Source organism: Sapajus apella, unplaced genomic scaffold (genome assembly GCF_009761245.1).
Source record: "Sapajus apella isolate SASKATOON/1434 unplaced genomic scaffold, GSC_monkey_1.0 scaffold90, whole genome shotgun sequence".
Classification (NCBI taxonomy): Eukaryota; Metazoa; Chordata; class Mammalia; order Primates; family Cebidae; genus Sapajus; species Sapajus apella.
The window spans coordinates 3,873,187-4,001,105 of record NW_022437030.1 but is presented as its reverse complement, the minus strand read 5'-3'; the positions used below and the strand labels follow the sequence as shown (position 1 = coordinate 4,001,105).

The 127,919-nt window shown below is 37.7% G+C and overlaps 2 protein-coding genes, 1 non-coding gene and 2 pseudogenes across 3 annotated transcripts; 2 read left to right on the top strand and 3 right to left on the bottom strand.

Moving 5' to 3' along the window:
- Positions 1–16,012: 16,012 nt before the first annotated feature.
- On the bottom strand, positions 16,013–63,908 carry LOC116534883 (putative coiled-coil domain-containing protein 144C). Its single transcript, XM_032255619.1, has 8 exons — positions 63,367–63,908; positions 51,761–51,834; positions 47,061–47,960; positions 45,245–45,391; positions 26,135–26,311; positions 18,615–18,832; positions 16,560–16,792; positions 16,013–16,017 (listed from the first exon to the last, which is right to left on the bottom strand). Exons 1-8 carry the CDS (start codon positions 63,641–63,643, stop codon positions 16,013–16,015), a joined length of 2,031 nt encoding a protein of 676 aa, XP_032111510.1. The 5' UTR covers positions 63,644–63,908.
- On the top strand, positions 61,936–62,923 carry LOC116534921 (annotated as a pseudogene).
- An 8,001-nt stretch (positions 63,909–71,909) lies between the features above and the next one.
- Positions 71,910–105,735, bottom strand: LOC116534920 (putative ankyrin repeat domain-containing protein 26-like protein). The gene is made up of 6 exons (XM_032255695.1): positions 105,692–105,735; positions 101,328–101,401; positions 98,274–98,327; positions 89,124–89,154; positions 86,282–86,354; positions 71,910–72,187 (listed from the first exon to the last, which is right to left on the bottom strand). Exons 2-6 carry the CDS (start codon positions 101,380–101,382, stop codon positions 72,032–72,034), a joined length of 369 nt encoding a protein of 122 aa, XP_032111586.1. The 5' UTR covers positions 101,383–101,401; positions 105,692–105,735; the 3' UTR covers positions 71,910–72,031.
- Positions 102,505–102,610, bottom strand: LOC116534959. Its single transcript, XR_004261971.1, has one exon. It is a non-coding gene; the product is annotated as a U6 spliceosomal RNA (small nuclear RNA).
- An 18,229-nt stretch (positions 105,736–123,964) lies between the features above and the next one.
- Positions 123,965–125,271, top strand: LOC116534869 (annotated as a pseudogene).
- The last annotated feature ends 2,648 nt before the right edge of the window (positions 125,272–127,919 follow it).

The following is a 127,919-nucleotide window of genomic DNA, read 5'->3' as shown; positions in this document are numbered from 1 at the left end:
GGAGGAAGGAAGGAAGGAAGGAAAGAAAGAAAGAAAGAAAGAAAGAAAGAAAGAAAGAAAAAGAAGGAGAAAGAAAGAAATCAGAGATGATACAAACCAATGGAAACACATTCTATGCTCATGAATGGGAAGAAATAATGTTAAAATGGCCTTACTGATCAAAGTAATTTACAGATTCAATACTATTATATCAAACTACCAAGTCATTTTTCACAGAATGAGAAAAGAAACTATTTTAAAACTTATATAAAACTGAAAAAGGGTCTGAATAGCCAAAGATATCTTGAACAAAAAGAATACAGCTGGAGGCAACAAACTACCTAACTTTTCATATTATACTGGCTAGCCATATGCAGAAGATTCAAGCTGGACCACTTCCTTTATCATATAAAAAATCAATTTAAGATGAATTAAAGACCTACATTACAAAATCTAAAACTATAAAAATCCTAAACAAAAACCCACCAGGACATACCATTCTGGATATAAACCATAGCAAATTGTTCAAGACCAAGTCTCCAAAAGCAATTGCAACAAAAACATAGACACATGGGACTTAAGTAAGCTAAAGAGATTATGCTCAGCAAAAGAAACTATCAACAGAGTAACCAGACAACCTGCACAATGGGAGAAAATTTTTGCAAACTATGCACCTGACAAAAGTGTCATCCAGAATCTATAAAGAAATTAAACAAAATTTTAAGCAGAAAACAAACAACCCCATTAAAAAATGGACAAAAGACAAGAACAGACACTTCTCAAAAGACATTCATGCAGCCAACAAGCATATGAATAAATACTCAACTTCTCGAATCACTAATTATGTGAGAAATGCAAATTAAAACCACAATGAGGCATCATCTCACACCAATCAGAATGGCTAGTAATAAAAAGTCAGAAAATAACAGATGTTGGTGGGGTTGCAGTAAAAAGAGAAAACTTACACACTGCTGCTGGGAATGTAAATCAATGCAGTCATGGTAGAAAGCAGTTTGAAGATTTCTCAAAGAACTTAAACAGAACTACCATTTGACACAGCAATCTCATTACTGGGTTCATACACAAAGGAATAGAAATCTTTCTACCAAAATTTCATATGTACTTGTATGTTTATCACAGCACTATTCACAATAGAAAAGACACGGAATCAACCCAGAGGCCCATCAATGGTGGACTAGATAAAGAAAATGTAGGACATACACAATGAAACATTATGCACCACAGAAAAGAATGAAATTATTGCTTTTGCAGCAAAATGGATATAGCTGGAGGCTACGTCTACCAAATTAACAAAGCAAATTGACACAGGAAGAGGAAACAAAAACCACATATTATCACAGAGCTAAACACTGACTACACATGGGCAAAAAAGAGACCAACAGAAACCACACAGGGTGCCTGTGTGAGAGGAGAGGGTGGAAAGGGGCGAGGACTGAAAAACTACCTATACCTGTCAGGTACTATGCTCACTACGTCAGTGACTAAATTGTTTTGCCACCAAACCCCAGCAACAGGCAATTTACCTACATAACAAAGTTGCACATGTGCCCCCTAAACTAAAATAAAAATTGAAAAAGAAAAAAAAGTCAATATTATTAAGATACTTAGTAAACCACAAGTGTTTGGAAATCAAATATCAAACTTCCAAATAATTCATAAAGAAACAACGATCGAAATAAAATTTAGAATACATTTTGAACTGAAAGACCATAAAAATCTGAAGTGCTTAAAAAAAAAAAAAAGATGGTTTTACTCCTAAAATTCACATCTAAAAACACTGAAATTTCAACAGATGGTAATTGGCATGTGATTGTATAAACTACTTCAAAGTTATTACAAAAATGAGAACCCATATAAAAATCGCTTCTTTATTCTCTGGAAAAAAAAAAAAAGCAATAGTGAGTGGAAGTCTGCTTTTACCAGATACCAGATCACTTGACAGCCCTACAGTATTGTGCTGGTACAAAACACATCCACAGCAGTAGTGTGGCAGTCAGACATGAAATATATAGGAATTCCAGAGATGACAAATGTGGCATTTGAAATCAGAAGAGAAAAGAATTGCTTTGAGAAATTTGGGTTTTATTTGAAATGTGAAAAAACAAACAATAATGAATTTCAAATAACATAAAGACTGAGATAAAAAATAAAATCAGTACTGCAAGAAACTAAATTTTAAAAAATAGTCATGCCTTTGAATCATGACATGAAATACAAACATCACAAAGTAAAAGATGGACAAATTTTACTATCTAAAAAAACCATTTTAGCAAACTATTGATAATGTTAAAAGACAACAGACTCGAAGAAAATATTTACAAGGTATGTATAACAAAAAGGGAATATTCAGAATATGTAGAGGTTATTCAAATAACTTGAACCTTGCAAACCCCAGTGGAAAATGAGTGAAGAATTTAAAGAGGAATTGCACAGAAGAAATAGTATACATCATGTATTAACAAGTGAGAAGATGCTTCATCTGTGTAATGGCCAAAATGTATGTAAAAACATAACACAGCATTCCCCCCATCTCCTTGGTAAAATAAAAATACATACGCACTTCAGAAATTTGTATGCCACTTCAGTATTTTTGCAATTAATTGATATCATTTTTGTTATTCTAAAATAGTTGAAAAATAAAATGAGTCAAAAAAACAGTATAAGAAAAAATATTATAAATATGTGTACAATACTACGGGTAGGAGAAACCTAAGTAAGATCACAGAGGCAGACGTTTAAAAGAAAGACTAATCAGTTTAACCACATAACAACGTAAAATTATTCTGTACATTGAAGAACTCATAAAAGGCAAAGAACAATCAAGGAAAAATAATTTCCAAATAGATGCCACACCGCAGTCTCCTGTGGTAAAGATTACTCTCAGTTCTACTCTGAAGTCTAACTCGATTTTTGGGTGTCTAGACTAATACTGGATTAGTGGACACCCAGAAAATTCAAGACTAGTACATGTACACAAGCTTAACAACACTGAAGCCTGTTATCACACAGGGCTCTTTTGACGTTTGCTAAAGTTTAATGTAGCACCTGTTCCAGAGTGAGCCTTTAACTGATGTTGAGTGTGCTATAGCATAGTAGTAAAGAACTTTGGAATTAGGCCATAATGATTTCAAGGGCTTTGCATGATATATATATTTTTTTCACTTAATTTAAAAATCTTGGCCCAACACGGTGGCTCACGCCTGTAATCCCCACACTTTGGGAGGCAGAGGCAGGAGGATCACTTGAGGTCAGGAGTTTGAGACAGTCTGGCCAACGTGGTGAAACCCTGTCTCTACTAAAAATACAAAAATCATCCTGGTATGGTGCTGCGTGCCTGTAATCCCAGCTATTTAGGAGGCTAAGGCAGGAGAATCGCTTGAACCCAGGAGGCAGAGTTTGTAGGGAGCTGATACCGTGCCACTGCACTCCAGCCTGGATGAGAGAGTGAGACTGTTTCTCAAATAAATAAACAAATAATAAAACAAAAATCTATATATTTATTTTAATTTTGTAATTACTTGACATCATATCTGTCTCAGAACACTAATCAAGAATAACAAAAATAATAGGGTTGATACGCTCTACTAATTAAGCAAATTTCCTTCTTTTCTTTGTGAAACAAATTGATCAAATTCTTCAGTTTTTGTTTTTTAGGAATAATTTCTACTAATTTATTTTCAGTGGAGTTTTGCAGAAGTCCCAAACAAAAAGACCAACAATGACCAATTTAATTATGAAAATACTAAATTTAACAAACTTCATTTTTTGATCAATGGAGACTCATTTTTAAATTTTACTAAACATTTTAGAATTAGCCTTGGATAATAAAATTAATAATATAGGGAAGGTTTACTAACATATAAAAATTCTAAAGACTTGTTAGTTTAGAACGTCAATTTAATGTTGATCGAAGTTGCCTGACAAAAATAAACTTTAGGTAAACTTAAGACAAGTTTGATGCATTCTGTTTATAATCTTGTACCTCTGTTTTCATTCTAATTCGGCATGCTGCATAGTTGGGTTTTCTAGTTCTTTTTGTTTTTTTTTTTTTTAATTTCAGGTGGATTGTGGCCACTCCTTTCCTCTCTGAAGTCAGTTGATGTTCTTCCAGAAATCATTTTAGAATTTGCAGAGCTGCATCTGGATCAAGCAGTTTGGTAAGAGGCATTTAAACCTTTAAATCACAAAAGAGCTGATTTTCAATTGTCATAGCTAACATTGAATCTATGCCTAATGATGTAAGCAATGTGGATATTGGAATGTCTTTGAGTTTCATATTTATGAATTCTCTGGCAAAATAACTCATCTGTTGATACTTGCGATGAAGAATGAGTAAAAACCATGTAAAACTCTTCCAGAAAATTAGAAAATTGAATTTATCTTGGAATTCTTTGTAGAAATAAATTCTTTCAGATGGAACTTGGGGGAAAGTATTCCTGTAATTTCTTGAAACCAAATTTGATGGTACATTGTAGTCTGATCATTCTTCATTCTTCATTCTGATTTTCCAGCAACTTGCATTTTTTAAGTGTTCAGATGTTGTCTTTCTCCATAAAATAATTACAACAGGACAATCTCCTTTTTGTATAATAAACATCACAATTTCAAATCCAAGGCCAGATAGCCCACTTAACATGGCTTGCTAAGAATTATTCAGAATCAAGCATGATTCAAGATATCGATGGATGTGGGATATTTGAAAAGTTAGTATTCCTCTGGTGGCTAAAATGCTTTGAAGATCATGTTTTTTCAGCAGTCATCCAAGATTCAAGGATCCCTAGTTAATTGATTGTCCAGTGATACCACAGTTTCTGTGATAGTAGCAGAACATGTCCAGCAAGGAGTTAGCAGCAGCATAGTTGGCTTGCATTGCATTTTCAATTAAAGCAGAGACTGTCGAATAGCACTCAAAGTAATCAAGTTGCTGCCCTCTTGTCAAAAGATGAAAATGTACTACTCCATCTGATTTGGGGCTTAACACTTTCTCCATTCAAGAAGAGATGTTGAGAGCTTCCAGGGACCCATCATCCAAGACTGTGGCACTAAAACAATACACCTAAAATTTTACCCTGGAAAGATATTTTCTTTTTCTTTCTTTTCTTTTCTTTTTCTTTTCTTTCTTTTTTTCTTTCTTTTTTTTTTTTTTTTTTTTTTTTTTTTTTTGAGACAGAGTCTTACTTGGAAAGATATTTTCTATTAAATGCACTCCCTTTTTCACCTCAGAATGAAAAGCGACATGACACTTTAGCCTGATTACTTTGCATTCTTCATTCTCATTTTCCAGCAACTTGCATTCCTTTCAAATACTCATAGGTTGGATATCTCAATGAAATAATCACAACAGGCCCATCTCCTTGAACAGTGTAAATGTTGTTAAAAAAAAAACTGAATATTGATCTACCATATCAACCATATCATCAAGCAATCTCACTGCTTCATGTATACCCAAAGGAAAGGAAATCAGTTTATCAAAGAGATATCTGCACTCTTTTATGTTTGTTGTAGCACTGTTTATAATAACTAAGATTTGGAGGCAACCTAAGTGTCCATCAACAGATGAATAGATAAAGAAAATGTGGTGCATGCTTGTTCTCACTCATAAGAGGGTGTTGAACAATGAAAACACATGGACGCATAGAGGGGAACATCACACACCAGGACCTGTTGGGAGTGGGGGGCTAGTGGAAGGATAGCAGGAGGTGGCAGAAAGGGGAGGGACAGCATTAGGAGAAATACCTAATGTAGATGATGGGGTGATGGATGCAGCAAACCACCACAGCATGTGTATACCCATGTAACAAATCTGCACGCTCTGCACATGTACCCCAGAAAAAGTATAATAATAGAAAAAGAAAAGAAAGAAAGAAAATGTGGTACAGATATACAGTGGAGTACTATTTAGCCATAGAAAATGAAAGCCAGTCATTTGCAATGAGATATGTGGAACTGAACATAATTAAGTGAAATAAGCCAGGCACAGAAAGACCAACATCACGTGTTCTCATTTATTTCTGGAATCTAAAAATCAAAACAATTGAACTCATAGACATACAGAGTTGGGAAGGGTACTGACAGGGTGGGGGGAGGTGGGAATGGCTAGCAGCTACCAAAAAAATAGAAAGAATGACTAAAACCTAATATTTGCTAGCACAACTAGGTGACTAATGCCAATAATAACTTAATCATATATTTGAAAAGAATATAAAAAGTGTAATTGGATTGTTTGTAACTCAAAGAATAAATGATTGAGGGGATGTGCATATTTCACATTGCATGCCCGTATCAAGACATCTCATGTAACCCACAAATACTTTGTATCACAAAAATTAAAAATAAAATATAAAAAAGGAACACTTTCTTTCTGTACAATAAACATCACAGTTTCAAATCCAAGGCTAGAGAGCTCCCCTTATACAACATACACTGTATTTGCCTTGAAGAGCTTCTCTTTTGCCCTATGTACAGGTATTTGTAGACGTTAACATTCTGGAACATTGAATTCTAACACAACAAGAGGGACAGCCACACATGTGAGATACACTGACAGAGCAGGATTCACCAGTGTATTCTGTTGAAACAGTGAGCGAGCCAAATATATCTTCCAAAGTCATTGATTGTAGCCACTAAAAGGTCTATAGGACATCATCAGAGTTTCTGTAAAACCTGGCTGAGACTTAGAATGTGGACTTGAATGTGATTGTGATCATTATGTAATAATTGCTACAAAAATTCAGGTTGGTGTTGGCGGCATATGACTACAACAGTCAGATGGGGAGAGTCAGAGTGTTTCTTTGACAAGTTTTTCTAAAGGTGGCAGTAAATTTAATGCCTTTCAGTGTCTCCTTTTTGCCATAGACCCAGAAAGAGTGAAGGGCACTTGACAATCCAGATTATTTCCTCAGCATCCAAGGCCAGAATTTCACCTAGAATGGATTTTTGCTGTGGGGAGAACATGGCAAGCATGCAGAGATGTTTGGCATTTTGCAATACTTGGGTGAGAATTTTCTGAGCTCTTATGAAGTATATGATGCATAAGGCCCATTTCTAAATACTGGAACCATCTTGCTGTGAAAGCACATGATGTTAAGGCCTTTCATGACACCATGCACAAAAACATGCGGCAATGTGATCACCAGTCTTTACCTCTTGAATGGCCTTGCACATGGCTGCTCCTGTACTGCTGAAGTCCAGTGCCTGTAGTTTATGTTTCCCCCTTGTGTCATCAGCCCAATACAAATTATTGTCAAAATTACACCCAGAGGTGCTAACAGGAAAATAATCTTCTGAGTAAATACATATTTTATCAGTCTCAACTTCCAAAAATTGGTCATTGAACAGTGTGAGTTTGTGTCTTTCTATTTTGGCTGTCACCTTTACTACACTATAGGGGTCTGAGGTGTGCAGAGTTCTGGTTGTCCTTGTGAGGTTTGCTGTCATAAACCCTTTCAAAGGACATATGCCCAATTGCAGAAATGATTATTGTCCCCTGACAATCAATATAGAATTCTGGATCATTCTTCCCCTTACTTTTCATAATAGCTTCTGCTAAGCTTGCTACATTTTGTGGGATTATATCACATGTATCTATCATCTGAAATGATACAAGGCACTTCCATCAAAAAGGCTCTTGTCATGACAGACAGAACAAATCCTAGATTGAAATAATCCATAGTTCTTATTGTTCTGTAAGTGAGCACTGTCACAGAATAATCAACATTTTGGTCTTGTAAGGCCAAAATAAGTTGAAAAATGCCTCATGGCCAAAATAAGTTGACATGCTTCAAGGCTCAAATAAGTTGAAAAATATCTCATGAAAATGCCTCAAGGCCAAAGTAAACTTAAAAAAATGCCTCATGAATAGGTGTTCCTGGGATCTCTTCATTTCATTTTTGAATTATCCACAAGAATAAAACATAATGAAAGTCCTTGATTTCCATTCTTATCTTATCAACCACTCTCATCTCAGAATGTGGACTTGTTTCTCATTCCTGAAACCCAATATACTTAAGAGTCATAAGACAAATATTTAGCTGTTTTAGATGTGTTACTAAAACTATTCATAGAGGCACTTTGTCAGGGTTTCCAAGCATCTAAATTGTGACATTTGTTTCCACATGTTTCGTAGAAGCAACTTATCATTAGGTTGTGTTTGTTTACTATCCATGAACACATCTGTCAAAATGCTGATAAAATGGAGCCATATTTGTTTGTAAAGAGCCCACACACTTCAAAGTGGTTTTCTGCAGACAGATTTGATGAACTTCATGTATATATTCATTTCCCTCTCCAAATTTTTTAAAACTGTCAATTTGCCCTTCTTTGGTGGAAAAATAGCTTTTTCTATCTTTCTTCATCTTGTGGCCATGATAAATGTCATTTGCGAAAAACAGTCCAACAACACTGGATGTATATAATATTCATACATTACTCCCTGGATATCTTCATTGACCTTGCTTGTTGTTATGCCATCCTTTAGCTCATTGCAGAATAAAAAAAAAATGGCTTTTAACTGTTTGAAAATATCATAGTAAAATCCAACGTAGAAGAGGCATTCAGAAAGTTCATCACTGTTTGAAATCAACTTACATTTTCTAACAACTCTAGAAGGCATCTTCTCTAACTTAAGAATTTTGTAGGTGGCAACAATATTAAAATTCTTTCAAGACATCTTGTAGTGATTATGGATTCACATCTTTGTATCTTGATAGAATCATTTTTAATCTCTCTTATAAAGTCTAACACGATTTGGCAAACCAATGTCTAACAAGGGAACCAAGTCTACTTGGAACTATTACATTAAGTTTAAAATAAACCATTTCTCAAGTTATCTAGAAATACTAAAAATAAACACCTTTTGCCTCAAAAATCTTCCCTGGGACCACATCTGCATTTGTACCCTCTTTCATTGCCATCTTGCAAAATGGTATGTTAACTGATTTTCCTGGTAAAAATTTAAACATTTATATTTTAATCATGTTTAACAATTTACAGAAGTATTTTTCATTTTCTTTTTGTACCCAGTGGCAGAATTTTATGATTCTGAAGCACTTAGACTCTCATCATCTTTTTTTGCAGAGAAATAAAACCAAAAATATCATTTTTAAGATCAGCTACCTAGGATTTTGTAATTTGTGTATTAAAACAAGCATTTAATTTGTTCTCTTTTAAGCTATTTGGCTGAAATGACTTCTTAAAAACTTTAGATTTGCTCTTCTATGATGTGTTAGGACATGAACCCAGGTAAAGAAAGAGGGTTAAGGCCTCATTTCACATGGGTCTATTATTACTTTTCTGTGCATTAAGGAGGTCATAAAAATACCATCAAAACTATAAGCCAAAATGCATTGACTGAATTTTTCAATAACAATGAGACACAAAAAACTAGTTATAATTTATTTTTGTTAAAACAAATATTTTATAATTTTTGTAATCTTTTCAAGAGATAGGTCACAGGCCAGGCGCGGTGGCTCACGCCTGTAATCCCAGCACTGTGGGAGGCCGAGGCAGGTGGATCATGAGGTCAAGAGATCGAGACTATCCTGGTCAACATGGTGAAACCCCGTCTCTACTAAAACTACAAAAAATTAGCTGGGCATGGTGGCGCGTGCCTGTAATCCCAGCTACTCAGGAGGCTGAAGCAGGAGAATTGCCTGAACCCAGGAGGCGGAGGTTGCGGTGAGCCGAGATCGCGCCATTGCACTCCAGCCTGGGTAACAAGAGCGAAACTCCGTCTCAAAAAAAAAAAAAAAAAGAGAGATAGGTCATTCTATGTTGCCCCGGCTGCAGTGCTAGAATGCAGTGGCTCTTCACAGGCACCATCATCTCACACTACAACCTAGAACTCCTGGGCTCACGTGATCTTCCTGCCTCAGCATCTAGAGTAGCTGGGACTACAGTGTGTGCCACTGCACCCAGTTTTTGTAATTTTCCAATAGTTGAAAACCGGTCAAATCTTAGATAAATTTCTTAAAATAAATCAAGCATAGTTGAACTATTTTTTCCTTACCAATTCTATCATTGATACACCTTGTCATTATTGGATTCACTTTGAGATCCCCAGACTCCTACTATGAGTGAAGTCTCATGTTGATGTTACTATCTGGGTTACCCAGAGTGTTCTTGTCTTCTTGGAAGAAAGAATTTGCCCAAGAGACCAATTAGTAAAGCAGGTAAAAGTTTTACTGGGGAAGTAAAAGTACATTTCAAGACAGGAGTGGGTTGATCCTGCTGGAAACCTTGCTGGGACATTCCACATTTGATCTTCTACGGTCTGGTTTCCCTCCTTGTCCAGTTCTCAACAAGGCTTGGGGGATCCTCCCTTATTATAGTTAATGCACATGCACTGGACATAGTGATCAATACAAATCCACCCAACTGGGACACTGCTCATTACTGCCACCCAGGAAGGTCATACAGCCATCAAATTTTATTCATTGCACCTGCGTGGCTCTCAAGAATTCTGCTTTTGCCTTTTTTTCTCCCTTATCAGGATCTAGTTAACCATATTTTGATAGTTTGATCATAGAGTGAGTACTGAGCATCTTAAGAGGTGTTCTGGGCAGTTCCTTCCAACATGGGCACTTCCCCTCCTGCCTGCTAATGCCTGACAAACTGCCTACTCTTACATTTATTCCTTAAGGGGCTGGGACTCAGAAATCTTTTGGGAAATGGGGTGGAGGTCATTCTTCTGTAGCTACTTCCTGCTGAAAAGGGGCGTCGAGTGTCTTCTAGGTCCCTCCCCTTGCTTGCTGTCATGGTGAGAAGGCTTCAGAGGTTGTTGCTGTCTCTCAGAAGGCTTCACACACAGTGTCCAGAGGAGACGTACAGAAACTTGGTTGTCTTCAAGGGTAGGAAGGAGGTTGAAATCCTTGTCACAAGACCATCTGAAGTCTGACAGCTTCTAGATGGGATGAAATCAACTTAGTAGATTCAAGAAGCAAGGCCCAGAAAGGAGAAGAAGGAAGACAGATGTCAGGGGTCCCAGGAAAGGGAGGAGCCATAAGAATCAGAACCAGATGACACTCCAGGAGAGCCAACCCTCAGTAGTCATTTCCCAAAGGTGAGAAGCCTGGTTTATGAGATCTCTAATGTGCTCCTGAGCCTGTCCTGATGTCTTAGCCCAGATCAGCACTCTTCTCTAAGCATTGACAAGTTCCTCCCTGATCGGCAGCCAGCATGTCAAGACCTTTACCGTGTTTGAGAACTATAGCTGAGAGATAACTGACTTGCCACTGTAACTCTGTTATAGCTCAAGCAGTGGTTTCTATCTCTTGAGCCAATTCCCGAGATAGGCTGTGGTAGGTTCAGGAGTAAGTGCCAATGCCAGCTATTCCCATCGTGGCACCTGTAGTGATGCCAAGCCCAATGAGAAAGGGAATTAGTGGAATTGCTTAGTGGGCCCAGTGTGAGGTTATAAATAAGAGCAAGGGCAGAGAAGCATCGCCCGGGGCTATGGAGATGCCAGCAGTGAGGTAAGCCAGAGTGCATGTTCTGGTCCTGTTTGCAGGGAGACAGAGGTGGGCCTGTGTCCCACATAGAAAACACAGTTCTGTCATGGATAGACAAGAATGGATATGGAAGGAGGCAAGGTCAATTCTAAACTTTACCAGTACCCTTGTTGGCTACCCAAGATGTGATATTCTGTCACGAAAGTTACAGCTGCTAGGGGAGCCAGACATGAGTGACTAGTTTGAATAGGAGTATGGTTCTTATTTTCCCAGGAGAGCATGTGTCTATTAATGTCAAGGAGAAGAGCCTCCAAAGGAAGTTAAAGATTTGAAACTTTTTGCATGACCGCTACCAGCTTGGTCAGGTAGAGAACCTTACTTGGTATTCGGAGATTTTAGTTTCTAAAAAAAAAAAGTATGAGCGGTATTAACAATGGTGATGTTTGTGTTACAGTGTGCAGCATTGAGAGAACCCACACACAAGTTCCAGAATCTCTGGTAGTAGTGATGCCTAGGGGTACCTGGCTGATGAGGGTGATGGGGGAAAACAAGGGGCCTAAAATAGCGTAACTGTTCTTAAGAAGAGCCTGAAAGTCCCTTCACTTTGTTAGGTACTGAATGCATCTCTGAGAAGGTTTGGTAAAGAGAGTGTCCAGTGATAGGTGAAGCTAAATTGGGCTTGAATAGTTGTCTATTCTGGTATCATGGCTGGGTAGGTTATTCCTACACTGGATGGAGAAAATTCATGCATAGCCAATAATGAGGCACAGGAAGATTTGGTGAGCTTTAGTAGTTGTTGAGCTGCTTGTAGAGTTTTTTGACATGGTTGTGGATTGTTGGGGCCTATGAGGGTGATTTTAGCTAAAAGCATTAGTGAGTATAGAGCATTTGGCTGCATGGTCCCAAAGAGAACAGATTAGAGTCAAATCAAGAGGTCTGTTGATTATGGAAAAAGTAGCTGATAACTCAGTGAGTATTAGAGAGAACACCACCTAGATTATGGCTTTGAGGTTTAAATCCAGGTAGGTAAGAACAGACCTTTTCCTGGAGGGGGTGTTTGTTCATAATAGTAAACCTCAAGGAGTAGTATGATTCATGGTATAACAGGCCAAAGCATTACTAATTTACTTATCTTTATTCTTTTGGCTTTGCTTGAGAGGAGTTTGAGACCCTTGGAGGGGCTCAATGGTGCAGGTGTCTGATGGGAGCTTTACAACTTCCTCTGCCGGAGATGAGTAATACAGCTTTATCTTGGAGTAGTAAAGCCACATGGTGATCCCCAGCATCATAACTGCTGTAGGAAGAGCAAAACAGTGTAAGAACCTCTCCAAATAAGACTCAGTAGACAGTTTGAAGTGCCATCCTTCCAAGTCTTGATGATGACTTGAGTACTTACTTGGTGGGTATAAAATTTGGTCAGAGTTTTCAGGGTGTGAAAATGTCTTTTGGCCTAGTTTTTGAGCCCCCAGCTGAAACTGGGATAGGGAAGTAACATAATTAGTAAGTTGGCAAGTTTCAGTATCCAATAGGAAAGCAAAGAAAGGGTCTTCCACATCATAACTTGAAAGAACTGAGTTGTAAGTTACAGATGGGTATGTTTCTCAGCCTTAGTAGAGCAATACGTAGTAGCTCTGGTCAAGGCTTTGAGGTTTCCTGGCATAATTTTTCCAAGGACTGCTTGAGAGTTCGGTTAATATCTATCAACCATTCCAGAGGGTTGTGGATGCTTGGAGGAATGTAGAAAGTAACTGATTCCCATGTCCTGAGAAACAAGTTGAGTAACCTGTGAGGTGAAGGATGTGTTACCACTTTGCAATGACCTGGGATGCCAAACTGGGGTATGACCTTCTTGGGGAGGGCCTTTACTATCCCCACTGCTTTTTCCATTCACATGGAGTAAGTGTCTATCCAACCTGGGAAGGTGTCTAAAAGACCAGAAGATATTTATACCCTTGACAGGCACAAAGTGAGGTGAAGTCAAACTGCCATTCCTCCCTAGCATGAGTGTCCCTCCATTGGACTGGCTGGAAAAGAAAAGGGGGTTTGGCTCCTCATGGGATGTTTAATGTGCAAAGGGCACAGGCCCTGGAAAACTTGTTCAATAGTCTTTAAAAGATTTTTTTCTCCAAAAGAGCCATTTGCACACTATTGAAAGCTTTTTCTTGCCAAAGTGGCAGGAGTCACGCAAAGCATAGCTAACTTCCCACTGAACATTTTAAGGCAGATGTAGGACCTCTCCCAATTGATACCAGCCTCTGGAGCTTCGTGTTCTTGTGCCCATTCCTATTCCTCTGGTGAGTACAGGGGCTAATGGCTTTGGAACCTCAGTGGGAGGATAAATAAAAGAAGGCTGAGGATGCTCTTCTGGGAAATTTCCTAGGCCATTTATAGGAGAATTATCCACTGAGGGGCTCACAAGAGCCAAAGTGTCAGGGTTCAGTTTTTTATATTTTTGGCAGAGATTCTGGTCCTCTTTTACAGCCATAAAGGCCTAGACATAGGGCACATCTGACCATTTACCCTGTCACCTGCAAAGCAGGTCCAGCTGCAAGAGGGTATTAAAATTAAGGCTACCATTTTCTGGCCAGCCTTCCTATAGTCATAGAGTTTTGTATTGAGGCCATGCACAGTTACAAAAGAAAGTTAATATCTTTTTCTTTAATGTCTGGGGATCAAACTTGTCCTAACTTTTGAGAATGCATCCAAGGGGAGAGTCCTACAGTGTGGAGTGTTGAATGTCCATCTGAAAAACAGAGAGAAGTAAAGGCCAGGGGAGAGTGAACATCCTCATTCTCTGTCCATTCTCATCCATTGTGAAAGGGGGAGAGTATCCTCTCCATCCCTTTCCCACGTGGGCCAGGCATCTCTAGCCTGTGAGGAGCTTCAGACTTCATGCACCCTTACTGCATGCTCCCACCCAAGCCATGACCTCTTTCCCTCATTTGGTCTGTTGACTCCTGCAGGTCTATAGGTCTCACATCTAATTATAGATGATTGTGCCCAATTATAATTTTGTACCCTTCTGTAATAATCCTCTGCATACAGTAAAAGCATGTCAAAGGCAGTGGGGAAGGCCAGAGACAAAAGGAAAGTCAACTGGCAAATCCCTAAGAATTCAGTGATAAGAACATGGAGAGAAGATTGGGTAACTAGCTACATCCAGGTGACCCCTAGACCAAGACCATAGCACCTGAAATTTACCTAAATTTCATCTGGAGGTGGAATTAGTGCAGAGGAGATGGTTACAGAGCATTCTAAAAGCCACTGTATTGGGGCCTATCTGGGAAGAGAGAGGACAAAGGAGGTGGCATTGGCTAGCAAGAGAGAGATGCCATGATGGCATGGGCAGCAGGACCAACTGTGAAAAAAGACAGGGTGGTGAGTCCCCAAAAGTCAGTTGTGAGAACGTGGAAGTAATCAGAAGACTTAGGGTCTCTGACAAGAAAAAAGCATTCTATGCCTGGAGGAGCTCTGTTGAGCATTGGGCAGAAGTGCTAGCTGAGCACACAAATCAGAGATGCCAGGGAGCTTGATTGGCATGCTCAGCATTCTCATAGACTATGCTGGATAGGAGCAGATATGTGAGAGGAGACAGCAGGGAGCACAGCCCTTACCTCATGACAGGATGCGAGTCACGGCACTAAGAGATGTTGCCAAGCCCAGAGTTCCAGAAAGTGTCCTCAGTTCTTGTCTCCTTGCAAGAAAGAATTCAGCCAAAAGAGTAATTAGTAAATCCAGCAAAAAAAAAAATTATTGCAGAAGTGACAGCATGCTTTAAGACAAGGGTGGGCTGACTTGGCTGGGAGCAGCCCCAATACATTCTGCATTTGGTCTTTTCTCTCACTTTCTTTAGGTTCCTGCCTTTGTTCTTGCCCAGTTTACACACAGGCTTGGGGGACCCTCCCTTACTTTTGGTTAATGCACATGTGCAGAACCCAATGATCACAACAAATTCTACCCAATGGTGGCGTTGCTCATTACTGCCACCCAGGAAGGTGGTACAGCCATCACATTTGTATTCATTGTGTCCATGCAGCTCTTAAGAATTCCCCTTTTGCCTTTCCCTTTCTTTATCAGAATGCAGTTTACATATTCTGATGGTTCAACCATAGAATGAGTGATTACTGATCATCTTGAGTCATTCTGGGGCGTTCCTTCCCACATAGCTACCTTTCCTCCTGCCTGCTCACATCTGGCTAACGGCCTACCCTAACTGTTGAATTGAAAGGCTCTTGTTCAAATGAAACTTGAAACACTGAAAGGGTCATGTCCCAGGGAGATGGGAACCCTGTGCAGTTTTACATGGAATTCTGGGTAGGAAGAACAGACTGGATTCTGTTTGCTCACATTTGCTATTTAACTATTCTTTATATTATTCCCATTTTAGCCATAAATCATTCAAGTCATGGTAAGATAGACATAAGTGAACTCCACTTTTATGAATTCAAATATTGCTTTAAGTATTTAAAAACTGCTGTATAATTGCACAGCAACGGGCACATTTTACAACAAATGATATCAAAATGTTATAAAAGGATACACTCATGTAAGAAAATCAAAAAACTTTAAACTGAAAAAGAGAAAAAATATTTTTTAGTGTTACAGGTTCATATAATTCATCAAAAGTATTTATCTTGGATTCCTTTACATAATAATCATCCACATGTGGTTAAGTGTTTGAATACCAATTGTTTACATATGATTAGAAGTGGGAAACTTGAGATGCTACAGAAAAATCTTTAAAAACATTATGAACCCAAACCAAACTAAAATCAATTATAAAGCAAGCCAAAGCATCTCAAAGTATACATTCAGTTGTTAGGCAATACCATTCCATTTCCAAAATCCAACTTAAATGCAATTTTTACAGAAAGGTCAAATGTGCTGCTTTAGTTACATTTATTGAATAAAGTTAACAAGTGAATATCTCTTGACAATGAGAGCCCCAAGGACTTAAAAAAAAAAAAAAGCTGTTAAGTTTGTTTCCTCTCCTTAAAAACACAAGGATCTTTATTTAAAATGCATAAGTCAATTAGACAATTCAATATTTTGCCAAAAAATACAAGAATTATATCAGAAGTCTGAAAAGGAAAAAAAAAAAAACAATGCTACAGCTAACCTTTGGCAAGTCGTTCTCCATTCTGTTATCTGAGGACAGTAAGCTTGAGGTAGAAATCCTTAAGGTTTCTCTTGGAACATGTATTCTGTTCAGACCTAAATTTTCATTAAGATTTCCATTGCATGCTAACTCCAGGGCTGGCCTTGCAGTATGAGAAGTAAATAAAGATTTGCTCTGCTCTTTTTCTTGAAGTCTGGTACTGACATCTGCTAGAATTTTTTCACGTCTGTGAAGATTGCAAAAGACAGATACTGAGTATTTTGTTTTTTAAAATTATGTCTAAATGACTTGCATTGTTTAAAAAGTAACCATGAGTCAATAAAAGATACCGCAAACCATGTTTTAACTCTGAAAATGTATGAGGGCATGTGTACTGTTCACATTCTGACAGTTCAACCATAGAATGAGTGATTACTGAGCATCTTAATAGTCATTAAGGGGCATTCCTTCCACATAGCTACCTTTCCTCCTGCCTGCTCATATCTGACTAACTGCCTACCCTAACAGTTGGATTGAAAAGTTCTTGTTTAATTGAACCTTGAAACATTGAAAGGGTCATGTCCCAGGAATAATTTTAAAATTATTCTAAAGAAGTACATGTATTTCCAGAGGATTTCTAACAAACAAGTAATTCAAACAAAGTAGGGAGGAAAGAGCAAAAGCTATTAATGATGTATGGATTAACAGGTCATGTTTGTTGCCTTCTGAAATGGCTCTACTTAGAAGATTCTTAAGAATGCCATTAGAAATACTTGTGTTTAGGCCTGGCACAGTGGCTCACACCTGTAATCCCAGAACTTTGGGAGGCTGAGAAGGGAGAATCACTTGAGGTCAGGAGTTCAAAACCAGTCTGGCCAACATAGTGAAACCCTGTCTTTACTAAAAATGCAAAAAAAAAAATCAGCCAGGCATGGTGGCAGATGCCTGTAATTCCAGCTACTCAGGAGGCTGAGGCAGGAGAATCACTTGAACCTGGGAGGCGGAGGTTGCAGTGAGCCAAGATTGTACCACTGCATTCCAGCCTGGGCGACAAGAGTGAAACTGTCTCAAAAAAAATTTTTTTAAGTAAATAAATACTTGTGTTTAAAGGGTAACTATATGAAAAGATAAACATATTAATTTGCTTGCCTAGAATAACCATTTGACTATGTATATATATACTAAAACATCATGTGGTACTCCTTAAATATATAGGAGTACCAAAATATACCCAAAAATATAAATCCAAAAAAATTTTACTTCAGTAAAATAAAGCTAGAAATACTTGTATTTAGTAAGCCAGTTACAGAAAAAAAAAAAGATCTCTCAAAGACATTTTCAAGCATTTCTTTTCACCACCCTTGTACATTTCACTCATTACCTGAAAAAAATTAAGCATTTGGCACTGAGGAATCATTCAGAGCAACAACCCCCTGGGGAGGAGACAGCCAAGATCAAAGAGAACTCAATCATCTCCAAAGGCAATTTACTCCTAAAATTGCAACCAAAGCCTGAGAAGCAGGGCTTGCCCTTTTGGTCCATCTCAAAAAAAAAGAAACACACAAAAAAAGAAAACACACACACACACACACACACACACACACACACACAAACAGGAGAGTAAGATGAATTGTCCTGGATTTACTTTTTTTTTTTTTCTTTTTTTTTTGAGATGGAGTCTCACTCTGTCACTTAGGCTGGAGTGCAGTGGTGCAATCTCTGCTCACTGCAATGTTCACTTCCCAGGTTCAAGTGATTCGCCTGCCTCAATCTCCTCAGTAGTTGGGATTACAGGAGCACACCACCAGGCCTGGCTAATTTTTGTATTTTTAGTAGAGATGGGGCTTCACCATGTTAGTCAAGCTGGTCTTGAACTCCTGACCTCATGTGATCCACCTGTGGATTAACATTTCAAAGGTAAGTTCATTTACTAACATCATTTTTCAAAATTGTCTTATCTAGTTAGCTTTCACTTCCACCTAATCTCATGAACCTGTCTCATTAAAAATTATGCTTTTGAGGCAAAGTAAAGAGCTTCATTTATTTTCTATGATTCTATTTTGACTTACTTTCCTTGTTCATCTGATATAGATTCTCTCAGTTTTAATTGTTCTAGATACAGTTTCTTATATTTTTCCAATTCTGTTGTACTGTAGTCTGCTTGTGAAGTTTTTGCCTTATAGATTTCAAGTTTCAGAGCTTTAATTACAAGTTCCATCTGATTTTTCATGGAAGCACTGTTTTCCTCTCTTAACCTCTGTAACTTTTCTTGAGATATTTTCTGTGTCTAAAACAAATTGAAAGGGTACATTTTAAAAATAATTATAACCTGAATAATTATTGCGTAGTTGTTTTTTTGTTTGTTTGTTTGTTTTGGGTCAGTGATCTAGAGAGCATTTTTAAGTATGTGAAAAAAGAAATTGAAGGTTAATATATTTATTATCAGTATCAGCTAAATTAATAATTTAATCTGAATTGTAATAAAATGAAATGCTTACAGTGGCACGCATGAAATGTAACACTCCAAAGAATAATAAAATGAATTTAAATTCTGAAAAACTAAACAACATAACTTCAGAATAATTCAAGAGTAGATTCAAGGGAGGATAGCAGAATGGAAGCTTCTCCAAAGTGTAGTTACCACCCAGTGAGACAGAACCAGAGCGATATCCACGTCTCCGAGCGAGGTGCCAGTTTTGTTTTAAAGGGACTGGTTGAACAGCGGGATTAACCCCAAAAAAAGGCAGTGAAGGCAGCCCCCAAGGCAAGGCAGGGCACTGCCACACCTGGAAAGTGTATCAGGCATGGAGGATGCGGGGGGGGCATCACCTCCTCAGTCCTCTGAATCAGATACAGCAATTCACTCCAGGACTTCGGCAGCACACAGACCAGGAAAACACTGCCTTGCCAAGAACCACCTGGAGTCACAGACCCGGGCGGCAGCCCAGGCCAGCAGCCCTGGTCAGACTGGTGCCTTGTTAGCACAGACCAGGGTGGAGTCTAATTTGGACTAACACTGAGAAAGCTCACAAAAAGGAACTGCCTGTCCACAGAAGGGAGAGTTGAAAGCAGGGAGGGGGATACGACCAGACAGCCCCTCTCCACAAGATTCAGCCACTGGAGTCCGTCTCCTGGGAGAGTTTCACAGTTAACACATCCTCCACCCAGGAACAGGTGGCTCGGCAGAGCAAAAGAGCTTGCCATTGGGAAGGCAGGGCTAAACCCAGCAGTATGGAAACCAGGCAAAGAATAAACAGCAGCCTGGGCTGAGACCAAGGCAGCCCAGCAGTGCCTCCACAGGCAGACAATGGACAGACTGTCTCCAGTGGCACACTGGCACCTGCATAAAAAAAAAAAAAAAAAAAAAAAGTTCATACAGGAGAAATAACCCCAACTTTAACAGAAAGGACATCCACTCAGAGAAGATGGGAAGAAACCAGCACAAAAGATGAAAACATCAAAGTCCAGAACGCCTCTCCTCCCCAGAGAGATCACAGTGACTCACCAGCATGGCGACAAAGCAGGTCAGAAAACGATTTTGATGAGCTGACAGAAGCAGGCTTCAGAAGATGGATAATAACAAACTTCTCTGAGCTAAAATAACATATTTTAACCCAATGCAAAGAAACTAAGAACCTTGAAAAAAGATTAGATGAAATGCTAACGAGAATAACCAGCCTAGAGAAGAACATAAATGACTTGACAGAGCTGAAAATTATAGCACAAGAACTTCGTGAACTGTACACAAGTTTCAAGAGCCAAATCGATCAATCAGAAGAAAGGATATCAGAGATCAAAGATCAACTCAATGAAATGAAAAGAGAAGGCAAGAAAAGAGAACAAAGAGTGGAAAGAAATGAACAAAGCCTCCAAGAAATATGGGATTATGTGAAAAGATCTAATCTACACTTGATCAGTGTACCTGAAGAAGACAGGGAAAATGAATCCAAGCTGGAAAACACTCTTCAAAATATTATCCAGGGGAACTTCCCCAACCTATTAAAGTAGGCCAACATTCAAATACAGGAAATACAAAGAACACCACAGAGATACTTCTCAAAAAGAGCAACTCAAAAAGGCACATAATCGTCAGATTCACCAGGGTTGAAATGAAGGAAAAAAATGCTAAGAGCAGCCAGAGAGAAAGTTCGGATCACCCACAAAGGAAAGCCCATCAGACTCACAGCAGATCTCTCGGCAGAAACCATACAAGCCAGAGTAGAGTGGGGACCAATATTCAACATCCTTAAAGAGAATATTCAACCCAGAATCTCATATCCAGCCAAACTAAGCTTCATAAGTGAAGGAGAAATAAAATCCTTTATGGACAAGCAATTACTGAGAGATTTCATTGCCACTAGGCCTGCCCTACAAAAGCTCCTGAAGGAAGCACTAAACACATAAAAAAATATCCAGTACCAGCCACTGCAAAAACGAACCAAATGGTAAAGACCAATGACGCAATGAGAAAACTGTGTCGACCAATGGGCAAAACAAATAACGAGCCACAAAATGGCAGGATCAAATTCACACATAACAATATTAACTTTAAATGTAAATGGCCTAAATACCACAATCAATCAAAAGGCACAAACTGGTAAACTGGGTAAAAAGTCAAAACCCATCAGTGTGCTGTATTCAGAAGACCCATCTCACATGCAAAGACACACATAGACTCAAAATAAAGGGATGGAAGAAGATCTACCAAGCAAATGGAGAGAAAAAAAAAGCAGGGGTTGCAATTTTAGTCTTGGATAAAATCAACTTTAAACCAACAAAGATCAGAAGAGACAAAGGACACTACATAATGGTGAAAGGATCAATACAACATGAAGAGCTAACTATCCTAAATACACATGTACCCAATACAGGAGCGCCCAGATACATAAAGCAAGTTCTAAATGACCTACGAAGAGACTTAGACTCCTGCACAATAATAGTGGGAGACTTTAACACTCCACTGTCAACATTAGACAGATCAACAAAACAGAAAATCAAAAAGGATATACAGGACTTGAACAAAGAACTAGAATAAGCTGGCCTAATAGACATCTACAGAACTCTCCACCCCACTGCCACAGAAAACACATTCTTCTCAGCACAACGTTGCACTTACTCTAAAATTGACCACATAATTGGAAGTAAATCACTCCTCAGCAAACGCAAAAAAACAGAAATCATAACAAACAGTCTCTCAGACCACAGTGCAACCGAATTAGATCTCAGGATTAAGAAACTAACTCAAAACTGCACAACTTCATGGAAACTGAACAAGTGGCTCCTGAATATTGACTGGATAAACAATGAAATGAAGACAGAAATAAAGATGTTCTTCTAAACCACGAGAACAAGGACAGACGTACCCAGAATCTCTGGGACACATTTAAAGCAGTGTCTAGAGGGAAACTTACAGCAATAAATGCCCACATGGGAAATGAGGAAAGATCTAAAATTGACACCCTATCATCAAAATTGAAAGAGCTAGAGGAGCAAGATCAAAAAAACTCAAAAGCTAGCAGAAGACAAAAAATAACTAAGATCAGAGCAGAAATGAAGGAGACAGAGACACAAAAAAACTGTCAAAAAATCAATAAATTCAGAAGCTGGTTTTTTGAAAAGGTCAACAAAAACAGACAGACCACTAGCCAGATAAATAAAAAAGAAAAAAGAGAAGAATCAAATAGATGCATAAAAAACGATAAAGGGGATATCACCACAGATTCCACAGAAATACAAACTACCATCAGAGATTACTACAAACAACCCTATGCACATAATCCAGTAAGCCTGGAAGAAATGGATAAATTCCTGGACACTTGCACCCTCTCAAGCCTAAACCAGGAAGAAGTCAAAACCCTGAATAGACCAATAACAAGGGCTGAGGTTGAGGCAGCAATTAATAGCCTACCAACCAAAAAAAGCCCAGGTCCAGATAGATTCACAGCTGAATTCTACCACACATACAAAGAGGAGCTGGTACACTGCTTCGGAAACTATTCCGAACAATCCAAAAAGAGGGAATCCTCCCCAAATCATTTTATGAGACCAACATCATCCTAATACCAAAACCTGGCAGAGACTCAACAAGAAAGAAAACTTCAGGCCAATATCCATGATGAACATAGATGCAAAAATCTTCCATAAAATACTGGCAAGCCGATTGCAACAGCACATCAAAAAGCTTATCCATCACAATCAAGTAGGCTTCATCTGGGGATGCAAGGCTGGTTCAACATACGCAAGTCTATAGACGAAATTCACCACATAAACAGAACCAAAGACAAAAACCACATGATTATCTCAATAGATGCAGAGAAGGTCTTCAACAAAATTCAACAGCCTTTTATGCTAAAAACTCTGAATACTAGGTATCAACAGAATGTATTTCAAAATAATAAAAGCTATTTATGATAAACCCACAGCCAATATCATATTGAATGTGCAAAAACTAGAAGCATTCCCTTTGAAATCTGTGACTAGACAAGGATGTCCTCTCTCACCACTCCTATTCAATATAGTATTGGAAGTTCTAGCCAGAGCAATCAAACAAGAAAAAGAAATAAAGGGTATTCACTTTGGAAAGGAGAAAGTCAAATTGCCTCTATTTGCAGATGACATGATTGTATATGTAGAAGACTTGATCGTCTCAGCCCAAAATCTCCTGAAACTGATAAGCAACTTCAGCAAAGTCTCAGGACACAAAATCAATGTGCAGAAATCACAAACCTTCCTATACACCAATAACAGATTTAAAGAAAGCCAAATCAAGAATGAATTGCCATTCACAGTTGCTACAAAGAAAATAAAATACCCAGGAATACAATGATCAGAGGATGTAAAGGACCTCTTCAAGGAGAACTACAAACCACTGCTCAATGAAATAAGAGAGGACACAAACGAATGGAGAAACATTCCATGCTCATGGTTAGAAAGAATCAATATCGTGAAAATTGCCATACTGCCCAAAGTAATTTATAGATTCAATGTTATCCCCATGAAGCTACCAATGACCTTCTTAACAGAACTGGAAAACACCACCTTAAACTTCATATGGAACCAAAAGAGAGCCCACATAGCCAAGTCAATTCTAAGCAAAAGGAACAAAGCTGGAGACATCATGCTACCTGACTTCAAACTATACTATAAGGCTACAGTAATCAAAACAACATGGTACTGGTACCAAAACAGAGATACAGACAAATGGGACAGGACAGAGGCCTCGGAGGCAATGCCACACATCTACAACCATCTGATCTTTGACAAACATGACAAAAACAAGTAATGAGGAAAGGATTCCCTGTTTAATAAATGGTGTTGGGAAAACTGGCTAGCCATGTAGAGAAAGCAGAAACTGGAGCCCTTCCTGACACCTCACACTAAAATTAACTCCAGATGCATTAAAGACTTAAACATAAGACCTAACACCATAAAAACCCTAGAAGAAAACCTAGGCAAAACCTTTTAGGACATAGGCATAGGCAAGGACTTCATGACTAAAACACCAAAAGCACTGGCAACAAAAGCCAAACTAGACAAATGGAACCTAATTAAACTCCAGAATTTCTGCACAGCAAAAGAAACAATCATTAGAGTGAATTGGCAACCAACAGAATGGGAAAAAATTTTTGCAATCTACCCATCCAAAAAAAGGACTTATATCCAGAATCTACAAAGAACTCAAACAGATTTACAAGAAAAAAAACAAACAAACCCATTCAAAAGTGGGCAAAGGATAAGAACAGACACTTTTCAAAAGAAAACATATACGAGGTCAAGAAACATATGAAAAAATGCTCATCATCACTGGTCATTAGAGAAATGCAAATCAAAACCATATTGAGATACCATCTCATGCCAGTTAGAATGGAAATCATTAAAAAATCTGGAAACAACAGATGATGGAGAGGATGTGGAGAAATAGGAACATTTTTACATTGTTGGTGGAAGTGTAAATTAGTTCAACCATTGTGGAAGACAGTGTGGCAATTCCTGAAGAACCTAAAAATAGAAATTCTATTTGACCCAGCAATCCCATTACTGGGTATATATCCAAAGGATTATAAATTGTTCTATTATAAAGCCACATGCACACGTATGTTCACTGCAGCACTGTTTACAACAGCAAAGACTTGGAACCAACCCAAATGCCCATCGATGATAGACTGGACAGGGAAAATGTGGCACATATACACCATGGGATACTATCCAGCCATAAAAAACGATGAGTTCGTGTCCTTTCTAGGGACATGGATGCACCTGGAAACCATCATTCTCAGCAAACTGACACAAGAACAGAAAATCAAGCACCGCATGTTCTCACTCATAGGCAGGTGCTGAACAATGAGAACACATGGACACAGGGACGGGAGCATCACACACTGAGGTCTGTCAGCGGGGGACTAGGGGAGAGACAGTGGGGATATGGAGTTGGGGAGGGATAACATGGGGAGTAATGCCAGATATAGGTGATGGGGATGGAGGCAGCAAACCACATTGCCATGTATGTACCTATGCAACAATCTTGCATGTTCTTCACATGTACTCTAGAACCTAAAGTGCAATAAAATACATATATATTTTTTTAAATCTGGAGACAACAGATGCTGGAGAGGACGTGGAGAAGTAGGATCACTTTTACACTGTTGGTGGGAGTGTAAATTAATTCAACCATTGTGGAAGACAGTGTGGCGATTCCTCAAGGATCTAGAAATAGAAATTCCATTTGACTCAGCATCCCATTACTTGGTATATACCCAAACTATAAACCATTCCACTATAAAGACACATGCACATGCATGTTCATCCAGGCATTGTTTACAATAGCAAAGACCTGGAACCAACCCAAATGCCCATCAATGACAGACTGGACAAGGAAAATGTGGCACGTATACACCATGGAATACTATGCAACCATAAAAAAGGATGAGTTCATGTCTTTTGCAGGGACATGGATGAACCTGGAAACCATCATTCTTAGCAAACTAACACAAGAACAGAAAATCAAACACCACAGGTTCTCACTCATAGGTGGATGTTGAACAATGAGAACACATGGACACAAAGAGGGGAGCTTCACACACTGGGGTCCATTGGGGGAGGCTACAGGAGGGATAGTGGGAGGGAGGGTGGGGGAAGGTTGAGGTCGGGAGAAATGTCAGGTATAGGTGATGGGGGGATGGTGGCAACAAACCACCTTGCCATGAATGTACATATGCAACAATCTTGCATGATCTGCACATGTACCCCAGAATCTAAAGTACAATAATAAAAAAATAAAAATAAAATAAAGAATAATTCGAGAGTATAGTATAATTTCTAAACCACATTTCTTTTTCTATTAGTCTTGTTTTATATCAACTGGTCTTAGTAATCAAATAATTCGCTAATGAGAATCATTATTATGGAAGATCAATTTAGTTACAATAATAATGGCAAGTAAAATATTTAAAGAGAGAAACAGATACCACCTTCGTTCTAGGAATCTACCAAATCATTATAAGAGAAGTAGCAAAAACACATATAATATATATATCCAAAATATAATTTGCAGTGAAATGAATGAAGGTACATTACAGATAAATAAACTAACCTGTATAAATTGATTGATTTTTTCTAATTGTTCTGCTATCTTCTGACTTGCTCTTTCTTCATCCTCCTGTTTACAGCGTTTCAATGGACTATGTTCTAACATATTCATTTCCATGTAACTTTCAAGGTTTACTAGTTCTTCTTCCAACTTCTCATCCTTCTTCAGTGTTTCATATTTCTTTTGCATGAATTTAAAGAATTAATATTGTTAAAATAATACCTGAAGGAATTGACAGGTTATATATGATGTCTATTAAAATATGTATTAGTCCATTTTCACACTGCTATAAATATACTACCCAAGACTGAGTAAAATGTATGAAAAAAGAGGTTTAATTGACTCACAGTTCTGCATAGCTGGGGAGGCCTCAGGAAACTTACAATCGCAGCAGAAGGGGAAGCAGGCACATCTTACTTATATGGGTGGCAGGAGAGAGAGGAGAAAGTGAAGGGGAAGAGACCCTTTTAAAACCACCAGATCATGTGAGAACTCACTCACTATCATGAGAACAGCATGGGGGAAACTGGCCCCATGATCCAATCAAGTCCCTCCCTTAACGTGTGGGGATTATAGGTCTCTCCTTCTACACATGGGGATTATAATTTGAGATGAGGTTTGGGTTGGGAAAGAGAGCCAAACCATTTCAAAATAAAAATTATGTTTTTAGCTGGGAGACAAGATGGTCAACCAGATGCAGCCAGGAAATAGCTCTTCCACAGACAGAAAACAAAATATTGAGCAAACCATCACACTTTGAACAGAACTTTGAGGAAAAAAAGCATTCAAAATAAATGGAGAGGCAATGCAGACACTGAGTTTGAAGAGGAAGGAAGCCAGGAAGCCAGATGGAGTCACCAGTCACCAGGACCAGCTCTTGGTCCAGAATTGGATCTAAGGAAGGAGAGAGTGAAGAAACTATAGATCACACTCCTCCCATGGACTTCTGAGATTCCAGCTACAAGAGATCCCATAACACACACAGACATTTGAATTGGCAGGGGGGACTGCCAAGAGCGTAGGGAGAGGCAGAGCTTCAACATGCATGGAGCCCAAAAGGCTTCATGCATGAGGCAGCTGCAGGAAAATATGACAATAGGTACCCATCCCCCAAGGCTCACCATCTTTCTGAGTCAATCTACCGCCTGCTGACAGCCAGACCAGGAGATAGCAGGCTGCCTTTCCCAAGGGCCTGAAGTGCATCTGATGTGCACAACTGCTTGTGTGCTGCTCCCTTCCCCAGTTCCTGCCTTGTTGCTCTCTCAAGGGTGTACACATAGCACAGCCTCAACTGTCCCGCCTGAGTGTTTTTCTGGCAGCCTGAAAGCAGTTTGCCTGCTCCAGAACAGCCAGAGCTTGACCCTGAGGTACCAGAGAATATAAATACAAGACCCATCCCAACTTCCCAGGGTTTGAGTGTACAGTGAAGGGGTATTGAGCTGGTATCTGTGGCCTGAGCTCAAGTCCAGGTGGTGCTCCCCACTCTCAGAACACTGAAAAGAATGAGGCACAGGTTCATGTGCTGGCATGGGAGCTGGATGTGCCTCCTTCTGCAAGACTGGTCTTGGAAAACCATAGCCTGTTGGCTGGCCACAGCCTCCATCCAAGAAAAACCTGTGACCTGGAACACGTAAGCCCAAAGATTTGGGTGCAGAAGGCTTGGGACAAAACTAGCTGGTCAGGCCTTATCTGAAAGTACATATCACAGAAAACCTGGTCAGGTGAGCATGAGCTGAATGGTCCTCAAAGCCAAATGCTGAGAAAAAATATCCAGGCTGTGGGCACCACACCAGCTGCACACCCATGGCACCACCCACCCTGCCCAGGGAACCTCCACCCTTGACCCACAGCATCCACAAACACCTGCAGACATACCCCACATCCCTTCCAAGCACAGGGAATCAGCAGTTCCCTGGACATTTATAGGAATAACCTTTGGCTCAGACTGCCCCTAAAGCAAGCTTGTCCTGGGCCCATGAGTTGCATGTGGCCCAGGAAGACTTTGAATGTGGCCCAACACATATTTGTAAACTTTCTTAAAACATTCTGAGATTTTTTTTTTGCAATTTTTTTAGCTCATCAGCTATCATTAGTGTTAGTGTGTTCTATGTGTGGCCCAAGGTAATTCTTCTTCTTCCTATGTGGTCCTGAGAAGCCACAAGATTGGACATCCCTGACCTTAAAGATGGGGGCATGCAACTGTCCAGGGACTTCTTGGGAGCTATGAAAATGGGGGTAGAGCACCATTGATTGAAGGAAATTATCTGAAGGCTTGGGGAAGAAACTTTGTGAGAAAGGTATTTCTTGCCTCCTTGCCAACTGTTCCCCCTCCTCAGAGCACTGCTGCAAACACACTGATGTACAAGAATTATGCCCCTGAGTAAGGAGCCTATCTACCAGCCCTTACTCCAAAGCACCATCTATGGGACTGAAGTCAGAATTACACCACCAAACAAAAATAAATTCCCTCAACACACTTAGCCTGTGAAAACCAATGCAGAAACTAGCCACAGTTAAGAAATCCATAGAGGCCAGGTGTGGAGGATGGCTCATGCCTGTAATCTCAGCATTTTGGGAGGCCAAGACAGGTGGATCACCTGAGGTCAGGAGTTTGAGACTGGCCTGGCCAACATGGTGAAACCCCATCTCTACTAACACACAAAATTAGCCAGGTATAGTGGCAGGTGCCTGTAATCCCAGCTACTTGGGAGGCTGAGGCAGGAGAATCACTTGAACCCAGGAGGTGGAGGTTATAGTGAGCCAAGATCAAACCATTGCACTCTAGCTTGGGCGACAAGAACAAAACTTTATCTCGAAGAAAAGAAATTCATAAACAGCCTTGGCCTTCTGAAAGAACCCAGAGACTAAACCAATGAACTGTATACAACATACACAACAGTCAAACACTCAAGGGAAGAATAAGAATATAAAAACAAAAATTCATATCCAAACGACAGCAATTTCAAAAAGATAAATAAACACCAGCCCTCTCAGATGAGAAAGCATCTGTGAAAGAAGTCCAACAATTCAAAAAGTCAGTGTTTCTAACCTTCATAGGATCACATTAGTTCCCCAGCAATGGATTCTAACCAGATGGAAATGCTGAAATGACAGTCATAGAATCCAGAATCTGGATGGCAAGGAAGCACAATGAGATCCAAGGGAAAGCTGAAACCTAACCAAGAAAGCCAGTAAAATAATTCAAGGGTTGAAAGATAACATAGCCATTTTAAGAAAGAAGAAAGCTGAGCTTCTTGGATTGAACAACTCACTATAGGGATTTCAAAATACAATTGGAAGCCTCAACAGCAGACTAGGTCAAGCAGAGGGAAAAATTATAGGGCTTGAAATCTGGACCTTTGAATCAACCCAGTCAGATGAAAATAATAAACTATGACTCCTTGGCATTGTGGAGAAAGAGTAAGAAATTTGGAAAACATATTTTAGAATATAGTCCACAAAATCTTCCCCAAACTCATTAGAGAAGTTGACATGCAAGAAATTCAGAGATAAGATACTATACAAGATGGTCACTCCAAAGATACATAGTGAAAGGACCCAAAAGTCAACATGAAAGTCTTATGGCTACTAGAGAAAAGGGTCAGATCACATACGAAAGGAACCCCAACAAGCTAACAGCAGACTTGTCAGCAAATACAAGCCAGATACAAGTTGGCTTACTTTTAGCATCCTTAAAGAAATTCAAACCCCAAATTTTATATCCTGTCAAACTAAGCTTTATAAGTGAAGGAGAAAAAAATATTTTCCAGACAAATAAATGCTAAGGAAATTTAATACCATTAGACCAGCCCTCCAAGAGATCCTTAAGTGAGTTCTAAACATGGAAATGAAAGACCAAGAAACCACAGAAACATACATAACTACATAGCTGACAGACCTTACAAAGCTACAAAGCAACCAGATAAAAACATCCTGGCAGAATAAAAATCTGACATATAATTATTAGCCTTAGATAAAATAATCTAAATATCCCACTTAGAAGGCAAAGACTGGCAAATTGGATTAAAGAAAATCAAGAACCAACTCTCTGCTGTCTTCAAAAGGCCCATCTCACATATAATTACACCAACAGGCTCAAAGCAAAGGCATAAACTAAGATCTAGCATGCAAATGGAAAACAAAAAAGGCAGGGGTCACTATTTTTACATCAGATTAAACAGACTTTAAACCAACAACAGTTTTTAAAAAGGACAAAGAAGATGATAAAGAATGATACACAATAATAAAAGAACTCAATTCAACAAAAAGGCATAAATGTTTTTAAATATAGGCACCCAAACTTGTACCATCAAATTTCTAAAACAAGTACTTCGAGATCTATGATAAGACTTAGATGGCCTGGCATGGTGGCTCACGCCTGTAATCATAGCACTTTGGGAGACCAAGGCAAACAGATCACGAGATCAGGAGTTCAAGACCTGCACGACCAACATAGTGAAACCCCGTCTCCACTAAAAATACAAAAATCAGCCTGGTGTGGTAGTTCACACCAGTAATCCCTGCTACTCAGGAGGCTGAGGCAGGAGAATCATTTGAACCCAGGAGGCGGAGGTTGCAGTGAGCCGAGATTGCACCACTACACTCCAGCCTGGGAGACAGAGCAAGACTCCGTCTCAAAAAAAAATAAGACTTAGATAGCCACACAATAATACAGACTTCAACACCTCACTGGCAGCATTAGACAAATTGCTGACACAGAAAAGTAACAAAGACATTCTAGAATTAATTTTGACATTTCATCTGTTGAACTTAATTGACCCTTACAGAATCCTCCTCCCAACAACCACAGAACGTACTTTCTTCTCATCTGCATAGAAAACCCAAGCTGAGATCGACCACATGCTGCGCCATAAAGCAAGTCTCAAAACATTTATAAAAAAAAAAAAAAAAAACTGGGACAGGCACTGTGGCTCACACCTGTAATCCCAGCCCTTTAGGAGGCCGAGGCAGGCAGTTACCTGAGGTCGGGAGTTCACGACCAGTCTGGCCAACATGGAGAAACCCCATCTCAATAAATAAATAAATAAATAAATAAATAAATAACTGAAAGCATACAAAGCCTAATCTTAAACCATAGTGGAATAAAAATCAAAATCCATAACAAGAATTTCTCTCAATGTCACATAATTATATGAAAATTAAACAACTTGCTCCTGAATTACTTTTGGGTAAACAACAAAATTAAGACAAATATTTAAAAATCTTGAAAATAAATAAAAACAGAGATGGAACATACTAAAATCTCTGGGGTATGCAAAAGCAGTATGAAGAAAAAATTGCATACCATTAAATGCAGACATCAAGAAGTTAGGTCTCAAGTTAAGAACTTAAAATCACACCTACCAGAACTGGCAAAACAAGAATCAAATAATCTCAAAGTTGGCAGAAGAAAAGAAATAACTAAAACTAGTTTCCCGAGCAAAATGGCCAAATAGGAACAGCTCTAGTCTGCAGCTCCCAGCAAGATCAACACAGAAAGCAGGTAATTTCTGCATTTGCAACTGAGGTACCCAGCACATCTCACTGGCATGGGTTAGACAATGGATGCAGCCCACAGAGGCCAAGCCAAAGCAGGGTGGGGAGTCACCTCACCCAGGAAGCACAAGGGGCCAGGGAAATCCCTCCCCTAACTAAGGGAAGCCATGAGAGACTGTGATGTGAGAAATGGTGCACTACAGCCAGATACTATGCTTTTCCCAGGGGCTTTGCAACCTACAGACCAAGAGATTCCCTCTGGTGCCTATGTCACCAGGGCCCTGGGTTTCAAGCACAAAACTTGGAAGCCATTTGGGCAGACATTTGAGCAAGCTGCAGGAGTTTTTTTTTTTTCACACCCCAGTGACACCTGAAATGCCAGTGAGATACAACCCTTCACTCCCCTGGACTCCCATTCACAACTGCTGCAGAATACAACTTACAAGGAATGTGGAGAACCTTTTCAAGAAGAACTACAAACCACTGCTCAAGGAAATAAGAGAGGACACAAACAAATGGAAAAACATTCCATACTCATGACTAGGAATAATCAATGTTGTGAAAAGGCCATACTGCTCAAAGTAATTTTTAGATTCAATGCTATGCCCCCATCAAGCTACCATTGACTTTCTTCACAGAATTAGAAAAAAACTATTTTAAATTTCATATGGAACCAAAAAAGAGCCCATATAGGCAAGACGATCTTAAGCAAAAAGAGCAAAGCTTGAGGCATCACACTACCTGACTTCAAGCTATACTACAATGCTACAGTAACCAAAACAGCATGGCACTGGTACCAAAACAGATATATAAACCAATGGAACAGAACAGAGTTCTCAGAAATAACACCACCTATCTACAACCATCTGCTCTTTGACAAACCTGACAAAAACAAGCAATGGAGAAATCATTCTTTATTTAATAAATAGTGTTGTAAAAACTGGCTAGCCATATGCAGAAAACTGAAACCGGACCCTTTCCTTACAACTTACACAGAAATTAACTCCAGATGGATTAAAGACTTAAAAAGAAGACCTAAAACCATAAAAACCCCAGAAGAACAGCTAGGCAATACCATTCAGGACATAGGCATGGGCAAAGACTTGACTAAAACACCAAAAGCAATGGCAACAAAAGCCAAAATTGACAAATGGAACCTACTTAAACTAAAGAGCTTCTGCACAGCAAAAGAAACTATCATCAGAATGAACAGGCAACCTACAGAATGGAAGAAAATTTTTGCAATCTATCTATCTGACAAAGGCCTAATATCCAGAATCTACAAAGAACTTAAACAAATCTACAAGAAAAAAACAAACAACCCCATCAAAGGGGCGAAGGATATGAACAGACACTTCTCAGAAGAAATTTATGCAGCCAACAAACATGAAAAAAAGCTCATCATCACTGCTCATTAGAGAAATGTATATCAAAACCACAATGAGATACCATCTCACACTAGTTAGAATAGCAATCATTAAAAGGTCAGGAGACTACAGATGCTGGAGAGGATGTGGAGAACAGAACACTTTTATACTATTGGTGGGAGTGTAAATTAGTTCAACCATTGTGGAAGACAGTGTGGCAATTCCTCAAGGATCTAGAACTAGAAATGCATTTGATCCAGCAATCCCATTACTGTGTATATACCCAGAAGATTATAAATCATTCTACTATAAAGACACATGCACATGTATGTTTATTGCGGCACTGTTCACAAAAGCAAACATTTGGAACCAACCCAAATATCCATCAGTGATAGACTGGATAAAGAAAATGTGGCACATGTATACCATGCAATACTATGTAGCCATAAAAAAGGATGAATTCATGTCACCTGGATGAAGCTAGAAACCATCATTCTTAGCAAACTAGCACAAGAACAGAAAACCAAACACCAAATGTCCTCACTCATAAGTGGGAGTTGAACAATGAGAACAAATAGACAAAAGAAGGAGAACATCACACACCAGGGCCTGTTGTGAGTTGGGGGTTGGGGGAGGGATAGCATTAGGAGAAATACCTAATGTAGATGACAGGTTGATGGGTGCAGCAAACCACCATGGCACGTGTATACCTATGTAACAAACCAGCATGTTCTGCACATGTACCTCAATTTAAAAAATTAAATTTGAAAATAATAACAATAAAAATAAAATAAACCAATTTCCCATGTGAGGGACCCCCAGTCAGGTCAGGCAACTAGGCCTTAGGCCATCTTCCAGGTAAAAGAAGTATCCCATGAAAGGCATACTGTAAATACCCACATCCGTCTCCCCTTCCTATCCTGTTGGGGTAGAGTTGCTAGGTAAACTGGTACTGGAATCCCAGTTTAGCTGGGGGCTCTCAAAATAAGGTACCAAGTTCAGGCATGATGGTCCACACCTGTAATCTCAACACTTTGGGAAGCTGAGGAAGGAGAATTGCTTTAGACCAAAAGTTGAAACAAACTTGTGCAACATAGCAAGACCCAGTCTCTATAAAAACTAAAATAAAATAGTCAGGCATGGTGGCATGTACCTGTAGTCCTAGCTACTTGGGAGATTGAGGCAGGAGGATCACTTGAGGTCGTAAGTTTGAGGCTGCAGTGAGCCATGATTGCACCACAGAACTCCAACCTGGACAACAGAGTGAGACCCTGTCTCTAAACAAATAATTTTAATTTTTATAAAAAAAATATGAGCATAAATTCATACTTTTAAAAATATAGATACAGATACATGGATACAGAAATATAGGCCGGGCGCAGTGGCTCAAGCCTGTAATCCCAGCACTTTGGGAGGCCGAGGCAGGTGGATCACGAGGTCAAGAGATCGAGACCATCCTGGTCAACATGGTGAAACCCCGTCTCTACTAAAGATACAGAAAATTAGCTGGGCATGGTGGTGTGTGCCTGTAATCCCAGCTACTCAGGAGGCTGAGGCAGGAGAATTGCTTGAACCCAGGAGGCGGAGGTTGCGGTGAGCCGAGATCGCGCCATTGCACTCCAGCCTGGGTAACATGAGTGAAACTCCATCTCAAAAAAAAAAAAAAAAGAAATACAGATATGTGTGTCTACATAGATTAGTACATATACATAGATACGTTTTTGCTGAGAGGATCTGACACCCAGAAGACCTGTCACCCATATCTTGGTTTCTAAATAACATTCTCTAGTAAAAGGATTCAGGGCTTTTAGAGAAGTGATCGACTCCAGGGTTGGGGCCAGCAACATACAAAATACACAGTAAGAATGTAAGCGAAAAATAAATAACTAAAATCAGAGCAAAACTGAATAAACCTGAAACATGATCATCCTTACAAATAATCAACAAAACCAGAAGTTTGTTCTTTGAAGAATAAACAAGATCGATAGATAGATAGCTACATTAGCAAAGAAAAAATAGAGAAAAGAAAAAATAAGCACAATCATAAATGATAAAGATATCATTACAATGGATCCCACAGAAATATAAAATGTCATCAGAAACTAGGAAATCAAGAGAAAATGGATAAATTCCTAGAAATACAAAACCTCCCAAGATTCAACCAAGAAGAAATTAAAATCCTGAATAGACAATAACAAGTTCTGAAATTGAATCAGTAATTTAGAAACCTAGTAAGCAAAGAAAAAGCCTTGGACCCAATGGATTCAGAGCCAAATTCTACCAGACATACAAAGAAGATCTGTTACCAATCCTACTGAAACTATTCCAAAGTATGGAGTTTGAGGGACTCCTCCCTAACTCATTCTATGAATACAGCATCATCTTGATATTAAAAGCTGAAAAGGTGCAATGAATTAAAAAAATGCGGGCCAATATCTCTGATGAACATAGACACAAATATTCTCAACAAAACATTAACAAACCAAATCCTGCAACATATCAAAATTCACTTTTCTACAATCTAACAGGATTTATTCCTGGAATGCAAAGTTGGTTCAACATATACAAAGTAACAAACGTGATTCACCACATAAACAAAATTTTTTAAAACCATATGATTATCTTAACCGATTCAGGAAAAGCTTTCAGTAGATTCCAATATTCCTTCATGACCAAAACCTTCAACAAATTAGGCATCAAAGGAACATATCTCAAAAGGAGAGCCACCTATGACAAACCCACAGCCAACATCATACTCAATGGGTTAAACTTGGAACAATTTTCCTTCAGAACTGGAACAGAACAAAGATGCTCACTCCCTCCATTCCTATTCAACATAGTACTAGAAGTCCTAGCCAGGGAAATCAGGCAGGAGAAAAAAATTAAAGGCATCCAAATAGAACTGAAGAAGTCAAACTATCTCTTTTATACGATTGATATGATTGCACACCTAGACAATGAATAATATTATATGATTGCACACCTAGACAACCCTAAAGACTGTCAAAAGGCTCCTAGACCTGATAACAATTTCAGTAAAGTTTCTAGCTACAAATCAATATACAAATATCAGCAGAATTTCTATATGGCAATAATGTTTAGGGTGAAAGCCAAATCAAGAACACAATCCCATTTACAAATAGTCACAAAAAATATAATGCCTGGAAATGCATCTGACCAAATAAATAAAAGATTTTTACAAGAAGAAATAGAAACACTGCTGAAAGAAATTAGAAATTAAACAAATAAATGAAAAAAATCAATGCTCATGGATTGGAAGAATGAGTATCATCAAAATGGTTATACTGCCCAAGGAAATCTACAGATTCAATACTATTCCTATCAAGCTACCAACATCGTTTTTTCACAGTGTTAGGAAAAATGACTCTAAAACTGATATGAAACCAAAAAAGGGTCACATTAGCCAAACCAATCCTGAGGAAAAAAAAAAAAAAAACCTGTAGGCATCACTCTACCTAACTTCAAATTATATTGCAAGGATACAGTAACCAAAACACAGTTTTGGTATAAAAACAAATTTTTATTTGCAATCTACTCACACACCAACCGAAAGAATAGAGAACCCAGAAATTAATTCACATATTTTATACCAAAACTCATGATTTGGGTATAAAAAATTTTTTGATTTGCAAACTATTCACAGACCAACAGAAAGAATAGAGAACCCAGGAATTAATTCACATATTTACAGCTATCTGATTTTTGATAAAAGTGTCAAGAACATCCACTGGGGAAAGAACATTCTCATCAACAAATTGTCAAGTCCAACTGGCAGACTCGACCAAGCAATGGATAAAAAATGTACGCTGACACAGCCTTGCTAGTCAGTGTGGCCAGGGGCCCGCTATCAAAGTCAGCAGTGCCCCCACTAAGCTGGCCATGTTCACATTTATTTAGTACAGATTAAATGACAAAGGTCTCAAGTAAACACCATTAGAAGGTATTTAACATTGCCAACACCCTCCCCCCACCACCACCTCCACCAGTAGAGAGCAGTCATGCACCCAGGGAAGATCAAAGATCAGTCTTGGGACCACATGAGTAAATGTGTTATTTAGATAAACTCCTGTACATTTCTTTGTTATCTGCTCTATGCTATTAGCTTAAGGTAAGAGGATTATGCTGCTTTCAGCCATAACCTTCTTCCCAGGCTTTTGCAAAACCTTCTGGCCTTCCAAGAAGGTTTGTGTTTTCTAAAATTTCTCCCACAATTCTAACCAATTTCCTACACAAGTAAGGGTGGAGACACTGGATATCAGAAGAATGAAGCTAGATCTCTATATTTTATCATATACAGCAATCTACTCTAAATGGATTAAAGACAAACATAAGACCCAAAATTATAAAACTACCAGAGGAGAACATAGGGGAAATGTTTCAGTACATTGTCAAGGCAAAGATGTGGTGACTAAAACATCAAAAGTACAGTCAAAAATAGACAAATGAGACTATACTAAAATTAAAGTTTCTTCATAGCAAAGTAAACAACCAACAGAGTGAAGAGACAACATGAAAAATGGAAGAAAATATTTGCAATCTATCCATCTGAAAAGTGTCTAATAATCACAGTATTCAAGGAACTCAGACAACTCAATAGCAAAAACAAAGTTAATAATCTGATTAAAATCTGGGCAAAATGGCCAACAAATATATGAAAAAAACATCAGTAATCATCAGGAAAATTAAATAAATCTGCAATGAGATATCTCACTATGGTTAGAATGGCTACTATCAAAAGGACAGAAAGTAAAAATGCTGGTGAGGTTGCAGGAAAAAAGGAAACTCTTATGCACTGATGAAGGCAATGTAAATTAGTATAGCCATTAAGGAAAACAGTGTGAAGGTTCCTTAAAAACTAAAAATAGAACTATCATATAATCCAGCAATCCCACTACTATTTATCAAAAAGAAAGAAAACAAACATATCAAAGAAATACCAGCACTGCCATTTTGATTATATCACTATTTATAATTATTAAGATATGGAATTTACCTAAATGGTTATCAACAAATGAATGCATAAAGAAAATGCAGTATCTGTACACAATGGAATACCATTCAGCCATAAAACAGAATAAAATTATAACATTCTCAGCAACATAGATTACCTGGGAGGACATTATGTTAAGTAAAATAAGTCAGGCACAGAAGAACAAATACTGTATATGTTCTCACTCATGTGGGAGCTAAAATTTTTAAAAATTGAACTCATGGAAGTAGAGAATATAATTGTGGCTATTAGAGGCTGGGAAATGAGGTAAGTGGGGGATGGGGTGAGGTTGGTTAATGGATACAAATTATCACTTGATAGAATGAACCTTATTGTTCTGTGGCATTGTAGGGTGAATATGATTAACTATGATTTATTGCATATTTTTAAAAGCAAGAATCAAGGATTCTGAATTTTCACAAAAAAAGAATGGTAAATGGTTGAGGTGCTGGATATAATAATTAGTCTGATTTTATGATTATACATTGTTTATATGTATCAAAATATTGTTGTATATCCTATAAATATGTACAAATATACATGACCACAGAATATAAAAGAAAGCCAGGCATGGAGTAACATGCCTGTAGTCACAGCAACTTGGAAGGCTGAAGTGGGAGAATCCCTTGAACCCAGGAGTTGAAGGCCAGCCTGGGTAACATAGTGAGACCCCATCTCTAATATAGATAAATAGATAAATAATAAAAATAGAAGAAAAAATTATCCTATAAAGAAGTAGACTGTGGACCAACCCTAGTGACTTGCCTCTAATGATGAAATGTGGCAAAAGTGATATCATGTGCCTTCCAACATTAAGTTAGAAAAGGCCCTCTACCTCATACTGCTTGTCCTTCAAACTTAGCCCCCATGTTGTGAGAAAGCTCAGGCCACAAAGAGAACCTAGAAGTTCCAGTGTAGGTATTTGGGCTGCCTGCCCCAAGTAAAGTTTCAGTCAGTGCCATCATCAACAACCAAACTGTTAGGGAACAAATCTTCAGATGATTCCAGTCCTCCAACCTCTGATTCATCCCAAGTGAAGCTCAGGAGAACAAAAAAAAGCTGTACTGGCCAAGCTTTTCCCAAGCCACAGATTGCTGAACTAAATAAATGTTTTCAGCGACTCAACTTTGGGTAATTTGTTAGGGAAAAATAAACAGAAAATTTGATTTAAACAAAGAGACAGCAAGAAACAATAACTTAAACAGTAGAAATTAATGTCCTTTAAAGTAGGAATTAATAAATGCTAAGTTTAATTTATTAACAACAAACAATGCTAATGAGAAGCAGCAGACCCTTAGGAGAAAGGCATATTAACTATTGAGGAAAAGGTTTTTCTAAAGTTTTCTTCAATTACACATTCTGATAACTAAGCAAATGAGCCTTTTTAGAATTTGTTCAAATTATAGAATAAAGATGGTGAGGATGAAAGGAAATATATAATTTGAAGTTGTGTAAGGAAAAAAATCTCAGGCCCCCAAAATCACTAAGGAAAACACAAGCTGGAAATTGCTTAGGGCAAACTGCCTCCCATTCTATTCAAAGTCACCTCTCTGCTTACTGAGATAGATGCATATCTGACTTGCCGCCTTTGGAAAGGCTAATCAGAAACTCAAAAGAATGTAACCCTTTGCAGATAACTTATCTGTGACCTGGAAGCTTCCTCACCACTTCAAGTCTTCCTGCCTTTGCTTCAGGTTTTCCCATCTTTCCAAACAAAACCAGTGTACTTCTTACGTACATTGATTGATGTCTCATGTCTTCCTAAAATGTATAAAACTAAGCTGTGCCCTGACCACCTTGGGAACATGTCATTAGGACTTCCTGAGACTGTGTCATGGTGTGTCCTCAAACCTTGGCAAAATAAACTTTTTAAATTAACTGAGACCTGTCTCAAATCTTGTGAGTTCACAATAAGATGAAAAAACTAGAATCAAGTTGGCATCATCCCTGGGAATGCTAGGCTGGTTCAACATACGAAAATCAATAAACATAATTCATCACATAAACAAAACCAACGACAAAAGAAAACATGATTATCTCAATAGATGCAGGAAAGGACTTCAACAAAATTCAACAGCCCTTCATGCTACAAACTGTCAATAAATTACGTATTGATGGAAGGTATCTCAAAATAATAAGAGCTATTTATGACAAACCCATAGCCAATATCATACTGAATGGGTAAAAACTGGAAGCATTCCCTTTGAAAACTGGCACGAGACAAAAATGCCTTCTCTCACCATTCCTATTCAACATAGTATTGGAAGTTCTGGCCAGGGCAATCAGGCAAAAGAAAGAAATAAAGGGTATTCAATTAGGAAAAAAGAAAGTCAAATTGTCTCTGTTTACAAATAACATGACTGTATATCTAGAAAACCCCATAGTCTCAGCCCAAAATCTCCTTAAGCTGTAAGCAACTTCAGCAAAGTCTCAAGATACAAAATCAATGTACAAAAATCACAAGCATTCCTATACATCAATAATAGACAAACAGAGCCAAATCATGAGTGAATGTCCATTCACAATTGCTACAAAGACAATAAAATACCTAGGAATATAACTTACAAGGGATGTGGAGGACCTGTTCAAAAAGAACTACAAATCACTGCTCAAGGAAATAAAAGAGGACACAAACAAATGGAAAAACATTCCATGCTCATGGATACGAAGAATCAATATCATGAAAATGGTCGTACTGGCAATCATTAAAAAATCTGGAGACAACAGGTGCTGGAGAGGATGTGGAGAAATAGGAACACTTTTACACTGTTGGTGGCAGTGTAAACGAGTTCAACCATTGTGGAAGACAGCGTGGTGATTCCTCAAGGACCTAGATATAGAAATTCTATTTGACCCAGCAATCCCATTACTGGATATATATTCAAAGGATTATAAATCATTCTATTATAAAGACACATGAACATGTATGTCCATAGCGGCACTATTTACAATAGCAAAGACCTGGAACCAACCCAAATGCCCATCAACGATAGACTGGATAAGGAAAATGTGGCACACATACACCATGGAATACTATGCAGCCATAAAAAATGAGTTTGTGCCCTTTGTAGGGACATGGATGAATCTAGAAACCATAATTCTCAGCAAACTGACACAAAAACAGAAAATCAAACACTGCATGTTCTCACTCATAGGTGGGTGTTGAACAATGAGAACACATGGTCACAGGGAGGGGAACATCACACACTGGGGTCCATTGGAGGGGGGGCCAAGGTAGGGACAGCAGGAGGGTGGGGAGGTAGGGGTGGGACAACATGGGGTGAAATGCCAGATGTAGGTGACGGGGTGATGGAGGCAGCAAACCACATTGCCATGTGTGTACCTATGCAACAATCCTGCATGATCTGCACATGTACCCCAGAACCTAAAGTACAATGAAAAAAAAAAAGAAAGAAAATGGCCATACTTCTCAAAGTAATTTATAGATTCAATGCTATCAGCATCAAGCTACCATTGACTTTCTTCACAGGATTGGAGAAAACTACTTTAAATTTCATATGCAACCAAAAAGGGCCTGCATAGCCAAGACAATCCTAAGCAAAAAGAACAAAGCTTGAGGCATCACACTACCTGAATTCAAACCATACAGACCAAAACAGGACAGTACTGGTACCAAAACAGATAAATATATACCAATGAAACAAAACAGAGGCCTCAAAAATAATGCCACCCATCTACAACCATCTGATCTTTGACAAACCTGACAAAAAAAAAGCAATGTGGAAAAAAATCCCTGTTTAATAAATGGTGTTGGGAAAACTGGCTAGCAGTATACGGAACACTGACACTGGATGCCTTCCTTACACCTGATACAAAAATTAACTCCAGATGGATTAAAGACTTAAACGTAAGACCTAAAACCATAAAAACCCCAGAAGAAAACCTAGGCAATACCATTCAGTACATAGGCATGAGCAAAGACTCCATGACTAAAACACCAAGAGCAATGGCAACGAAAGCCAAAATTAACAAATGGGTCCTAATTAAACAAAAGAACTTCTGCGCAACAAAAGAAACTGTCATCAGAGTGAACAGGCAACCTACAGAATGGAAGAAAATTTTTGCAATCTTTCCATCTGACAAAGGGCTAATATTCAGAATCTACAGAGAACTTAAATTTAAAAAAAAATTGGGCAAAGGATATGAACAGACATTTCTCAAAGGAAGACATTCATGCAGCCAACAAACATATGGAAAAAAAAAACTCATCACCATTGGTCATTAGAGAAATGCAAATCAAAATCACAATGAGGTACCATCTCACGCCAGTTAGAATGGCAATTACTAAAAAGTCAGGAAACAACAGATGCTGGAGAGAATGTGGAGAAACGAACAATTTTACACTATTGGTGGGAGTGCAAATGAGTTCAACCATTGTGGAAGACAGTGTGGTGATTCCTCAAGGATCTAGAACTAGAAATACCATTTGACCCAGCAATCCCATTACTGGGTATATACCAAAAGGATTATAAATCATTCTACTATAAAGACACACACACATATGTTTATTGCAGCACTGTTCACAATAGCAAATACTTGGAACCAACCCAAATGTCCATCAATGATACACTGGATAAAAAAATATGTGGCACATATACACCATGGCATCCTATGCAGCTATAAAAAAGGGTGAGTTCACGTCCTTTGCAGGGACACAGATGAAACTGGAAACCATCATTCTCAGCAAACTAACACAAGAACAGAAAACCAAACACTGCATGCTCTCACTCAAAAGTGGGAGTTGAACAATGAGAACACAAGGACACAGTGAGGGGAACATCACCTACCAGGGCCTTTCAGGAGGTGGGGGACTATGGGAGGAATAGCATTAGGAGAAATACCTAATGTAGATAACAGGTTGATGGGTGCAGCAAACCACCATGGCACATGTATACCTATGTAACAAACCTGCATGTTCTGCACATGTACCCCAGAACTTAAAGTATAATTCAAAAAAAGGAAAAAAAAACTAGAAATATTTGATTTTCCAACCAAAATCAGGTATTTGACCTGATTTCAATTCATTGAAATTCTAAGAGATAAGCAGCTTTGAGTATTTATTAATCAATTTAGTATTCGATGTTTATGTTCATTTCCTCAATGAGGAAATAAAGAGAGTATTATGAAACTATATTTAATCTTCTCAGTAGCGAAACAAATATGTCCTTTGAATGTTAAGAAATTAAGCACAATTTCCCCTTTACCTTACTTTGAGCCTGTTTGTATTAAGAAGGTAAGACCATCTCAACTTAATATTGTAACAAAATGCTGCTCTATATCATACAAATTGAACAAGACATGTTAGTTAACAAGGACAGACAGAGATCAACATATTAAAATTGAGAATTCAAAATTAAATCTGTACATTTGTGTTCAATTGATTTTCAACAATAGTTAAAAAACAAATGAGAAAAGAATAATATTTTCAACAAATGGTATTATCTCACCAAATGCCATATCTAAACATTTATTCAAAATAAAACAGCTAAATGTAAGAGCTAAAACTATAAAATTCTTAGATGAAGACATAGGCGTAAATCTTTGTGACTGCATTTGCCAGTGGTTTCTTAGACATAACACCAAAAGGAAAAATAGATTAACTGGACTTGATCAAAATTTGGAACTTGAGCGGACACCATCAGGAAAGTAAAGATGAAGGCCATTTAATAGAAGTAAATATTTGAAAATCATGTATCTGAGAAGGGATTTACACCTAGGATATAAAAATACTCTTAAAATTTAGAAATAAAAAGACAATTTAAAAATGGGCAAAGGATTTGAATAGATATTTCTCCAAAGAAGATATACAAATGGTTCATAAGCACATAAAAAGATGCTTAAAATCATTAGTCATCAAAAAATGCAAATTAAAACCACAGTAAAGTACCACATTGCACTACTAGAATAAAATCTTTTCTCAATCAAAAATATGGAAAATTTTGGCAAGGATGTGGGGAAATTAGAACCACCTCACAATGCTGATAAGAATGTAAAATGGTGCAGCCAGTTTGGAAAACAGACTGGCAGCTTCTCAAAGAGTTAACACATGGCCCAACATTTCCACTCATAAGTATAACCCCAACAGAAATGAAAACATATGCAAACACAAGCACTTTCATATCAAAGTTAACAGCAGCTTTGTTAATAACAGTCCAAACTGGAAACAACCCAATGGTCTATCGATTCATGAATGAATAAATAAAATGATTGGTATATTTATACAACGAAATGTTACTCAGCAATAAGAAGAAATTAAGTACTGATACCTGCTACCACACAGAAAACCCTTAAAAATGTTATGCCAACTGAAACAAATAGTCACAAAAGACAGCATATTGTGTAATTCCACAGTAGACAAATCTATACAAACAAAGGAGACTGGTGGTTCCCTAGAGCTGAGTAAAAAGGGGGAAACTGGCAGATGATGGCTTGGGGATGCAGTTTCTTTTCAGGGTCATAAAATGTTCTAAAATTGATGGTGGCGATGGTTACAGAACTCTGTGAATATACTAAGAATATGCTAAGAAACTTCACATGGGTGAACTATATACTAGGTGAATTATATCTTAAAGTTGTTTTAAAAATCAAATGGCAGGATCTTGATAAATTTCTTACTTCTCTACTTTGGATTATATACTACACATGATCTGAATATTTCTGCTTTACAATATATTTGAAAGAAATAAAATAGGAAGGAAATGCCTAACATTTTAAGTATTTTGCAAACTAATCTAAAACACTTGCATTTTGAAGACCACTGTAATAGTCTTTCCTGTACAAGTTATCCTGAAATGCATGAAAGAAATATACAGAGATTCTGTACCCATTCACAGAAGTGAAGATAAGAAATAAGATAATTTTCTGAAATAAATATTGTCCTCTGATTTAACTTGGCTTGTCTCACCATGATAATAGAGAAAAATCACTTAAAAATACAGTTTCACCAGAAAAAAAGTCTCTCAACTTTTGTGAGAAATGATGTCTAATTCCCAACTTTTCCTAAAGGTAAATATTATAAGAAAAACATGTACATACTTAAGAGGAAAAAGTGACAGAATAAAAGTCAAGAGGTTAAGAAACAAAGACATTATAAAGACAATAAAATTAATTATAATGAAAATACAAAAGAAAGCTGCTCACTGAAATTAGTATCCTAACCACTTCATATTATTTAACCATCTATAGATTAAATGTTGACATGCTACATTTTATACATACTTGACTTCTGATTTGACCTGATTTCCTCTTTGAGTCCTGTGTTTCATCTAAATTAACATGATAACACAGTGAAGCCTCTAGTGAAGACTCTGACATAGGTTTTTTTTTTTCAATACCAGCCAGTTTTTGAAGTTGTCTCACAGTTTCCTGTAAAGATATTTTTGTTATTAACTTTATGTCACTTTATTATTAAATGATGGTCATAAGATTTAACTTTAATACAAATACTTTGAAAAATATTACCACATACATTAATTCACCTTCTTTTCCTCATGCGTAACGAACAGGAATGTTCATTACTGAATTCAGTTAAGGACAAAAAAGATGTTTCCTGCCAAATCAGTATTCTGTTACTTAAACAACAGATACAGCCCACTATTCATTCATCCCCTAAGCTTGCAATGCTTAATCATCTACTGTAGTCTCAAAAAGCAATGGGTGAGTGAGACTAGTGGTGGTAAATTCTATACTCTGAAATGTTTTCTCTCTTATTTATTAGAAGTTCAAATCAACTTCACAATTCCTTTTTTATTCAATTGCCTGTTCAAATCTTTCCAATAGATTCCTATCTCAAAATAAAACTAAAATTCCAATGGCCTTTGAGGCCCTTGATAACCTTGCCTCCACCTCCCTGATCTCAGCTCCTACACTCTCTCCCCTACTCACTCCATTCCCACTATATGAGAATCCTGTCACCCCTCATTAGTTTGAACATGGACACCCCATGACAAACAAAGAAATCACGGGTTGCTACAATTATCTTTGTACTCAACAAAGTTATATCCAAATCAAAATAAAAATTATGCAAAAATTACTTGTAAAAACATTCACAATAAATTACAAATGCCAGTGGTAAGATAAAATCAAATATGGTTTTACTGACATTCACATCTGTCCCAAATTATATTGAATTAAAAGTGAATCCTTTCAAAGAATTGGGAGGTCATGATAATAATTTGAGATTGTGATAGTTTTAGATTTAGGTCCAATTAACATGAATAAAAATAAAGCTACACCAACTTCAATATATAAGAAGCTCCTGAGGGAAAGCCTTATGAGATACAGCAGTACACTTCAGTTCACCAGGGAAATCTGGACCTAACTGTCGAAATCACCCACCAAATTGAATGTTAATTTCAAAATATTCATTTCAGGTATGAGTACTTCCATTTATCTATTTCATCATGGTTTTAAAACGTGACCACATAAAGGCATTAAAAATATTTCAGGCCGGCTTCGGAGGCTTACACCTGTAATTTCAGCACTTTGGGAGGCCAAGGTGGGGGGATCAGCTGAGCTCAGAAGTTGGAGACCAGCCTGGCCAACATGGCAAAACCCTATCTCTACTAAAAATACAAAAATTAGCCAGGTGTGGTGGAACATGCCTGCAATCACAGCTACTCGGGAGGCTGAGGCAGGAGAACTGCTTGAACCCAGGAGGCGGAGGTTGCAGTGAGCCAAGATCATGCCACAGCACTCCTGCCTGGGCAACAGAGTAAGACTCTGTCTCAAAAAATAAAATAAAATAAAATAAGTATTATTTAAGTAGCGTAAGACTACATTATTTATATTAGTCTATATCTATTAATAATCTGTAACTTAACCTCTTAATGTTTCATAGGTGACACAATTTCTTTACTAAAAGTAAAGCATCTTTCTAGTCTAACCTTTTTTGCCAGCATGCTTCCAGGCTGAGATAGCAAATATGTTTACAATATCTTTATATTCAATGAGACTCATTATTTAGCCAAAATCAAATATTACTTTACATTTTCTTTCAAGAAGCTTGAAAAATATTTTCTTTCACAATACTTACATTTCTTTCTGCTTTCTCTTTTTCATATTTGCACAATCTTTCTTTTAAGTAATTGCATTTATTGACTAATTCATTGTTTTTCTGCTCTAGTAGAAGACTTTGCTTTTTACTCTCAGCTTGAATTTTGACAATAGCAATAAATTGCTCTTGGATATTAATTATTGTCTGTTCTTGATTGTCAGCTTTCTTGTCAGCCTCATCCAGTTGCTGTCGAAGTAACAAATTTTCATTTTGTATTTGAGATAATCTCTCCTCTAGAGAGTCTTGCTTTTGAATGTGTTTATTCACTTTGCCTTCTTTGTTTTGGATACCTTCTAAAACCAATGTCTTCTCTCTTAGAGCATCTTTTATGTGGTGGTACTTCATTTTGAGGCTTCTGATTTTATTTTCAGCATTAGAAAGTTTTTCAGAAAGCATCTTGTTCTCATCATTTAGGTTACTCATATCAAAATTCATTTTTTCCTTCAAATGAAACCACTCTTGTCTTGCTGTCTTGAAACCGAGTTCTGCATCTCTTTTTGATGCCTTATGTTGATCACAATCCTGTATAGCAGCGGCCAGTCTACAACGATATGATTCAATTTCTGTTTCCAATCTCTCCTGGTTTTGATTTTTATCCTCCAATTTAGAAGTGAGCATTTTATTCTCAGCTGTCAAAACTTCAAGCTGTACACTGTACTGACATATCGTTGTTGTTAATGTTTCCTCTTTCAGTGTCAAAGCATTTTGAAGGAAATCATTCTTTGCTTTCATAATTTCAATGTCCTCAAGATATTTATTTTCCTTTTGCTGGTTCCTATTTTCCTTTGTGTCTATTTCCAGTCTTAGTCCGGTAATTTCTTCCTGCAACATGCAATTTTCATGCAACAGATCTTTTTCTTTCTTATGCCAATGAGAAATCTAAATAAACAAAGAAAACTTCTAGCTAGTATTCGATACAATGTCATCTCATTATTTTCTCGGAAATTAAAAAATATCATGTACAATTATACAATGAAAGCATTGCCACAAATAAATATCTAACTGGGAAAAAAAGCTGAATTAAAACTTCAAACCTCATACAGCATAAATTCTCCAAAGATCAAAGATTTATTTGAAGACAATGAATCCATACAAGTAAAAGAGAAAGTACTAGAGGATTTGTAAGGTTCCCAAAATTGGAAAAACCTTTCTCAGAACAACAACAAACCCAAAGGCATAAAAGACTTTAAAAATTTACTACATTAAATATAGGGTTTATACTTTGATATCTAAGCTATATTCCACCATATACTAAGAGCCTTAGCTCTGCATATATTTGGACAGATGAAATTTCCCAAAGTCCTTTAAGTTTCTTTTTCCTGAGTATATTCTACAGATATTCTATTTTTGTATCTTTTTTATAGTCAGTCCTAAGAATGGCATTCATGCATAAATGCTAAATATAAGCATCTTACTAAGCACTTCTATATACATCACTGAACTCAATTATCACAATTCTGCAAAGAAGTGATCAAAAACTAAGCAAGCTGCAGGATTTTCCCCAGGTTTTCTGACTCTACTTCTAATGCTCCTCCACCAAATCACATTTATTTCTTTAGTGTAAATAAATACAAAGAGAAGCTTTTTTTTCTTTATTTCAAAACACCAATAGTAAATAAGATAAAATTATAGAGCTTTTCTTAGAAAGTTATAAAATCATTTGCCATTGCAGTAACTTCTATATCCTCTTTATAATGTTTGAAAGAGTAATAAATGTGAAATGGAGAAATATATGAACTATTTCACTAGGAATAAAATACATATTAATAAATTGTCACTAAGCATATGTTGTGGCATACCATTGTGTTCAAAGCTCTTTGCACTGAAATTAGACACTACTTGGAGCAGACTGTTACTCTTGTCAAAAGTAAAACAAAGAACATTCAAAATATGGTCTCTGAACTGGCTATACATTTTCTCCTTACCTATCAGTAGAAATAATAAACTAACCTCTCCATTAATACAAAAATAAGATTAAATCACTTCCAACAACTAGAACATGTTTTGTTAGTAGCAAGGGTTTTGACCTTTTGGCTCACTAGACAGAGGCATATGCCTGATGTCTAATTTGGTGCCTTATGGTACCTTGGTCTTGGTCATATTTTTTGTCATTTGCATATCAAGCTCTTGACCTTCGTTTATTTTTATTGTAACAACTTACTTTCTTAGAGTATCATAAAAATTCTCCTCATCTATGTCAAAAACATGTTCACTGTCTGGTTTGTTATTTTCACAGTCTAATTTATTTTCATTTAAATAAAGCTTAGAAGCTGCCTGGCAAACATGTACCAAAAACCCAGAATATGGATAAGATAGAAACACATTTTTGAGACTGGTTCTATGTGTTCAACAAAAGGCCTGAGATAACAGGCACTCCATATACATCTTTTTCCTCACAAGCTATTATCTGTCAAATTAGAAGGAATTTCCTTTATGTTTGTTCCTCCTTTTGAGCTATCATGGACTGGCTCTTCCTAAGTAAAAGCAGCAATTTCATAATTTCACAGATTCCATCAAACCTCTGATTTAACTTATTTGTGAGAAGTTTTATTTTCCCACTCTAATTTGCCTCATTTAATATACATTTACTCAGATTTAAAATAAGATTTAATCTTATTTTTATATTAATGGAGAGGTTAGTTTATTATTTCTACTGAAAGGTAAGGAAAAAATGTATAGCCAGTTCAGAGACCATATTTTGAATGTTCTTTGTTCATATACCAAGTGATATATGAAACAGTTAAAAAAAAAAAGTCCTTAATATACAGACATATCTTCTCTATCTAATCCTTATTTATTTCTTGTTCTTGAGATATTTTTGGCAGATGCAAAAGGGAAAATTAATTTGTTTGTTTTGTTTCTCAGAAGTTATCTTTGTCAGGGTACATGTTTTTATTTTTATTTTTTGAGACAAGGTCTCATTCTGTTGTCAGGTTAGAGTGCGGTGGTGCAAGCATGGCTCACTGCAGCCTCAACCTCTTAGGCTCAAGTGATCTTCCCATCTCAGCCTCACATGTAGCTGAAAACACAGGCACATGCCACCATGCTTGGCTAAATTTTTTTAACATTTTGTAGAGACAGGACATCACCATGTTGCCCAAGCTGGTCTTGAACTCCTAGGCTGAAGCAATTCTCCCACCTCAGCCTCCCAAAGTACTGGGATTACAGGCATGAGTCACTATGCCCAGCACAGAGCATTTTTTAAAACAACTTTATTCCCAATAAAATATAACAAAAAATGTTTAAACTAATTAAAATTTACCTGTTAAACTTCTTAATGTAGGTTTAGCTACTCCCAAATCACAGGAAGAAGTGAAAAATAATTTGCCTTAGCTACAATTGCAAGAAAAAAATAAACCAGCAAACTTAACTTTGGCACTGTTGTTTGGACTAAATTCATGTTGTGTTAAATCTACCAAAAAATGAATTATCAGATGATTAGTAATGCTACAAAGTGTCCTGACTTGAAAAGATTTTACCTCAGCATACCCTAACTAGTCAGCATGCACAGTGTATTTGAGTATTTTTTCTAAGGATTACTAACTGGACTGTAGGCAGACTTTGTTGGAAGCCAAAATCAATACCAATCAGAAAGAAAAGCAAATCATCAAATTTTAATTCAAGTTATATATTATAACACTCTTTTTTTTTCCTTTTTTTTTTTTTTTTTTTGAGACAGAGTCTCTCTCTGTCACCTAGGCTGGAGTGCAGTGGAGCAATCTTGGCTCACAGCAACCTCCACCTCTTGGAGTCAAGCAATTCTCCTGCCTCAGCCTCCAAAGTAGCTGGGACTACAAGCATGTGCCACCACACTCGGCTCATTTTTTTTGCAATTTTAATAGAGACGGGGTTTCACTGTGTTAGCCAGGATGGTCTTGATCTCCTGACCTTGTGATTTGCCTGCTTCGGCCTCCCAAAGTGCTGGGATTGCAGGTGTGAGCCACTGCGCCCGGCTGACACTCTTATGTATCTAGTTTATCTGCTTATGTCCACTTCTAATATATTCTAATATCCACCAATGATGGTAGATGAAAAATTGTGTACTATTTACTGATTTCCTGCATTGAAATATGTTAGAAAGTTATTGTTCATATCCAAACACCAAAGGTCCCAATCTGCAGAGTATGATTCTCATAATAAACAGTTATGTTGATTTTATGACCCAGTTCTCTTCCTAAATATGACCTGAAGTCAATGAGAGACCATAAGACAGAATAAATCTTTAACCTTGGCATTAGTGACTGGCAATATAAAGCTGCAAATTTTGAACCACTGGCCATCATGACTCCTGTAACACAAATCCAGCTCAATGGCCATCACTCTTAAATTGTTCATAACTTCTATTGCTCAATAATATGATTCAATAATTCATGCTATTTTCTTCATTACACAAACATGTTATAAAGATGAAAGAGTAAACAAAATTCTGAAAATTTTTTCTCTCTATTCCAAGGGTAAAAATGAGTTATAAGTTACTACAGATTTTTAAAATATTTTAAGTTTTAAAACTAGTTAAAATATATTTAAATAGTAAATATAAATATTAATAGTAAATAGTAAGTTAGGATCTATTGATTCTCAAAGGCTAATCTAAAAGGCAATTTCATTTGGACTACCCTACATTATTAAAGCAAAGAACATAATAGTCAACCAGAAATTTAAATGAAATTGTTGCATACTTGTAGCTGGTTGTTTTCACTTTCTTCAAGGCTTTCTTGCTCTTCCTCTGATATCACTGCTAAGACTTGTTCTGCTGAAAAAAATTATACATTCAGTTAAAATTAACTACTTAGAACAGTTAAACTATAATCTTTATAAAAATAGATTAAAACTAATATTTCATTTTATTTTATAAATTGTGAATTTAAAGGAAGCTTAATCTTTAGCAGGATATTTGCTTCTTTAATAAATACTCCTAATTCTTAAAACTTCAGGAAACCACCTGGTGAGATACTAGATGTCAGCAGGTTGAAGAAGAACACACATGCCAAACATTCACTCACAAATCTATCCACCAAATGTAAATAAACAAAACCATTACAAACAAAACAAATGTTTAAAACGTGAGCCCCTGGGCCTTAAGTGAACATTGGTGGCATCCTGGCAGGATTCCTCCTAGGTCTGTGGTGGTGGTGGACATGGGAAGAGATTCTTCTGCCTGGGGAAATGAGAGGGAAGATTGGAAAGGCCTTTGTCTTGTGGTTTTAGTGCCAGTTTAGCTGCAGTACCAGGTAGATTTCTCAGGTTCAGGCCCTGGCTTCTGGACAGTATATGTGGCCCCACTTGGGGCCTGAAGAAACTCTCACTTCCCCAGTGGAAGAACGTAAGACTGGCTGACTTCACCACAGCTGATTGTATAGCCCTAAGCCCCACAGGCTTTAGCAAACAAAAGCATTAGTCAGGTCATAGTTACAGAAGCCTCGGGCAAGGTCCAGTGGTGTGCTGGCTTCAAGTCTGATGCAGTGAAATCCCAGTGGCGGTGGACACAGAGGTGCTTATTTAAATTCTCCCTCAGCCCCAGGTAGCACAGAGACAGACTCCATTCATTTTGGAGATAGTAAGGGAAGAGAACAAGAGTTTATGTTTGGTAATTTAGAGAATTCTTCCAGCTCTTACTGAACAACCAACAAAAGCATGTCTCTATGAGGCTGCAAACATGACAGAATTAATGGGCTTAGAGTCCCTGACCCCTAATGCAGATATGGGTGCAGTGACTAAAAGCATAGACAGTATACCCAAATCTCTTTGAATACCTGGAAAGCCTTCCCTGGGAAGGATGAGTACAAACAAGTCCACACTGTGAAGATTACAAAAAATACTCTTCGATGCCCAGACACAGACAATAATCCACAAACATAAAGATCATCCAGGAAAATATGACCTCACCAAGTGAACTAAATAAGGCACCAGGGGCCAATTCTAGAGAGACAGAAATATATGACCTTTCAGACAGATAATTCAAAACAGCTGTGTTGAGGAAACTCAAAAATATTCAGGATAACACAGAGAAAAAAAAATTCCAGAACCCTATCAGATAAATTTAGCAAAGGAATTGAAATAATTAAAAAGAATCAAGAAGAAATTCTGAAGTTGAAAAATGTGATTGACCTACTGAAAGATGCATAAGAGTCCCTTAATAGCAGAACTTATCAAGCAGAAGAAATAGTCAGTGAGCTTGAAGAGAGGCTATTTGAGAAAACACAGGCAGAGGATACAAAAGAAAAATGTATAGAAAAGAATGAAGCATGCCTACAAGATATAGAAAATAACCTGATAAAGCAAACCCAAGAGTTAATGGCCTTAGGGAGGAGGAAGTGAGATAGACGGGGGCAGAAAGTTTATTCAAAGAAATAACAGAGAATCTCCCAAACCTCAAGAAAGATATCAATATTCAAGTGCAAGAAGGTTATAGAAAACCAAGCAGATTTGACCCAAAGAAAGCTACTTCAAGGAACTTAATAATTAAACTTACAAAGATCAAAAATAAAGAAAAGGTCATTCATCCCTGAAGCAAGCAAAGAGAAACAAATAACATACAATGGAACTGCAATACATCTGGAAGTAGACTTTCTGGTGGAAACCTTATAGGCCAGGAGAGAGTGGCATGACATATTTAAACACTTTTAACCTAGAATAGTATTCCCAGGACAAATTTCTTTTACATATGAAGCAGAAATAAAGACTTTCCCAGACAAACAAAGGCTAAGAAATTTAATCAATACCACACCTGTCCCACAAGGTAGGCTAAAGAGAGTTCTTCAATATGAAACAAAAGAATGTTAATGAGCAATAAGAAACCACCTGAAATCAATGAATCTTATAAAACTCACTAATAATAGTAAGTACACAGGCAAACATAGAATATTACAACACTATAATTGTGGTGTGTAAACTACCATATCTTAAGTAGATTTGAAATCCTCATAGTAACCTCAAATCTAAAAACATGAAATGGAAACACACACACACACACACACACACACACACACACACACACACACTAAAGCAGGAAATTAAAACATACCAACAGGGAAAATCACCTTTACTTAAAGGAAGACAAGAAGGAAAAGAAGACCACAGAATATTCAGAAAATAAATTACAAAATAACAGGTTTAAGTCCTCACTTATCAATACAAACATTGAATATAAATAACTAAACTCTCCAATCGAAAGACATAAATTGGATGAATGAATTAAAAAACAATAAGACCCAGAGACTCTCCAAGATGGCCGAATAGACACAACTCTGGCACACAACACCCAGTGAGAGAGACGCAGAAACCCAGAGATGTCCTAGCTCCAACCGAGGTACCAGGGGCATTTCAATGGGTCTGGTCCTACAGTGAGCAAAGCCCAGGCAAGGCAGAGCAAGGCGGGGAGGGGTGTGCTTCACCCAGAAAGTGCATCTCACCCGCAAGTTGGAGGCTCCCCCTCTGGCACTCCCGTCCAGATACAGCACTTCCCCCAAAGCCTCAGCAATACACTGAACAGGAGATCTTTGCCAGTCAAGCACCAGGAATTACAAGCGTGGAGTTCAGTAATAATCCAGGACGGTGTCCCAGATTGGTGCCCAGACCTAAACTGATGCATAAGCCCAAAAGTCTACCAGGGGAGCCTGTAGACCAAGTGATCGCCCCTCTCCCAACCGGAAGAGAGAGGGAGCTGTAAGCAGGAGGACAGATGGAGCAGTGTGGCGGGGCCCTACCCCATGACCTGAGAGAGAGTAAGCTGAAAGGGAGAGATGGCCCAGTGCGGCTGGGAGGGTCCCTACCCTCCCCCACAAACTCCAGAGGGCTGAAGCTCTGACTCTAGCGGGCTGTGCAGCCAGTGCCACAGTCTGAGCTGAACGCAGAATGATCCAGGCCAGTAGAAGAAGGGCACAATCCACCATCAGCGGGGTGGGACTGGGCTACATGTTTTAACAAAAAACACAAGAAGCCTACACAACAACGGGACAGTGTTTTTCACCAACCAACAGCGCATACAGGTCAGCAGAAGAGGCGGGCCTAATCTCCCAGTATAAACAAAAAAGACAGAAGAAGCTTCCCTCGTAATCTGAAGGAGACCCTAGAAACCCAGTAGTGCCCTGACAGGCAGATAAGTGACCTCATCAAGCAGCTCTCTGACACCACAGCCAGGTAAATCCATGAAGATGGGAAAAAAACAGTGCAAAAAAGATGAAACCATCAAAGACCAGAACACTTCTCCTTCAAGGGATCACAACTCCTCAACAACACAGGATCACAACATGACCGAGAAAGAGTGCGATGAATTGACAGAAACAGGATTCAGAAGGTGGATAATAACAAACTTTTCTGATCTAAAGGAACATGTTCTAACTCAGTGCAAAGAAACCAAAAACCTTGAACAAAGGTTAGACGAAATGCTAACTAGAATAACCATCTTAGAGAAGAAATAGGAACGCTTTTACACCGTTGGTGGGAGTGTACATTAGTTCAACCATTGTGGAAAACAGTGTGGCGATTCCTCAAGGACCTAGAAATAGAAATTCTATTTGACCCAGCAATCCCATTACTGGGTATATATCCAAAGGATTATAAAGCGTTCTATTATAAGGACACGTGCACAGGAATGTTCATTGCAGCACTGTTTACAGTAGCAAAGACTTGGAACCAACCCAAATGCCCATTGATGATAGACTGGACAGGGAAAATGTGGCACATGTACACCATGGAATACTATGCAGCCATAAAAAAACGATGAGTTTGTGTCCTTTGTAGGGACATGGATGAACCTGGAAACCATCATTCTCAGCAAACTGGCACGAGAACAGAAAATCAAACACCATATATTCTCACTCATAGGCGGGTGTTGAACAATGAGAACACGGGGAGGGGAGCATCACACACTGGGGTCTGTTGGGGGGGAACTAGGGGAGGGACAGTGGGGGTATGGAGTTGGGGAGGGATACCATGGGGAGAAATGCCAGATACAGGTGATGGGGAGGAAGGCAGCAAATATCACATTGCCATGTATATACCTATGCAACAATCTTGCATGTTCTTCACATGTACCTCAAAACCTAAAATGCAGTAAAATATATGTATTAATAAAATATATGTATTATATGAAAACAAATGGAAAATTTTTCTTAATAATGGAACAAGCACCAAAACCTATATGATACCGTGAAAGCAGTAGTAACAGAGATGTTTATAGCTATGAGTGCTTGCATCAAAAGGAGACAAAACTTTATAAAGAACCTAACATTGCAACTTAAAAAATTAGAAAAGCAAGAGCAAACCAAACCCAAAAATAGTAGAAGAAAAGAAATAACAAAGATCAAAACAGAAATAAATGAAATTGAAATAAACAAAACAATACAAAAAATCAACATAACAAAAACTTGGTTTTTTGAAAAGTTACATAAAATTGACAGATCTTTAGTCAGACTAAGAAAAAAGAGAGAAGACAAAAATAAAAATCAGAGATGAAAAAGCAATCACTTAAAAACAAGCAATGAAGAAAGTATTTCCTATTTAACAAAAAGGTGCTGAGAAAACTAGCTAGCCATATGCAGACAATTGAAACTGGATCCCTTTCCTTACATCTTATATAAAAATCAACTGAAGATGGATTAAAGACTTAAACGTAAAACTCAAAATTATAAAAACTCTCCAAGAAAATCTAGGCAATACCATTTAGGAAAATAGGCATAGGCAAAAATATTATGACGAAATCACCAAAAGCAATTGCAACAAAAGCCAAAATTGACAAATGGGATCTAATTAAGCTAAAGAGCTTCTGTACAGCAAAATAAACTGTCATCAGAGTGAACAGGCAACCTACGGAATGGGAGAAAATGTTTGCAATCTACTCATCTGACAAAGGTCTAATATCCAGAATTTACAAGGAACTTAAACAAATTTACAGGAAAAAAACAAACAACCCCATCAAAAAGTGGGCAAAGAACATGAGCACACACTTCTCAAAAGAAGATATTTATGCAGCCAACAAACATATGAGTAAAAGCTCAACATCACTGATCATTAGAGAAAATGCAAATCAAAACCAAAATGAGATACCATCTCACATCAGTCAGAATGGCGATTATTAAAAAGTCAAGAAACAACAGATGCTGACAAGGCTGTGGAGAAATAGAAATGCTTTTACACTATTGGTGATAATGTAAATTAGTTCAACCATTGTGGAAGACAGTGTTGTGATTCTTCAAGGATCTAGAACCAGAAATACCACTTGGCCCATCAGTCCCATTACTGGGTATATATTCAAAGGAATATAAATTATTCTATTATAAAGATACATGCACATGTATATTTATTGCAGCATTATTCACAATAGCAAAGACATAAAACCTACCCAAATGCCCATCAATAATAGCCTGGATAAAGAAAATGTGGTGTATATACGCACCATGAAATATTTAACACACATTCAGAAAAAAAAAAAAATGAGATCGTGTCCTTTGCAGGGACGTGGTGAAGCTGGAAGCCATCATCCTCAGCAAACTAACACAGACACAGAAAACCAAACATTGCATGTTCTCATTCATAAGTGGGAGTTGAACAATGAGAACACATGGACACAGGGAGGGGAACAACACACACTGGGGCCACTCAATGGGGAAAGGAAAAGGAGAGCAACAGGACAAATAGCAAATGCACGCAGGGCTTAATACCTAGATGACAGGTTGATAGGTGCAGCAAGTCACCATGGCACACATTAACAAACTTGCACCTTCTGCACATGTATCCCAGAACTTAAAGTAAAATTTAAAAAAAAGAAAAGAAAAAGCAGTCATTACAACCGATACTGCAGAAATTCAAAGATCATTAGAGGTTACTGTGAAAAACTATATACCAATAAATTGGAAAACCTATAATAAATGAATAATTTCCTAGCCACACACGACCCACCAAGATTGAACCATGAAGAAATCCAAAACCTGAACAGACTAAGAACAAGTAATGAGACTAAAGCCAGCAAAGTCTAGGGGCCGAGCAAAGTCCCCCAGCAAAGCCTATGACCTGATGGCATCACTGCTAAATTTTACCAAACATTTAAAGAAGACGTAATACTAATGCTACTTGAACTATTCTGAAAGACAGAAGAGAAGGGAATAATTCCAAACTCACTACACAATGCCAGTATTAGCCTGATGCCAAAATAAGACAAAGACACACCAAAAAAAGAAAACTACAGACCAATATCTCTGATAAACATTGATGCAAAAAATCCTCAACGAATACTAGCAAAACAAATTCAATGACACGTTTTTAAATTATTCTTCATAACCATGTAAAATGTATCTCAGAAATGAAAAGATGATTCAATATATGCAAATCAATCAATGTGATATAGCATATCAATAGAATGAAGAATAACAATCATATGATCACTTCAACTAATGCAGAAAAAAGCATTTGGTAAAAATTCATCATCCCCTCATAATAAAAACCCTCAAAGAACAGGGTATAAAAAGAACATACCTCAACACAATAAAAGTCATGTGCAACAGACCCATAGCTAGTATCATAATGGGGAAAACCTGAAAACCTTTCCCCCAAGATCTGGACACAACAAGAATGGCCACTGTCACCAATGTTATTCAACATAGTACTGGAAGTTCTAGCTAGAGCCACTTTAAACAAGAGATAGAAACGAAGAGCATCCAAATAAGAAAGGAAGAAGTCAAATGATATAATGATATAATCTCATATTTGGAAAACCCAAAGATGTCATTAAAAAACTATTAGAACTGATAAATTCAATAAAGTTGCAGGATACAAAATCAACATACAAAAATCAGTAGCATTTTTAGATGCCAAAAGTTAACAAGCTGAAAATAAAATCAAGAAAGTAATCTATCTCATTTGCAAGAACTACAAATAAAATTAAATACCTAAGAATTAATCAAGAATGTACAAGATCTCTACACTGAAAACTGTAAGTCTTTGGTGAAAGAAAGTGAACAGGACACCAAATAATGGGAAGATATTTTATTTTCATAAACTGGAAGAATCAGTATTTTATAAATGTTCATACTACCCAAAGAAATCTACAGATTCAATGCAATCCCTATCAAAATACCAATGACATTCCTCATAGAAATAGAAAAAGAACTATCCTAAGTTTATATGGAACCACAAATGACCCGGGATTGCCAAAGCTATCTTGAACAAAAAGAAAGAAACTGGAAAAATCACACTCATTACCTGACTTCAAATTATACTACAGCTATAATAACCAAAACAGCATGGTACTGCCATAAAAACAGACATATAGACCAACACAACAGGATAGAGAAGCCAGAAATAATTCCACATGCCTACAGTGAACTCATGCTTGATTTCATACACTGGGGAAGAACATACACTGGGGAAAAAGACAGTCTCTTCAATAAATGGTGCTGGGAAAACTGGATATCCACATGCAGAAGAATGAAATTACACCCCTATCTCTCACCATATACAAAAAGCAGATCAAAATGGATTAAAGACTTAAATCTAAGTCTTCAAACTATGAAACTCCTAGAAGAAAACATTGGAGAGACTCTCCAGGGCATCACTGTGGGCAATCATTTTTTGAGTAATACCCTACAACCACAGGCAACAAAAGCAAAAATAGACAAACGGGATTACATCAAGTTAAAAAGTTTCTGTACAGCAAAGGATACAATCAACAAAGGGAACAGAACACCCACAGAATGGGAGAAAATATTTGCAAACTACCAATCTGACAAGGGATTAATAACCAGAATACACAAAGAGCTCAAACAACTCTATGAGGGAAAAAATCAATCAATTTTAAAATGGGCAAAAGATTTGAATAGACATTTCTCAAAAGAAGACATACAAATGGCAAACATGCATATGAAAAGGTACTGAACATCACTGATCATCAGAAAAATGCAAATTCAAAGTACAATGAGATATCATTTCAACCCAGTTAACATGGCTTACATCCAAAGGACAGGCAATAACAAATGCTGATGACGATGTGGAGAAAAGGGGAAACCTTGTATGCTGTTGGTGGGAATGTAAAATTAGTACAACCATTATGAGCAATAGTTTGAAGGTTCTCCGGAAACCATATGATCCAGCCATCTTACTGCTGGGTATATACTCAAAAGAAAGGAAATCAGCATATCAAAGAGATATCTGCACACCCATGTTTATGGCAGCACCATTCAGAACAGCCAAGATTTGGAAGCAACCTAAGTCTTTCACAACAGACAAACAGATAAAGAAGTTGTGGTGTATTTACAAAATAGAGTACTAATTGGCCATTAAAAAAAAAATCACATCCTGTCATTTGCAACAGCATGGATGGAACTGGTGGTCATTATGCTGGCTGAAATAAGCAAGGAACAGAAGAATCAACTTTGCATTGTCTCATTTATTTTTGAGAACTAAAAATTAAAACAACTGAACTAATGGAGATAGAGTATAATAATGATTACCAGAGGCTGGGAAGGGTGGTGGGGCGTGTTAGGGGAGAATGTGAAGATGGTGCCAAAAAAGAGAGAGAATAAATAATATCTAGCATTTGACAGCTCAACAGTGTGGCTATAGTCAATAATAATTTAATTCTATATTTAAAAATAACTAAAACAGTGTAATTAGATTGTTTTTAACACAGAGGATAAATCCTTGAAGTGATGAATATCCTATTTACCCTGAAGTAATTATGATACATAATATACCTGTATCAAAATATCTCATGTACTCAATAGCTATCATCTCAATATGTATCTCACAGCTATCATCTCTCACTTTTTTATATACCTACTCTGTACCCAAAAATTAAAAATATACTTAAAAATTAGTAGAAACATCCCTACATAGTAATGTGGTATACTAGTCTCTGCTTCATATTAGTACCTTATTGATGATTTCCAAAATGACTGTTTAAACTATCGATATGTATGTACCCTGTTACTAATATCTGAAATGTTTTTCTTTACAAATTTATTTTTTTTTCTTTTAAAACAGGTGGCTATGTGAAGTCTTCCTTGATTCTGGTGATTTTTTTAAATTAATACCTTGGGGCTGCCTTAGTATTTTATTGATTTTTCTACTGCATCTTTACTACCTGAACTTTACATTATTGCTTTACATGACTGTTCCCTTTACTGCTACACAGTAAGGGACAACTTGCAAATCATCTTTGTATAAACAGCCTTTACGTATTTTACTCAGCAATTATTTATTGAGTTCTGCTAAGTGTCAGGCACTAGGGCTTAAAGAATAAAAATGAAGTATATAGAAATGGCTTTTCTAGAGATCATGCCTGAGTTGGCCAAGAGTGAAGCTAGCCAGATTAAAAGGGGTAGAAGACAAAAAAGAGTGAGAGCATGCCAAGCAGCAGCAAGAGAGGGAGAGAAGCCTGAATTAGTATATGTATTTGCCTACAGTAAAGTAATGGACCAGCAGGGCATGACTCACAGTTTGGTAATGCCAGAGAAAGGGCATCCAGGGAAAAGGGCTGAAGATGGAGAGTTGGGAAGAAGTCAGATTATAAAAACTTCATGTGGCATTTTAAGATGCTTGGATATTAATGTTCTTAAGAGTGGTCTCTGGTTCCATTTGAACTTTAGATCACTCTAAATGCTAAAATTAATATTCCTAGTGAATACATTAACACAAAGTGATGGCTCATGTGGACACCGTGGAGGAGATACTATGTAGCAAATTCTCAATGATTCTCATTAATACTTAGAAAGCCAATTCTATAATATATAAAGTCATATGAATTATAAGAAATCACTAAATATTTGGTTTTGAAAGATGCTTTTTAAAGTTATAGTACATATCATTATAACTATTACTTGTGAATTGATAGCTATAAAAACAAAGCAAGATCGGCTGGATGCGCGCACACCCGGGGGGAGGCTGCTGCTGCCCGGAGCAGGAGGAGGGGGAGAGCGCGGCAGGCAGCAGCGACTCTGCCATGAAGCAGGGGGGCCAGGGCAGCGCGCTTGCCCAGTCCCCGGTGAGCAGCTTGCGCAGGGAAGGCGCTCGGCGCGGCGGCCGTGGCCAGGGGCGGTGGAAGCAGGCAGGCTGGGGCGGCGGTGTCTGTGGCCGTGGCCGGGGCCGGGGCCGTGGCCCGGGACGGGGACGCGGCCGTCCCCCGAGTGGCGGCAGCGGCCTTGGCGGCTGCTGCTGCGGCTGCAGTGGCTGCGGCGGCGCCCCCCGGCGAGAGCCGGTCCCTTTCCCGTCGGGGAGCATGGGGGCGGGGCCCAGGGGACCCCGGGCCACTGAGAGCGGTAAGAGGATGGACTGCACGGCCCTCTCGCCGGATGGAAGAAGGAGGAAGTGATCCGAAAATCTGGGCTCAGTACTGGCAAGAGCGATGTCTACTAATTCAGTCCAAGTGGTAAGAAGTTCAGAAGCAAGCCTCAGTTGGCAAGGTACCTGGGAAATACTGTTGATGTCATTAGTTTTGACTTCAGAACTGGAAAGATGAGGCCTAGTAAATTACAGAAGAACAAACAGAGACAGCGAAACGATCCTCTCAATCAAAATAAGTTTGTGTGCACTTTTCTGCTCTAGCTGCGCTGGACCATTCATCGTTCTGCACCATGGCATGCGCTTTCAAGACTCTGCTTGCTCATATGCTGTTTGCACTGCTTGGAATGTGCTTACCCGCTTCCCCTCCAACTGGCTAACTCCTACTCATCCAAGACCCAGCTCCATTGTCTCCACCTCTGGGAAGCCTGCCCTGCATACTCCAGGCAGAACCAATCCCTTCTTCCATAATGCTTCCCTGGTGCTTTGCCATTGTATTTGTGACTGTTTGTCTGCTTCAGCTAGACTGTGAATTCCATGAGGGCAGGGACCATGTCTGTTTTTGTTTTTGTATATGTAGCCAAAGCCTAGCACATGGTAGGTACTTTATGTTGATTTACTGTCCACCTCATTTGGGAAGTATACAGTGGTAATAAATGTTTATTAAATAAATTATATACCAGAAGAAAAAACAACAACAACAAAGCAAGATCTCAACCTAGTTTTCCATCCAGTCCCTAAATTCTAAATATATTCCTGGTACTCACTCTCAAGTTTATGTTAAATACTACCCTAAAACAAAATCACTCTTTCTCCCAATTCTCTTTGTTGTTTATTTGTTGCTTTGGTTAAAGAAAGAATACAAATGGCCTTCTAGAAGGTGTTCTGTTTGGTTCTAGGTTGCAGAAGGGGAGTAAACACAAAGTACCCAAAATCATTTTTTTAAGTTACAACTCAGGTATTATGAAGCCAAGCACAGGTACTCTAGGATTGAATTCTCTGTGTTTATTACCTTCTTTGATCCCTTTGCCTTCTGATAACTTTGATTCACACAGGTTGTGGACCGTGTCATTCTCAAATATAACTACAACTCCAGTATTCAACTTTTCTTCATCTATTAAGTTTGTCTGTCTCAGTTCTGTGGATGCCAACTTCTTTTCGGTCATTGACGGTGATTCAGATGGACATTTATCATCACCTTTCAAATGTTCAGATCTTTGACAAGTCTTTTCTTTGAAGTTCAAACTAGTAGAATGCCAGTCTGAAAAATATGAAGATAAAGTTTTCATTTATTAGGATGTAAATACCACAAGTTTGACTAACTTGTATATATTCCTTCTTCACAGAAGCATGTCTTCTTCTTTCTGAAAAACACACTATTCAGTCAGGGCTTATTATACTTTACACATCCTATGCTTACAAGTCATTTAGGTAAGTCTCAATAGCTATAATCTCTCACTTTTCTCTACATTTGTATTTTTACTATTACTTACCTTGATTCACTCAGCAATCTCCATTACATATTTTGCCTTCTGTGAGAACTTGGTTTATTAATACTTAAAATTCTTCAAATCAGGTTTTAAAAATTCTTAATAATTGATTCTTTATATGAATTTTTATTAACAAATTTACATATAGCCATTTTAAATTTAAATATATATGAGAGTATTGTGTTATATGTGTTCTAAAGATATGGGTTTTACAAAAACTTCTAATGAATACACTTTAAATAAGAAACTAATTACAATGTGATAGTCTTTCCTCCATGCACCTATATCTTCAGAATTCACTTTTTAATAGGCCTGGGACAAATATCGTAAATTTATATTAAAATGGTAGGCTTAGGCCGGGCATGGTGGCTCACACCTGTAATCCAAGCACTTTGGAGGCCAAGGCGGGCGGATCACCTGAGGTCGAGAGTTCAAAATGGTAGGCTTAAGGGACCTAATTCTTCCCATGTAAAAATAGAGTAAGTCTAGAACCACAGTAGATCCCAAGTGCACCGTGTTATCAGACAGAAAATGAATATATAACAAAAATATTTTCCTATTTTAAATAAAATTTCCTATTTACAAATAAAATTATCAAACTTTTTTTAAGACAAGGGAAAGAAAAAAAATAGAAGTGACAACTTAAAGACCATTTCGTCATCAAGAGCCCATATGTATGGTTTAAAATCATGCTTCAAATTGTGATCTGAGAATCTCTGGAGTTCAAGATCCAGTCAGAAGACCCAAAAGGTCAAATAACACAAAATGTTATTTTCCATTATCATTCTCATTCTCTTAGAAATGTAAAGTGAAGTTTTTCAGAGATGTCATAAGACATAACCTCATAGTTCTAATGGTCAATGGGTTATAGTTCTAATGGCTTTTAAAATGTATGACTATGCATGCTTGTATTTTTAAATTTTTAGTTTTAATTTCTAAAATAGTATCAATAGATATAACCCACTTAAACAAAAGCTCTATGGAATCTGCAATCTTTTTTTTCAGCATAAACAGGGTTTAATTAAATCAGGTCCAGTCATATTATGGATAACTTAAAATAAATTAAACCAGAGCTATTTATGTCAATATGGATTGATCTCAGAAATATAATGCTGACCAAATGAAAGAAATTTGCAGAATGGCATGTCTAATATATAACCATTTATATCCAAGTTCAGGACATGAAACAAATTCTAAATATTATTTATGACTATACCTGTATGTGGTAAAATGTTTTAACAGTAAATATAAATAATAAACACCCCATATATCATGTTGGTTACATCTGTGAAATAATTTTTAATTGTATAAAAGGACCCAAAGGCCAACAAGTTTCAGAACTGGTGTATTTAAAGACTGTCTACCAAATGCGCATTAAGAAATGATTAATTACTTTCTTCATTTTTAATAATCAAAGATAACGCACACACCCACACACACACACACAAACACACAGTTTGCTAATTAGAACATTTGATTGGCTTAAGATCAGTGTAACCACACTATGATCTAATAATTAAACTTAAAAGTGACATGTTAGCTTTTCTCTAGGTAAAACAGAATTCCCATAAGCATTTTAAACACAGAAAAAATCTTAGAGTCTCACAATTTCTCCCTGTGAATCTCTAATATAGGGATTCCAAACTGGGAACTTTAGGATATCAAAACATGAAAGTGAAAATATCTGAGTTAAAGCTTACATTATAAAAATCCTTTTATTTATTATACTTTAAGTTCTGGGGTACATGTGCAGAACATGCAGGTTTGTTACATAGGTATACGTGTGTCATGGTGGTTGGCTGCATCCTTCACCCCATCATTTACATTAGGTATTTCTCCTAAATTATAGATGTGTATGGCTCACCAAATACATGTATTCATCTATGTACATGAAGCATGCCTTGACATTGTCAAGTGCCTCCTTCATTTTTAATTCCTTCCAAGCACTGAAGAAGACAGGAAGAGTGAGAAGTCTTTGCTCCACTTCTCTGACAAGTTTTGGTATTGGAAGTTGATTTTACATTCTGCCTATTTTTAAAATACCTCACTCTTCCTTTTCCTCTACAATGATTTTATTTTACTACTCTCTATTATATATGCTTGTTTTGTTTCCCTTCATTTACTACCTGTACACACTGCTTTCCTTATTCTTCATTCCCACTTTGTTCTATTAGACTTTTATTCAAGACAAGGTCTTACTGTGGCTCAGGCTGGCATGCAGTGGCATGATCACAGCTCACTGAAGCTGCCAGCTCCCAGACTCAGCCAATTCTCCCACCTTAGCCACCTGAATAGCTAAATACAGGTACACACACAACTGTATCTGGCTAATTTTTGCATTATTTGTTCATATGGGGTTTCACTGTGTTGTCCACACTGGTCTGAAACTCCAGGACTCACTGATACTCCCAATTCAGTCTCTAAAAGTGATGAGATTGAAATTGTGAGCCACAATGCCAAGCCATCATTCCTTCTTTTACTCATTTGCTCTTACTTCTTTCCTGACATTTCTCAGATTTCAGAATTTCTTGAATTGCAACCAATAATTCAGCCCCTTTATTGACATTCTCAATTTAATCTGTTCCTGACACATGATAAGACTTATTATCATTCCATGTCACTTTTTCTTTATTCTGCAATTAATAAGAGATTTATTTGGTGATAAGAATAAATTACTACTTATGACTCCAAATAACATTCTAACAAATGACATTTTTTATGAAATATAGTTTTTACCTGCCACTTGGTCATATAATAAATATTTTGACTCAGAATCTTCGGACTCAGATAAATGAGCAAAAGACATCAGTGAAAGACACTTAGAGATGCTCTGTTAAAATAAATCATAGCAATGTATTTAAATTAAAAATGAAATGATAATGAGTTATGCAAAAATGTCCCAATCACTTTCTTTTAAAAATCTGAATTTCTTCCTTCAAATGACTTAAAAATTAAAAAATTATGTACTGACAAGGAAAACATTTCTACAGAGAACTTTACTTAGGCTCTCTAGACCAAGCTTATGTTTCATCTTCATATGGCTATGGCCTCTGTACACTGAGATTGGAAGGCCACAGAAATATATTCACAGACTATACAGTACCTTTATGTGCATATCACAGAAAGAAGCTAACTTAAAAATATCCAACTCAATTTTAGATTCCACATGGAAAATGAAAGGGCATTTAAATAATTATGTACTATACTTGCTATATTATTATATCATTAAATATTTTAAACATTTCTAGTTATATAATCTTTTAGTGTTAAAAAGCTTAGCATAATAAACTGTGGAGTATGTCATGTTGAATATAAACAGGACATGGTAGAAGCTGCTTTATTTAGGTAAACAAGAGCTTCAAAAAATCTACATCATTTTTCAAAAATTCTTACTGATACAAAGAATGGTTGAATAAAATAATAAAATCATTTAAAAACTTGTCTTTAGGTTATCTTTAAATAAAAGCAAGCAAATACCAGATATAGTAAGCAACTCTCTCCCTATTAAAAAATAACTTCAGCAAAGCAAAACAAGCCTTAACAAAAGAATAAGAACATTATATATGATGCATCTAAAATGTGCCAGGTACTTAATGTCACATTTTCTTTTCTACACATTATATCACTGTAAAGCAACTGCTTCTAAGAGGCCAGGCACTGTCATCTGTTTCCATAGTTGCCCCCTTGGAATATGTCATCATTTGCCATAAAGGTACTCAAATGTGTTCAATTTTCAAACATGATTTCTATTTATGAAAACACCACCATACTTATATTCCCACATACCCCCTACTCCCCAGGACTGTCTTTCTCCTACAGTGCTCCTTGCAGATCTATACTGGACAATCCAAATGCAGTAGTACATTCAAGTTCCAGACATTATCTTTTCAAGTTTCAAGTTGTATATAACTACAGTCCAAACACTTTCTTTCTGAATCTTACTAGGACTTTTACACATCCAGGTCAAATACAGAATCATACATTTGGCTATAAGTTGATATGGAAGAATTCTTTAGTTTGTAGATGAACTTAACTACAGAACCCAAACTGATGCCTTGTGATGCTAAGCCGATTAGTACTATGGAGGGGAAACTGCACATAATTACTGTACTTTATGGCATGAAAAAAAAAGTAATTCCTTATGAGCACACGCTGAAATGAGAAGGTAATATAAAGCATCCTCTTTTAGTATCACTGAATGCTTATATTCTAAAAACAACCACAACAATGACAATAGATAATACCTCAGAATTCAGACATGATTCTGTACCTTCCTCTTCTCCAGCTCCTAATACAGATGTTTTACCTAAAAAATGATATTCACAGGCACATTCATGAGAACATTTATCACTGTGTATTTTTATTTTATTTTATTTTATTTTGAGAGGGAGTCTCACTCTTGTTGCCCAGGCTGGAGTGCAATGGCGCAATCGTGGCTCACTGCAACCTCTGCCTCCCAGGTTCATGCAATTTTCCTGCCTCAGCCTCCCGAGTAAGTGGGATTACAGACAGGTGCCACCATGCCTGGCTAATTTTATATTTTTAGTAGAGATGAAATTTCTCCATGTTGATCAGGCTGGTCTTGAACTCCCGACCTCAGGTGATCCACCCGCCTCATGCTCCCAAAGTGCTGGAATTATAGGCATAATCTGAGGCCTGACCTCAGAAGTCATTTTAAAGGGCTGAACACAGTGGTTCACGCCTTTGGGAGACCAAGGCAGGTGGATCACATGAAGTCAGCAGTTCAAAACCAGCCTGCCAACATGGTGAAACCCGATCTATACTAAACATACAAAAAAATTAGCTGGGCATGGTGGTGCACCCCTGTAATCTCAGCAACTTGAGAGGCTGGGGAAGGAGGATAGCTTGCACCTGGGAGGCAGAGGTTGTGGTGAGCTGAGATCACACCATTGCACTCCAGCCTGGGCAACAAGAGTGAAACTCCATCTCAAAAAAAAAGTCATTTTAAGAAGTTTTCTCTGGTTATTAGACTATACTAGTGCTCGTGTTTTCAAAGAGACATTCCGTCAATTGACTTATTCTGTGATATACAGTTTTTACCTTTTTCTTGCCCATTTACTATATTATATTTTGTCTTACAGTCTGTAGCCCCAGATACATGACTGCCACCATTAGCTGTGTGATTCTTGGAGATCGTCTGTAAAAATTAATAACAACGATGAGTTTCAAGAAGATGAAAAAGAAGTAGTGGTTACATAAAGATTTCCCAAACACCTTCTTTTAGAGAAACTATCATTAAGATAACTTCAAAATAAGAAAAGCGTGTGTTGGGAACCTAAATTATTTAAAAGATAAACTTACATAGGCTCTCTAAATCAAACTTATCTCTTATCTTCACACAGCTATTGCCTCTACACACCCAGACTAAAAGGCTACAAGAAATAGATTCACAGACCAAACAATAGCTTATGTGCGTAGTGCAGCAAGAGACTAACTTCAAAATAACTAACTCTACCCTACATTCCCAACAAAATGTAAGAGACCACTTAAAATACTACATAACACACTTGCTATTACACTTAAAGCATTACATATTTTAAAGATTTCTGGTTATAGAATATGTAAATGTTAAAACATCACAATAAGAAACTGTGGAGTGTGGGATGTTGCATTTAAACAGAACATGACAGAAGCTGCTTCATTTAGGTAAACAAGAGCTTGGAGAAATAAACACAATTTTTGATACCATTTTTACTGATAGAAAAATGGTTGAAAAAAATTACAAAGCAATGAGAAAACTTTTAGATTATGTCTGCATATAAGCAAGCAAATATTAGCTATAATAAGCAACTCTCTCCCAATAATGAAATAACTTCAAGTATACTGAGCCTCAGTATATAAAACAGAAAAAGAACATTCACTTGTGAAGCATCTAAAATGTACCAGCCAACTTCATTTCACATTTTCTCTTCTATATATTATACTAATAAAAATAATGATGATGATGATGATGATGGTCACCCCACTTTCTTGTCATTCCAGGATGTTAACAAGAAAATGAACAGATGAGATCCATTGTTTCCTCTCTGCCCAGAATGTCCTCCTCCTAGACTGTCCCATGGCTGGCTCCTTTCATCCTTTAGTTGACAGTTTCAATGTCACAAACAGAAACATCTCTGACTACAGAACTCTACTGCCACTCCCATCCCCATGCTAACTACAAGCCTCTTCAATAATCACTAAACTACCTTCTCTGTTTTCTTAATAGGAAGGACATTCAACTTAGAAGACTAGGTTATTTACTTGTTTTTCTCTTCTTGCTGCTATAACCTAAGCCTCCATCATCTAAATTCAGTCTCTAACTGCCTAGCAGAATTAGTGTTCAACAGCAGAAATTCACTCAAGGTCAAAACACTTAAAATACCATGGGAATGTCTCAAGTGTCAAACAACTAGATTCCTAGAAGATTTCTCTAATAATAGTCTGCTGAAACTACATGTTCCCCAAACTAGAAATTCGCATGTCCATTCTGACTTTCCCAATCTTTTCTTGATGCTACTGCCATTTTATTGTCCTCCAGGTTTACATGAAGCATCCTCAATACTTATTAAGCCACCAATTTCCCTGTGACCACTTTATTATGCATTAGTGTACCCACTTTCAAGTTTACAAAATGCTTTCCAAATTTTTAGTGCATTTGTTCATTACACATGCCTAAGAGGCACGTACTAATATCCTTTTTATGAAGGTCATCACTTGACCTTCAAATAGGTTAAATAATTTTTACCAGAAATTCATAGCTAGTAAGTAAAAGCACCAGGATAACAACATGTCTTTTGACCAACTTGGTACTGGTATCATGATACAGCAACTGCTTCTAGCAAGCCAGGCCCTTTCATCTCTTTCTAGTGTCACCTTAGAATAGTCTTCATTTATCATAAAGTTACTCAATTTTTTCTTTTTTTGAATATGATTTCTACTTAATAAAACACCACTAACCCAAACTATTGTGTTTATAGCTTCACTTATTTACAACTCCCCATGCTTTTGCTTCTTTTGAAATTTTTTGCAGATCTATACTAGACAATCCAAATATGGTAGTACTTTCAAGTCCCAGGCATTATCTTTTCAGGTTTCAAATTGTACAAAACTACAGTCCAAACTCTTTCTCTCTGAATCTCATTAGCACTTTTACACATCCAGGTAGACCACAGAATCATGCATTTAGCCATATATTGACATGGAACAGTTTTTTTAGTTTCTAGATAAACTTAACTTTAGAGTTCAAACTGATTCCTTACGACTTCTAAGCCTTATATTTTTTGTGCTATATGATACCAACTTTTTAGACAAATTCTCCAAATTAACAGAATTGTACTATGCAGCAGTGATATACTTTGTACATAATTACTGTACTAATAATGGGCTGATTATGTATGTGTAAGAAAATAATTTTTTTTGAGACAGAGTCTTGCTTTGTCACCCAGGTTGCAGTGCAGTGGTGCCATCTCAGCTCACTGAAACCTCCATCTCCTGGGTTCAAGTGATTCTCCTGCCTCAGCCTCCTGAGTAGCTGGGATTACAGGTGACCACCACCACACCCAGCTAATTTTTGTATTTTTTTCATTAGAGACTGGGTTTTGCCATGTTGACCAGGCTGGTCTCGAACACCTGACCTCAGGTGATCTGCCTGCCTCAGCCTCCCAAAGTGCTGGGATTACAGGCATGAGCCACCATGCCTGTCCAAAAAATAATTCTTTATGAGTATATTGCAGAGGTGCAAAAGTGAAGTAAAAGCATTCTCTTTTATGTTGTAACATCACTGAAAACTTATTTTCTAAAATAGTAACTACAGCAATAGCCATAGATAATACCTTGGTGTCCAAATGTGATTGTATCTCTTCCTTTTGTCCTGATTTTACTATGGATGGCATATCTATAAAATGTTATACACAGATACATACATGAGAAAATTTATCACTAAATTGTATATGAATTTTATATACATATACAAGTTTGTCTTCACCCATAAATATTTCAGTGAAACAAAAGTAACAAAAAAAAAAAAAAAAAAAAAAAAAGAAAGAAAGAAAAAAGAATTTCAGGGAATTGAAGAATTGAAGTAGCTTTAAGAAAAAGTTGGTAGTATAAAGACAGAAGAAATGATTGAAAAGAAGTGAATATTATGTTTGGATCTACAGTTTGGTGGTTTTCTATTCAAAGTATTTAATATACACTCTTTTCAGAGATATTCACTAACTTACCACCTCTAATTTTTTTAATCGAAATTAAATTTTCATTATTTGTGTGCTTTTGTGGGGCACCCTCAATAATACCCATACCATTTTGTCTTTTTCCATTTGCTGGCTTTGTTGCGTTCTCCTATTAAAAATAAAAAAACAGCAACTTCAGAAAACATTGCATTTACTCACTCACCCACTCTGTCAGTCAGACAACAAAAATTTACTGTGTCTATCAAATTATTATCAATATTTGGGGATAAGCTAAAAATATAAATCAAAGTCAGATCCTACCTTATATTTCAGTGAGGTAGAGATATATGAAAGGTAATAAAAACAGAAAACTATAATCCACGAGTTCTACAACTAAAGGAATAAAGTACAGTACAGGCACAAGGAACAGAACAGTCAGTTCTACATGGGAAGCTCAGGAAATACTGCAAAGATAGACCCATATTTTGAAACATAGACCAAGTACACAGTGAGAGTAGGAAAGATTTCTAGACAGAGAAGCATGCACAAAAACATGACGCATGAAATGACAGGGTAATGAGGGATACCAAAATAATGTGGTAAAAGTGGAACACGGAAGGAAAGGAATGGAGAGATAAAATGGGAGAATCAGGCCAAACCACAAAAAGATATGGCCCACACTAGAGTGTGACCTTTTCCCATCATGTAATGGGGAACCATTCAAAAGCAGATGAGTTATATATCATTATAAATACGTTTTATAAAAGTCACCTTGGCAGCAACAAAAAAATAAAGATGAACATGGCATGGGAGGACATTAGACAAGAGCATTTCAAAATTATGAGTCAGAGAGTGAATTACAGTAATGAGATATAAAAAATGCTATGCAGGTAGAAAATAAAGAATTTGCAAGTGACTGAATTGATGATTTGAGAAAGACCTGAAATGTAGAATTTTTCCTGCTTCAATGTTTCAGTGCTACTTATTAGGTGTTATTTCCTAGGAAGGTGAAACCAGATGATAGAGTAGATTACAAAAAGTCAGGAAAGGGTCAAGGACAATGCCTTCAGTGTTGGACACAACAAATTTGAGGCACCCAGAAAGTAAGAGTGGATGACCTTACTCAGGAAAAGCATATAATGTGAAGAGAAGGAATATTTTTAAATTATACTAAACTCACAGAATTAAATAATGGAAACCTATGCTCTTCTCTGAAATTTCTAAAATGAAAGCAAGAAGAGAAAAAAATCTTGAGATTCAAAATTTTAATTACAGATTTCAACATTTGTTTCAAGGATATAAAATATACTTTTACTAATATACACAGCAATTGATTTCTGAAATATTATGGTAATATGCATTTTAAATTGAATGAAAAGATGTCATTCTAAAACAGCAACTCGAGATGCTGCTCCAGTAGGACCCCATATTCACATGAGGAGAGGAAAAAAGGACTACAAACCAAGTCAGGCCAGGCATCATGGCTCACTCCTGTAATCCCAACACTTATGGAGGCAGAGGTGCAAGGGTAGCTTGAGACCGGGTGTTTGAGATCTCCCTGGGCAATATAGTAAGACCCCATTCTCCACACAAAAAAATCAAGTCAGCAGAATTCCTAAGTTTTAGAGATGCAATAATTTATGTGTAAAGGTTAACAACTATGAATATTAAAGTTAATAAAGCTTCCTGACAATAACATAACGTGTCTTTGTTGCCAGAGATGTTTTTAAAATTAGAAAATCATCTTCTAGAGATAATTGTTGATACTTTCTTAGAAATCTTAACTTTCTTGTAATCCTATGATAACAGGTAGTTTATTTTAGAAAATCATAAATTTGGGTTGCATTTTGATGTATGCATGTATGTCTATTATGTACTGATGTTATTAGAAATGAGAATACCTCCAGAAATAATTTCCAAATTTATTTCATTTATTTTAATTTTTTATTTATTTTTGTGGGTGCGTAGTAAGTGTACATATTTATAAGGTACATGAGATGTTTTGATACAGGTATACAATGTGAAATAAGCACATCATGGAGAATGGAGTAACCATCCTTTCAAGCATTTATGCTGTGAGTTGCAGGCAATCCAATTACATTCTTCAAGGCATTTATTCTGTGAGTTGCAGGCAATCCAATTAAATTCTTTAAGTTATTTAAAAATATACAATTATTATTGACTATACTCACTGTATTGTGCTAACAATAGTAGGTCTTATTCATTCTTTCAATTTTTTGTATCCATTAACCATCCCCAACTTCTGCCAAGCCCTATTACCCTTCCCAGCCTCTGATAAACATCCTTCTACTCTCTAAGCCCACAGGTTCAATTGTTTTGACTTTTAGAACCCAGAAATAAATGAAAACATGCAATGTTTGTTTTGTAAATGATTGGATCTCTTTTTTTTTCTGTTTTGAGATGGAGTTTCACTCTATAGCCAGACTGGAGTGCAGTGGCACAATCTCAGCTCACTGCAACCTCCACCTCCAAGGTTCAAGCAATTCTCCAGCCTCAACCTCCCAAGTAGCACACCAACACTCCTGGCTAATTTTTGTATTTTTAGTGGAGACAGGGTTTCACCATGTTAGCCAGGTTGGTCTTCATCTCTTGACCTCATGATCTTCCCACCTGGGCCTCCCAAAGTGCTGGTATTACAGGCATGAGCCACTGCGTCTGGCCAGATTTCATTCTTTTTTATGGCTAAATAGTACTCCATTGTATATCTATCGGTACCACATTTTCTTTATCCATTCATCTGTTGATGGAACCTTAGTTTGCTTCAAATCTTAGCTATTATAAATGGTGCTGCAACAAATATAGAAGTGCAGATATCTCTTTGATATACTGATTCCCTTTCTTTTGGATATGTACACAGCAGTGGGATTGCTGGATCAGATTGCAGCTCAATTTTTAGTTTTTTGAGGCTTGTCTGAACTGTTCTAACCACAGTGGTTGTACTAATTTACATTCCCATCCATAGTGTACAAGGATTCCCTTTTCTTCACATCCTCACCAGCACTTCTTGTTGCCTATCTTTAGGATATAAGCCATTTGAGCTGAGGCAAGATAATATCTCATTGTAGTTTTGATTTGCATTTCTCTGTGATCAATGATGCTGAGTACCTTTTAATATGCCTATTTTCCATTTGTATATCTTCTTTTGAGAAATATCTGTTCAAATCTTTTGACCATTTTTTTATTAGATTATTAGATTTTTTTTCCATAGAGTTGTTTGAACTTCTTACGTATTCTGGTTATTAATCCCTTGTCAGATGGGTGGTTTGCAAATATTTTCTCCCATCCTGTGGATCGTCTCTTCATTTTGTTGGACTGCATCCTTTGCTGTGCAGAAGTTGTTTAATTTCATGTGATCACATTTGTCCATTTTTGCTTTTGTTGCCTGTGCTTGTGGGGTATTGTTCAAGAAATTTTTACTTAAACTATTGTCCTAGAGATTTTCCCAATGTTTTCTTGTACTAGTTTCATAGTTTGAGGTCTTAAATTTAAGTCTTTAACCCATTTTTATTTGGCTTTGGTATATGATGAGTGAAAGGAATCTAGGTCAGGTGCGGCAGGCTCATGCCCATAATTCCAACACTTTGGGAGCCTGAGGCAGGTGGATTATCTGAGGTCAGGAGTCTGAGACCAGCCTGGCCAACATGGCGAAACCCCTACTCTACTAAAAATACAAAAATTAGCCAGGCATAGTGGTAGGTGCCTGTAATCCCAGCTACTTGGGAGGCTGAGGTAGGAAAATCATCTGAATCTGGAAGGCAGAGGTTGCAGTGAGCCAATATCACACCACTGCACTCAGCGTGGGTGACAGATCCAGACTCTGTTTCAAAAAAAAAAAATTAAAAAGACATAGGAGTCTAGTTTCATTCTTCCGTATATAGATATTCAATTTTCCCAGCATCATGTATTGAAGAGACTGTCTTTTCCTCCAGTGTATGTTCTTGGCACCTTTTTAAAAAATATGTTCACTGTAGGTATGTGGCTTTATTTCTGGGTTTTCTATTCTGTTGCATTTGTCAATGTATCTGCTTTTATGCCAGTAACATGCTGCTTTGGTTACTATAGCTCTGTATTATAATTTAAAGTCAGGTAATGTGATTTCTCCAGACTTCTTATTTTTATAGGAGAGCTTTGGCTACTCTGGGTCTTTTGTGTTTTCATATAAATTTTTGGATAATTTTTTCTATTTCTATAAAGAATGTAATTTATATTTTTATGAGATTGCATTGAATCTGTAGATTCTTTGGGGTAGTATGAAACTTTTAACATATTGATTCTTCCAATTCATGAACATAGAATATTTTTTCATTTTTTGGTATTCTATTCCATTTCTTTACCAATGTTTTATACATTTCATTGTAGAGATCTTTCACTTCTTGGGTTAAGTTAGTTCCTAGGTATTTAACTTTACACGTGGCTGTTGTAAATTTCTTTTTCACATTGTTCACTGTTGGCATCTAGAAATGCTACCAATGTTTGTATGTTAACCTTGTATCCTGCCACTTTACTGAATTAATTTATCAGTTCCAATAGTTGACTTGTGGAGTCTTTAGGTTTTGTCAAATATAAGATCATATCATCTACAAACAAGGATAATTTGACTTTCTCCTTTCCAATTTCGATGTCCCTTATATCTTTGTCTTGCCTGATTGCTCTGGCTAGAACTTCCAGTACTATGTGGAATAACAGTGGTGACAGAGGGCATCCTTGTTGTGTCCCACATCTTAAAGGAAACGCAAATTTGGGTTCCCCATTCAGTATGATAACTAGCTGTGGGTCTGCCATATATAGCTTTTATGGTTGAGGTATGCTCCTTCCATATCCAGTTGAGGATTTTTATCATGAAGGGATGTTGAATTTTATCAAATGCTTTTTTGGGGCATCAATTAAAATTATCATATGATTTTTATCCTTCATTCTGTTGATATATCACATTGATTCATTTGCATATGTTGAACCATCCTTGCCTTGCATCCCAGGGATGAATCCCACTTGGTTGTGATAATCTTTCCAATGTATTATTGAATTAAGTTTGCAAATATTCCATTGAGGATTTTTGCATAAATATTCATCAGAGATATTAGCCTGTAGTTTTGTTTTTTGATGTGTTTTTGATTTTGGTATTAGGGTAATACTTTTCCCATAGAATGAATTTGGAAATTTTCTGTCTTCTTCTGTTTTTCAGAATAGTTTGAGCAGGATTGGTATTATTTCTTCCTTAAATGTCTGGTAGAATTGAGCAGTGAAGCCATCTAGTCCCAGGCTTATCTTTACTGGAAGACTTTTTATTACAGCTTCAATCTTATTACCTGTTATTGGTCTGTTAAGGTTTTATATTTCTTTCTGATTCAGTCTTGGTAGGTTGTACATATCTAGGAATTTGTCTATCACTTCTAGATTTTCTAATTTATTGGCATATAGTTGCTCACAGTAGCCACTAACAATCTTTTGAATTTCTGTAGTATCAGTTTTCATGTCTTCCTTTTCATTTCTGGTTTTATTTATTTAGGTCTTCTTTTTTTCATAGTGTGGCTAAGGGTTTGTCAATCTTTTTAACTTTTTAAAAAAATCAACTTTTGTTTCATTGATCTTTTGTGTTTTTTATTTTAATTTCATTTATTTCTGCTCTGATCCTTATTATTTATTTTCTTCTATGAGCTTTGGGTTTGATTTGCTCTTGGTTTTCTAATTCTTAAGATGCATTATTAGGTTTTTTATTTGAAGTTTTTTCTCATTTTGGATGTAGGCACTTGTAGCAGTTCCCTCTGAGTACTGTTTTTGCTGTATCCTACAGGTTTCTTGCATGCTGGGTTTTCATTATCATTCATTTCAAGAAATATTTTAATTTCCTTCTTAATTTCTTCATTGACCCACTAGTCATTCAGGAGCATATTGCTGAATTTCCATGTGCTTGTACAGTTTCCCAAACTCCTCTTGTTTAGTTTTATTCTATGTGGTCAGTGAAGATGTCTGACATTATTTAAATTTTTTAATGTTTTAGGCTTGTTTTGTGACCTAACATAATCTATCCTCAAGAATGATTATTGATTTTTCTGTCTGGAAGATCTGTCTGATGCTGAATGTGGGTTGTTGAAGTATCCAGCTATTATTATATTGAGGCCTATCCCTTTAGCTCTAATAATATTTTTTCATATAGTGGGGTTGTCCAATGTTGAGTGTATATATACTTATATTTGTTATATCCTCTTGCTGAATTAACCCTTTTATCATTATATAGTGACCCTCTTTGTCTCTTCTTACAGTTTCTGTATTGAAATCTATTTTTTCTGATGTAAGCATAGTGATTCCTGCTCTTTTTTGATTTCCATTGGCATGGAATATCTTCTTCCATACCTTTATTTTCAGTCTATGTGGACTTTAAAGGTAAATTAAGTGTGTTTATTAAAGGCAACAGATCGATGGGTCTTGTTTTTTCACTCATTCAGCCAGTTTATATCTTGATTGGAAAGTTTACTCCATTTATAGTCAGTGTTATTATTGATAAGTAAGGACTTAACTCCTGCCATTTTGTTATTTATTTTCTGTTTATTTTGTGGTCTTCTCTTCCTTGTTATTCTCCTTCCTGTCTTCCTCTAGTGAAGGTAATTTTCTCTGGTTATATGATTTAGTTTCCAGCTTTTTGTTTTTTGTGAACCCACTGTTCTTTTGGTTTGAGCTTCGAGGCTTACATATACTATCTTAGAACCCATGATTTAAGGTGATAACAACTTAACACTATTTTCATAAACAAGCAAAAAGAAACCTAATAAAAACTCTATACTTTAACTTCAACTGCCCATTTTTTAACTTTTTCTTGTTTCTATTTCTTTCTTATAGTACTATGTCTTGAAAAACTGTCATAGTTATTATTTTTCTTTGGTTCAACTTTTTATCTTTCTACTTAAGATATGAGTAGTTTATATACCACAATTATAGTATTGTAATAGTCTATATTTTTCTGTGTACTTACTATTAACAGTGAGTTTTATACCTTTAGATGATTTCTTATTGCTCATTAACATCCTTTTGTTTCAAACTAAAGAATTCCCTTTAGAAGTTCTTGTATGACACGTATGGTGTTGACAAAATCCCTTAGGTTTTTGTTTGTCTGGAACCTCTCTATTTCTCCTTCATGTTAGTAAAATATTTTGCCAGATATGCTATTTTAGGGTAAGAGATTTTTACTTCAGCACTTTAAATATGTCATGTCACTCTCTCATGGCTTGTAAGGAGGTTTCCACTGAAAAATCAGATTCCAGATGCATTTCAGCTCCATTGTCTGTTGCTTCTTTTCTCTTCCTGCTTTTAGAATCCTTTGTCCTTGGCCTTTGGCAGTTTGATTTTTAAATGCCTTGAGATAGTCTTCTTTGGGTTAAATCTGCTTGATGTTCTATAACCTTCTTATATTTGGATACTAATATCTTTCTCTAGGTTTAAGAAGTTCTCTGTTACTATCTCTTTGAAAAAAAATTTTTTTTTTTTTTTGAGATGGAGTCTCACTCTGTTGCCCAAGCTGGATTGCAGTGGTACAAACTCAGCTCACTCCAACCTCCACCTCCCAGGTTCAAGCGATTCTTATACCTCAGCCTCCCGAGTAGCTGGGACTACAGGTGTGTGTCACCATGCCTGGCTAATTTTTGCATTTTTAGTAGAGACGGGGTTTCATCATGTTGACCAGGTTGGTCTCGAACTTTTGACCTCAGTTGATCCACCTCCCTTGGCCTCCAAAAGTTCTGGGACGACAGGCATCAGTCACCATGTCCAGCCTTTATTTGTTGAAAAAGATGAAATTTAGTTTTTATAAGACTGCCTGTAATAAAGATGAACATTAGTGGTTTATTAGGGCTATAGGCAGATCTGTCAAATTGCCACATCTCTGCCAGCTGCTGTGTGAGGCTCATGAGTGGTGACCACTGAGTGGCCAAGAGAGCAGCAGGAACAGGTGCTTCCTTACTAGTCACGCTATCTTGAAGCCCATGTCTCAAGGCTGAGAAATCCAGAGTGAGTTTCTGCTGGCTCAATCTCTCATTCCTTTTGTTTGGCTTACATCTTGCTGTTCACTGCACGTACTGGGATTCACCAAGTCCTGAGCAAATCTGGTGTTGCAGCACCATCTCTTTCTGTTGGTTTGTCTTAGTTGTCCAGAGGCCATCATTGTCTTGCCTATATGCCTGTTTACTCAAATACATACATATGTCCAAATAAGAGTTTAAACAAATATAAAATCTTCGATTTAAAACAAATAAAAAATCCAATTGTATTTTTTCAGCTCCAGAATTTTTGTCTGATTCTTTTAAATTATTTCAGTCTCTTTGCTGAATTTATATGATCGAATTCAGAAATCCTTCTCTCTGTTATCTTGAATTTTCCTCAATACAGCTATTTTGAATTACCTGTCTGAAAGGTCACATATCTCTGTTTCTTCTGGATTGGTCCTTGGTGCCTTATTTAGTTCATTTGGTGAGGTCATATTTTCCTGAATGAAGCTGATTCTAGTATATGCTCTTCAGTGTCCAGGCATTGAAGGTTTAGCTGTTTATTGCAGTCTTCACTGTCTGGGCTTATTTGTAGCCATCCTTCTTGGGAAAGATTTCCAGATGTTTCAAAGGAATTGGGTCTTGTAATCTAAGCTTTATCTGCTTTAGGGAGCACCCCAAGCCCAGTAAGGCTGTGATTCTTGCATACTCATAAAGGTATCACCTTGATGGTCTTGAAGAATTATCTGGACTACCAGGCATAGACTCTTGTTCTCTTCCCTTACTTTTTCCCAAATATATAGACTCTCTCTCTTTGTTCTAAGCCACCTAAAGCTGGGGGTGCAGTGACACAGGCGCCCCGTGGCCACCGCCACTATAACTGCACTGGGTCAGACCTGAAGCCAGCACAGTACTTGGTCTCACCCAAGGCCTGCTGTAACCACTCCATGGCTACTGCCTATGTTCACTCAAGGCTCTGGAGTCCTACAATCAACAGGTGACAAAGCCACCCAGGCCTGTGTCCTCGAGTTAAAGGCAGTGAAGTCTCTCAAACCCCAGGTGGGTCCAGAAGTGCTGTCCAGGAGTCAGCAACCAGAGTCAAACCTTTAGAAGTCTACCTGGTGTTCTGCAGTACTGCAGGTGAGCCGGCATTCAAACTACATGATGACATCCTTCCCAATTTTCCTTTTCCTTTCCAAAGGGAGAGGAGCCTTACCCCATAACCACCACCACCTCAGGCCATGAGAAGTACCACCAGATTACTGTCTATGTTCTCCTAAGGCCCAAAGTCTCTCAAATCAGCTTGTCATAAATGCTGCCTGGCCTGCGACTCAGCTTTCAGGGGCGTGGGCTCCCCTCTGGACCAAGCATGTCCAAAAATGCCATCCAAGAGTCAAATCTTAGAATCAGGGACCTTCAAGAGCCTACTTGGTGCTTTACCCCTGCCCCCCAACCCCATGGCCATGCTGATACCTAAGGTACAAGACAAAGTCCCCTTTATTTTCCCTTCTGCTAAGATTTTGCCCCATTGCCACCATAGCTGGTTATGTGCTATTTTACCTGAGGTCAGCAAGTCACAGAGGCTCACCCAAGGCCTTTGACCTGGATGTCACTGTTGGTTATTAAAGGCCTAAGAGCCCTTCAGTTAGCAGGTGAGGAGTGCTGCCAGTCCAGGACTGAGTTCTTTCCTTCAAGGCAGCAGGTTCCCTTTTGGCCCAGGGTATGTCCAGAAATGTCATCAGAGTGCCAGGGCCTGGAATGGGGGGGCCTCACAACTCTGACCAGTGCCCTATCTTGCTGCTGTGGCTCAGCTGGTATCTTAGATGTAAAAGTCCTCCTCATTCTTTCCTCAAGCAGAAGAAAGGGGCCTTTTGGAACTGTGAGCTGTGCAGCCTGAGGTTAGGGGAGTGTTGATGCCAACACTCCTTTGGCTACCCCAGCTGATGTCTCAATGTGGCATATCCCCCCCATTCAGTTTGTTATCTCTTGGCCTAATTCGGCACTAGGACTCACCTATGAGTTGCAGTCCTTATGACCTAGACTGTCTTTTGAGTGTACTTGGATACACAGAGTACTGTAGCCATCAGTTGCAAGGTTTCAGGCACTCAAGTTCAGACCTCTGGGCCTGGTGATTTTCCTCCTCCTAGGGCTGGTTTAAATGCTCCCTCCATAATTGGACATCAGCTGAATTTGGTCTAATTTTCCTTTTTTCTCTAACAGAACAGCACTGAGTTCACTGCCTCACGTTTGCTGTGTTCTCCCTCCCCCAGCACCCAGAGAGACTCTCCACACTATGTCAGACTGCTGGGAATGGGGGAGGGGTGATGCCAGCCATTCAGGACTTTAAAAAGTCTCTTCAGTGCCTCTTTCAGTGATATGAAGTTAAAAGTAGGTACTGTGAGTGTTCACCTTACTTTTGGTTCTTATGAATGAAGGTATTTTTTTTCTACGTAGATACTTGTTGACTTGGTATCCTTGTGGCGGGGGCGGGGGAGGGAACAGTAGAGCTTTCTATTCCTCCATCTTCTTCCCTGAATTTATTTCTTTAAGAGAATTGTACCTTGAAATTTATTTTCTCATTGAATGGATAAAATTAAGAACCCCCTTTATATAACCAGAAATGTTAACTAATGAAAAGATTAAATGTAATATATTTATTTCTTTTCTTTCTTTATTCTTAGAAACATCTAAAACAGCTATCAAGATTATATGAAAGAATCAGATAAATTAGTTAAGTCATGGATATGCCAAACACTAAGTTAGAAAAGTTAAACAAGAAGCAAGAGTCAAAAATTAAGAATTCATAATATGCACTCACAGGCTTGACTTTAAAAAGAAAAAAAATTCATAATAAATCTGAAAACAGGTTTCACTGTGCATTTTTATAAACACAGGTCCTACTAGATAAAATATAAGACATAACTTTGCTAAATTCAAAGATGTGAGGATAAAAATTTCTTTTTTAAAAACTGATACATAATAGATGTACATATTTTTTAAGTAAATGTGATCATTTGATACATTCATATAATCAAATCACCTTAGTAATTTTTTCTTTTAAATGTACAGTAGATTAATGTTAAGTATAGCACCCTTAAATTTTCTTTCAGTTCTTCATAAAAATCAGCTATAATATATTATAGCTGAATCTCAGCAATTTTTTTATTATCTAACTTTCTTTTCTTAATTTACATTTAAAATAATTTCTATTATATTTTATAATGTAAAGAGTTCCTGCTCTCATTAAATTCTAGTTTATGATGTGTTTTTATAATAATCTGACTCGACTTTACTCAATCTTTACATTTATCTTGCCTCTCTTGAATAAATTCTTCCCCTTCTCATGCCAGTTAGAATAGTGATCATTAAAAAATCAGGAGACAACAGATGCTGGAGAGGATGTGGAGAAATAGGATGCTTTTACACTGTTAGTGGGAGTGTAAATCAGTTCACATTCACCCATGGTAGAAGACAATGTAGCAATTCCTCAAAGATCTAGAACTAGAACTACCATTTGACCCAGCAATCCCATTACTGGGTATATACCCAAAGGCTTATAAATCATTCTGCTATAAAGACACATGGACACGTATGTTTATTGCAGCACTGTTCACAATAGAAAATACTTGGAACCAACCCAAATGTCCATCAATGATAGACTGGATAAAGAAAATGTGGCATATATACCCATGGAATACCATAAAAAGGATGAGTTCATGTCCTTTGCAGGGACATGGATGAAGCTAGAAACCATCATTCTCAGCAAACTGACACAAGAACAGAAAACCTAACACCGCATGTTCTCACTCATAAACGGGTATTGAACAGTGAGAACACATGGACACAGGAAGGGAAACATCACACACTGGGGTCTGTTGGGGAGTGGGGGGCTAGGGAAGGGATAGGAGAGAGGTGGTGGGGCCTAGCGGAGGGATAGCATTGGGAGAAATACCTAATGTAGATGACGGGGTGATGGATGCAACAAACCACCATGGCACATGTATACCTATGTAACAAATCTGCATGTTCTGCACATATACCCCAGAATGTAAAGTATAATAATAATTTTAAAATAAATAAATAAATTTCCTTCATCCCCCTCTTCAGCTTCACATTTCTTAAGCTGCAGTAGTGGGTTGCTTTCTAATTCTTTACTGTGTTTCTATTCTGTTTCTCATAAAGCTAAGGACAAATGATGTATAAATTCACCTCTTTCCAAGAAACAGAGAAAAAAAGAATAAATCTTGTAGGTCAATGATAGGTCAATAAACACCTCACATAGTTACTAAGTAGAAAGCTACACTAAGTATGCTTCAGTGAAGACATACATGCACACATGGATTGAAAGAAGAGATGCTGTAGAGAATGTGTTCTATGAGGAAAAACATAGGTTGAGATAAATCATTTTTAAAAGACTAGGGAGGAGGGAGAAAGAAACAAACAAACAAAAAGATGTAACTTGACCAGTCAATCAAGTATGAACTTGAAAGAAAGCCAAGAAAAAAAGCCAAAGCCAAGGAAGAGAAAGAAAAACATCACACGCAGTAAGGTACATGGAGAAACATAGATGTATAACAGAAACTTTGGTTCATGCTGTATTTTGAATAATACTGCTTAGCATTTATAATAGTTTCTGGCAAACATTTCTGTGACACAGAATTGAATTCCATACTGTAAAACAAGACATTCAGCTTGTTAAACATAGTCGTCTACCACTTCCTAAAAGCTAGAACATTATTACTTCAGAGAAAGAAAAATGGAAAAAGAAATATTCCATCAACATTCCACTTGGAAAGAAAATACTAATCAGAATTCTAAACAGTAATATATGGATTGAAAAGATATATTTAGTAGAATATGGGTTGGGCTTTTAAAAAGTTTAAATACTTTAAATCTAAAATCTTAATTTATGCTTACAGCTGGAAGACACTAGAAAATATATTAACACTTTAACCCTCTTTCCTATTGTTGATACATTTCTAATTTATTTTCTTCTTATTTATGACACATTTTCTCAGCATAACACATCTGAGCTTATACATCCTAAATATAAAAGGGAATATACATTTAGGCCATATCTTATAAATGAATGGATTTAATTATTAGATATGTTAGGCATATTATATTACTGCTAACATCCCATTATATAGAAACGCATTTGTCTGTTCATTTGTGGTACTCCAGGATACAAAAAAAAAGTTCCCTAACCTCCAGTAGCTCATAGTAATAAAGGAGTTTTAAAATGATTATTTAATAAATACAAAAACTTCTGAAATTTGAAATCTTAGTATGTGATGTAAGGATTTTATCTGGATATTTTTAAGAACTACAACATAAATAATTCTGAAATTAAATCACACTATATAGTTATTAAGAGTCTCTGCTTCTAGAACTTGTTATTTGGACAAAACAACTATTCTTCAATTGGGAAGAGTTTTAAATATATTCTTAATGAAATGACATAGAAATGACAGTGGAATCTTATTGGAATACAGATTTTGAGAAAGAAAATTTAAATTTCTACATTTTCACGATCTTTTTAAAATCAGAGGCAGGTTCCTGCTAAGTTGCCCAGGCTGGGGTCAGACTCCTGGGCTCAAGCAATTCTGCCACCTCGGCCTCCTGAGTAGCTTGGACTGCAGGCATGCACCACCATACCCAGCTAAATTTTCACGATTGCTAATATTATTTTAGTCTAGTTACATAACCAAATATAGAAATAGGAAAAAACTCACCCCTAAAAACTATTTATATAATACTAAAATAATGTGTTTAAGAAAGAAAAGTATATGCTATCTGTTGTACAGTTTTTGAACAAAAAGGCATCAAGGAGATTCCATGATTACTATAATAAGTAATCAGATCCATTAAAGGTTTATTTCAGCATAAATATTAAAAATCCATCTTAGTATAACTTAAAAGTTATGCACGATAAGAATGTTTATTCAAATCAACATTGACCAAATTTAAAATTTGCTCTGTTATGAGAAAGCTTTGCTTAATACAATTTTCCTGTCACTATGTATTTTCCAGCCCATTCTTTTTTCACTCCCACTCCCTCTACATATTTACCAAGTCTTAGTTATTTATCAAAGTAAAAAATGTTCAAAAATGTTTAGTCATGTTTCTGTAAAACCGTGTTTCTCTGATGAACTTTCCATAACGAACATAAAATGATTGTAGGTAGATTACTACTAAATTTTAAGAGTAAATGTTATAGAAAATTAGATCCAGAATGAGAAAATTAATTTTGCAAGAGACCTCTTTACCTCAGTATCAAAATCAGAGTCTTCATTAGCTGACGTAGATTGTGAGTGATCAATAGATGGTTTGTTGCAAAGCCTTTAGAATAAAAATATACAACAAAAATGAGTGTGTTCATTTCTTTAAGCAATTTGCAGTTTCATACCTGGGTGCCCTCCCAAAACAAAACAAACAAACAAAAAAGCAAATCTAGTGAAAAGTCAACTATCTGTATTTAAATAATGTCTCAATATAATTATAATTTGGCCTCTGTTATGGAAAAGATCTTAATTACCTATTTCTACTTCCTCCTCTCCCAAGTTATGGAACGGTCCATGAAGACTCACCCACAGTTCCATAACAAATCATGACAGCCAATATATTGGTAGAGCCTGAGAAGAATTGGGCTTCACAAATTCTATGTCCTGGAGGCAGAACTTAAAATCCAAGTAATGGCTGACATAACCTTTGTTACCTGAACTGGAAGAAACCCGATAACCTAAAATAAGGTTAAAAGGTCCACTGTCCCTTCTCCATGATCTATTTCTGGTTCAAAGACTAATCTGTGTCACTTAAAAATGGCAGTCCTGATTCTTCTGCTTGGAAACCACTTAAGCAGGCCCCCATTGCTTCCCTTTTTTGTAAAACAGTGCAGAATCTTCCCTCAAACTTCTAAAATACTTGAAAGTTAAATGTATGGATTTCAAAGGACAAATGTATATATTGTTATTAAAAATACTCTTCCCAGAAATATTAAAACTTAATTATAAAATCTAATTATTTTCCCTAGATAGACTCTGTCATATTCAGGGCCACATAAAGTACTAAGCTCTTAAAAACCTCCATAGACAGTCAGATACCAAAGGAGAGAAACTTCTGGAAAAACAGAGTCTTCGTAGTTGTATCTCTATTTCCCTAAGTACTAGCTAAATATCTTTCTTTCTATGGGCTCCCACTTCCAGATCCCTCTTCTGCAAGGCTCTATGGCAGTCTCCTACCTGTATATCTTCAGCCAATAAAAGCACACATTACTAAAAGAGTGGACTCAAATGACCAAGAGTCAGAGCTCTCAATTTTACTGCTGCTAGAAAGAAAGCTAAATGGAATTTCAGTCATCTTCCCCCAGCATAGGCATGTTACCAACTACCAAACTGAAGGTACATGACTGATTTGTCAGACAATCCTACCCCAGCCCTACCCTACCTGGTAATGGGAAGGACAATCAGTGAATTGGGAAAAGAGGCAGAGGTTAGAGAATACGTGTTCTGGTGCACAGATCTATATAGTTCAGGAAACTTCAGTCCTCTGGTACTGGAGGGACTCTGAGCCACCCCTCTATAAGGTGGGGTGGAAGTAGATAATACTACAATTCAATCTGCTATAGAGACTCTTCCCAATAGCTCAAATTCTTTTAACATCTTTCAATAGAAACTTTGAAGTTGGTCAGTCACTCTAAACAAACAAAACAGCAGCAACCTATTCAGGACTCCTTTGAACCACCTACATAAATATGCATTTCTAGATAACTCCCAACATCCTGTCTTCTTCATTACTATAATTTATCTTTATGAAACTTGCCATAAACCCCAATATTCAGTTCTCTTTTCTAAAACCCTTATTCCTATCTAGCCCAGTGTTATTTCTCCTCAAACTTGACCTTCCCCTACTAACTTAATTCTTCTCTTCCATTGGGTTCCCAGCTAATTCCCTTCCTAGGCTCATCCACTGTGTTCACTAGACCCACTTTCCCTTTCTATTATTAAAACACTCACCAACTGACGGTAAAGAAGGAAGAGTAACAGGCTTTGAAATGAGTTCAAATCTCATTTCTGCCACTTCCTGTATACAAATAAGTCACCTTAATCTCTTTTAGTTGCAGATCTCCATCTGAACAACCATATAACCAGAATGTTAAACACAGGTTGAAGTACTAGAGAGTATTGTGATTAGTCACTAAGATCCCTTAAAATCCTGAAATTGTGTGTGCTTTTGATTATATCTATATAAAAATGGGAAATACTTAGCTGCCAGGAATGGAAAAAATAATAGAACAAAATCAACACTACACAGAGAAGAAAGTTAACAACTAAAGAAAAAAATTATTGAAAAGTCATGGAAAAAGAAAAAATACTCTTAAAAAAGCACATGGAATTAGGCAGGATAGTGTCCTAAAAGGAAAACTAAACTAGGGAGTCAATAAGTAGAGAAATCAATTATAAATAGCCTCTATTTATATGCTAAATATAACTAATATGATAAGTAAATGTAACACAAATATCCTTCACTTAGAAAAAAATATTTCCTCTTTAGAAAGTGGCTGGTCTTGTTTATGTTAAACCTATGCTCTTGTGGCTATAGCTGAGTGAGATCTGCCCTAAAATATTTGATGGCAAAAACAAGATACTGATTACCACTGAAATTGCCACTGAAATATACTAGAAAAAACTCTTAGACTAACAAGGCTTCTAAGAAAAACTATAAATCAGAGTTAACTAAATTTGACTTTCTGAATTGATCTGGTCTGGACCTATCCCTTGATTCTAGTGCTATACAGGTCTCTGCCAATCTATGCAGAGGGGCAAGAGAAGGGATTTGGGAGTGAGGCAGGCTGCCAGTCAAATCATAATCAGCTACTTGTTAACTATGGGGACATGGGACAATTAATCAACCTCTCTAACCACAGTTGGCTAACTAGGAAAAAGTAGGTTATAATAACAGAGAACCTTTCAAAATTGCTGTGATAACTATATGAGATGAGATAAGCACGTAAAATAGTGTCTACTCCAGAATACAACACTCAACAGATGTTAGTTTCTTTTCTCTAAATTGCCTTAGGTAACATATACTTTTAAAATCTTTAAGTCCTACCTTTTTACAGGATTTTCAGGAATCTCATCCACTATTAAAGAAAAAAGAATACATTTTAAGTCAACAATGGAAAAACACAGAATATTTAAAGTCTTGATAAGAGGGCCCAGTTATGTATGTGTGTAATCCCAACTACTCAGGAGGCTGAGGCCAGAGAATCACTTGAGGAGCTCAGGAGTTTGAGACCAGCCTGGGAAGCATAGTGAGACTCTGCCTTCATTAAAAGAAATCATGTATACTTTCAAGCATGCTTTAGATCTTTTTTTTTTTTCCCACAAAGTATTCCTTTAGGACCATACTTTGAGAATTAATATTAATTATACTATTGGTAGGCAATTACTACATTAAGAATTCTTACTTCTCCTCCTTTGTATCAGTCAAATGCAAAAGAGAATGGGATTTGGCAAAATGTGAAACCTACAAGTGAATTGCTGTGTACAATAATCATAATCCTAACCAAACCCTATCAGACTGACTAGCATTACTAGCAAACAGAGTCAAACTTCAACAGCATACTTTCTGAACTAATGAATTAGTAGCACTTAGAATAGAATATACAGTAAGGCTCCCTTATCCATGATAGGTGTGCAAAAACACACTCAACATATTTTTCCTCTGCGCTCACACCACAACCACCACCAACACAGAAGACCAAATGTTGAGGGTCACTACCAACAAGCAAGCAATCATTTCTGCAGTAGACATCAGCTGGGTGACCTCTAATTCCATTCCCATGTTGTCTAGCTGGAAATAGTGTCAGATCCCACAGTAGAAGGCTCAGTCCCCAAGGCTCCCCCATCCCCACACCAGACACAAGCCTGGGCCTTCAGAACTCCTGACCAACCATCTTCAAGGTTCTCACAATTCCCACTTTAGGTTTGATTAATTTGCTAGAGTAGTTCACAGAACTCAGGGAACCACTTACTTACATTTCTTGGTTATTTTAAGAATGAAAAAAAGGATACAGATAAATAATTACATAGGGCGAGGCATAGGAGAAGTGCAAAGTTTCAGACCCTCCAAGGGTACACCATCCTCCAGGAACCTCCACATATTCAGCTATCTGGAAACTCTCAGAATGCAGTCCTTTTGGGTTTTTATAAAAATTTTACTACATAGCCATGACTGATTAAATCATTCATCATTGGTGATCGACTTAAACTTTGTCCCCCCACCTTTTCCCATGAGATTAAAGGGTTGGAGGGTGAGGCTGAAAGTTCTAACCCTCTCATCATGCCTTGGTCTTTCTGGTGACAAGCCCGCATCCTGAAGCTCATTAGGGGCTGCCAGCCATAATGAATCATTCACATACAAAGAGACACCACTTTGGAGATTCTAAGGATTTCAGGAGTTGTTTGCCGAGAAAAGGGTTCAAAGATCAAATATATATTTCATAGTATCACATCTGTGGTTTTGCTTTCTGTGGTTTTAGTCACCCATGGTCACCTGATAGTTTGGCTATGTCCCCACCCAAATCTTATCTTGAATTGTAGTTCCCATAATCCGAATGTGTCATGGGAGGGACTCTGAGAGAGGTAATTGAATCATGGTGGGGATGATTCAATTATCATGCTGTTCTCATGAGAGTGAGTGAGTTCTCACAAGAGCTGATGGTTTCATAACCTGCTTTTTCTACCTTTTGCTCTGTACTTCTTCTTGCTCTTACCATGTGAAAAAGGAAGTGTTTGCTTCCCCTTTCACCATGATTGCAAGTTTCCTGAGCCTTCCACAGTGGAACAGTTAGTCAATTAAATCTTTTTCCTTTATAAGTTACCCATTCTTGGGTATGTCTTTATTAGCAGTGTGAGAACAAACTAATACATCACCCATGGTCCAGATGTTAAATGGAAAATTCCAGCAATAAGCAATTCATAAGTTTTATATTGTGTGTTGTTTTGAGTAGCATGATAGATTCTCCAGCCATCCCACTCCATCCCACCCGGGACATGAATCATCCCTTTGTCTAGTGTATCTATGCCGCATATGCTATGTGCACATTAGTCACTGACTTCATCTCCTCCTGATATCCAACCAACAACATCATCAAGGCTCAGTAATCCAGGATTACCAGAAGCAGATGATCCTCCTTCTGAAGGTTAATAGTAGCCTAAGACTACATCACAATGCCTATATCATTCACCTCACTTCAACTCATTGCAGAGGCTTTGTATCATCTTCATAAGAAGAAGCGTAAGTGGAGTACAAGAAGATATTTTGAAAGAATACACACACACACACACACATAAACTTTTATTATAGCATATGTGAAGTTCTAATTAGAAAAAAAAAAGAGTCAGGCTGGCAGGGCCAGAAGAAAGCAGAGATAAGGCAAATTAGCTATGTCTTCCTTTCTTCATGGTTCAGAAATTATTTTTAAAAAGAGGAACCAAATAAGTTATAGGTCTCCTTTTCTTTATGGCCCAGGACATACAACATTCCAGCACAGATAATGTATATAAGTCACAAACTTCCTGCTTACCATCAAACACTTCAATGTATCAAACCCCACAGCAGACATTAGAATTCAAGTTAGCTCCCTGCTATTTTGGCATTATCAGTCAGCCTAAGGACAATCCTATAAAATTTCCAGCAAGTTTTTGTTTCCTGGAAGTAGGTGTTTTTCTTCCAGGCTGCCCATTGCCTTCTTGCAACATATTTTCATGCCTTCTGTAATGAATCTGCCTTAAATCCTTTTACCACCATGCCACAGGCCGAGATAGTTGGTATTATCCTATGACAGTATATTGTTATCACTGTCCTATTTTATTATTAGTTATTGTTGTTAAGCTCAGACTGTGCCTAAATCTCACATTAAACTTTATCACACATATGTATGTATAGAAAAAACATTGCATATATAGGGATGGGTAGTATGCAAACACTCAGGTATTCACCACAGGTCCTGGAACATATTCCCCATGGATAAAGGGAGACAACTGTACTTATTTTGTTATCATACAACATAACTTCTCCAACTCTTCAGTTAAAATTATTTAGTTTAGAATAAAATGCTTTATCACAAGGAAGCTAGGTCTATGGGCACCATACTATGTTTTACAGCAAAACAGAAAATCGACCAGAAACAAAGATTCTTGCAAATCACTTTCTGCAAGTCAAAGATTCAGCAAATCACATTCCAGCCAATGGAGAAGAGTTCAAGAGAAATATTAAAATGTAATCACTGTCACTAATCCTCTTTTAAGGAAGAGGCCAGTTAAATTTACTTAGTTCTAGTGAATTTCTCTGCCCTATGTATGACACAAATAAGGTTCAAATTTACCTACAATTTTACCTCCCAGGGAAAGAACCACTGAGAGATCACTTCTTTAATAGTTTGCCAGTCTGAAATGAACAAAGACTCCAAGAAATATGGGATTATGTGAAAAGTCATAATCTGCATTTGATCTGCACACTTGAATGTGATGAGGAGAATGAATCCAAGCTGGAAGACACTCTTCAGGATACTATCCAGGAGAACTTCCCCAACCTAGTAAGACAGGCCAACACTCAAATCCAGGGAATACAGAGAACACCACAAACATATTCCTCAAGAAGAGCAACCCTAAGGCACATAATCATCAGATTCACCAGGGTTGAAATGAAGGAAAAAATGCTAAGGGTAGCCAGAGAGAAAGGTCGGGTTAACCACAAAGGGAAGCTGATCAAACTCACAGTGGGTCTCTCAGCAGAAACACTACAAGCCAGAAGAGAGTGGGGGCCTATATTCAACAACCTTACAGAAAAGAACTTCCAACCCAGAATTTCATATCCAGTCAAACTAAGCTTCATAAGTGAAGGAGAAATAAAATTCTTTACAGACAAGCAATTGCTGAGAGATTTCATCAGCACCAGACCTGCCTTACAAGAACTCCTGAAGGAAGCAGTAAACATGGAAAGGATTAACCAGTACCAGCCACTGCAAAAATGTAGCAAATGGTCAAGACCATTGACACAATGAAGAAACTGTATCAACTAACAGGCAAAACTACCAGCTAGTATCAAATTGACAGGATCAAATTCACACATAACAATATTAACCTTGAATGTAAATGGGCTAAATACCCCAATCAAAAGACACAGGCTGGCAAACTGGATAAAAAGTCACGACCCATCAGTGTGCTGTATTCAGGTGACCCATTTAGTGTGCAAAGACTTACATAAACTCAAAATAAAGGGATGGAAGAAGATTTACCAAGCAAATGGAAAGCGAAAATAAGCAGGGGTTGTAATCCTAGTCTCTGACAAAGTAGACTTTAAACCAACAAAGATCAAAAGAGACAAAGAAGGATATTACATAATGGTAAAAGGATCAATGTAACAAGAAGAGCTGTCTTAAATATATATGCACCCAATACAGGAGTACCCAGATACATAAAGCAAGTTCTTAACGTCCTACAAGGAGACTTAGACTACCACACAATAATGGTGGGAGACTTTAACACTCCACTGTCAATATTAGACAGATCAATGAGACAGAAAGTTAACAAGGATATCCAGGACTTGAATGCAGATCTGGACCAAGCAGACCTAATAGACATCTACAGAACTCTCCACCCCAAATCCACAGAACATACACATTCTTCTCAGCACCACATCGCACTTACTCTAAAATTGACCACATAATTAGAAGTAAATCACTCCTCAGCAAATGCAAAAGAATGGAAATCATAACAGTCTCTCAGACCACAGTGCAATCAAATTAGAACTCAGGATTAAGAAACGCACTCAAAACTGCACAACTACATGGAAGCTGAACAACCTGCTCATGAATGATGACTGGATAAACAATGAAATGAAGGTAGAAATAAAGATGTTTTTTGAAACAAAAGAGAACAAAGACACAATGTACCGGAATCTCTGGAACACATTTAAGGCAGAGACTAGAAGAAAATTTATAGCACTAAATACCTGCATGAGAAGTGAGGAAAGGTCTAAAATTGACACCCAATTGTCAAAATTGAAAGAGCTAGAGGAGCAAGATCAAAAAAATTCAAAAGCTAATAGAAGACAAGAAATAACTAAGATTAGAGCAAAACTGAAAGACATAGAGAGATACAAAAAACCCTTCAAAAAAATCAATAAATCCAGGAGCTGGTTTTTTGAAAAGATCAACAAAATAGACCACTAGCTAGACTAATAAAAAAGAAAAAAGAGAAGAAGCAAATAGATGCAATAAAAAACAATAAAGGGGATATCACCACTGATTCCATAGAAATACAAACTACCATTAGAGATTACTACAAACAACTCTATGCACATAAACCATTAAATACAGAAGAAATGGATAAATTCTTGGACACTTGCCTCCTCCCAAGCCTAAACCAGGAAGAAGTCAAAACCCTAAATAGACCAATAAGAAGGGCTTAAGTTGAGGCAGAAATTAATAGCTTACCAACCAAAAAAAGCCCAGGTCCAGACAGGTTCACAGCTGATTTCTACCAGACATACAAAGAGGAGCTGGTACCACTCCTTCTGAAACTATTCCAAACGATCCAAAAAGAGGGAATCCTCCCCATATCATTTTATGAGACCAACATCATCCTGATACCAAAACCCGGCAGAGACCCAACAAGAAAAGAGAACTTCAAGCCAATATTCATGATAAACATAGATGCAAAAATCTTCAATAAAACACTGACAAACTGATTGCAACAGTGCATCAAAAAGCTTATCCATCACAATCAAGCAGGCTTCATCCTGGGGATGCAAGGCTGGCTCAACATACGCAAGTCTATAGACGTAATTCACCACATAAACAGAACCAAGGACAAAAACCACATGATTATTTTAATAGACGCAGAGATGGCCTTTGACAAAATTCAACAGCTCTTTATGCTAATAACTCTCAATAAACTAGGTATTGACGGAATGCATTTCAAAATAATAAAAGCTATTTATGACAAACCAACAGCCAATATCATACTGAATGGACAAAAACTGGAAGCATTCCCTTTGAAATCTGTGACTAGATAAGGATTCCTATTCAATATAGTATTAGAAGTTCTAGCCAGAGCAATCAGGCAAGAAAAAGAAATAAAGGGTATTCAATTAGGAAAGGAAGAAGTCAAATTGTCTCTATTTGCAGACGTCATGATTGTATATTTATAAGACCCTATCATCTCAGCCCAAAATCTCCTGAAACTGATAAGCAACTTCAGCAAAGTCTCAGGTTACAAAATCAATGTGCAAAAATCACAAGCATTCCTATACATCAATTTGACTTAAAGAAAGCCAAATCAAGAACAAACTGCCATTCACAATTGCTACAAAGAGAATAAAATACCTAAGAATACAACTAACAAAGGATGTAAAGGACCTCTTCAAGGAGAACTACAACGAAATAAGAGAGGACACAAACAGATGGAGAAACATTCCATGCTCATGGTTAGGAAGAATCAATAGAGTGAAAATGGCCATACTGCCCAAAGTAATTTATGGATTCAACACTATCCCCATCAAGCTACCAATGACCTTCTTCACAGAAGAAGAACTACTATGTACAGCATATCATGTCATATTTTTCTGTGATATTAGTGGTCTGCAAGAAAATATTTTAAAGATATCAGTTTCTCCAAACTGCTGATCTGTAAACTATTTCTGATCAAAACTTAAAATTTTGTCAAAACATGGCTTTTTTTTTTTTTTTTTTTTTTTTTGAGATGGATTCTCACTCTGTTGCCCAGGCTGGAGTACAGTGGTGCAATCTGGGCTCACTGCAACCACCACCTACCCGGTTCAAGTGAGTCTCCTGCCTCAGCCTCCTGAGGAGCTGAGACTACAGTCATGTGAAACCACACCAAGATAACTTTTAGTAGAAATGGGGTTTCACCATGTTAGCCAGGAAGGTCTCGATCTCTTGACCTTGGGATCCACCTGCTTCGGCCTCCCTAAGTGCTGGGGATTACAGGCGTGAGCCACTGCACCCAGCCATGGCTGCATTTTGATTCCATGTCAGAGAAAGGAAATGAGTATCCCAGTTTTTGCTGTCAGATTTTTGTTTGGGAATACATCCAGAACTGCTTATCAAGGGTTTGAATACAAAACAAGCATTTCCACAAAAACCAGTAAGAGACACTACACTTTTCCTCATGTGGACCCTTAGGTTCTGACAATTCTTGGAAAATGTTGGCACAGGAACTCACCAGTCTAGGCCTGACTCTGTGTAGGTAGCTGCCGCAGTTATAAAAATACTAGGTAGGATTTTGATAGGTGTATTCTTCCTCTCATACTTGAACACCAGAAGTACCATGTACCTAAATAGTAGACCTTACAACTCCAAAAGTGTTCTTTTGAAGAGGGTACCATCAAAGAGCTTTGAAAATATTAATTTAACTTACTTTTTAGTACTCTTACTTGTAAGAATTTATATTCTCCCTCCTTGAAATTCTCATATTTTTGAAATTTTTACAGCATCCCTTCCTCTGATAAACTCTCCTACTTTTCTCTAGCCACTGCTCAGGCTTCTTTACTAACTTCTTTTCCTCTGGGAAATGTTGATATTCCCAAGTTCTTGTCACTGCCTTCTGTTTATTCCATGTCTTTCCCGCCATGGAGAAGCTCATTTAGATGTATGATTTTGCCTACATTATTCCAAGTCTGCATCTCCAACCTCACTTCTACCTCCAGCTAGAAATGCCTAAAATTCAATTACCTACTGAAAATACCCTACATGAATATTTCATTCAACTCAACATGCACAGAAAGAGGTTAGTCCTTCCTGCTGATCTGTTGTTCTTCTCCATTCACCTGCAAATCTCCTACTCCTTCCTCATGTCCAGGTTAAATGCTAGTTCACAACCTGGAAACCCATGAATCATCTGAAATCTCACAGATTTCTCTCTGTGCCCTAAATTTATACATTCAATAATCACTAACTCATATTATCTCTATCTCTTTTCTGCCTCTGCTTTATATTTTTCCACTGCCACTGGTTCTTAACTACTAGCTTTTATAGGCTACCAACTATTAATATTATTTCTTAAATTAAAAAAACAAGCAAAACAAATGAAAAATGCAAAAATCAAGAGAAAAACAAACATTTTAAAATTACTAAGTAGCTTTCTGACATCACTTATTTCACCATGGCTGGGTGAAAACCTCATAATGGATTGATGCTAGTCTAAGGGTTGGCGACAAGGAAGTTATAGCTTTGGCTACTGCAAAAGCTTCCTTTGTCTTCCAGTCTCTTTATGTGGTACCTTCCATCTAGCCTCCATATGAGGAGTCATCCACTACAGGCCACAGGCCAAGCCCAGCCTACCTAATGGTTTTGTAAATAAAGTTTTGTAACTGCTTTTACACTACAATGGCAGGGTTGAGTAGATATGGCAGAGACCACGTGGCCTAAAATATTTCCCACCTGATCCTTTACGTAAAAAGCTTATGAATACCATAATCAGAATGTCCTAATACCCAAATCTAATCTTGTGACTTTTGTTCTCACAATTCTATAATGAATTCCTACAGAAAACATTTGCTGTCTCCCTACCTAATGACCATTTATTTTTTTCTTGCTGGAGAACCACAAGTCTATTTGAGTATTTACCATCCTAATATCGCTCCCCATCCTCAACAAGAGAAATGACTATTCTAATCTAATCACAGTAATTGCATATGTTTTCCCAGTGCCTGGTTTAGGAATAAGCATGTGGTGTAACCAAGCCAATAAAATGTGAAAGAAAGCTCACTGCAAGCTTCTGACTTTTCTCTCTATTTCAAAGAAACATGGAAAGAAAAGCAGCCCTTCCAGCCTTCAGAAATTGTATTGTGAGAACATGATGTTAGGAGCTACTGCTAATTAGCCAGCCATGAAAGGAGGAATGAACAAAACACTGCCAACAGCACAGCTGAAATAGGAAGACCAAATGGGACCCAGTGTTATCACTGAACCGGCCACCAAAGCAACTCTGCTTCCTACTGTTTTAGTCACTGTTAATCAGGTCCTTTGGTATTTGCAGCCCAAAGCACTCCACCGGGTAAATTTCCCATAGCCTACAGGTAAGATCTACTCAGTTTTATAGTATTAAAAAGCCCATCAGGAGCTTGCCTTACCTAAGTTTTTCCCTCATTCCCAACCACTCTCATTTCAGTTTCTGCAACAGCAAAACAGGGCCACTCATAAACCCTGCAAAGTTCACTCAAGCCTTTTACCTTTTGCACCTGCTGCTCCTTCTCCCAAACATGCCATCTTGTTTGATGTTCCTTCTGCCAAAAACACAAACTTGTTAGATGTTCCTTCTGCCCACATCATCCTTCTGCCTCTTTATCAAGAAAAGGTCTACCCCTTCTGCATGCTTACCTGAAATCCTACCCCACTTTTTAATAGCTTTCATTCCTCACCACATGCTTAAAGTGTCTGGCACATATTTAACATAATAAATGATCATTAGATGCTTCCAGATGGCATCTAGCACACAGTAGAAGGCACTGAATGAAGTAGCACATAACATAAATGAAAATGATCGTAACAAGCTCCTGTTTTTTGTTTGTTTGTTGAAATGGTCTTACTCCATTGCCCAGGCTGCAGTGCAGCCTCCAAGTCACTGGGACTACAGTTGCATGCTACCATGCCCAGCTAACTTTTTCATTTATTTTTATTTTTAGTAGAGTTGAGGTCTCACTATGTTGCCCAGGCTGGTCTCAAACTCTTAGGCTCAAGCAATCCTTTTGCTTCAGCCTCCCAAAGTGCTGGGATTATAGGTATGAGATACCATGCCCAGCCCTGACTGTATTTTTTTTTGAGATGGAGTCTCTCTCTGTTGCCCAGGCTGGAATGCAGTGGTGCAATCTCAGCTCACTGCAATCTCCATCTCTAGTATTCATGCAATTCTCCTGCCTCGGCTTCCCAAGTAGCTGGCATTAGAGGCATGTACCACCATACCTGACTAATTTTTATATTTTTAGTAGAGACAGGGTTTTGCCATGTTGGCAAGGCTGGTCTCGAACCCCTGACCTCAGGTGATTCACCTTCTTCGGGCTCCCAAAGTGCTGGGATTACAGGCCTGAGCCACCACACATAGTCCAACTGTATTTTTAAATGTTTTTATTTTGTAACATGGAAAAAAAGCTTACTCTCTAAAAGACACTTGATAGTTTGTTAAATGGACCAAGTATATAAATGAATAAAAACATTTTCTTTGAAAATTGTCAGCCAGGTACAGGGGCTCATGCCTGTAATCTCAGCACTGTAGGAGGCCAAGGCAGGTGGATTACCTGAGCTCAGGAGCTCAAGACAAGTCTGGCCAACATGGTGAAACCCTGTCTCTACTAGAAATACAAAAATTGGCCGGTCATGGTAGCAAGCATCTGTAATCCCAACTACTTGGGAGACCGACGCAGGGAGAATTGCTTGAATCCGGAAGGCAGAGGTGGCAGTGAGCCAAGATCACACCACTGCACTCCAGCCTAGGCAACAAAGTGAGACTCCATCTCAAAAACATAATAATAATGATAATAATCTTGAAAAAATCACAGATATGAAATAAGGACTGCTGTAGTCTATTATGAGCACCTTAAAGACCAAGACTGGCCAGGCACAGTGGCTCACACCTGTAATTCCAGAACTTTGGGAGGCCAAGGTGGGCAGATCATGAGGTCAGGAGATCGAGACCATCCTGGCTAACACTGTGCAACCCCGCCTCTACTAAAAATACAAAAAAATTGGCCGGGGTGGCGGCACGTGCCTGTGGTCCCAGCTACTCAGGAGGCTGAGGCAGGAGAATCACCTGGACCCGGGAGGTGGAGGTTGTGGTGAGCCGAGATTGCGCCACTGCACTCCAGCCTGGGCGACAGAGTAAGACTTCATCTCAAAAAAAAAAAAAAACAAAAAGACCAAGACTATGTGTTTGTCACCTGTGGCTTGCAAAATCTAACTTATAAAAGTTATTTGATTAATATGTACTAAATTAAAAGTGTCCTCATACAGTTCAGACTGTACAATGTATTAGGTGTCACATCTAGGTAGCATAGCAGCATTTTTGTTATTGTGAAGCACTTTTATTATAATTTGTTGAGCCTAGAGTTTGGCCATTGGGTATTCATTACAATAACCTTTGGGCTACTAGTAACAGAGAATTTTGTTCTAACAAAATTACTGCTATCATAACAATTAACTAGTGGATCTTGTTTTAATGAAGTAAATGTATCTCATTCAATTTCAAATTAGGAAGAACGAAGTCAATACGTTTTCAACAAGAAATTCCTTTTCTGACTTCTACACTTGGTATCTTTAAAAAACAATCTTCTATTAGTATTAGTGCCCACTGGATAAGTTTTTCGGTTCTTAGTGACATTTGTTTATGTTACCAAAAAGGTATTGTTGAGTTCCCAGTTTTAAAAAGTTACTTTTTTGGTGTGACATAAATCACTATGTAATACAGTCGACCTTTGAATAACAGGAACTTGACCTGCAGCGGTGTAATTATATGCAGATTTTCTTCTACCTCTACCACCTGAGACAGCAGGACCAATCTTCTTCCTCCTTCTTCTCAGCCTACTCAACTTGGAGAGGATGAGGATGACCTACTTCCACTTCCACTTAATAAATAGTAAATATATTTTTATTCCCTATGATTTTGTTAATAACCATTTTTATCTACCTCACTTTCTTATAAGAATATAATATGGTAACACATGTAACATACCAAATGTCTTAACTGACTGTTTTTGGTCAATAGTCACCTATTAGTAGCTAATTTGGGGGGAAGTCAAAAGTTATACACATATTTTCAGCTGCACAGGGGATCAGTACCCCTAAATCCTATGTTGTTCAAAGGTCAACTGTAATTGATATTTATTTACTAAACAAAAACCATTTATTTTAAAAATTAAATAGACGCTCCAATTTCATTAACACATTCCATTTGTTATAATGAGACTATAAATAAAACATACCACATACTAACTTAAAAATCTTTTTTCTTATTTATACAAAAAATATCTAATTGTAGATTTTAGGGACTACAATTAAAGAAATGATTCCTTTCAGATAATACTGTTTGAGATTATGAATTATCTACACATAACTTTCTTAATAATTCTGAAATCTAACCTACTAAGAAGAAACTTAAAACACACATACATATATGTATACTATGCAATTTACATAGTGAGTTTTTAAGCTGCTCTTTGGTAATTAAAACTTCCTTACTCTTATTTGTTAATCTATGGTAAGACCACCAAGAGTAATTTACCTGGAAGTCTTACCTGGATTGCTATTTTGAGGATTTCCAGCTGTATTATTTTCTTTGTATTCAGACATTAGTTGGTGAATGCTATGTCTAAAAATGCAATAAGTAAAATTACTATTTTAAAACTGATATAAAAACAATTACCAAATATATTAAATTCTTAGAGTATTTCAAATAATATTGGTGTTAATTTTAGAACTTTAATTATCCCATATACTTCTCATTTGTAAGCTCTACAAACTTCTCTTTAAGCTTCTAATTAAAGAAGAAAAAAAGTAAGATGAAGTACCCATGAATATAGTTCAGTACATTAACTTGCATTAGCCTGACATAAGGGAAAGCATCCTAACTCAGAAAAAGTCCTAGCTCTATAGTCAAAAGCTATCAGTTCTTGGGTAAGTTGCTTTTGTTAGGTTCAATGTCTTCTTCTAAAAAGTGAGACTTTTATTGTCTTGTTTCACTAGGTTGTTATAAAAATTTAATGAGATAACATGTTTTGAATGCTCAGAAAAATAGTGAAGCAATGAAATAATTTGTTCTTGAACTTTATTGGTGAAACTGTCTTGGAACTGCAAATAAAGTCCAATGTGTTTTTTATATGTTCTAATATTGAAACATTGTGTTTTTGGGGAAATGTTATTAAATCCTAACTTTGTCTATTAGGTGTTCTACTCTTTGTGGCTTTTAATTTAGGGCATCTCATATATTTCATAGTTTGTAACTACATTTATTTACAAACATATTATCTCATTAATTAGATAACATAATTGTCCACTGTTACTGAGCTCATCAATCACAGCAAGGGCAGAAAACTAATGGATATCAAGACCTGCCTTGGACTATGATTCTACTTTACAGACTCAAACTCCGAGCCAGTAGATCTTTGTAGAATGATGCTTAATCTCCATGTTTACCTCCGTTTGACACAAAAGATAAAACTATTTTTTTAAGTTCCATGAAGGAGATGCAAGGTGACATTTTCTCATTTCTGAGATACATACTAATAATATATTTGCACACAACATCCCCATGCTTTACTCAGCTCCATTCTCATTCCATAGATCACTCTATGTGAATATTTTGGTAGTGAAGATCACAATTTCACTATTAAGTGTGCCAGCCATTTTGCTTTGACTCATCCTGTTTCCTTGGAGCTAATCAGAAAATTGTCAAAGGACCTTCCAGGAACTGCACAAAATATGAACCACCTCATGAATTTGTGTGTCATCCTTATGCAGGAGCCATGTTAATTTTTCTGTATTATTCCAGTATTAGTATGTGAGCTGCTGAAGTAAGCATAAAACCCTACATTATACGTGAATACTCATCAGTCATGGATGAGGCTTAGCTCTGATAAACCCAATAAACCTACTTGAGATTCAGAGAATTCTGTTGAATGGCTTCCTGTGAGGTAGAATATGAAAATATTTTTAAAACTTAAGGTAGAAATGCAAAGAACTTGGGAGATTTTCACTATTGTGGAAAACAGATTACTTGAGGATAAAACTACAAATTGGAAAAAAAAAAAAAAAGAAAAAGAAAAGAAAAGAAAAAAACCCCACAAATTGGCACCCAAGCTGTGGGGAAGGATAATATAGAACCTTCCACTCCTAAGAAAATGTGCTAAACGGGATATAAAGGAGCCTCAGGGTACAATGGAGTAAGAAAACACTGATCTCTTTCTGCAACATAATTTGATCCTCTTTGACAGTTTAGAACAATCTCAACTAATATTTGATAGAGAAAAGACTAACAAGGCCTCCAAGGATAACTTACCATGAAGTCCTGGGCTATGTCTAGGCTAAGATGGGGGCTCCACATAAGGTTTTGAATGTGGAAGAAGTTTGGTCAATTTTCTCACCACGTGTGTGGCTAAAGCTAGAATGCCCAGCTGTCGGAGCAGGATGCTTTGGGAATAACGGCTGAGCATACATATTTGTTAACTAAAAAAAGTTGTAACTATAAAGTCTATGTATGAATCACCATGAAACCTGAGTACTCTGAAGCAGTAAGTGAATCCTGATGGAAAAGTCAAGCATTAACAGACTGTAGAACCATTTTCCATGGCAATAATGCAGGAAAAGAATCAATGGAAACAATAGAATGGTTTACAATGTTGTTTTCTTCCCTTCCTTCTCACTGGTAAAGAATTGTCTATTTTTTTTCTTTTTTTTCTTATTGTACTTAGGAAACCCCTTAGGTTCTTGAAAAATTCAAGGAGGAAGGTATAAGAGACAGCCCTCAGAAGACAGTACAAGATTTTCTGCTAAACTGAACATTTTAAGACCCAAATAACTAATTAGAAAAACCAGAGATGTGGCACTATTTTTATCCTGTGCATGTGGCTATACTTGGAGTAAATGGGGCAATGACTGGATCTCTAAGACAAAGATCTCAAAAGTCCTGAGATAAAGAATTCTGCACCCATTGATACTTCTAACCAGTCTAGTAGCGTTTTGCCTGATTTCTGGCTGATAAAGTGGACTGTCACCACAAGATGACCTGAATTAAACTATAAAATCTCACCTGATATATAGGATACAATAGCTATAATTATTTTAAGCTGCAGTTTAGTGTAAGCTAGCCTTCTAATGTAAAAACTTGCCTAGTAAAAGGACTAGAAATGACATAATTTTCTGCAGTCCATCCAGACAGATCTTGAGAAAACACATCAGCATTTTGCTGAAGAAGGCTGACTATACTTGCTGATGTGCAATGTACAGCAAGAACGAGGGCTGTTCGAAAATACCAGAGAGATAACTTCTTTCTTAGGAACTTTAAGAAAAGTATTTAAAAAGCTAATTTGATATTCTTTGCCAATTTAATATCTTGCCTGTTCATGTAGAATTAAACATTTACATGTACTAACAAACATAAGCATCTTGGGTGCCTAAGTGTTCATCTTCATAAATTACCACCAATGCTAAAAAAAGGAGGGGGGACAAAAAGGAAGCCTCTTGTCTCAGTAGGGTATTATGTCATAGAAGTTGCTAACTTAAAGTTCTTTGATGAGCAAGAAACTATGCTGAGGTCACTTATCTAATGTAAGCAAAGATTTAAAGACAGATATGTTGTAATTCAAAACCAGCTAGGGGTCAGATAAGTAAGAGCTGTCTGCAGGCAGGAAACGATAATAATGGTAGTAATCACAGTAGTTTCAGTTGATGATGCCTAAACACATGTGCTAGGCACTGAATTAAATGCTACAAATACATACATATATATATATAATCTTTCTTCCACACAATCACCCTTGAAGGATATATATTATCCTCCTTTTCATATAGAAAAACATATTTAGTGATAAGTAATGTTTCCAGCTCACATACCTAAGAAGAGAGAGAGCTAGGACTTAAACCCAGTCTTGTGTGAAACTAAAGCCTAGCTCTTTTCTCTTTATTACCCACCTATGGCTTGTCTTCCTTAGAAGAAAAGGCTATTCATTTAAAGCTATATTTTCTCCCTCTTCCCATAGCAATTACAAATAAAATCATCAGAGCTAGGAACAGTGGCTCAAGCCAGTAATCCCAGTGCTTTGGGAGGCCAAGGAGGGCAGATCACGAGGTCAGGAGATCGAGACCATACTGTTCAACATGATGAAACCCCGTCTCTACTAAAAATACAAAAAATTAGCTGGGCATGGTGGTGCATGCCTGTAGTCCCAGCTGTTTGGGAGGCTGAAGCAGGAGAATCATTTGAACTCGGGAGGCAGAGGGTGTAGTGGGCCAAATTGTGCCACTGCACTCCAGCCTGGGGTGACAGAGCGAGACTCTGCCTACAATAAAATAATAATAATAATAACATCAAAATATACTAGAAATGAAATAGAAGAAAACCAATGAACCCAAAGTACCTGGTAACAGCAATTAACAGCCATGTAGGAACAACTTAACATTACTATTTTTCAAAGGAAGCAACTTAAAAAGTCATCTAGAAGAAAAAATGATTTTCAATGCCTATTTATGTCTAATACAGCATGTTTAAAGGAAGAGCATATAAGAAACAGAGGTTAAAAAAACTACTATGAAAGGGTTAAGAAGTTCAATATTTATTAAGTCTTAAAGTATACTAAAAGTTAAAATCCACATTTCATAAAACTAATAAAACCAATACCAAAACCCTTTGGTCAGATCATATGACCAAAAACATCACATTACAAATAACAAACACCAGTCAATATAATAAGAAAAGATGAATCCTACTATATACTGTTCTCTATGTTGCCCAGCCTAGTTTTTCTACTTAACCAATAATTTGTGTTGATATTTTTTACTGTATCACAATAATTATGTTAATCTTATTAATCTAATATTTCTAACTAGAGACTGTTATCACTATAGAATATCAGCCAGCTTTTTTAAAAAAAACTAATTACTGTACCTTTCAGACTTAACTGCAGTTAAATTTTCTTCTCGCTTTATTAAAAATTCCATCATTTCCTGTTTTGCTTCATGTACAGCTAGTAAAAATGGTGTGACTTCATCCTGTAAAACAGCAAGAAGAACCGATAACTCACGAAATTACATACCTCTCATCTGTACTGGAAGCCTTATCTTTATGCAAGATCCTACAGACTTAAACATATAATATAGAAATTAAATAATAAGTAGTCCCTTCCTTTTTATTCTTCTGTGCTTTCCCATTTGCTGTTCCTTCCTGTGGAAAAACCTCATCCCCCTCATCACTGAAATCTGGTCACCTCCAAAACTCACTTCAATACCAGTTCCAATCATCTTTGCTTCTGTCACAGCACTTAGTACAGTATATTGCAATGATTTTACTATTTTTCATGTAAACCAAGAGCTTCTTGAGAGCAGGGGCTTTACCTTCTATATCTATGTTCCCAAATCTTAAGAAATATTAGTAAATGCTTCAAGCGTTTTCACTAATGATCTAAATTACTGCCTCTAGAGCAGTGTTTCTTACACTGCATTCCAAAGAATGTTTACTTTGCCAGATGTTAAAGACTGTACTCCAACAGAAGGATTCCATGATCATGGATGTTTGAGAAATGGTACAGAACTGTGCATTATATGTACGGTAGACAAGAAATCTCTTACACTTTGCCTAATCCCATTTAGACAACACTGTTTTGTGGCAAACATTGGCATTTGAGAAATCAGCATTTCAGGGCTACAGCTGTGAGAGCTTTCCAGTAAGGTGGAGGTTTCCTCCAGGTTATATACAAACTCACTTGCTTCTCTTCTGTCAATGGTGTCAGAATCCCAGATGCCAATGTCAGGCATTCCTGCTGCAAATGAGTAATTAAGAAAATGGTCTGTGAATTAAATCAGCTTCAAATGAACTTCCACTGCTTATTAGTAAATGCTCCATGAGTTTTCTCCTTTTTAAAGATAATAGATTTTTATTTTAGCCATTAGAAACATCTGTATAAAATGTTATTCTCAATTATCATTCTAATCCTAGGACCCTAATGCGTTATCTACTTATTTTAATTTTTTTTTTTTCTGAGATGGAGTCTGGCTCTGTCACCCAGGCTGGAGTGCAATGGCATGATCTCAGTTCACTGCAACCTCTGCCTCCAATGTTCAAGCAATTCTCCTGCCTCAGCCTCCCAAGTAGCTGGGATTACAGGTGCCTGCCACCACACCCAGCTAATTTTTTATTTTTAGTAAAGACGGGGTTTCAACATGTTGGCCAGTTTGGTCTCAAACTCCTGACTTCAGGTGATCTGCCTACCTTGACATCCCAAAGTGCTGGGATTACAGGCGTGAGCCACTGCGTCCAGCCTTTATTTCTTTTTTATTTTTTATTTTTTGAGATGGAGCCTCGCTCTGTCACCCAGGCTGGAATGCAATGATAGGATCTTGGCCCACTGTAATCTCTGACTCCCGGGGTTCAAGTAATTCTCCTGTCTCACCTTCCCAAGTAGCTGGCACTACTGGCATGCGCCACCACGCCTGGCTAATTTTGTATTTTTAGTAGAGACGAGGTTTCACCATGCTGGTCAGGCTGGTCTAGAACTCCTGACTTCAGGTGATCCATCCACCTCGGCCTCCCAAAGTCCTGGGATTACAGCATGAGTCGCCACGCCCATCCTCATATCTACTTTTAAAATTCAGTTTTGGCTGGGGCGGTGGCTTATGCCTGTAATCCCAGCACTTTTTTTTACATTTTATTTTAGAAAAAAATATGAATCAGAAATAAAAATACAATGGCTTATCATTAAGTTCTCCTACTGATCTATCTATCCCTATCATGATGGAAGTCACTAAATCACTTGCATTTCTAAGGAATGATGCTGAGGAGAAAGATATAATGTTGTCTGCAATATGCATAACACATCCAGCTAGAAGGACTTACAGGCATGCTAATGAGAAGGTGCTTATTTATGGCAAATATAAAGAATAAGAGTTATCTTACATTAAATATAAAGAATATGTAGCATAAATAAAAAGAATACAGTTTTTTAAAAACTTCTAAATTTTGGAATTCAACCCCAATGCTAAGGAATTTATATAAAATATAGATTATATATTGTAAACAAATAGAAACTGTCTTGAAAGCCTTGACATCTTTATCAAAATATACTATAAGATGAGAGTTGTCAAATGCTTACAAGGGCAAAGGGGGAGGCCTAAGTGAGGTGCCTAGATGGGCACCACGGCAAACTAGAGAACACAGGCCTCATAGAAAGGGGCAACCTCTGCTCAACAGACCAAACAGTGATGTGAGCCCACAGGACACCAGATTTAATGCTTAAGAGGAGCCTAAAATCCAGATTTATGTATTCATCTCCTAAATTTTACATGTTGACACAATTTATGAAGGCAAGTGAAACATACCTATGGGCCACATTTAGACCGTAGCCCTTACATTTTTTAACTTGTCGTGGATATGTTACCACATGGTTGTGCATAAAGCAAGTATTTGCATGTAAACTATTTTCTTTCTTTGGTTTTGGATGTTTCACCAAAAAGCCATCCCCAGCATGTAATAAAATTTGCTTCTAAGATTCACAGTACCCATTTCAATATTTATAACATTTATTCATTTAAAATATATTAGTAAGTAGTTTTCTGAGATTGTTAACCAAATATTTAGTTCATAGGAATGATGAAACTAAATTATCAAAAGAATTTCTATATGTGCTCTTAGTAACTTCATAGTTTTCAGGGTTTAAAACTGTCATCCTGATTATGCCTAAACTCTATGAACAGACACAATGATATAGCCCATAATACAGCTTCAATGAAAAAAAGGTTTAGAATTTGCTACAATTCTAATTGAGGAAACTCCACTGGTAATAAAGATTCATTGACCTAATCACATGAAGGTTAACAAAGAGATGTGAAGTCCTGAAGGGGTCAGCCTCCACTTAGTGAAATACTTCCCAGGCTGAGTGCAGTAGCTTATATCTGTAATCCCAGCACTTTTGGAAGCTGACGTGGGACTCTTTGAGCCCAGAGTTTGAGGCCAGCCTGGGCAACATAGTGAAACCCTGTATTTACAAAAAAATTAAAAATTGGCTTGGCATGATGGTACATGTCTGTAGTCTCAGTTACTCAGGAGGCTAAGGTAGGAGGATCACTTGAGCTCCAGGAGGTTGAGGCTGCACTGAGCTGTGATTGTGCCACTGCAGTCCAGCCTAGGTGACAGAGCAAGATCCTGTCTCAAAAAAAATTTAAAAAAAGAAAGACTACCCAGAGCAAATTTATAAAGACTCTCTGAATGGTAGTGAATAGCTAATGGTGGGAAGGAAAATGTGCTATCTATTGCCAATAATATTTCTTTTAGCTTCACAACCACAAAGGTAAAGAAAAATGGGCTAATATTATTGAAAAGGAGAAATCAAAAGTAGTACCTATCAAATGCCTACTTTTCTAGAGATTTCTAAACTCTAGAAGAGTTTTGGGAGATAGTAATTTATATATTACACTTATCTATTTAGTGATTCTTAACCAGGCATGTATCAGAATTCTGAGGAACTTGCTGTTACTTAGTCAGAGATGGGGTCTTACTACGTTGACCAGGTTAGATTTAAACTCCTGGGCTCAAGCAATACCCCTACCTCAGCCTCCTGAGTGGCTGGGACTGCAGCCATGTCTCACCACGCCTGGCTCCAAAGAAATATTTTTAAACATACGTGTCTAGACTTTATTAGATTTACTATATCAAAATCGTCAGAGGAGAGGTTAGCTTTGTAGATTTTTTTTAATTTCCCTAGGTTACGATTATGCACAATTCTAGCTGAGACCAAGTCCAATCGACAATTACTTCCATCATGTCTCACCACATGACAAATTACCTTTTTCTTTGAGGATTTGGCCAAAAAGAGGAAAGGGTAAGAGAGAGTTATTTACTGAAAACTCTACGCAATTTGTTTGGGTAGAAGAAGAATAGGGGCTAGTAAACTCAAAATCCAACTTGACTTTGCTATATATAAACTCCTTATCTCCCACCTTACCCTCAAGACAGTCTAGATTTGAGAACAGAGTTTAGACGTTTATCTAAGTGGTTGTTTCTGCCAGAATAGGATAAGTCAGTTAATTACTTGCTTAAAGGTTTCCCACTTCATCACCAACTATTCACAGACAATCTTGTTTCCTCACAGTCCTCCTAAAATTGATCTCTAGACAAGTGTACAACTCATTAACTGTCTCCCAAACTGAAAACTATAATCCCCAAAACTGAAAAGAATCTTGTCTAGACACATAAACCGGAAACAAAGAAGCAAACAAAAGCAAAAAACAACAAAAAATCTTCTTGGTCTTTTCCCTCAATTACCTAATTTCCAAAGTGGCCTGCATATTTCTGATTGCTTTCCTTTCCCTTTCCATTTTTCCCTCTTAAGCCCCACCACTGAGAGTCAAATCGTTTTCACATATATTACTCTATGAAGGAGCTTGTCACGAGCATCAAGATTTTTGTTTATTTAAAATGTTTTAGTTTTCTTGGCACTTTAAGATAAAGCCTAATTCCAGTACAAATTCTACTTTCCAGGATTATTATATACTAATTAGAAAAAAAAAACCTGGGAGAAAAAAATTAAAAAGCATTACCTTTTACAAATTCGGTGTTTTCAAAATTGTTTACCATACATAAAAAAGATGTACCCTCTAATGCATCTTTAAAAGTATCAATATTTAAAGTTTTATAATTATTTCCAAATATTTTTATTTAGGTTATGTCGGAGCTTCCAAACATGAAAAACTGAGTCATACATCAGTCAATGCAACCAATGCATTTCAAATATTTTGAAAATAAAGTTGGTTAATCGATACCTTGTTCGCTAATCCAATATTGGCATGATGCAAAAGCAGTTTTTTTGTCATCGGGATATCCTCATTGCAGACAGCATAATGTAGGGCAGTATTGCCATAGACATCTGGAAGATCTGGGTCAGCGCCGTGTTTTAGCAAAGTAGTCGCACATTCCTCTTTCTGGCATTGTACTGCCTGTCAGTATTAGACCAAATAATAGATTGTAAATTCTAGGAGCTCAAAATAAGCATTCCACAACTTTCACCAATGAGTTATGCTTAAACAAGATGAATTGTATTTTATTCTACGTATTTGTACCAAATCCATCTCATGCTGAAATCATTGGCTACTACGTACCTTTACCAGAGGTGTCCTGTTTTTGTCATCAAAGACATTAAGTTGACATCCGCTGTTCACCAGAAAAGCTACCACTGTTGCATGGCCATTGGCACAGGCCAAATGCAGAGCAGTCCTATGAAAGGGAGACAACATTTTTAGGAAACTATCTGAAAACATAAAATCAGCTGAACACATAAAATCATCTATGTAATTATAAACATTGAGTAGCATGTGATTTCTCTAACTTCCAAACAAATATTTAATTTTTTGTGAGGCAATCATACTTTTTACCCCTATTATTACTCACTACATAAAGAGCAGCCTATTTCAATAGAAATACTTTCACCTTTGGATTCAGTTCAAATTGGATGGGAGTCCTACTTTAAACTCTGTCATTACCTACATATTACTTACTCTTTCTTGCCTCAATTTCCTAATTAATAAAATGGGGGTTAAAAATATTGACTGTCTCACAGGACACTATTTTGATGCTTCCATGAGACTCGATGCAAAGTATTGAGAACAGTTCCTAGCACAAATAACACCTTAATATTTGTTAGATATTATAATTATTACTAATGCTACTACTTAACAAAGACAAGGTTTTAGTTAAGTAAAATGATACAATTATATCTACTTTGAGGTATGTTTAAACATGAGAGGTAACATTGTCTTTTGATAAATCTAAGTTGCTCATTTGCTCATATTTTCACATCTCTAACATTAGAATCCCACTTATAATTCTTGACTTATTACAACTAAAATTGGCCACATTTAAATAATTCTCTTATTGAGATACAAAATGATAGGGTATCACACAATCCACCATGCCTTGCGGTAAGTAGAATTGATGTATACGACCACATCTAGGGGAGTTCTAGTCAGATAAATTGCATTTAAATAAATTTTAGTTCTCAAAAGTACTATAGAACAAGAGGACTGAAAATGAAGATGACAACAAATGTTTAAAACAAACTCATTCTTACTTTGATTTTCAAAAAAACACTTTAAGCCAAAAGAAACTCAGAATTCAAATGAAAGAGTATAGCTTATTTTCTATTTAGATTTATAGAATGAATGTAAATTAGGCACTTCCAATGATTAATATTCACGTTTAAAACTGTTATAAATTTTCAAAAGGGCAGTTAAAAATTATATTTTGCAGCCAGTCATGGTGGCTCATGCCTATAATCCCAGCACTTTGGGAGGCCGAGGTGGGTGGATCACCTGAGGTCAGGAGTTTGAGACCAGCCTGGCCAACATGGCAAAATCCCATCTCCACTAAAAATACGAAATTTAGCCAGGTATGGTGGCACACACCTGTAATCCCAGCTACTCTGGAAGCTGAGGCAAGAGAATCACTTGAAACCAGGAGGCAAAGGTTGCAGCGAGCCAAGATCACACCATTGCACTCCAGTTTGGGGGACAGAGACTCCATCTCAAAAAGAAAAGTTTTATTTTTCTATTTTCTATCTTCACAAGTGCTTTTGTTTGAAAGGAGGGAGGAAAAGCTTCAATTGAGACTAAGTTCTAATACTCCAATATTAAATCTCTCAGCTTGCTCAAACTGGGCAGGTAAATATGAAGTTTTAAGGACAAAAGGGTCCTGAAAGATAGTAATATATGTGTGCTACATAACAGGTATTCAGCTTATGTTTGATGAATAAATCAACTGAAAGAATAGAGGCTGTGCATGGTGCCTCATGTCTGTAATTCCAGCTCTTTGGGAGGCCAAGGTGGGAGGATTGCTTGGGTGCAGAAGTTTGAGACTAGCCTGGACAACATGGTGAAACCCTGTCTCTACAAAAAGTACAAAAATTAACCAGGCATAGTGGTGCACACCGGCAGTCCCAGCTCCTCAGGAGGCTGAGGAGAGGATCACTTGAGCACAGGAGGTCGAGGCTGCAGTGAGCCATAATTGTGCCACTGCACTCCAGCCTGGGTAAGAGCCTGCCTCAAAAAAAACTTTTTTATAAAAACAAAAAATGGAAAAATACAGTTGGGGAGTTCAACATTTTAAAAGAAAACTCCCAGAAAATAAAGCAATACTTTTACAATAGTAATAATCACTTATATTTGCTATTTTTATTTTCATAAAAACATAACTGAACTAAAATTTTCATCTATTTTTTGCCTATATGTAGTAAATCTATATATAATTAAAACATATGTATATAATGAAAATGTATTCATAATAAAACTTTTAAGCACAGACAAAATGATTCCCCCTCTCCAGAAGAGGCTAAAAGTTCCCTGAAGAGACCAAACTACAAAAAGAAAGTGAGAAATTATTTTTATCTGAGCAAATCTCATATATTCTACTTTCCCAAAGATTATTTCATTAATAACAAGCTTTTACTATAACTTTTATACATGCTCATTGCAGAAATCACAGATAAGAAAAAAAAGTTACTTATAGTACAAATGCCCAGAAATAAATGTAATCACATTTGGTACATATTTTCAGCTAAAACAGGGGTATAGTATGTGTGTATGTACAATCAAAACAATTTTTTCTCACTTGGTATAGTAAAGTACATCTTCGCAAGTCGAAATAAGTCTGCATCTAGTCACACCTTCAACGGTTACTATTCCATCCTACGGATGCACTGAAATTTAGTTCTAAAATCCACCATATGTGTTCTTCTTAATACATTGAGGTTTTAAGCAGTAATGAGAAAAACAAATTGGATGTATCTTTATTTACAGATATTTCAGCATAACGGAATTGATGAGTAAAGGGCATATATGTTTTTTAAATGTGGTGCTTACCACCAAATTCTCTTTTTGAAAAATCATTAGCAACTTAAACTTTAAGCAGTTATACAAGTACCACTGTCTTCATCCTCACAAACTTTGTGGATAGGAAACAGTATTTTATCTCTCTTTTAACATGAATTCCTTCTCCTATAAGAAACATTAAGTATTTTTTTCTTATGTATATAGGTCACTTACAGATCTGCAAAAAAAGTACTTTGCCCAAATTTAGAATTAATTTCTTGTTGATTTGAATTATCTGTAACATGAAGATACATATTTCATCTGATGTGAGTATTATATGTATATGTTGTAAATATTTTGCAAGTAGGTTGTCTTTTTTTCTTATATAGAGTGTTATAAGTTTTATTTTGCTAAATCAACCTTTAGAATGCTTGCTTGTGAAGTTCTTAGGAAGGTTTTGTCAACATAAAAAGGTATTTGTAGATATATACATGTGTGTCTTCTTTTGGTACTTTCCCCATTTTGTATATTTAAAATGTTTGATCTATATTTCATCAGGAATTTATTTTTGTGACATAAAACTCCAGTTAAGTTTTATCCAAACAGCAGCCATATAACTTATGAATAATTCACCTCTTCCTACTAATCTGAAATGTCACCATTATCAAGCTCTAAATGCTTACATGTATTTGGGCAATTCTTTTTTTCTTTTTGAGACAGAGTTTCACTCTTGTCCAGGCTGGAGTGCAATGGTACAATCTCGGCTAACCGCAACCTCCATCTCCAGGTTCAAGTGATTTTGTCTCAGCCTCCTGAGTAGCTGGGTTTATAGGCATGCACCACCATGCCCAGCTAATTTTTGTATTATTAGTAGAAATTGGGTTTCTCTGTGTTGGTCAGGGTCTCAGACTCCCAACCTCAAGTGATCCACCTGCCTTGTCCTCCCAAAATGCTGGAATTACAGGTGTGAGCTGGGATTATGCACACTATTTGGGCAATTGTAGATCTTCTATTCTGTTTCATTCATTTATCTGTCTTTTCAGCTATTAAATAGCAATTTGTGGAAACTAATAGCACATTTTGTATACAGAAAGGCAAGTCATTCTCACCTCACTACAAAAAGAATTTTTAATGTCATCACAATAGTAAAAGACAAGTTTAATTTTAAAATGTTAAAACTTTGATATTTCTATTTGGTTTATGTAAAGTTGATACACAAAGAGCTCACATCTTGAGAAAAATGAATCTTCCTACTCAAGAACAGGAACCATTTTCCACTTCAAAGTTTCCTTCTAAGATTCCTCAGGGAAGAACGTATTTACATAGGTGTACATTGATATAAAAATAAATATTAGATATAATCTGAAGAATTTTTAGCCCAGAAGTTGAAATATCATGGGAATTATTGCTCTCCTTATGCACCTGTTCATAGCGTATATAACATTATGTTGGCCAGGCACGGTGGCTTACGCCTGTAATCCTACCACTCTGGAAGGCTGAGGCGAGTGGATCAGCTGATGTCAGGAATTCGTGACAAGCCTGGCCAACATGGTGAAACCCCATCTCTAGTAAAAATACAAAAATTAGCCAGGCATGGTAGCACGCGCCTGTAATCCCAGCTACTCAGGAGGTTGAGGCAGGAAAATCGCTTGAACCCTGGAGGCAGAGGCGGCAGTGAACCAAGATGCACTCTAGCATGGGTAACAAGAGCAAAATTCCATCTCAAAAAATATGCACATAGGACTCTCCAAGATGGCCGAATAGACACAACTCTGATGCACAACACCCAGTGAGAGAGATGCAGAAATCCTGAGATCTCCTAGCTCCAACCGAGGTACCAGGGGCATTTCAATGGGTCTGGTTCTACAGTGAGCAAAGCCCAGGCAAGGCAGAGTGAGGCAGGGAGGGGTGCTGCTTCACCCAGAAAGTGCATCTGACCGGCAAGTCAGAGGCTCCGCCTCTGGCACTCTGGTCCAGATACAGCACTTCCCCCAAAGCCTCAGCAATACACAGAACAGGGGATCTTTGCCGGTCAAGCACCGGGAATTACAAGCACGGAGTTCAATAATAATCCAGGACGGTGTCCTGGATCGGTGCCCAGACCTAAACTGATGCATAAGCCCAAAAGCCAGCCAGGAGAGCCTGTGAACTGAGCTATCACCCTCTCCCTCCACCTGGAGACACAGGGAGCTGTAAGTGGGAGGACAGACAGAGCAGCGCAGTGGGCCCCTACCCCATGACTGGAGAGAGAAGAAGCTGAAAAGGAGGAGAAGGCAGGGTGCGGCTGGGCAGGTCCCTACCCTCCCCCACAAACTCCAGAGGGCTGAAGCTCTGACTCTAGCCAGTTGCACAACCAGTGCCACAGTCTGAGCTGAACCCTGAATGATCTAGCCCAGTGGAAGAAGGACACAACCCACTATTAGAGGGGTGGGACTGGGCTACATGTTTTAACAAAAAACACAGGAAGCCTGTGTAGCAACAGGACAGCATTCTTGACCAACCAGCAGCACATACAGGTCAGCAGAAGAGGCGGGCCTAATCTCCCAGTATAAACAAAAAAGACACAGGAAGCTTCCCTAGTAACCTGAAGAAGTCCCCAGAAACCCAGTAGCGCCTCCACAGGCAGATAAGCAACCTCATCAAGCAGCTCCCTGACAACAACAGCCAGGTAAATCCACAAAGATAGGGGGAAAACCAGTGCGAAAAAGATGAAATCATCAAAGACCAGAACACCTCTTCTCCTTCAAGGGATCATAACTCCTCAACACAGGAACACAACATAACTGAGAAAGAGCGAGATGAATTGACAGAAACAGGCTTCAGAAGGTGGATAATAAACTTTTCTGAGCTAAAGGAACACGTTCTAACTCAATGCAAAGAAACCAAAAACCTTGAAAAAAGGTTAGACGAAATGCTAACTAGAATAACCAGCTTACAGAAGAACATAAACGACTTGATGGAGTTGAAAAACACAGCACGAGAAGTATGTGAAGCAAACACAAGTTTTAATAGCCAAATCAATCAAGCAGAAGAAAGGATATCAGAGATTGAAGATCAACTCAATGAAATAAAAAGAGAAGGCAAGACAACAGAAAAAAAGAGTGAAAAGAAATGAACAAAGCTTCCAATAAATATGGGATTATGTGAAAAGACCTAATCTACACTTGATCGGTGTAACTTAATATGATGGGGAGAATGAGTCCAAGCTGGAAAACACCCTCCAGGATATTATCCAGGAGAACTTCACAAGCCTAGCAAGGCAGTCCAACATTAAAATTCAAGAAATACAGAGAACTCCACAAAGATATTTCTCAAGAAGAGCAACTCCAAGGCACATAATCGTCAGATTCACCAGGGTTGAAATGAAGGAAAAAATGCTAAGGGCAGCCAGAGAGAAAAGTCGGGTTACCCACAAAGGGAAGCCAATCAGACTCACAGCCAGAAGAGAGTGGGGGCCAATATTCAACATCCTTAAAGAAAAGAACTTTCAACCCAGAATTTCTCATCTAGCCAAACTAAGCTTCATAAATGATGGAGAAATAAAATCCTTTATGGACAAGCAATTACTGAGACATTTTGACACCACCAGACCTGACCTACAAGAGCTCCTGAAAGAAACACTAAGCATGGAAAGGAGCAAGTACCAGCCACTGCAAAAGCAAACCAGTTGGCAAAGAGCAAAAATGCAATGAAGAAAATGAGTCAACTAACGGAAAAGAAAACAAGCCAGTAACAAAATGGCAGGATCAAATTGACATATAACAATAGTAACATTGAATGTAAACCGCCTAAACGCCCTAATCAAAAAACAAGGACAGGCAAACTGGACAACAATTGAAGACCCATTGGTGTGCTGTATTCAGGAAACCCATCTCACATATGAAGACACACATATACTAAAAATAAAGGGATGGAAAAAGATTTGCCAAGCAAATGGAGAGCAAAAAAAAACAGGAGTTGCAATCTTCATCTCTGATAAAATGGACTTCAAACCAACAAAGGTCAAAAGAGACAAAGAAGGGCACTACATAATGGTAAAAGGATCAAACCATCAAGAAAAGCTAACTATCCTAAATACATACGCACCCAGCACAGGAGCAACCCGATACATAAAGCAACTTCTGAACGACCTAAAACAAGATTTAGACTCCCACACAATAATAGTTGGAAACTTTGACACTCCATTGTCAATATAAGACAGATCAATGAGACACAAAATTAACAACGTCATCCAACACTTTGAATGCAGAGCTGGACCAAGCAGACCTAATAGACATATACAGAACGTTCCACTCCAAATCCACAGAATATACATTTTTCTCAGCACATTGCACTTCCTCTAAAATTGAGCACATCATTGGAAGCAAATCACTCCTCAGCAAATGGAGAAGAATGGAAATTATAACAAACAGTCTATCAGACCACCGCGCGATCAGACAAGAACTCGGGATTAAGAAACGTATTGAAACCCACACCAACATGTGGAAACTGAACAACTTGCTTCTGAGTGTCAACTGGATAAAAAATTAAATGAAGGCAGAAATAAATATGTTATTGAAAACCAATCAGAACGAAGACACAACTTACCAGAATCTCTGGGACACCTTTAAAGCAATGTCAAGAGGAAAATTTATAGCAATAAATGCCCACATGAGAAACAAGGAAAGATCTAAAATTGACACCCTATCATCGAAATTGAAAGACCTAGAGGAGGAAGATCAAAAAACTCCAAAGCTAGCAGAAGACAAGAAATAACTAAGATCAGAGCCAAACTGAAGGAGATAGAGACACAAAAAAAAACCCTTCAAAAAATCAATAAAGCCAGCAGATTTTTTTTTTGAAAAGATCAACAAAATAGACCACTAGCCAGATTAATAAAAAAGAAAAGAGAGAAGACTCAAATAGATGCAATAAAAAAAGGTAAAGGAGACGTCACCACTGATCCCACAGAAATACAAACTACCACCAGAGATTACTACAAACAACTCTATGCACATAAACCAGTACGCCAGGAAGAAATGGTTAAATTCCTGGACACTTGTACTCTACGAAGACTAAACCAGGAGGAAGTTGAAACCCTGAACAGACCAATAACAAGGACTGAAGTAGAGGCAGCAATCAATAGCCTGCCAACCAAGATGTCCAGGTCCACATGGGTTCACAGCCGAATTCTACCAGATGTACAAAGAGGAGCTGTAAAACTGTAAATCCCTTCTAAAACTGTATCAAACAATACAAAAGGAGGGAATCCTACCTAATTCATTTTATGAGACCAACACTGATACCAAAACCAGGCAGACACTCAACTAAAAAAGAAAACTTCAGGAAAATATCCATGATGAAAATCAATGCAAAAATCGCCAATAAAATACTGACAAACCAATTGCAACAGCACATCAAAAAGCTTATCCATCACAATTGAGTAGGCTCCATCCCGGGGATGCAAGTCTGGTTCAACATACGCAAATCCATAAACGTAATCCATCACATAAATGGAACAAAAGACAAAAACCGCATGATTATCTCAATAGATGCAGAGAAGGCCTTTGACAAAATTCAACAGCACTAAAAACTCTCGATAAACTAGGTATCAAGGGAATGTATCATAAAATGATAAAAAGCCATTTATGATAAACCTACAGCCAATATCATACTGAATGGGCAAAAGCTGGAAGAATTCCCTTTGAAATCTAGCACTAGACAAGGATGCCCTCTCTCACCACTCCTACTCAATATAGAATTGGAAGTTCTAGCCAGAGCAATCAGGAAAGAAAAACAAATAAAGCGTATTCAAATAGGAAAGGAGGAAGCAAACTGTCTCTATTTGCAGACGACATGATTGTATATCTATACGACCCCATCGTCTTAGCCCAAAATCTTCTCAAACTGATAAGCAACTTCAGTAAAGTCTCAGGATACAAAATCAGTGTGCAGAAATCACAGGCATTCCTATATACCAGTATCAGATAAACAGAGAGCCAAATCAAGAGCGAACTCCCATTCACAAAGGGAATAAAATACCTAGGAATACAACTAACAATGGATGTAAAGGACCTCTTCAAGGAGAACTACAAACCACTGCTCAACGAAATAAACAGAGGACAGAAACAGATGGAAAAACATTCCATGCTCATGGTTAGGAAGAATTAGTATCGTGAAAATGGCCATACTGCCCAAAGTAATCTATAGATTAACGCTATCCCCAGCAAGCTACCTATGACCCTCTTCACAGAACTGGAAAAAACACTTTAATCTTCATATGGAACCAAAAGAGAGCCCACATAGCCAAGTCAATTCTAAGCAAAAAGAACAATGCTGGAGGCATCATGCTACCTGACTTCACACTATAGTACAAGGCTACAGTAATCAAAACAGCATGGTACTGGGACCAAAACAGAGACATAGACCAATGCAACACAACAGAGGCCTGGGAGGCAACACAACAAATCTACAACCATGTGATCTTTGACAAACATGACAAAAACAAGCAATGGGGAAAGGACTCCATGTTTAACAAATGGTGTTGGGAAAACTGGCTAGTCATGTGCAGAAAGCAGAAACTGCACCCCTTCCTGACTCCTTACACTAAAATTAACTCCGGATGGATTAAAGACTTAAACATAAGACCTAACATCATAAAAGCCCTAGAAGAAAACCTAGGCAAAACCTTTCAGGACATAGGCATAGGCAAGGACTTCATGGCTAAAACACCAAAAGCATTGGCAACAAAAGCCAAAATAGACAAATGGGATCCAATTAAACTTCACAGCTTCTAGAAGCACAGCAAACGAAGCAATCATTAGAGTGAATCAGCAACCAAAAGAATGGGAAAAAGTTTTTGCAATCTACCCATCTGACAAAGGACTTATATCCAGAATCTCCAAAGAACTAAAACAGATTTACAAGAAAAACACAAACCCATTCAAAAGTAGGCAAAAGATATGAACAGACATTTTTCAAAAGAAGACATATATGAGGCCAAGAAACATATGAAAAAATGCTCATCATCACTGGTCATTAGAGAAATGCAAATCAAAACCACATTGAGATAACATTGCATGCCAGTTAGAATGGCGATCATTAAAAAATCTGGAGACAGCAGATGCTGGAAGGGATGTGGAGAAATAGGAACACTCCTACACAGTTGGTGGGAGTGTAAATTAGTTCAACCATGTGGAAAACAGTGTGGCAATTTCTCAAGGATCTAGAAACAGAAATTCCATTTGACCCAGCAATTCCATTACTGGGTATATACCCAAAGAACTATAAAACGTTCTACTATGAAGACACATGCACATGTATGTTCATTGCAGCCCTGTGTACAATAGTAAAGACCTGGAACCAACCCAAATGCCGGTCAATGATAGACTGGACAAAGACAATGTGGTACATATACACCACGGAATACTACACAGCCATAAAAAAACGATGAGTTTGTGTCCTTTGTAGGGACTTGGATGAATCTGGAAGCCATCATTCTCAGCAAACTGACACAGGAACAGAAAACCAAACACCACATGTTCTCACTCATAGGCGGGTGTTGAACAATGAGAACACATAGACTCAGGGAGAAGAGCATCACACACTGGGGGCAATTAGGGGGGTTAGGGGAGGGACGGGGGGTGGAGGTGGGGATAACATGGGGAGAAACACTGGATGTAGCATACACCTAAAGTAAAATAAGTAAATATATGTAATATATGTTTTGAAATGTGTCCATTCAAGATAAAGTGCTATATAGACTTAATTTACCTCTCCAAGGTTTCCCTATGCCAGATGCCTTGGAGCCTGCCGAGGCAGAAAAGCAAGGGCCCTGGGGACAGGAGGGCTCGCTTCCCCTGGGAAGGAGGCGCTTCTCCCACACCCCGCCTCAACCCAGCCCCTGCCCCTAGTCTAGCTCCTGTCACCTCTTCTTCTTGTCTCTCTCATCCAAGTCAATGTTCCCGCGCCTAAGGATGAGCTGCACCTTGACGGCGTCACCCCGGCTAGCCGCTCTGTGGAGCTTGCCGAGATGTTTCCCTCGGATGTCGTACCCACGCTGGGCGAAGGGGCTGTCATCGCGCTCGGCGACATCACCCCTGCTGCTCCTCCACCAGCGGGTGAAGAAGCCACTAGGCCCCTGGTCCTTCCAGTCCCGGGAGCCAGAGATCATTTTCATGGCGGAGGTTATTAGAGACACCTCAGCACCATTCCACCTATCACAGCCTCAGGGGCCCAATAAAACCAAACCACTCTGGTCAGCCACCACCTCCAACCAGGAAACTCCGCTCTTTCCAAAGTCAGAGCCAGTGACAAGCGAAGCCAAGCAGCCAAAGCGCGCCAAGCAAAGCCGGTAAGCCCGACCGCGCATGCGCATCCCTGACAGCTCCGTCACTGCGCGTGCGCAAAACGGACAGGTGGCCAACGGTTCTCAGCGTGCGTGCGCAAGGTCCACGTGTTAGAAACATCAATGACAGCTTGTCACCAGGTCTGCGTTCCCATCCCACGTCAGTGGGAGTTGGCAGAGTTTTCAGGACATTCCCTGAGACAGGAAGGCATCCTGAAGTTCCAGCTACTCTAGCGCCAGTCATGTGTGAAGACTGCGTTCCCATGAGGGAACACAGGGCTGAGGCTAGAGCAGCTAGAGAACCTTGGGATGCCGAAAGCCTCGCCCCGAGAAACACCCATGAAGACACTCTCTGGCTGGCAGAGCTCCGTGCAAATCGCGGCTGCAGCTCGGGCGCGAGCCAGGGCTGCTGAGCTCAGACCCGAGGACCTCAGAGTGGGCAGCTCGCCACCCGCTGCAGGGCCAGCGGGCCCTCGCAGCAAGGCTTCCCGCGCCCGCGCCCCTGGCTTGTGCTCAGAGCGGGGCCGGCTGGCCCCAGCTTCCCGCCATCTGCATAGGGCCCGGCTGCCGGTTCCACCCCTACTCAGCCACTGTCGCCGCAGCCAGGCCTGGTCGCCTCAGCGGAGACTCACCCCGGGTCGGTGCTGCTGGAGGAAAGACGGTCGGAGGAGACAGGGGTTGCATTCATCTCAGTCATATTAGAGGCTTTCCTCAGCCGTCTGGGGATCCTGCGCCATCTGCTCTGTTTAAAAGGGCAAGACACTAACACGCTGATTGGAGGCGCAATCCCCTGATGCTTAGCAACTGTGAGCTTTACAGGAGGGCAATCATGGGGCGTTCCTTTAAAGAACATCCAGTATTTGTACAGTATCTTTGGGGAAACCGACCACGAAGGGAGACTAAAAAAGGTTTCTATAACCCTCTGCTCATCGAGTACAGCCCTGGCAGTCGGCATCTTGGAAGCTGAGCATGAGAAGAAAAGTAGGGGCCGGGCACGGTGGCTCACGCCTGTACTCCCAGCACCGTGGGAGACCGAGGCGGGTGGATCACCTGAGCTCAGGAGTTCGAGACCAGCCTGGCTAACACAGCAAAAACCCCGTCTCTACAAAAATTAGCCAGATGTGGTGGAGGGCACCTGCAGTCCCTGCTACTCAGGAGGCAACCCGGGAGGCGGAGGGTCACACCACTGCACTCCAGCCTGGGAGAGGGAAGGAGACCCTGTCTCAAAAAAAAAAAAAAAAGAGAGAGAGAGAGAGAGCGAGAGAGAAAGAAAATGAAAAAAGAAAGAAAAGGGAGAGACAGAAGAAAACTAGAAGCCACTCCTGTGGCCCACTATCCATGGTGTCTGCCAAGCCAGAGACTTTTTTTTTTTTTTTTTTGACGGATTTTCCCTCTTTGTTGCCCAGGCTTGAGTGCAATGGTGCTATCTCAGCTCACCGCAACCTCCGACTCCCAGATTCAATGGATTCTTCTGCCTCAACCTCCTGAATAGCTGGGATTATAGGCGTCTGCCACATACCCGGCTAATTTTTTGTATTTTTAGTAGAGACAGGGTTTCATCATCTTGGCCAGACTGGTCTCGAACTCCTGACCTCAGATGATCCACCCACCTTGGCCTCCCAAAGTGTAGGAATTACACAGGTCTGAGCCACCACACCCAACTGATTTTCTGCTTTTTCAAATCTTATCTTTACCACTGCTTCCAGAAGTGCCTGAAAGTGCCAATTCCTGTGCCATTTAGAGGTTCTTCAGTGTAAAGTAGGCATTTCCCAGCAGACAGAGAAAACTGAATCCTAGGCCAGTGGTAGGGAAAACCAAGTCAGTTCCCACATGTCCATGTGCTTTTCAACTTCCTCATTTCACATGTTTTTATTTCCTTTCTCTTGATTTTTTCTAGTTTTTTTTTTTAACATATTCTTTTAATCTTCTTACTTTTTTTTTTTTTACTCTCAAAGCTTCACTGACATGCCAGGTAATGCATACACTGAATCAGCTATCTCTACCTAGAACCTAAGCTGACTTTCAACCCCCAAAGAAATCCCAGTCCTAAATTAACAAGGAGAAACACAGAAAACCCTACTTCCCTTTTAGTCTCCTGATACCAACCAAATGTCCTCCCTGTGGAACTATGAAAGAGGAAAGTTCCCACGATCTGGCAATCCGGGCTGTAGCGGATTATCATAGCCATTGTTTGTGATTGCCCAGCACCTCTCGGTTTGGTGGATGAGCATCTGATGCAGACCTAACCAATCATTGCACCTCATTACCTGAGGCAGAGGGATTGGCCCAGGAATGCACCTATGCTTCAACCAGCCCCTATCAGAGTTCTTCCCTGGTATAAATATGCAGCAATTGGGGAAAATAACTGCACTAGAAAAGGGCTTTTAAGATGAAAAGTTGGGTGGCACCAGCGAGGGGCCCAGGCAGGAGATGCCGATGGAGCCTGAAGGACATTGCTGAGCCCCTGCCGGCCTGACCACCAGCACATGATGGCTATAGGGGAGCATAAAGTATGCGTTCTCCGGGACACCGGCGTTGGGAAATCAAGCATTGTGTGTAGATTTACTCAGGATCACTTTTACCAAAACATCAGCCCTACCACTGAAGCTTTTTTTTTTTTTAGACAGAGTCTCATTCTGTTGCTAGGCTGGAGTGCAATGGCGCGATCTTGGCTCACTGCAACCTGCAGCTCCCTGGTTCAAGTGATTCTCCTGCCTCAGCCTCCGGAGTAGCTGGGACTGCAGCTGCGAGCCACCACTCCCAGCTGATTTTTGTATTTTTTAGTAGAGACCGGGTTTCGCCGTGTTGGCCAGGATGGTCTCAATCTCTTGACCTTGTGATTGGCCCGCCTCTGCCTCCCAAAGTGCTGGGATTACAGCATGAACCACTGCGCCCAGCCTGAGGCATCTTTTATGACCAAAGCGGCGCCCAGTGGAAATGACCTTCACCAGTTCCTCGTGTGGGACACTGCTGGCCAGGAACGGTTTCATTCGTTGGTTCATGTGCTATGGAGGATTGGCAGCAGCTGATAACAGGATTCATTTCATACCTTGAAGAAGTGGAATGAAGAACTGAAAGAATACGATCCATAAAACATCCTAATGGTTCTTGCTGAAACAAGTGCCGTCTCTCAGATATTAGGGAGGTTCCCCTGAAGGTTGCTGAGGAATATGCTGAATCCATAGGTGACACCACTGGTTGAGGCAAGGATAAAAAATGCTATTAATATTGAAGAACTGTTTCTAGGTATCAGCCACCAGATCCCAGCCTTGGACCCCAATGAAAATGGAAACAATGGAGTGAGGAGGCTTGTGGAGCAAACCATGCAAGCCAGCCTCAGATGTTGTTGACCCAAGGGCAGCTGTTTCTGGTACTTGAAGCAGCCAGATCCCATGCCCTGAGAGATGCTGAACGACCCCATGCTCGGTGGCCTGGCACCTCACTTTGAGAAGAGTGAGTGAGCTAGCTTTGCATCCTTGAAAACCTGCAGTGTGGGGCAGGAAATGTCCCTAGAAAGGATATTAGAAAACTCTGGGAAAACCCACCCCACCACCACAAAACAGTCATTAGTATGTGAAATGCACATGGGAGAGAGAATTCTTATTAGGTAATAAGCATAGTTGCATTTTTGCTGAAAACTTTTTAAAATTCTTAGATTTGTATAAAAGCTAACTGCCTCGTTATGTGTATGGGGTTCTACAGTGGTGTTCCACTCAGATTTCCTGTGCTATCTATCCAAATTTCAGCAACTTCTTCAGTGTCATTGCCTTTGTTACCTAACCAAACTTCACTGAAAGGCAGATTTAATTCAGTTGGTTACTTTTTACCTAGCTTTGGAAGTAAGACTTTATGTATTACTTTTCTGAAGGAAGTCAGAGAAGTGTCAATGGACCATCACTCAGACTGAGACTTGAGCTATTATAGAAGCTGGGAAACGTGTATCAGAAATTGTTGTCTATACTTCTTTTAATTGGTGAACATTTTTCTAAGTCATGGTCATATATAAACAAAAACAACAAATCAGACTAAATTATTGCAAAATTATTGTGATTTTGGAATTGGAAGGCCTAGTTCCTCAAAAAGCTAAATGGAATTACTGTATGATAATTACCATAACAGCTGTATTCACAATAACCGAAAAGGGAAAATAATCCAAATGTTCATCAAAAGATGAATGAATAAACAAAGTGGTCCATGCACACAATGCAATATTCAAATATAAAAAGCAATGAAGCACTGCTGCATGCTGCAACATGAATGAGCTTTGAAAATATGATGCTCAGAGCAAACAAGACACAAAAGACTATATATTATATGATACCATTTCTATGACATGTCCAGAAGAGGCAAATACATAAACACAGAAAGTATATTAGCCATTGCCAGGGCTAGAGGAAGGAGGGATGGAGAAAGAGTAACAGCCAGGGTACAGATTTCATATATATATATTATATATATATATATTATATATATTATATATATATATATTATATATATTATATATAATATATGAATATATATTGTAATATATAATATATATTAATAAATTATTATATATTAATAAAATATATTATATATATTATAATATATAATATAATATATATATTATTGCACTTTAGGTTCTGGAGTACATGTGAAGAACATGCAGGATTGTTACATAGGTACATACATGGCAATGTGGTTTGCTGCCTCCATCCCCCTCACCTACATCTGGCATTACTCCCCATGTTTTCCCTCCCCAACTCCCTACCCCCCGCAGTCCCTCCCCAACTCCCCCTCAACACACCCCAGTGTGTGATGTTCCCCTCCCTGTATCGATGTGTTTTCATTGTTCAACACCCGCCTATGAGTGAGAACAGGGCAGTGTTTGATTTTCTGTTCTTGTGTCAGTTTACGGAGCATGATGGTTTCCAAGTTCACCCATGTCTCTACAAAGGACATATTGTACATAATATATAATTAATTTAACAATGGTGCAAAAGTAATCACATTCTACAAATTATTACAATACGGGCTATTGATGGGAGAGGTGTTTCAAATGAAAAAACTTAGAATTCCTCATAAGGTGGTGACATATACCATAGAAAATCTATGTAAAATATTTTACTAATATATGCAACTATAGATACTTCTGCTTTTCAGAAAAATAATATATTTTAAACACTTAATGCAGACAAGTAAAATCACTAAGAAGTTACAAGAATTCACAGAAGGCCTAATATATTTGAAAGGAAATTTTAAAACTTGCCAGAACTGGAAGTATATAAAGGTAATGATCCAGAGAAATAATCAACCAAAGAGGCCAGTGTTTGATCCACAGAAATAATCAACCAAAGATGCATCTGATCACGGGATGTCAGATCCATGTGAGTTCTCTTTTGACAAGGCAAATGAGATAAACAAAGAGAAACTGCCTGCAGGTGTCGGAGTGTGGTGTCTCCCATATGTGAGCATTAAATTATAAATTATGTTGCACACAAGGAGATGAGCTACCGAGGTGAAGCATCAGAAGAAATTATATGGCACATCAATCTCAGATATTGAAGTTATATTTAAATGTTTAAGTCAATAGAATAGAAAAACAAGAAACCAAAATAATGCGGAAAGAAAGTATGAGCTTGTCAAGATATTTTTGAAAACATGTCAATGGAAAAGTCAAGTATTGAAAATGTTGTAAAACAATTTAATGTACAACATACATATTACATATTAAAATAGACTGAGTCAGAAAGAGAACTAGTAAAATGAAATGCTGATCACAATTAATGTAGGCTTTTAATTTATAGAAGGCAAAATTAATAGGAAAAGTATGTTTATATATGAAGAATAGATTGAGAAGAAATAAAAAGCATTTAATTGTTTTACCAGACCATCTAAATAAGAAGGCAATATTCAAAGAATCAGTGACTCATACATTTTAGAAATTGAAAACAAGACATTAATCCTTCAAATGTTTAGGGTGTAGTATATGATAAAAAAGGTAAATTAAGAAAACTTA

What these genes read in the sequence shown, in the direction of transcription:
- LOC116534883 (XM_032255619.1), bottom strand. Translation starts at nt 63,643, where the DNA reads ATGAAAACTTTATCTTCATATTTTTCAGACTGGCATTCTACTAGTTTG. An exon ending in CAGGTCAAATCAGAAGTCAA is followed by an intron (nt 26,312 to 45,244) that starts GTATGTATAAAA and finishes TTCATGCAAAAG; the next exon opens with AAATATGAAACACTGAAGAA. An exon ending in ATATCAGATGAACAAGGAAA is followed by an intron (nt 16,793 to 18,614) that starts GTAAGTCAAAAT and finishes CAATCTTCACAG; the next exon opens with ACGTGAAAAAATTCTAGCAG.
- LOC116534920 (XM_032255695.1), bottom strand. Translation starts at nt 101,382, where the DNA reads ATGTCTGAATACAAAGAAAATAATACAGCTGGAAATCCTCAAAATAGC. An exon ending in AGGAGCAGCAGGTGCAAAAG is followed by an intron (nt 89,155 to 98,273) that starts GTAAAAGGCTTG and finishes TTTCTTTAATAG; the next exon opens with TGGATGAGATTCCTGAAAAT. An exon ending in ACTCTGATTTTGATACTGAG is followed by an intron (nt 72,188 to 86,281) that starts GTAAAGAGGTCT and finishes TATTTTTAATAG; the next exon opens with GAGAACGCAACAAAGCCAGC.